This window comes from Muntiacus reevesi, chromosome 9, assembly GCF_963930625.1.
Source record: "Muntiacus reevesi chromosome 9, mMunRee1.1, whole genome shotgun sequence".
Taxonomy (NCBI): Eukaryota; Metazoa; Chordata; class Mammalia; order Artiodactyla; family Cervidae; genus Muntiacus; species Muntiacus reevesi.
In genome coordinates, this window is record NC_089257.1 from 35,334,716 (window position 1) to 35,478,894 (window position 144,179).

Here is a 144,179-nt window from a genome sequence, read left to right on the forward strand (position 1 = left end):
TTTCTCAAGGTGGCCAAAGAGCCTGTCTTATCCAACTCTGATTCCCCACACACCCTGGCCAATGCCTGGCATATGGTAGGTGCTCAGTCAAAGTGTGGAATGACATTAAATTAAAATAGCTGAGTTCTTCCTCTTTTTGTGTCGTGGACTCTCTGGGAAAGCTGTTGAGATTGTAGGCAGATGACCAATTGGTTATATATCTGTTTCTTTCCTGTGCATTTTGAAAGGGGCAGGAAGAGGAAGAGAGTTAAAGCTATCTGTGGATCCATATTGCAGAGATTTCAGCCAGGGGTCCTTAGAGAGGGTAGTAATATGAATAATAACTAACATGTGCATAGACTCTGACACTTTCACACCCATTAACTCTGCTGGGTCTCACAAGGACTGTAGGATGTAGGCTGGGTAGGCAGTATCTGGCTTGTCCCAACGTACAGCTGAGGAACCAAAGGCTCAGAAAAATGATTTGCTCAAGATTACGTCAACTCAAAGGAGAGCTGAGACTCCAGGCCAGACCTGTTGATTTCAAATCACACACTCGTGGGGTTTTAGAGGTGACAAGAACACAGAAGTAAGAGATTACTTTTGTTAAATGTTTGTGGAATGAAAGAAGAATACCCACAGTTTAACCCTTGAGAAGGTTTACCTGCATCAGACTCCAGTTGTTATCCTCATGCATGTTTATTTTCTCACCTAGGGGTTCAGCTACTCAAAGACAGAATCTATGCCTGCTCCTTTATTTCTCTTCCCACAGCTCATGCCTTTGGCAGCCCCCACACTTTTGCTGGGTCTTGGTTTCCATGTCTGTAAAATGAGGAGGCTGAGCTAGAAGTTTAAATCGGGTCACATTCCCACCAGCGCCCAGCATAGAGCCTGGCCCACGATCTCCATCACTCTCCTTGTGGACGACTCTCAGCTCCAACGCTAGAGGCCTCCAGGACTCCAGCTGACATGATGGAGTGTGTACCCCGCACGTTGCAGCCTCTTCCCAGGCTGGCCGTGGAAACTGAGCCTCCTCCAGACGGCAGGGCTGCCCCGCTCACACGGATCAAGTTGGGAGCCTCATTAGTCATGTCAGATGACATAGTTAACACTTGGGGCCAGCACAACCAGTTCATCAAAAGCTCCTATGTGCCTGGCTCCATCACTGCGGCTGAGGAACTACTGTATGTGGAGCAGACAGCACATCAGAGGAGCAGTGCCAGAGTGCTTCCAAATTGGTTTTGATTAATTGCATGGACATGTCTTTAATTGGTGCCAGGGTAGCGGCCAGAGAACTTATGGGAAAGCAGGATGTTATGCTTTCATTCCCTGAAGTCCCATAAAGCAATGAAAGATGAGGAACAGAATCACTGCTCGTTGAAAATTTATCGACCGTGCAGACCCAGAAAACACAAATAACTATCTGAATCGAAACCTAACCTCATTTTCCCAACTCATTGGAAGCCATGCATGTTCCCCTCTGTGCCCCTGCCTGCCTGCTGAGATGTACAACCGAGTGAAAGGTGTGATTTCTGAGAAATGAGTGCTTTAGTGTGGAGACAGCACACTCGGCTTTCCCAGATGGGCGCAGAGGTATCTGGGACGGCCTCTCCCCTCAGAAACATCTCCTCCTCTGGCACATCAACATCCTTTGAACTGATATCAGATGCTGATCCACTTTGGGTGAAGCATTCATTCACACATCCATTCTTTCTTTTCCCTCCTTGGAGATTTGTATTGAGTGTGTCTTAAATACATAGCACAATTCTGGGGAATACATAGCACTGGGGAATACAGAATGGAGTCAAGTACAGATCCTTCCCTAAGGGAAACAGTTAACTAGGGGAAAACAGAGGACAGGTCCACAGATGAACTAGTGCATAATGGTTGCATCACAGAAAATGAAGCATTGGGATTTGCTATCAAGAAGACTGGGGTTCAAATCTTAGCTCTGATTCTTATTTCTCAGTCATCAGAGAAGTCACCCTGATTCTCTGAGTTTTAACTACAGAATGGGATAAAAACAGTGTACTGGGTAATCATGAAGCTTATAAGAGGTTGCAGAGTTGAAAGAACAGGGTACAAGGCCTGGCATTGATCAAAAAAGGGTTGCCAATTCTGAATAAGCATCACCAGGGAGGTTCTAAGAAAGTGCTATGTGAGAGTTCATGTATTCAGGAAACAAATGTTTACCAATCACATACTCTGTGCCAGGCTCTAGGGATTTAATAAAAGAAGTTCTGCCAGCAATGCTATATAGTATGGCACATGCGTGTGCATGCTAAGTCCTTTCAGTCATGTCCAACTCCGTGTGAACCTACTGACTGTAGCCTACCAGGCTCCTCTGTCCACGGGATTCACCAGCCAAGAATACTGGAGTGGGTTGCCATGCCCGCCTCCAGGGGATCTTCCCGACCCAGGGATCGAAACCCAGTCTCCTGTGTCTTCTGCATCGCATGTGGAATCTTGAACCTGAGCCACCAGAGAAGCCTGCTATGTATGGTAAGAATGGCAAATCGTTACAGGGGTGCTGACAGAAGCCTGCTCTGAGTCAGTGGGGAGGAAAGGAGACAATGGTCACTCTTACCTAGGGTAAAGAAATAGGATAGATACGCCTAAAAAGGCAATGTTTGGGCCAAGTCCTGAAAAATGAGAAGATTTTCATTTGTAGCTAGAATACAAAAGGGTATTCCACACACAATAACACAATGTTCTTTTTGTTTCTAGAACAAGCAACGATTATCCCCTGGGATTTTGGAATCAGCTTCTCTCTTTTAATGGAAAGTTCTTTCTTTAGATTTTCCCAAAATGACTGCTTAACATTTATAACCTGGTATTTTCTCATTTATTCCTTTGTTTCTTGTATTTCTCCTTCACTAGAATGACTGATCCAAGAGAACACGAGATCTTGGCTTTTCTCTTCACTCTATCACAGCATCTAGAACACTGCCTGACACAGTGTAGGTGTCTGATACAGGTTTGTTGCCTGAATAAATAAATAAACTTCAGGAGGCTCAGGAAGGCACACTGCCATCAAGGAAATATAAACACACTGCCTGGTGCACTGTTGGCATTTAATTTTTTTTCTCATGGAATTGAATGAGAAATACCTAAAGCACATACGTGCTCAGTCGTGTCTGACTCTTTGTGACCCCATGGACTGTAGCCTGCCAGGGTCCTCTGTCCATGGAATTTCCCACGCAAGAATATTGGACCAGTGGCTGATCCATGTTGATGTATGGCAAAAACCACCACAATATTGTAAAGTAATTAGCTTCCAATTAAAAAAATAAATTAAAAATTAAAAAAAAGGATACCGGAGTGGGTTGCCATTTCCTTCTCCAGGAGATCTTCCCGACCCAGGAATCAAACCCACTATCTCTTGCATCTCCTAAATTGGCAGGCAGATTCTTTATTGCTGAGCCACCTGGGAAGTCTCACCTAAAGCACAGGCTGGAGGAATTAAGATAGGAAGTAACAGAAGAGGTGGTCTCTGAGCTGCTCCCTGAAGGCCAAGAAGGGTGACAACATGATGGAGATGTTAGAAGGGCTTCAGGAGGATTAAGTAAGATAGCTTTTAAATCTCTTCCAACCTTGAGCTTCTAAGACTGTCTCCCAAACAAATCATCTCTTGCCACCCTTTGGGGTCTCCTCATCACACCCCTCCTTTCTACCCCACCCTGTCTGGAGTCTGTAAGGACATCTGACACACGGTTTCCTGCCAATGTAAATCATGAACTGATGTGTGATGCTTGTTCTCAGTTTTTACCATCCCCCACGTGGAGATGGCCCCATAACTCAGGGTGGAGGCCCCAGGCAAGGATAGCCTTTCCACAGGGTGGCAAATAAGGTGGAACTGTTTACCCACCAGCACCTTCCTGGCCCTGCTCCCAGATAATTTTATGTCCTCTGGTCCTGAATCTGCTTCTTCATTGGATGCACCTCAGTTCACTTGCTGGAGCACTGATGTGTGACTATTTAACTGCCTCTGCTTCCTGTCCCAGCGATGCTGGGCTTTAGGGAGCATGGGAGAGAGACAAGAAAGAGAGCTTTGTATGAGGCAAGCTTTGACAGTCATAATAAAGGCCCCAAACTAACTTATACACACACAGTGCCCAACAATTTACAAAGCCCTAGAGAACTCCAGTTCATCCCTCAAGACCCTGCACCTCTTTTCACTCACCTTCAACTCTCCCAGGCAGAGCTAATCCTTCCCTCCACACTTTGTAGAGCATCCATTTGATCCCTTATTACCTTGTAATGAATTTGTGTACGTGTCTCATTTCCTTCATTAAACCATCAACTTCTTGATGACAGATTTCTTCTCTCCTAGTTAAACACATTTCTTTCTTAAAAAGTACTTTTCATCATACATATTTTTCTAATTATAAAAGTAACATTTATAGTTATAACGATCAAAATTGTATATATAAATGTATAATGAAGAAAATTTTAAATCACCTATAATTTCATCACCCAGATAAAACCACTGGTAACATGTTTAATGTATCTTGAGCCTTTTTGTAGCATATAGAAAGTAAAAATGGACTGTATAATACATGCGGTTTCACAGTCTGGCTTTAGCATCTTTCCATTGTGAACATAAACACATCATTGACTTTCTTCAAAAACATCATTTTAAATGGCTGCACTATTTTCATTTAATGAGTTGATCACAATTTACCTGACAGTTTCCTCATTGAGAGACATTTAGGCTAGTTACTTCTTTTTACTGCTTTTCCAAATAAAATGAGTATCTGTACCAATAAGTCTTTATCTACATCTTTGACTATTTCCCTCAGGAAGATTCCTAGAAATGGAATGTCTAGGTCAACTAGTTTAAACTCCTTACACTGGTTCTTGGTGCTCACTGCCAAATTGTTCTAGGAATTAATTTATACTTCCAGCAGTGCATAAGTGTGCCCATCTTACAGTGTCCTCACCTACAATTAGTATTACCCCATTGGAATCTTTACCAACCACAATGATCTTCTTACAATTTCCCTTAGGATGGGTAATTTTTCTTAAACACAGCAAAAATTATTCAACCATACAGAGTTGTCTTCTTCTGAGATATTAACCTAAGGAGGGTATGTTTGTTTGAACAGATCTTTTACTGCTGTAAATATTTCTATACTTTTGATTTGAAAATTGCCCAAAGAGCAGAAAGTTCACTCTTTTGCACCTCAATTGCAATATAATTCTGTCTTTGGGGAATGATTTTTTATTTTCAGCAGCCTCAAAAGCCATTTGGAACTCATGGCAAATGAGATGAGGAGCTGCAGCTGGGTTTGAGTCAGAAATGAGGTGTAATTTTACAGTAATAAGATTGAGGTCTTTTTGTGACTTGTAAAGAGGAGTCCCACAGGAGTTCTTGGGCAGAAGTGGCATCATCATAACAAGGGCCAGGCCTCCCTACAGGACCATTCAAAGTGACTACAGGCAGGAGGAGGCATGAGTCTAGCTTGTACATGATCTGTCTACCCAGGACTTCATCATTATAGCCCCAGGTACAGGCATCAATTCATTTCAGAGCTGGTCCTGTTCCACTTTCTCTCTTCATCGAGCCCACTTGGCCCTGATGGGACTCCAAGGCCAAGATCTTAAAGGGCCAGTTTAGGGGGAGGGTGTCTCCAGCATTGCTGCATTGGCAGGTGGGTTCTTTTACCGCTAGTGACCCCTGGGAAGCCCCTGGAAAACAACAAAGGCTGCGGAAGCGGCAAGCATTCAAGAATGGGATTAAAAAAAAAAAAAAAAGAATGGGATTCAAACCTATAGCATGCAGAACACAATGGATTAGCAGCCTGTCACTTTAACCACTCGGCCACCCGGCCCAGGTGGCTCTAGTGGTAAAGAACCCGCCTATCAATGCAGGAGACGTGAGAGACACTAGTTCTAACCCTGGGTCAGAAAGATCACCTCCAGGCGGGCATGGCAACCCACTCCAGTATTCTCACCTGGAGAATTCCATGGACAGAGGAGCCTGGCAGGCTACAGTCCATGGGGTCACAAAGAGTCAGACATGACGAGAGACTGAGTAGGCACCCAGATGATTTGACTTCATAGGATTGTTAGAAATGGGAGCAACATAGAACCACACCAACATAGACGTACACAGATGCACAGTCACACAAAACAGCTAGCATGTATTGAGCACTTACTCTGTGCCCAGTACTGTGCTTTATATGCATGTGGCCGACACCGCTGTTTGACTCCCTAGAAGCTGTTTCTCTCTTGCTACTTCTTTAGGGGTGATTGTGTAGCCCAGTTCCTGCAAGTGAGAGTTAGGTAAAACTCTCCTGGGAGTTATTGGGAGAGCTTTTGCTTTCCTAAGGAAACAGGACTGCTAAATCCGAGCTGTTTTCCCACCCCCACCCTTTTCTGCCTTGATCTTGGAGCTAAAGGTTGGGCATCGCAATCATCTTGTAATCTAGATGGAAAGACCAAAGGAGCACCTCTGTTATGTAAGAAGGTGACTACCTATTTGGTTAAGTCACTGCTAGTTATTGCTTGCAGCTAATAATATTCTAATACACATGCATTAAAGATATCCACACATAATAAGATGCCCTATAAAGTGTTTCCACTGATACACTTATTCAAACACAATTCCTCCTTTCAGAGAACTAATGATATGAATGATGATCATCTCATATTTATGTAGCACTCGGCAATTTTCAAAAGATTTTCACATCCATTTTGTCATTTGTTCCTTACAACTCTGTAAGGAAGGCAACTTTTTATCTGAAAAATCCTTTTCAATTGCAAACGGATATTTAATAAGTATTTTAGAATGCTCATATGTTACACATAGGCTTGTCTTCTTTTTTTCCTTTTTTCCTTCTTTCTTTCCTTCCATGCCAACCCTGGGCCTGTTTATCTCAGCCTCACCCCTCAGCCTTCTTCTGCTCTGTTGTGTTCTGTAATGCAGGGACATTGATCCCTTCAGGCTTGGAATCCAGGCTCCAGTGCATCTGACTTTGGCCTAGGGAAAGTATCATACTAGCAGGAGATTGGAGCTAGGTGGGGGTGGGAAGGAAGAGGCTGGGATGTTTTTTGCCTCCTGCCCCCCACCACCATCTGCCTCAGTGGCATTTCTGGCTGCACATTTTCAATGACTCCTGCTCCCAGTGCTAGGGTTCAAGCTTCTGACCATGTGGCCCATCTCCTGGCTCCCCATACTCTGTGAGACTGCCTCCTCCCTCTGCCCCTTTGATTTATGGATAGCAGTGGTTTCCCTAAGCTCTGGGCTGCCTCTCCATCCCCTATCTTATCACCTGTGTAACCAGTCCACTTCATTAGGTCCCTCCACTGTAAATATTTGACTTGTCCTCTTTTTCCTCAGTTACACTCATTGATCCATATCACCTTTTTAGGGCACCCACTCAGGGCCAGGTTCTGTGCACGACTCACAGGGCAAGAGGTGTGCTAGTCTAAGGAGCAAAGCGAAAAGCTTCAGAGTGTGATGGTCTCTGCTGAGACATCCCTAAACTCAGCGAAATTTACAGGCAAGTCTTGCCATTGCCTGGGCTTCTTCGTTTTTCCAGAGGCAAGCCAGAGACAATGTGCAGGACCCTCGGTATGTCCCCTTCACTACTCACTGCACGAGTGAGTTTGGGGGTGCTTCTGGATGGCAGCAGAAATGCCTGCTGGCTTTTACCTCCTCCCAGGCAAATGCTCCTACCAAGGGCTCTCAGGCTTAGGACAGCCCGGCTTCCATGACCTGCATTGTACTCCCTTCCCTTCTCTTCTTAACAGCCTTACCTAAAGAAGCAGGAAGAATCTTTTACAGAGTATTTGCTTCAGCAAAATGCCAGAGATGAATTATCCATAAAAGTCAATAATGGAGAGAAGCCAGTGGTACCAAGTCACCTTGAAGATGCTTAGATATCTTGCATGGGATTTTGCAAACAGACTGGACAAAAATCCCATTTAAAGTTTTATGGCTTTGGCAATGTAGACAACCATTCTGAGTTTCAGTTTTCTCACTCACAAAATGGAGACAATAAATGTCTTCTTCATAGGATGATTGTTTCTGATCTGAGAAACTTTGAAACATGACCAATTATCCTAACATAGATGGGTTCTCCCCCCAGCTATAGACACGTGGAGATGTTGTATGAACTATAACAGACAAGTTAAATTTTTATTGCCAATTTTGAAAAAAATATAAAGAGAAATCTCTAGATATAAGAAATGAAAAAGAAATGGAAAACTCAAAGCCAGAACAGGGCACAGGTGATATGCCGGAGCTGCCACAGAGATTTCACACTTAGTTATAGATCCTGAGAGCTGCAGGCCAGGGCTACACTGTACACTAAGGAGTAGAGATGGAGCTTCAGTCCTGGACAAGTAAGAAAGTTGGAACAGAGCTCACTGCAAAAAGCCCTGACATTGGAAGCTCTGTCCCCTTCCATGAAAAGGAGACTAGCAAAACTCTATCCCAAGGTCAGAGAAGTTCAAGGAAGCTATATGTCTGATGAGGCCTTGGGTAGGGAAAAAAATGGCACTCATGAGAAACAGAAACTCTAATCACTGCCAAATGCTTATGGGGGGCTTAAATTTACTCTACCTGTATGTGAAAACAGCTACTGAGATAAGTTAACATAAAATTCTTGGATTAGGGCTGAAGTAAGACCTATTAAAATTCTTAGGTTTAGGCTGAAGCGAGGTGCTTAACAATTCAGGGCTTGCAGATCCACTAGAAAAAGCAATCCTTGATGAGGATACTCACAAAAAGCATCAACCCCATGAGGAAAGAAATGAGCAGAATGGAGAGTCAATCGACATAACAAACTAGAAAGAAAAAGGGTAAAAACAGAACCATCTGAAACAGATTATGAATTAGGATGATTAAAATAGATATAAGAGAAGCAATAGAAGCCATAATAAAATAACAGAATAGTATAAGAGGAAAAGAGTGGGGAGATTTGAAAAACAACCATGTAGAACTTCCTGAAATGAAAGACACCGCCACTGAAATTAAAAACTCAGAGGATATTAAACTACCTATAGATCTAGCTGAAAAGGGACTTAGAAGAGAAATTTGAGGAAATTACCCAAAACAGAATAAAAAGAGAGAAAAGAGATAAAAAAAACCTGAACAAGAATTTAAGAGATATGAGCGATAAAAAGAGAAAGTCAAGCAGATGTCTAATAGGAATTCCAGAAAGATTTAATAGAGGGAATGATGGAAAATCATTATTAAAAATATTACGGCTATATAAGTCAGGGTTCTCCAGGGAAACAGAACCAACAATTTCATAACTAGTCATACCCTGATGAAACTGCAAAACCACAAGGCAAAGAGAAAACTATAACAGCCCTCAATGAAAAGGGCCAGATTACCAAAAGGGATGTTAACTATGACAGCGGCCTTTTCATCAGCAACAATGGAAACCAGAATACAAGAGGATAATATCTTAAAAACGTGGAAAGAGAATAAACCTCAAACTACAATTCTGTACAAGTTAAATTCATAAGTGACACCAAATTTTCAGCCATTTGCAGACAAGTGAAGATGATGAGTTTACCTTACACAAACTTTGCTGAAAGAAAATGAGTGGATACACTTCAGTAAGAAGAAAATAATTCAATACAGAAAAATAAGTTAGATGTAAGGAGGGGGATGCAAGAAAGGTGCTAGAGCCAGTTCACAGCAGCCCAAAGAGCTGACTCTTAAAATTTCAGGAATTTTGAGAACTGGATGTTAAACAGTCATTGCTAAAAGTTAAATCGCACAAACTTACACTTAAATGAATTACTTTAAAATAAAGCTTTAAAATCCTCACAATGTATCACTTCTTAATTATTTTACTACAACTTTGCTACTATCTATCCTCTTGAGGTTATTTATTTCTCTCGTACCTGTATGGTCGAAATACAGTGTAATGGTGTGCTGCCGGGCATCTTTTCCCTTTCTCCAGATTTCAGTGATGTCATATTGCTAGCTTGAGTATAGCTTGAGCACCTCAGAGATCAACAAATGCTACAAATCAAGACTACCTTTGGACTTCTCCCTTTGGACAATGGATGAGAATCCAGCTGTCAATGAAGGGGACAAGGATTTGATTCCTGGTCTGGGAAGATTCCCCATGCTACAGGGCAACTAAGCCCGTGCACCATGACTACTGAAACCTGTGAGCCCAAGAGCCCATACTCTGCACAAAGAGAAGCCACCACAATGAGAAGCTCAGTGCTTTGTAACTAGAGAGTAACTCCCTTACTCCCTACCACATGAGAGCTGATTGTTACTATCTATCAGCACGTGGGGCTTCCCAGGTGTCCCTGCTGATAAAAAAATCCGCCTGCCAGTGCAGGAGACAGACATAAGAGATGTGGGTTCAATTCCTGGGATGGGAAGATCTGCTGGAGGAGGGCATGGCTACCCACTCCAGTATTCTTGCCTGGAGAATCCCAACGGACAGAGGAGCCTGGAAGGCTAAGTCCATGGGGTTGCAAAGAGTTGGACACAACTGAAGTGACTTAACATGCATCAGCACAGTGCTGAATATAAGAAATAATGGTTTCCACTGCTAGGTATATGTCCAAGAGGACTGAAAACATATGTCCACAAAAATACTTAGATACAAATGTTCATAGCAGCGTTACATATAATCGCTAAAAAGTAGAAATAAGTCAAATGTCCACCAACTAATGAACAAATAAAATGTAGCTTATCCATACAATGGAGTATTATTAAGGCATAAGAAGGAATGAAGTACTGAAGTACATATTCTAACATGAATGAATCTTGAAAACATTGTGATAAATGAAAGAAATTAAACACGAAAAGCCATGTACTATATGATTCCATTTATATGAAATATCCAGAATAGGCAAATCCGTACAGACAGGAAGTAGATTAATGGTTACCAGGGGCTAGGGAAAGAAAGCTGAGTGCGGAAGAATTGATGCTTTTGAACTGTGGTATTGGAGAAGACTCTTGAGAGTCCCTTGGATTGCAAGGAGATCCAACCAGTCAATCCTAAAGGAAATCAGTCCTGACTATTAATTGGAAGGACTGATGCTGAAGATGAAACTCCAATACTTTGGCCACCTAATGAGACTCATTGGAAAAGACCCTGATTCCGGGAAAGATTGAAGGCAGGAGAAGGAGATGACAGAGGATGAGATGGTTGGATGGCATCACTGACTCAGTCGACATGAGTTTGAGGACGCTCCGGGAGTTGGTGATGGACAGGGAAGCCTGGCATGCTGCAGTCCATGGGGTCACAAAGAGTTGGACACAACTGAGCAATGGAACTGAACTGAACTGAGGGTGTAGGGATAGGAGGTAGGGGGTAATACCAGTAATGAGTATCAGATTTCTTTGGGGGATAGTGGTGGTTGCACAATCTTGTGAATATGCTGAAAATTATTGAATTGTAACTGTAAAAGGGTGACTTTTATTGCACGCAAGAAAAGACTTGGGGAACGAGGAAGGGGTAGTTAGGGAGTTTGGGACTGACAAGTACACACTGCTATGTTTAAAATGGATGACCACCAAGGATCTACTCTATAGCACAGGGAACTCTATTCAGTGTTATGTAACAACTTAAATGGGAAAAGAATTTGAAGAAGACTAGATATATGTATAACTGAATCACTTTGCTGTACATCTGAAACTAACAAAGCATGTTAACCAACTATACTCCAACAAGAAATAAAAAGTTAAAATGAGAAGGAAATAAAGAAAGGTAGGCAGAGAAATTGGTATGTGTGTTTGTAAATCTGAATAAATACCGGCTGTTAAAACATCTAATGGAGGGAGTTGAGTGGTTAAAGTAAGTTGGAACCAAAATACTGAAAACCAAATTACCTGGAAGATAGAAGGGGCTGGAAAGCAGAATTAAAGAATTCTAAAGTTCCTGAAATCCTCACAATGACCTAGTGATTAACTTAACAATGTTAGGTTGAGTATGCACATTAGTAACGGAGGAATATCCACTGAAGGAATATAATTAGAAAGGATAATTTCCAAACCACTAGTGAGACTAAAAAGGGGGTAAAGAAAATAACCAAAGTAAAAGAGGACAGGATAAGAGAATAAAGAAATAAAACACGTAGCAAATGACAAAACAAAGGGGGAAGATATCTCCAATATATCAAAATGAAAAGAAATGTAAACATGCTTATGAGACAAAGATTCTTAGATTGGATTTTAAAAAATTCAGCTGTATGTTGGTTATAAGAATGCATTCAAAAGTTAAGGACACAGAAGTGTTAAAAGGATGGGGAAGATATACTAGGCAAATACAAAATGAAATAATGCAACAATAATAGATTTTAAGTCAAAAAGCATTGTTAAGGATAGAGTCAAATGCCTTAATGATAAAAGGGGCAGTTCACCAGGAAGATATAATGGCCAGAACATATTTGTTCCAACTAGAAATATTGCCTCCAAATATATAAGACAGAATTACAAGGAGAAATGGACAAATCCACATAGTGGGAGATTTTGGCACATCTCCCTCAGTAGCTGATAGAGTAAGAAGACAAAATATTTGTAAGGCTATAGAAGATTTGAGCAACACAAAGATCACTTTTTCTTTCTATCTTTCCATACTTTCATTCCTGGACCTTGAAAATTCCTCCTTCCTGTAGCTCTATACTGAGTTATTGCCAAGCATTGTGGATTCTCACTGTAAAGTGGACTGGTTTCCTGCTAACACCCTTTCATCCTGGAGTTAATTCTTTGGCTCAGGCTTTAGTTGTCTTGCCTGAACCATTGTAATTGGTTCCTAATTGATCCCCCTATATTTATGGAGAACTGCCCAGATGACATGTGGTTTAGGAGTTTCATGTTGACACTATACATTTTATTGTTGGATTAAACCAGACCAACGGAGAAGGCAATGGCATCCCACTCCAGTACTTTTGCCTGGAAAATCCCATGAATGGAGGAGCAGGGTGGGCTGCAGTCCATGGGGTCGCAAAGAGTCAGACACAACTGAGCGACTTCACTTTCAATTTTCACTTTCATGCATTGGAGGAGGAAATGGCAACCCACTCCAGTATTCTTGCCTGGAGAATCCCAGGGATGGGGGAGCCTGGTGGGCTGCTATCTATGGGGTCGTACAGAGTTGGACACGATTGAAGTGACTTAGCAGCAGCAGCAAACCAGACCAAAAGTACTACAATATTTCAGTCCCAGTGGAATTACTTTTACTGAACTGAGCTATGGTGAGAGGTTATTGGTTATTTGGAGAGATGGTAAAGACAGAATCCTGGGGAACTCCTTCTGGATGGTATATTATTCTAGGCACACACTGTAACCTCTTTGTGAGGAATATTGGGAGGAAATATTCTGAAATCTGTATGTCTCTTATACAAGTTTGTATGTATTGTATGAACACTAAATCAAGTAACCAATTTCCACTTTACTAGGGTCAGTAGAGAACTCACAGCCAAGCTTGCTGGCTACTTTTAGTAAGTACAGTAGTTCTCCTTTGTCTGCTGTTTGCTTTCCACAGTTTTAGTTACCTGTGGTCAACTATAGTCAGAAAATACTAAGTGGAAAATCCTAGAAATAATTCATAAGTTTTAAATTGCATTCAATTCTGAGTAGCTTAATAAAATCTCATGCTGCCTGCTCTATTCTATCCAGGATCCCCAACCATAATGTCATTCGTTCCCGACATCCAACCATCAACATTGTCATAGTTCTCAATGATCCAGTATCACCTGGAGCATATGATTCTCATCAATGCATCAGAAGGTCAGTAGTAGCCTAACGATACATCACAATATCAACTTCACTCACCTCACTTAATCTCATCACACAGAAATTTTATCGTCTTACACCATACAGTGAGTACAGGACATAATATATTTTGAGAGAGACCATATTCACATAATTTTTATTATAGTACCTCATTATAATTGCTCTATTTTGTTATTCATTGTTGTTGTTGTTAATCTCTTATGGTGCCTAATTTATTAAGTTTTATCATAAATACATGTGTATAGGAAAACAGTACATATAGGGTTCACATTATTTGTGGTTTCAAGCATCCACTGGGGGTCTTGGAATACATCCCCTGCAAATAAAAGGGGGAGACTACTGTATTCAGAATAATAATAGCTAATATTTATTGAATGCTTGCTCTGAACCTACCACTGTTCCAAATGCTTTCCATGTACTAATCTATTTAACCCTCATCTCATTCCAATGAAATAGGATCATTAAGATCTTCCCTTAAAGATGAGGAAATTGAGACCCAGAAAGATTATATAACTGGCCCAGGGTTTCTAAAAAAAAAAAAAAGCACAACATTAGAGTCGTGAGTCATTTTATTTGGGGCAAAATGAGGACTATCACCTGGGAGACAGCATCTTAGATAGCTCTGAGAAACTGCTCCAGAGAGGTGGAGGGGAAGGCCAATATATATGTGATTTTGGTGAAGGGAAACTACATGCAATCAAGAACATATTTTTTTGCAGAAGGTTTTTGCTAGTCATGAGGAGAAGTCATCACCATGAAGGATTTTAGTGCTTTTCTAAAAATGAGGAGATATAAGAATTGGACTCATAAAATCAGCTCCTAAAAATATCCAAATACCTGAAGGCCTGTTCTGCCAGTGTTTCCTGGAGTACAGAGTGCCTCATGTCTGCTCTCCACTCTGAGCTCCTTTCAGGGGGTGCTGAAAATCAGCAGCTGCAGCAGCACGTGATTTAATCCGTGTAGAGAGCAAGTGCCAATTTGTAGTTGACAATAGCTAGTAAGATGGAAAACTAGAATCTGAATCCAGGCAGTCTTTTTCCAGAGTCCATACTCTTAACCACTATATATATTACATCTTTAAGTTTTATGGTATGCACACCCTTGAGCTAATTATAAGCCCTAGCTCTATTAATTTTCTGTGCTGCTTCTGGCCAAGATGTAGTAATAGGGATTAGACCTATTTCTGGACAAAATATATGAAACAATGATTTTTAAGACATTGGATATCAGGTAACTAAACATAGTGATTCCTAAAAGATAGGAAATAAGTGAAGTAAGCCCTATGATTATCTCTGCTTTCTTCCTGGAGAGGATTTCCTAGCCTTGGTACCAAGAAAACAAACGCAGGCAGAACTCAATAGTTCCCCTGAGTTGAGGAGATGGAGTGGGGAATCTGGGGCGGTTAAGGTGGTGAGTTCACAGAGAAGAATGCAAAAAAAAAAAAAAAAAAAAAACAGAGATGAACAGAAAGGAAGCTCTGGTTATCTGCTGAGGGTCCACCTTGAATCTTCAGTATGCATGTGAAGAAACTACCTGAATCCAGAAAGAGAATAATCCAAAAGAATTAGAAGGAGTAATTCTTGAAAATCACAGAGGTCCAGTGTCTGTTCCCAACATTAAGAGTGGCAAGGCATAAATCATAAGACATCAGATGGGCTTCATCACAATAGTGGGGCAAATTTAGCCCTAGGATAACTTAGTTACTCTAGTCTCATCTAACAAAGCTTAAAAATAACAGCCAAAATCTCTTTTCCAAAAGCCAAAGGACCCATATAAAAGGACCTATAATGAAAGAAGAAAAATCGGTCACCTAAAACTGATTAAGATAGGTAGAATGAGTTAGATAAGGACTTTAAAATAGTTATAATTATATTCCACATGATCAAGAAACTACAGAAAAGAGTGGGCTTGATAATAGAGTCATGGACAATAAAAGACCCAGGGACTTCCCTACAACCAGTGTCTTGGTTTCAAAACACCATTCTCCAATAAAAGGAACCAAATGACTTTAGAGAAATGGTTGATTACAGATCTGGAATAGGGAAAATGTAAGATGATCTTGGAGCATAATGCAATAGTAGAAAGTAAGGAAATGTTATGGAAATGAAAGGATTGACCATGTCAAAGAGACACAGAAATCAATCTTAAAGGGCATCCAATGACCAAAGCTGGAACCATTTGAGCAATAAAATAAATAAAATAGTATTGAATTATAATCCAAAATGTTAAATAAGTACACATGAGTCCAAACTGACATAAACCAGTCATGAATAAATAAATAAATTTGGGAGAAAATATATTAATAACTATTCCATATAGAAGAAGTCTGAATAATATATGTAGATACTACCCCCACCATAAGAGGTGGAACTTAATCACTCCCCTCTCCTTGAATGTGGCCTGAACTCAGTGATTTGCTTCTAAAGAAGAAAGTATGGGAAGAAAAGAATAGTAACATTACAGTAGGAAAATCTGCAAAACTGCCTTAACCAAGTGATTAAAATAACATCACCTATGATGAAATGTAGATATAATGTGCCCTCTAATTTAATGTAATAATAAGGACCCTTCACTTCTATGTTATTCTTTCCCAAAACCCACAACCCCAGTCTAATCATGAGGAAAACTTCAGACAAATCCGAAGTAAGGATAGTCTATAATATACATGACCAGTACACCTCAAAATTTTCAAAGTCATTAAAAACAAACAAACAAAAAAAAGACTGAGAAACTAGTGGGTGAGAAGAGAAGACACAACAACTAAATGAAATGTGACATCTTCAGCTGATTCTTCGAACATAAAAAAGACATTAATGGAGAAAGTGTTGAAATCTGAGTAAAATGTGTTAATTATTTACTATTAATGCAACAGTGCTGATATCTTAGTTTTGATAAGTGTATTATGGTAATGTAAGAAAGTAACATTAGAAGAAACTGAAACTGGATGAGAGGCATGTGGAATGTTTTGCAAATTTTCTATGACTCTAAAATTATTCCAAAACTAAAAAGCTACTTAAAAAAAAAAAAAAAAACCCAAACCAAATTTCTAGGGATAGAAACTACAGATGAGAAGTACATTAAATGAAATAAAAATAAATTAGGTATTTCAGAAGAAAGGATTCATAGACTTGGAGACACAGCAGTAAAAACTACACAAAAAGACACAAGAGGAAAAAAAAGACAGAAAATATTGAACAGAGCATCATTGAGTTAAGGAACAACTTCAAGTGGACTAATATACATGTAATTGGAGACCCTAAAGGGGCAAAAAAATTTTTGAAAGAAATGATAGACAAATATTTTCCAAATTTGATGAAAACTTTAGGACCACACATTCAAGAATCCCAATGAACCTCAAGCACAAGAAACATGACAAAAACTACACCAGGGTATATCTTAATAAAATTGTGAAGATCCATGATAAAGTCTGAAAAGCAGCGTGAGAGAAAACAGTACATACAGAGGAACAAAGGTAAAAATTAACCCAGAAGATAGTGAAGCAAAATCTTTCAAATATGGAAAGAAAGAAAAAAAGAATTGTTTACTTATAATTTGAAAATATTTTTCAAAAACAAATGTGAAAATAGGGAAAGAATAGTCTTTTCAACAAATGGTGTAAAGACAACTGGACATCCACATGTGAAAGTATGAAAGTGGGCATTCATCTCACACTATATACAAAACCAAACTCAAAATGGATCAAATATCTAAATATAAGAGCTAAAACTATAGAACTCTTGGGAGAAAACATAAGGGTAAATCCTCATGGCTTTGGATTTGGCAATGTTTTCTTAGCATAAGCAACCAAGAAAAAAATAGATCAACTAGACTTCATCAAAATTAAAAAAAATTTGTGCATCAGAGGACACTATCAAGAAAGTAGAGAAAATTCATGGAAATTCCTTGGTGGTCCAGTGGTTAGGACTCTGCTCTTCCACTGCAGGGGGCACTGGTTTGAGCCCTGGTTGGGAAACTAAGATCCCACAATCATGCAATGTGGCCAAAAAAATAAAATAAAATTAAGCAATTTTATAAATAAAAAGACAATCCACAAAATGTCAGGAAGTATTTGCAAAGCATGTACCCGATCAGGGTTTAGTATCCAGAATATATAAAGAACTCTTACAACTCAACAACAAAAAGATAAATGACCCAAATAAAATGGGCAAAAGACCTGAATGAACATTTCCCCAAAGAAAATATACACAAGGGTCAAAAAATACACGAAAACATGCTCAGTATCATACCAGTTATTAGCAACATGGGAATCAAAATCAAAAGATACCACTTCACACTCATTAGCACGGATAGAGTAAGAAATGAAGTGTTGGAGAGAATGTCGACAAATTGAAACCCTTACCTTGTATATTGTTGGTGGTAACATAAAATGGTGTACTTGTGGTGGAAAAGTCAGGTGGTTCCTTAGGAAGTTAAACATGTGATACCATATTACCCAGCAATTCCATTCCTAGGTGTATACTCAGGAAAATTAAAAACAAATGTTTAAACAAAAACTTGTAGATACATGATCATAGCAGCACTATTCATAATAGTCCAAAGGTGGAAACAACCTAAACGTCTATCAGACATTTAAACATCAATAGATAAAGAAGATGTGATATATCAATGCGACAGACTGTTACTCAGCCCTAAAAAGTACGGAGTTATGATGCATGCTACAACATGGATGACTTAGCAAACATTATGCTAGGTCAAAAAAGCCAACACAAAGGCCACATGTTGCATGATTCCATTTATTTCAAATGCCAAGCATAGGCAAATCCATAGACATAAAGTTGATTAGTGGTTGCCAGGGGCTGCAGAAATGGTTACATGAGTGAATAGTTGATGGATACAAAATTTGCTTTTGGAATGTTCTGGAACTAGACAGTGGTGATGATCACACAACACCGTGAACGTGCCAAATGCTACTGAAATGCACACTTTGGTTAAAATGGTGAATTTAATCACACACACAAAAGCAATTTCCATAAAAGTCTATTCTTTCATTCATCTATCAAACATTTATTGAACAGCTCCAGGCAAGCTTTATTCTGGATGCAAGAAATACAGAGAGTAATCAAATGTGGTTTTGGCTTTTAAGTTCATGGGTTGGTAGGGGAGGAAAAACACGCTGCAAACAATTAAGTTCAGATAAGTGTTATGGTTTCCTTGACATAAGAATGGGCACTGCACATTGTGGGGTCTGCTTTACCAAGAAGTAGGGGGTGGAGGACAGCAATGGTAAGGCTGAAGTTTGAATGCTGAGTAGCAGTTTGCTAGGTGGATAGCAGCAAGGATGGATTTCAGGCAGAGGGTGTGACTTAATCAAGCTCAAAAAGCTGGCATCAAAAAGCCTGTGACTTTCTTTAAGCAAACTCCAAACTAAATAGGATGTGTGCAGCATTGCAGAGAATGGACTTCAGAACAGTGACGTGACAGATGGGTGACCACCTGTCTGGTTGCAGTAGGTGACACTGAGACATGTTAGGGGGATGACCTGGACTTGACAGGATGTAAGGATCAAAGGAAGTGTGACTCCAAGATTGGGCTACTTTGTTGGTGGTGGAAATTGCCAGTCCTTAAAGTGGGTCTGCAGGACAGTCAATTCTTTTTTTTTTTTTTCATTTATTTTTATTAGTTGGAGGCTAATTACTTTACAATATTATAGTGGTTTTTGCCATACATTGACATGAATCAGCCATGGATTTACATGTGTTCCCCATCCCCATCCCATCCCTCTGGGTCTTCCCAGCACACCAGCCCTGAGCACTTGTCTCATGTATCCAACCTGGGCTGGTGATCTGTTTCACCCTTGATAGTACACTTGTTTCAATGCTATTCTCTCAGAACATCCCACCCTCGCCTGCTCCCACAGAGTCCCAAAGTCTGTTCTGTACATCTGTGTCTCTTTTTCTGTTTTGCATATAGGGTCATCATTACCATCTTTTTAAATTCCATATATATGCGTTAGTATACTGTATTGGTCTTTATCTTTCTGGCTTACTTCACTCTGTATAATGGGCTCCAGTTTCATCCATCTCATTAGAACTGATCCAAATGAATTCTTTTTAATGGCTGTGTAATATTCCATTGTGTATAAGTACCATAGCTTCCTTATCCATTCGTCTGCTGATGGGCTTCTAGGTTGCTTCCAAGGACATTCAATTCTTATGGGACATCAAACTAGAATTTATACTCCTCCCCATCTTGTCTACTTTTAATTTTTATTTTGTATTTGAGACCTCCTTACCTTTTTCTTGGACTTCTTCTGTTTTCCTGTTTGAAATATATGTTACTATGGAAATGTCATGGCGCAGTACAGTGGCATTTACAAGTGAAGTATAAAGAACTTTCAGAACATCTAGAAACACAAATCTAGGGTTTAGGAATATAAGCCCTAATGGTGTGACAGTGTTCATGCTTTCAGATACTGTCATGAACATAAATATACCCAGAAATTTCAGACAGCAGAGAGGATAGTTGAGAATTTTATTAAGATTTATATGCCCAGATTTTGAAAAATGTGATAAATATTAAAAGCACAAAACATTAACATACTACTTGGGAAGAACATCTGGAAAAAAATGAATGACAGAATGCCAACATTTACTTGTGAATACACACCTCTGAGAGAAGGAAGAGAGAGCCCAGACATCCCAGGAAAACCTGGAAAAACATTTTTACCACCTTCTATGTCATAAATATGTTCTCCTCAAATTGCATGTAAATCAGTTACTGATAAACCATATTTATCAAATGCAAGGGTGACCATTATTTTAAAGTCATCTGAAGAATGTACACTTTAGTGAAGGAAATTATTACCAACTGAGTAATGGAAAAAAAGTCACTGGACCGAGTGAAATTCAGGGTCCTTCATTATTATCCTGGCTCTGTCACCAACTAGATGTGTGATTCAAGAAAATTCACTCAATCTCCCTGGGCCAATTTCCTCATCTAATTTGGGTTGTAATTCTGAATTTTCACTTATTAGGCTCTTAAAGCAAGCCACAGGAGTGATGGCCCATAGTCTGACATCCAGTTTCTTCTGAGAGGTAACATCACAGGACAGAACTGAAGGCCCTTTCAAACAGAGGAGCTGGGGATGTCAACGCCAGTCGGGCAGTTACCACTGCTCTCTGTGTTTTTCCTCTTTATACTCTCCTTTCTCATCTCTACAATCACCCCAAGTGTGATGATTCCAACTTTTGTTCCCAATTCTTTACAAAAGCTTGTTCTAGAGCTGACTTGTGAGGAAAGGGCCTGACAGTCAAAGTTAGGAGCCCATTCTCAGGGGTGTCTCCACATCTGGCCTTTCCCTACCCCACAAGGCTGGTACTGCCTGAGGGCAAGGGCTATACCCTCTGTTCCTGGTACAGACGCAGGCCTAAAGAAGGAACTCGGGGGCTTCCCTGGTGATGCAGTGGATAAGAATCCTCCTGCCATAACAGGGGACACAGGTTCGATCCCTGGTCTGGGAACATGGATTCCATCCCTGGTCTGGGAAGACTCCACATGCTGCAGAGCAACTAAACCCATGTGCCACAATTACTGAGCCCATGTTCTAGAGCCTGTGTTCCACAACAAGAGAAGCCACCACAAATGGTGGAATTCCTGAACCCTAGAGGTGAACTTTTGGCTGCTTTTTCAAACATTTCTGAACTCCCCAAATTTTCTACAATCGGCAAAAAATATATAGAAACCACATGTATTAAATCTTCTTTTTCCTGGCTTTTAGTCAATACCCTGATTTCCCATAAATAATGTAAACTTTGCCCAGTTCTCCAATGTTTGGAACAGGATATAGGTCACACATCTTTTCTTTAAGAGAAACAGCCAGTACAGTTTCCTAGTCCATTTTGCTTAAAGAGCAAAGACACTATACATTTGTCTTTGTGGACAAATGCCATATAGCTCCAGGCAAGGGCCCTTGCCAACTGGTTTCAGAAAAGGACATTTATCAACAGTGTTTAGGCACCACCTTGATTAACCTGCCACACAGGAAGTGCAAAACACATCTGTAAGAATTCTTTTGTCTTCTTAAACAAAATAGGCTTTGTTAACTGGCAAGAGGTAGAAAGCACTGGGTCAGGCCTTTTGCTGATTACTACCATGCTACAGACTAATTGAGGAGATGTTAGGAAGACTGAAGAAGCAAATTACTCTCTGTTGAATACTTACTACATGCCAGATCTTGTGCTGGGCACCTCATATACATTAATGTAAGCCTCACATCTAATAATCACTAACATACCATATTTTCACTCATTTATTTATCTTATTTCTTGTCTGCCACCCTTACTTAAAGGTAAGCTCATAAAGAGGAACATTTTTTTTTTGTCTTGTTCACTGCTGTCTCAGTGTTTAGAAGAGAGTCAGATACATATATGCAATCAATAAATATTTGCTGAATGAACCAAATGAACACCTCCACGAGGTAGGTTTTATTATTCTCCTTCTATGGATGAATAACCTGAAGTGCTCCAGTGGTGCAAATGAACTGCCCAAAGTCACACGACTTGATAAGCAGCAGGACTAAAACCCGTTTCACTCTTTTGTTCTTTCTATAGACCAAGAGACTTAGACCTTGAAGAACCCTTCCAGCTTGACAAATCTGTAACCTAGATGCTTATAAAACATGTATTTACCTTGTGTACTCACTTGAAAATAAGAAATTCACCAAGGAGATGTATTTGGCATTTTAATGATAAACATTTTGCTAAATTAACAATGAAAGACACTCTTCCCCAACAGAGCAACTTCTATGACATTATTGACATCATTTCTCACTTGAAAATACCATGACATGATTACTCTTCAGATATAAATAAAAGCACAGGAATTCTGGACACCACCAAAACATATTTGCAAGTCTTAGAGTTTGTAAGTTACATCATTAAGATGACCATTAATATGTGTGTGGTATTCTCTGGGCAGAATATCCAATATTCTTGTGCACATCCATGTTGAGTGTCCCAGTATGGGAGACTTGGCACATGGAAAGTCATTCCTGTCCTAAAGAAACTATATGGATGGCTCAGTGATTCTTCAGAGAATCAGCTGTAATAAAATCTATCTCAAGAATATTCATTTTGTATGAGAGAATGCAAGAATGAGGTTAATTTTACCCAGGAGAGTACTTCAAATCCTTTCCACTTGTCAGAACATACTTGATCCATAAGTGTTCCTTACCTCCCTAGGACCACGTAACACGAACATGCCATTCATGGTGTCTTCTCATGCCACCTGGGATTTCTATAGGGATTCTGGTCACCTTCTCCTTTCGGAAAGGCCCTTTTCACTTCTGTTTCACTCCTACTACCAACACAATAGTATCAAACAGTCTCTACATGGACCCAGCCAGTTAACAGTTCCTGGGCCAAAGTCATGGTTTGGCCCAACTCTCTCGGTTGCTAACTTTTGCTGCTACTGTTTTATTCTGATAATAAAAGTAATAATATTTTAGAAAAATACTTCTGGATTTATGTATGCAATTTTGTGTATCACTCTTTTCACTTAACATTCTAAGCATTTTGCCATGCTGTTTTAACTCAAATGTTAATTACAATGACTGCATAATAGTCTACTGTATAGTCATACTGTAATTGACTTAACCAACCTTCTACTGTTGGACTTCTGAATTGTTAAAACATAAATTTTGCCCACATTTTAGACTGTTTCTTTAGGACAGATTCCCAGAAGTGGAACTAGAGGATCAGAAGATATAAACATTTTTAAAGTTCCTAATAGATACTGCCAAATTGCTTTTCAGAAAGCTGTTGCCAATTTACACTTTCAACATTGCCAGCGTGTTTTTCTACCAATAGAGATTGGTCTAAAGGATAATAAAATATAATACAGTCCTTAAATTATTAATGCAGCTGGAGAGGCATCATGACCACAGCAGAGAGGTCTGTGGCAAGGGTCATACCTTTCTCCAGGTATGCGATTGAAAAAGAGTGAGTATGAGCACATGGAACAGAAGTTTTGTAAGAGTGAAGAGAAATATAATTAGATTTCAGACCATCAAATCTAAGGCTTGTGTCTACTTTGTCCATTCCTGTGCCCAGGTACACAGGACAGTGCCTGGCACATAGAGCCACTCAATAAAAATTTGCTGAATTAACAAAGAATCTTCTTTCAGATGCAGTTTTTCAGCAGCTGTAGTATTTAGCCACTCCTGGATTCAAAGGAAATATGACTGGTTGGATTAAACACCCTTGCAAATGTCTGTTCAATCCTGAGATTCTATTTCAACTTTGGAAAATCAGTTTAAATGAAGGTGACACAATACGGCTCTCTTTGGGAGAAAAACAAGTAAAAACATCTGAAAGGACACACACAGCTTAGCATCAGTTGCAAGTATATATATACACACACACACACACACACAAATATATATATATATATAGTTTTTTTACAAGCAATCAAAAGATGTAATTCAATGAGTTTTGTCACCTCCTGATAATAAACTTACTCAAATGCTATCCATGGTCAAGGCAATTTTGGGATTATCTTCAGTTCATTCTGTTATCACTGGTTGTAACTTGGCACCATTTTAAGTATTGCCAATTTTTTTTTTGGGAGATATTACAAGGGCAAAATATAGGTAGTAGTTTGTATATTGTAATTTTTAGTAAAGGATGGCATAAAATTTATTTTGTGAATCAGAATATGGTCAAGGTAAAACAGCCAATCATTCAGCTCAGGTTCACTCTCCTGTCACCATAAAGATTCCCTTCAATATTCCACCATTTCTATAGCAGTAAATTGCCAGATATTGCCAGATCAACTTAACATTGTTATTGACAGAAAAGGATCAGTCATCTGTCATTTTTATAAACACACTTTCTAAACATTAGGCCACAGTCAGCATACTATGGTCCTTGGACCAAATCTGGCCCATCATCTGTTTTTCTATGACCTACAAGCTTAGAATTTTAAAAATATTCTTAATGGTGAAAAAAATTTGTGGCATGTGAAAATATATGAAGTTTAAATACCAGTCTCCATAAATGAAGTCTTATTAGGATGCAGCCACGCTCATCTGTTTCCATATTAGCTATGTCTGGTTTTGCATTAAAATGTTGAGAAAGTTACCCAGACAACCGAAGACATTTCCTTTACAGAAGTTTGTTATCTCTTCATCAAATCCAAGTGTGTCCTTAGAGGTATTAAAGTTTCTCCCTACAGAATTTTTGTTCCTGGACATCAATACTGCGAGAGGGGTGATGAAACTGGGACAGATTTGCAAGGACCTGACAAGGGAGGACCATAGAAGATAAATACATGAGTGTGGCCTCATATAGGATGCAAAAGCCTGATAAAATCTGAGAGGTCTAACCCAACTAAGGAACAGTTGGAGAATGCAGGGTTACATACACAATCCCAGCAGCAAAAAAGACTCTTCAAGTGAGCCACGTAGGACCCTGGTAACCGATTCCAACAAGCCCAGTGAGACTTGCTGGCAATGATGTCTACAGATAGCAGGCTGGCTGATCAGTACATGTGATATAGTGACAGACAGTTCCCAATAGTACCCCATTCCTGTATTTGACATCTTCAAGTCATTCAGCATCCAGATTTACTTAGGCATCTCCAAAGGCAAGTCTGAATGCTAAGAAACGGATCTGAAAGGAAGATTCTGGAAAGCAGGTCCCAGGCACACATTCTTCCCAAACAATGACATTTCAATGAGAATTCAGAGCCAGGAGCAGAATTCAGAAGACTGCAGAACTTACCCATGTTTTTCAAAATCAAAGATTGGTGAATATTTTATTCTTTCTGTCCTAGTACCAGTGGGACAGGTGGAAGGAAGGTGGGATAATGGGAGAAGAAAGAACTGGATAAACTCAATGATGGGATGATCTGCCCTGGAAAGTGTGTATTCCTCCCAGACTTGCAGCCGTGGTATATAACATATATATATATGTATAACATATATAACATTCCATGTGGATTTTGAACCATAATAGGGATGAGGAAGATCAACCTGAAAGCCAAAGAGATTCCCTGATTGTGTGTTGAGCTTGAGAATTATGCTCAAGGTCTGCAGATGGCCAGCTCTCTTCCTGACAACCTATAGAGAGCCAGGCTTCATTTCTTATGGCTAAATGGAGCTTCTCTTGCCCAGGAAAATACAGTTGCTGGGAGAATGGATTTGCATATTATACCTCTGAAATCCTTTTACAATTCCTGAGTACCAGAGATAACTAAATTGCCTTGAGAAACTAGTAATATTGATTGCCTCTGGGGAGTGGAACCCCTGGTGGCTAAAGGTGACAGGTGGCTAGAAACAAACAAAAAAGACTGCATTTCCCCATGTTCCCCCACCCCTCTTCTTGAGGATAGGAAAGCAATCTGGGGCCAGGGATGGAGTAATTTCTTTTTTTTTTTTAATTTTATTTTATTAGTTGGAGGCCAATTACTTCACAACATTTCAGTGGGTTTTGTCATACATTGACACAAATCAGCCATAGAGTTACACGTATTCCCCATTGGAGTAATTTCTTTACTCAAGACTATAGGGCCAGGAATTCCCTGGTAGTCCAGTGGTTAGGACTCTGTACTCTCATTGCCAAGGGCCCAGGTTCAAACCCTATTGGGGAACTAAGATCCCACAAGCCACATGGCATGGCCAAAAACAAACGAACAACAACAACAACAAAAGACTATAGGGCTGAACTAGGGAGCCAAAGAGGGATCTAAAAATTAGAAGAGAGAAGAGCTGCAGTTGAGTGGAAAATCAAGATCAAAAGGGGAATTCAAGGTCAGCATACCAAAGAGGTCAAAAGCAGCAACTGGAAGGTGTGGTCCAGAATTTTAAAACAAAGCCCAGGGAAGCAGAGGAGCAGGAGTCGACTGGAGAATGAATTGAGCAATATCTGAGAAAAGTCAAGGCCAAGGGCCCGGGGCTTGATGATGGGTGAATACCTGAGATTATAAAATCAAAAGCTCAAGGGGCCTAGGCAGCAAGGTGCAGGCCAGGCAAAATTCTTGTCAGAAATAAAACAGGTTTGACAGGTGGACACAAAAGGGGTACTGTTACATGAGAACTCTCTTGTCTGGGTAATAATAATAATCTCCTTAGAGATTATGCTCTAAAATGGGGTGTAGAGATCCTGAGAAGCCGTATGTGAATGATTTGGTGTGCATGAGTATTTTTATTTCCCTCCAAACTTGACACTTTCTAGAGTGTATTATGATCTTATTGATTATTTTCTGAGAGACCTTGCAAAAGGGTAATGGGTTCACGTGATATAGTTCAACCTGACTACTGCCTAGGACATGAGCTAAAGTAAGGTAGGTAATAAATAAGTCTTTCTCATTACAGCTACTTGAAACAATTTGAGTTTACCCTCCTGATTACCTGCTTCTGGTTGCCAGCTGTGGGGTTTTCTTCCAAGAAGTGCAGTGTCCTTGTTGGAAAGGCCTTATGGGGAGCCCAGGGCTTTATCTGATGTAGGAAGATGTAATGATCCTGAGATGAAATGCCTAGAAACTGCTCTGCAGGCAGGCGCCTGTGAGCTGTTGCTTAGAGTTTTCCTGAAAAATATCTTTTATTTGCAAGATAAGGTCTAGTTTTCAGGGTGCCTCAAAACTGACAGGTTGTAAACTTGTAATTTTTTGAAGGTGAGAGTGCAAGAACTAAAAACAACTGTGTTGAATAAATGTTGTGCCTCTACCATCAACCAGTATTGTTTACTAACTTACCAGTTAAATAACAGGAGCTATTATATGTAAAAATAATTGGGTTAAAACATAGACATTGGCCAATTCTGTGAAATGCTGTTACTAACCATCCCCACCTCTACCCAACACACACACACACACACACACACACACACACACACACCCTCCACCAGGTATTCTGAGATGTTTCCAGTCTATGTGGTATTTCTTGGAATCCATTTGGGAAAAGTTCCACTTCATAAATCCTGGCAGAGAGCCAGGAAGAGATAAAGGCGTCTAAAACTAGTAAAGACTGCTTTTTTTTTTGAGGGTTTGATGAGAAAATTAGATAATCAAATAAGTGGGCTATTACAAACTTGCCTACAGACTCAGGGGGAAGCAATTTATAAACTATTAGAACAGAGTTTGGGGTGGAGGACAGGAAGCAAATTATCTCAAATTGTTCATCTTCTGCACAACACTATTATCTTCCTCTTTAGACTTTGCTATTTCAGCCAATAGTGTCCTCATTTTCCTACTGACAAGAGGTTTGAAGCCTCATCCTGTTATACCTGCATGGAAATGTGCCTAATTTCCTAAGGATCCAGCCCAGGAACCACCTCATGCATGAAGTCCACCCAGCCCTTGGTGATCTTATTTCATAACCTCACATTGTCAATGCTCAGCAGTGTTCTAAACACTGCAGGTGCTCAAAAAAAAAAAATACCTGAAATGTTGGTATTAGTTACTAAAAACAGCTGATATGTGGGAAACAGCACAGAGGCAAAAGATTGCCTGAATTCAAGGTCTAGAGTGTTACCTTTTCTTACTCTATACACATCACAGCCCAGACCTGAATCCTCTGGTTTATATTATATTTTTCAAGACCAGATCCTCCTTCTCCATGAGACAGGATGAACCCAAATGAAGTGCGTGGAGGGGAATCCAAACCACAAGACTAGAATGAAACAAACCCAGCTCTTCTGTGAGGGGTAGGTCTGTGAGAAGGTCAGGATGGGAGGCTAACCCCTGAGTTCTGAGGGGCTCCCTCTGAATCATTTGGGCTGGACAGGCCCTTAGCATTGCTCCATATGTCAGCATGCCTTCTGTACCATACCTCAGGCCCTGACTGTGAAGCAAGCTGGAACTGTAGGCCTTCTTTTGGAGTCCTCCCAGCAGAGTATGCCTCCCTGAGCACAGAGAGAGAGAGAGACTCCAAGAGGTCATGCTCCCACCTTTCATTTGTATGATCCCAAGGCAGAATACTGAGAACAAAGGAAGAGGACAGCCACATCAAGTTAAGGTCTGGTCAGTGAAGAAGAAACTTGTTAAGGGGGAAAAAAAAAGATCAAGCACAATCAAGTTCTTCAAAGTTGTGGAGAAACAGCAATGAAGCTGGCCCAATAGTTCAGTAAAGAGTAACTAGCAGAGATATGACATACAGAGAGGAGCAGTAAAGAAGCTGAAAATAGATGAGCATCAAATGAAGGTGCCTAACTGCTAGGCAGCTTTCCAGTTTGGGTTCAGCCACCCCACATTCCTTTCACCACGTTGTGAACCAATTCTGAGCTGTCCTGCTGGGAAGGCTGGTTGAAGACAAGTTTGCAGCAGCTGGCTGGCAGGGGAACGGATTTTGGGATGGGATACAGGCAGAGGCATTTCCCCACCAGCTTCTCACTGGAGATGACTGCATGCTTCAGAACTCCTTACCTTTCTCCTCACACATGAGCTGTTTTTCCTAGTTTCCTTTGAAAGATCAGAGCAAAAGTGAAGTTTTCGGGGTTTAGGCTCATCCTTCAAAATACCCGATATAACTTTTGCAGATACTTTCCTCATATTCAAGTTTTCTTTCAGAATGAGCCTAACAGTTTCTTTATCTAAATTTAACTCTTCGGCCATCATCCTCACGGTTAACTGCCTATTCGAACAGACCAAGTCCTTGACTTTCTTGATATTTTCATCCGTCCGGTGGGTGACAGGACGACCACTTCTGGCATCATCTCGAATGTCTTCGCGTCCTTCTTTAAACCTTTTGTGCCAGTCGAAAACTCTGGCCCTTGACATGACTTCATTCCCGTAAGCTTCTTTTAAAAGATGGTGAGTCTCACTTGCAGACTTGTTCAGTTTCACGCAAAATTTGATGCTAATCCTTTGTTCTAGATATCGGTCACTCATTTTGGGGCTTAAGCAACACAAGAACGTTAAAACGCCACAACTGTGAAGGAAAGACGGAGGGATAAATTTCTATAGGGGTGCAGGTGGAATCATGCCGCTATTCTTGCTCCTCTGGAAGCCTCATGAGGTAAAAGAGTAATTGCTTTTCTGAATTTTAGCCCCTGGGGCTTCCAATCTAGAAGCTAACGGGGCCACAGTGTAGCTGCAAAGCTGGGTAAAATGAAATCTCCTACAACCCACGTCTGCGTCCAACTCGGGCACGAAGATCTGATGGGGGTGTGCAAATCAGTCACCAAGATCGTCCCGTTGCCTGCGGCTCTGAAGAGTCTAAGGCAATTTCTGCAGTAGAAGCCTACGTGGTGGCAATTTAAACAAGCAAGAAACGACGCATCGGTGTTGTAACGTGCAGGCTCGCTCCAGATCCGCGGAAAGCCGCGCACGCCAAACCTACCGGAGCTGCAGAGGGCTTGGAGCCTCTAGAGTCCCTGGAGACACGCCCACATGCGCCATTCCCTCCCTTCGCGGGTAGGCCGCGCGCAGGCGCACTGCGGCAGCCTGCCCAGGCCCCGCCTCTGCCTCGCCACACCCGAGCGGGCGCGCTTCCTTGCGCGTACCCGCCCGCGGAGGAGAAGGCGGAAAGGAGGGGGCGGGGAAGGAAGGCTGAGGGAAGAGAGGGCACCCCCGGGCGCCAGGGTGCATTGTGGGAAGGAGGCGGCAGCGTCCCGGGCGGGCGGGAGGTGCAGCAGCGGCGGCGGCGGCGGTAAATCCTCCCGGCCGCTCACAGCACTGTGGAGCCGCGTCCCCAGCCCGGCCTCGGACCGCGGCGCCCCTCCTGCCCCTCGCGGCTTCTCGCCCGCCCCTCCCCCCCAGCGAACCGGCCCTGACGAGCCGGCCGGCCGGCCTGGCTCCCCTCCCCGGCCCCGACGGGCCGGCGGGCTGCCCTGAGGAGGCGGGGAGGGGAGGGCTGGGTCGGCCGGCGGGCAGACAACGATGCCGAACTTCTGCGCGGCCCCCAACTGCACGCGGAAGAGCACGCAGTCGGACCTGGCCTTCTTCAGGTTCCCGCGGGATCCGGCCAGGTGAGCGGCGGGCGCCGAGCTGGCAGTCCGGGCCCTCCTCCGCGGTCCGCGCTGCCAACCGCCGGCCCTGGGCAGGCTCCGGGGCTGAGGGGCGTGGGACACAATTGTCGACCCCAACCCGGCTCCGAGGTGGGGAGCGGGCCTCGAGCTGTGGGCGGGCGGGCGCGCGGGGCCTCGGAGCACGTGCGTCCGCGGGGGCTCTGCGTGTTGGGCACCACCCGAAATAAGAGGCAACTGGGCGGCACGAGTGGGTAAAGTGGGTTCTTGCCCTTTTTCGTTTGCTGTGTGACCTCAGACAAGCCGCTTTCCTCTCTGGGCTTTAGTTAACCTAGCTGTCAAAAGAGAGACCTGGAATCTGGTTGTGGTCTCCGGGCCCCTTCTACCCCCGGGACAGTGTTTCTTTTTGAAGTCTGACCACCTTTGATCTCCAGTCACAACTGCTCCCTCCTTCGGACTTGCTCATGGGTCAAATTCTGTTTCTGACCGTTACTCATTATCTCACTTGGTTAATGTGGGGATAACGGGCGTGGGAGAGGACGGGGTACGCGAGAGGGCTTGGTAGTTGTTGTTGAAACGTCTTCCTTGAGGTAACCCACCCGCTCTCACTTGTATTTAGAGAGTGATAGAGTAGGGGCTGTATTTGAAAGTCTGAGGGTTTTCCTTGGCATGTCTTGTTGATTAATTCATTTCCGGTCAGTACTTACTGTGTGTGTCAGGGCACTAACGTTAGAGGTCCCGGAAATTCAGAGTTTATGAGACAGCGTTCCTGCCTGCAGAAAGCTTACAATCCATTTAAGGAGGTAGATATATAATATATATAAATAGGCAATTATAATATAGCGTGCTGTTCTACAAATATATCTAGAATGCCTACTATGTACTAGGCATTGTTCTGAGCATTGGGAGAGAATAGATAAATAAAACGAGGTCTCTGTTCTCATGGAGTTTACATTCTAGTTGGGAAAATTAAGTAGATACACCGTCTATCAGATGCTGATGAATCAGTTCAGTTCAGTCGCTCAGTAGTGTCCGACTCTTTGTGATCCCATGAACCGCAGCACGCCAGGCCTCCCTGTCCATCACCAACTCCCGGAGTCCACCCAAACCCATGTCCATTGAGTTGGTGATGCCATCCAACCATCTTTTCCTCTGTCGTCCCCTTCTCCTCCTGCCCTCAATCTTTCCCAGCATCAGGGTCTTTTCCAATGAGTCAGCTCTTCGCATCAGGTGGCCAAAGTATTGGAGTTTCAACTTCAACATTAGTCCTTCCAATGAACACCCAAGGACTGATCTCCTTTAGGATGGACTGGTTGGATATCCTTGCAGTCCAAGGGACTCTCAAGAATCTTCTCCAACACCACAGTTCAAAAGCATCAATTCTTCTTTTTTTTTTTTCTTCATTTATTTTTTTTTTGGACTCTGTGGGAGAAGGCGAGGGTGGGATGTTTCGAGAGAACAGCATCGAAACATGTATATTATCTAGGGTGAAACAGATCACCAGCCCAAGCTGGATGCATGAGACAAGTGCTCAGGGCTGGTGCACTGGGAAGACCCAGAGGAATCGGGTGGAGAGGGAGGTGGGAGGGGGGATCGGGATGGGGAATACATGTAAATCCATGGGTGATTCATGTCAATGTATGACAAAAACCACTACAATATTGTAAAGTAATTAACCTCCAAAAGCATCAATTCTTTGGTGCTCAGCTTTCTTTATAGTCCAGCTCTCACATCCATACATGACCACTGGAAAAACCATAGCCTTGACTAGACGGACCTTTGTTGACAACGTAATGTCTCTGCTTTTTATTATGCTTTCTAAGTTGGTCATAATATTATGGATAAAAAGCAAATCTTTGACGGGAGGGGGCCGGGAGGGTAGCGAAATGGGAGTAGTAGGGGAGGCACAGTTGCTATTTTAAATAGGATTATCAGAGAAGGCCTCAGTAAGAGAGTCTATTTGAGCAAAGACCTGAGGTAGGTAAGGGAGTCAGCCATGGAAGTATCCAGGGGAAGTACATTTCAGTCTGTAGAAACAGTAAATGTAAAGGCAGGGCATGCTTGTTAGAAGTACAAGCAAGAGTCCTCAAGCTGATTTAAGGAAGGTCAGTCACTCAGTGGCGTCTGACTTTTCTTCACCCCATGGATTGTAGCCCGCCAGGCTCCTCTGTCCATGGAATTCTCTAGGCAAGAGTACCTGCGTGGGTTGCCATTCCCTTCTCCAGGGGGTCTTCTCTACCCAGGGATCCAACTGTGGTCTGCCCCATTGCAGGCAGATTCTTTACCTTCTGAGCCACCAGGGAAGCCCAAAGGGATGTGGAAGAGGAAGAGATGAGACCAGAAAAATGTACATGTGTTTGTGTTAGGTGCAAATTGTGTAGGTTGTTGTAGGCTGCGGAAAGCAGGATGGCATCCTGAGTGAAATAGGAAGTCATCAAAGGGTTTAGGAGAGACTTACACGTTTAACAGAATCACTGGCTAACTTGATGAGTACATTGTAGGGAAGCAAGGGTGAGAGCAGAAGGACCAGTTAAAGGCAGTTGCAATGATCCAGGTTTAATTGCAGTAATCTAAGTTTATAGAGGTGGAGATGGTAAGTAGTTGCATTTGAGGTTTATTTGGAAGGTGAAGCCAGCAGGATTTTTAATGGTGTAAGAGAATGGTGTAAGAGAATTTTTAATGGTGTAAGATTTTTAATAGGTTGTAAGAGAAAAACAGAAGTCAAGAATGACTCTAGGGTTTTTTGCCTTTAAAAAAAAATTGAATTTCCAATGTTGTATTATTTCTGCTATACAGCAAAGTGATTCAGTTATATATATACACACACATTCTTTTAAAAAATTTTTTCCAGTACACACATTCTTTTAAAAAATCTTTTACAGTGTGTTTTATCAAGGATATTGAATGTCGTTCCCTGTGCTACGCAATAGGACCTTGCTATTTATCCATTCTATGTATAATAGTTTATATCTGCTAACCCCAAACTCCCAGTCCAACCCTCCTCCACCACCTTCCCCACTGGCAACCACAGGTGTGTCCTTTATGTCTGTGAGTCTGTTTCTCTTCAGTAGATAGGTTCATTTGTGTCATGTTTTAGATCCCACATATAAGTGATATCATATGGTATTGTCTTTTTCTTTCTGACTTACTTAGTATGGTAATCTCTAAGTCCATCCATGTTGCTGCACATGACATTATTAAATTCTTTTTTATGTCTTGTGTAGTATTCCATTATAGATATGTACCTCCTTGTCTTTATCCATCTCTTGATGTACATTTAGATTGTTTCCATGTCTTGGCTATTGTGAATAGTGCTGCTATAAACATGGGGGTGCATATATCTTGAATTACAGTTTTGTCCAGATAAACGACCAGGAGTGGGATTGCTGGATCATACAGTAACTCTGTTTTTAGTTTTCTGAGGAATATCCATACTGTTATAGTGGTTGCACCAACTTACATTCCCACCAACAGTGTAGCAGAGCTCTCTTTTCTGTACACCCCCTTTAGCATTTGTTATTTGTAGATTTTTTAGTGATGGCCATTCTGACTCATGTTAGGTGGTACCTTGTGATTCTGGTTTGCATTTCTCTAATGATTAGTGATTTTGAGTATCTTTTTATGCGCCTGTTGGCCATCTGTATGAAGAATGACTCTAAGATTTTTAACCTGAGCCTTTTTTGAGCTATAGAAGACTGGGAGGAGCAGGTTCAGTGGAGGACTATAAAAAATTTGATTTAGGACATGTGAAGTTTGAGAGCCCTGATAGACATTTAAGAATAGATGTCTTTCTTCATACATATCCATAAATGAACTCAGAATTGTCCATGTTTAGATCAATGACCTAAATATTTAAGAGCCAAAACTATTAAAAGATATACAGGTCTGGAATTTAGAGACCTCCAGACTGGAGATTGTGAGTATGAGCATTCTCAGTTTATAGAGGGTATTTAAAACCATGGAACTGGGTAAGTGAAGTAGACTAGGTCTGAGGATTGAGCCCTGTATTCTTAGTGTCTAAAGTTCAGGGAGATATGAAGGAACAACCAACTCAGGAGAGTGAGGAATAGCCATTGGGTTCTGTGGGAGCAGAGAAGAGGAGCATCTTAATCTGATTGGGCCTCTCTCTGTTACTTCCTTTGAGCCCAATTGGAAGTATATTTCACTTGCATAATGAAGGCACCACCAGTCAATTCTGGACCACAGGTTGTTAATCTTTATAGGTAGTGAGTACTTTTTTCATTATACTCCATAGTTGGGGAGTATGGCCTGTAGGGGCTTATAGTCTCAGATTTGGAAAGAGTTTGTAAATCTAGTGCAGGATCCTTTGAAGTGTTGGAATTCCCTCAGGAGTAGTGGCTTTTAAACTTTTTTGGGTCTCTGTTCCTTTTGAGAATCTAATGTAAGGACTGTTAAAAAAAAGACATAGACATGTTTTCGTATCAAGTTATTTATGGACCCTTAAGAGGCTCTGCACATTTCTGACAGGTGGACCTTTGCTAAAACACCTCTAGTGTCAGTTCCTTTGCTTTATGAGGGGATACTTGAGGATTCTGGACAGCATTGACTATTGTTTCTTCCTTGTATTGAGTGGAAATGTGCCTCCCCCTTATAATTTATGCTTTGGAGATCCTACTTTTGTTCTCAGGTGACAATGAACAAAGCTGTGTCCTGTTTTATCTATTTTTTAATTTGTTTTTTGGCCTTGCCTTGTGACATGCAGGATCTTAGTTCCCTGACTAGGGATTGAACCCGTGCTCCCTATAGTGGCAGTACAGAGTCTTAACCACTGGACTGTCAGGGACTGGCACTGGACTCTGCCCTGTTTTATTAGGTTGGTGAAAAAGTAACTGCGGTTTTGGACCGTGAATTTTAAATCATTATAACTAGGCTCAGATACATCTTTATTAATCAAAAGAGGAATAGTTACAATCAAAACATTTTTGCCAACAAGAAATAAGTTTGTTTATTCCTGTAGTGTAAAAAAATGGTGTTTCTGGATTCAACTAACTCTTGGAGAGTATTTTCTACCTCTTGCTGGTTGTGGAAGTGTTTTGTCTGAAAAAAAAAAAAAGTTGTCCAGATACTTGAAGAAGCAATAGTTGGTTCATAAGAGGTCAGGTGAATATGGCAGATGAGGCAAAACTTCGTAGCCCAGTTTGTTCAACTTTTGAAGCATTTGTTGTGCGATGTGCCGTGGAGAATTGGGCCCATTTTGTTGACCAATGCCGGTTGCAGGCATTGCAGTTTTTGGTGCGTCTCACTGATTTGCTGAGCATACTTCTCAGATGTAATAGTTTCACCAGGATTCAGAAGGTTATAGTGGATCAGATGGGTAGCATTAAAATGATGTATTAACCACATTTATATAAGAATGTATTCCACTCTCAAACAGCAAAGTTCAACAATGCAAGACCGCTATTACTTTTGCACCAACCTACATGTAAGAGCCCTTTGAGTATTTCATGACCAAATTACGAGCTTTTTAAAAACTCTTTTAAAAACATCTTTATTGAGATGTTCGCATACCATACAATTCACCTATTTAAAATGTGCAGTTAAATGGCTTTTGGTGTGTCATGTTATTAATTTAACATTTTTTTTGATAAAAAATATGCAGGCGTGTCTTGGTGTCTGTAGAGAATTGTTTCCAGGAACCCCCTGCAGTTACCAAAATCCATGTATGCTCAAGTCCCTTATGTAAAATGGCAGTAGTGTAAAATTTGCCATTTTAATCATTTTTTTAAAAAGCATATTTGAGTGTATAATCCAGTGGCATTAGTTACCATTCATTGTGTTCTGCATTCATCACCGCTGTCTACTTCCACAGCTTTTTCATTATCCTGAGCAAAAACTTAATTATTTAGCAGTAACTTTTTACCCCAGTCCATTTTCAGTCTTCATAAATTTTTCTGTTTTAGGTACTTTATACTCATATTATCTAAGTCAACCATACAGTAATAGTTCTTTTATGTCTGTCGAATTTTCTTAATGTACTCAAAGTCTTAACTTTGTATCAGAACCAAAAATCAGTACTATAGGATTTCAAATTCTACTGTATTTGACAAATTTTCACTGTGCCTAGAGTTTATTATAATAAAGAAATAGTTTCCAGAGTTGCATACTGAATTAATAATTGTATTCTTAGAGTTAGTGGTTATAGCTAGTTTTTTTTTTTCCTTCTGTAAATGGGTTGTAGAGAGGGTTGATAAAAGGTGACATTGCCAGCCCATCTATTATTCAAAAGTTAACTCACATTGTTAGCTAACCATAAATATAGATATATTTAATGCTGTTAAATAGTATATTTCCCATTCATTATATTTATAAATTCCATGCACATGAAAAAAAAATTATGGTTGCCCTGGGTCTTTGTTGCTGCACGCAGGTTTCCTCTAGTTGCAGTGAGTGAGGGGTATCCTTTGTTGCGCTGTACAGGCTTCTCATTGTGGTTTTTTTTGTTGCAGAGCACGGGTACACAGGGTTCAGTAGCTGTGCCTCAAGGGGTCGTTAGTTGTGGCTCGCAGGCCCTAGAGCATGGGGGCTCCAGTAGCTGCGGTGCACTGGCTTTAGTTGCCTGTGGCATGTGAAGTCTTCCCGGATCAGAGAGCAAACTCATGTCCCCTGCACTGGCAGATGGATTCCTACCCACTGTACCACCAGGAAGTCCCTCTGCACACTTTGAAAAACAACTATTTAGAAGTAACTTAAAAGTCAAGAGTATAATTAATACATGGCCCTCTGTGGAATTTCGTACCCTAATACCTCATATTGGTTTAGAAAAAGTAGCATTAATACCCTTTAAATATTATATATATATATAATATAATCAACTCACCTTAGGGCAGTGGCAGGAAGATAAGTTACCTAAAGTTAAAATTTTTTTTAAAATGCCTAAATTGCCCCAAGGTGGCTTGATTATTGCCCTTGCTTAGTAGAACTGATCCCCAGATGAGGTGAAGATGCAACTAGAGCTAATGAGTTGCTCTTATTATTGGAGTGAATTGGGCAGTTGAAACATTCTTCTTTCTTAGACAGTACTGACTTTCCCCTGAGGTGGTGAGGTCTTATAAGATTCTTTGGTAGTTTAATCAAAGTTAACTGAGAGTTGGTGTACTCTAATGTGTAAAATGTAAAATGGTGGTTTCCAGGCATTCAGGACCCTTTCATGGAGTTTAAAAGGTGAAAACTACTTCATAATAACACTGACATTATTTGCCTTTTTTGTGCTCATTATCTCAGGAATGTGCTGTGGAGTTTTTCAGGGACTTTATAAAATTATGAAGTCTCTACTCAGATAAGTTATATATTGTGTTTTATAAAATTTTCTAGGTATGACTTCAGATATAGGTGTTTAGTAGACATTTTCTTGGAAATGAACAAAATAAGCCTGCCACTTAAAGAAAAACAACTGACAGCCAAGCATTCAAACAAAAGCTAGAATTTTGGAAAATTTATATTCCTTACCTTGAGCCAGACAACTTTCTAATTAGACTTTTCTGATGAAATCAGTGGTGATATTGATAAATGTGACTTTTAAAAAATATATCATATAATGAAATGTGTTACCATTTAGCCTGTCTGCCAAACTAACTGAACTAATATTTTCCAAACTGATAAATTCATGGTTTCACAAAGACATACATGGATAAAAGTTCTATTCAAAGTGTAAGTTAAGAGTAGTGGATTTTAATCAAACAGTATGAAAAGGCTCATTGGTCTGGTTTCAAATTCCACATTGCAGCTAATCTTTAAGAAACCACCGCTTGTGGAGTTTTAGTGTCCTTTCAAAGAACATCCACAATTATGTAGGAAATGGGAATATTGTAATAGTCTTTCAAACTGCATATCATTGAGAAGTCATTTCTTTCTTGTACTTCAGCCAAAACAACGTATGGCAACAGATTATATGCAAAAGCAGATGTGAGACTGTAGCTTTCTTCTATAAAGTTAGACATAAAAGAGATTCGCAAAGGTGGTGAACTGTGCCATTATTTTCACTAAATGGTTTTTGTTTTGGAAAGTATAGTTATTTCATTAAATGTTATCTATGATAACGTGTAATGGAATTGCTATTTTTAATGAAATAATATTTTAAATTTCTAAGTTGTAGTTTCTGTAGTCATAAATATTGATAGATAAAATGCATGTAAACAAAATTTCTTTAGTTACTCAATAATTTAAGGGGTAAAGGGCTCCTGAGACGATGATGTTTGAGAATCACTTCTTTTTTTTTTTTTTTTTTTGAGAATCACTTCTATAAGATACAATCTTAAAGTACTTTCATATGATCTTATTTAATCCTCCAAACAATGCTGTGAATTATAATAACAATAATACTTATAGAATACTTCATATTCTGTGTGTCAGGCACTATTCTGTGTGTTTTATGTAGACTATTTCAGTTAACCCTTGCAATAAATTTTGAGATAGTCTCTGCTTTCAGATGAGAAAAGCAGGCACAGAGAGATTAGCTATATTTTTCAAGATCCCAGAGAAATATCTAAAACCCCAAATGTAGGATAAAGTATGTAATATTATCCAAATTTATTTGACCATGAAACCTTTTTTTTTTTTTTAAATTGGAGCAATTCTTTGACTAGTGTTCTTTGGAATATGTTTTGGAAATCTTGGCATTAGTAGGAGGCCACTGAAAGAAAAACTTTGAAACCTTAAAAAGGAGTGGTCAGTGATGGTTGACTAGTACCGAAAGGGTGGTTAAGTTGAAGACAGGAAGTGACCTTTGGATTTGGCAGGAAGAAATTCATAACCTTTAGCTGTTCCTGGGTAGCCGTGATGGAATCTTACATGGGCCCACTCTGTCCTGTCCTGGATGTGAATCAGCCCTTTATCCAGCTTATCTACAGTGTATACACTACCTACCCATTAGTATTGGAAAGACATAGTATATATAGGGGTCAGTACTATACGTGGTTTCAGGCACCCACTGAGGGTCTTGGAATATATCCCCCATGGATAAGGAGGAGACTACTGTACATGGAGGTAGAATAGTCTTACCTACCTAGGTGTTTGTGTGTGTGTGATGTACACACTCTTTTCAAATCTGAAAAATGTTCCTCAGTAAGTGACATGTGAGTGAAGATCTAAAGACAGATCTTTGTATAGATTTTCCTGTGCAAAGGAAGTGAAAAAAAAGCAACAAGAAGAGTATTCTAGGTTGAATAAGCAGCACGGGGAACAGCCCTATGATAAAAGGAATCACAGTGCGTTCATGAAACTGAAATAAGGCATGTGAGGTGGCAGAGTGAAAGGGTGGTGTGATATGAAGAGGGAAAAGAAAACAAGGGTTAGATTGTACAGAATCTTGTAAGACATATGAGGAGTTGGATCTTTATCCTAAGAGTAATGGGAAGTCACTAAAGGGTCTTAATCAGAGAAAGATAGTATTCTCAAATTGGTTTTTTAAAGCATTTTCCACTAGGAGAAGAGGTCACAGAAAGGTAAGACCAGTTTGGAAGTTGATGGATTTGGGTAATCATTCCATTGTGCCAAGGGAAAAAAAGGACACAGAACAGTGACGGGGAGAGCTAGGACAGGGAAGACATTAGTTTTAAAAAAAGGTTGAGAGATAACTGTAAAAGTGTGTATGTGCATTTTAACATGTACACAAATAGTTGTATGTGTGTAAAGAAAGACTTGTGGTCATATGTAATTTTTATAACTTACTGATGTAAAACATATATACACAGAAGATCGCAAATCGTAAGTATATAGCTTGTTAGATTTTCAGAGTAACATGTCCATGAAAATTTTGCCCAGATTAAAAAAAAGAAAGAATATTACTAACATCCTAAACTTCCTCTCCCTTGTGGTCCTTTTGGTTATTATCCTACTGTCCCCCGTGGTAGGCACTGTTTGACTACATGCACATTAGATTAGTTGGTTATTGAGGGGGAGGGGAAGCGTGATGGGAAGCTGTTTTATTGGTATATGACATCCATAGGGAAAAGTGCAAAAGTGATAGTCTAGAATTTGATGAATTTTTGTAAGGTAAATATACACAGGTCATGTTCAAGATCAAAAACATTACCAGCACCTCAGAAAGTGCCCAGTCCTGGTTGTTAACCTCTCCCTAAATGTATCCATTGTTCTCACTATCATTACTATGTTGAGGGGGTCTCCAAGCCACCCCCATATTCAGAGATTCACTCGAACTCATAGAACTCAGTATATAGTTGCACTCAGTATATAGTTGTATCACAGCTCAGTATATAGCTGTACTGTATATACTCAGTATATAGTTGTACTCACAGCTAAGATTTCTTACAGCAGTGTAGTAAGAGCACATATCTGCATCCTGAGAGGGAAAAGACAGAGGTAGACTTGGAAGGATCTGTGTGTAGTCTTCCTTATGTTCTTTCCCTCCCATGTCTGGTCACTCAGAGTCCACTTTTCCCCAGCAGTGAAAATGCAACATTTGTGCCAGAGAAGCCCTTAGAGACCCAGTGCCCAAAGTTTTTATTGGGTTCTGGTCACTTAGACACTCTCTGCTTAGTATATGCTAAAATTCCAGACTCCCAGAAAAAGGACAGACTTTCATTAAAAGTCATACTGTTTGCACGAACAGTCAAGGCACTAAAAGTCACCTTATCAGTTAGAGGAAATTTTAAATCAGTGTAGAGAAGCCAAGTTCCAACATCAGCCAAAAGACCAGCCTTACAAACAAGTCTTTCTGAAGATAGCAGCTTGAGGTCTGCTGTGTTAAATAACTCTTTTTCTGTACAATCACCATATATGAGTTTTGCCTACCCTTGAACTTAATATGAAAGGAATTATATATTGTATACTCCTGACTTATTTTGCTCAACACGTTTCTGAGATCTAGCTAGTTCATTCCATTGCTAAAATAGTAGTCTGTATGTAATAGTATACCACAGTTTATCCTTTCTATCCTTTATGGGCAAAGTTGTTTCACCTTCTCGTCAACATTTGGTATTATTTCTTTTACATTGTAGTCATTCTTAACCAGTATTGGTAATAATTTAGTTACAGTTTTAGTTAGTATTTTCCTAATGACTAGTGAGATTGAGCTTTTTAAAAAATTTTATTTTTCTTATTACTGAGCTTTTTTTTTTCATGTCTATTGGTCTATTCAAGTTTCTCATTTTTACATTTCATTGTCTGAATTATTTGTAGGGAGTTCTTCATACATATTTTGGATATGAGTTCATTGTTTGGTATATTACAGATCCCTTCTTCCATTTTGTGGGTTGCCATTTCACTCTTAAATGATTCTTTTAATGAGTAAGTTATTAACTATAAAGTAGCCTGATTTATTCATCTTTTCTGCTGGACTTTTCTTCTGTTGACTTTTTAAGAGTTCTTTGTGTCAAGGTGATTAAGACAGTCTTTTATGTTATCTTTTAGAAACTATATTGTTTTACCTTTCATATTTAGGTCTATAATCCACTTGGAATTTATTTTTCCATAGATAAAATTTCGTGCAGGTCAAGAATTCATTTTTTCCCATACGGATGGCCAATTCAGGACTATTGAAAAGCTTTTAACTTCACCACTGTGCAATGATTCCTTTTCTTAAGCATTCACAGCTCTCCATTTTGTTCTATTTTTTTTATCCTTGTGCCAATATCACACTTATTTTTAAAAAGATATATGCTTTTTTAAAAAAATTTTTTTGACTTCATCTTGAGTCATGTGGAAATTCCCCGAATTAGGATGAAACCCGCACCCCCTGCAGTGGAAGCTCAGAGTCTTAACCTTTGGACCACCAGAGAAGTCCAATGCCACAGTTTTAATAAGCTTTATAAGTCTATCTGGTAATATAAGTCTTCTGACTTTTCCCCCCAAGATTGTCTTGACTATGCTGATCCTTTGAATTTATATATAAAAAGTTTTAGAATGATCTTTGTCTCTCTCACACGAAGAGACACGCATAAAAGAACTTGTTGGGATTGTGATTGTATTAAATCAATAAAGCATTTTGAGAAGAATTGATATCTTTAGGATTCAGTGTACCAATCCATGAGCTTGTGTATCCCTCCATTTATTCATTTAAAATTTTTTTCTAAAAGAAACAATAAAAATTAAAAGTTTTTTCTATTAGAAGTCTTATATATCTTTCATTAGATTTATTTCTAGGTATTTGACATGGAACAAGTAGGTGTAGTTAATTGGGCCCACTGCTCAACTTATTCTTGATTGAATCTGAGTGTTCTTTTTTATCAGAAAGCTATTTCAATTTGGTTCAGAAATAATACAGACAGTGATGTTCTGTGTGGAAGATCTCCAGAGATTTAAGAATTAAAAAGCAAACTAAACTCTAGCAATATGGCATTTGTTTTATAGTGAGTTTTTATACCAAATAATTTAGATGTTGAAATCGAAATATTTATAATCACATTGTACAACTATGTAAGAATGTGATTAAAATACAGACATCTTAGGCTTCGTTACTGTGTATAGTAATTAATACCTCTTGGTCAAATGAAATGCTTTACAGTTTTAGTTTAGATAATCAATATTTCACCATGGTAATTTTGTTTTCCTGAAATTTCTACCGAGAGCTTAGTTTTTCTCTTTTAGGTGCATACAACATTTCTATCCTTTTTGGAAACAATTTAGAGTAGTGTCTGGTACAGTCCATGGGGTCGCAAATAGTCAGACACAATTTAGTGACTAAGCAGCAGCAGCAGCAGCTGGCTCTTTATAAGGGCTTAATAAGCATTTTGGTGATGAAGATGATGTTAATTTTTTCCTACAGATATTTAAGCACCTAGAGGACATGGACTTTGTCTCAGTTACTATCTCTTAACACCATCTGTGTACTAGATTGTGTAGACACAATCCCTGCTTTCATGGAGCTTACAGTCTACTTTGCACATATCATTGTAGATAATCATGTTTATAATAAAGCAAATGAATATAGCCATTATACTTCTGTAATAAACTCTATAGTTATTTATAGAACATCTACTTAGTGATTTTCTACAGTGACAATGTGTTTTCATATGCTGTTTAAGTTGAAATCCTAATGGGAATGTTAGGCTATTGGCCTCATGGTTGTGCAGTTTTTTGCTTGTACTGCCGATTATTAAGTCCTCTCTGATGCTAGGATGTCTTGGGAGTTGAAAGATTCAAGTTTAAGTTCTAGTTTTACTGCTAATTTTGTACTTGACTCTGACAAGTTACTTCTTAACCTTGTCTGTAAATGAATGTACTAAATGATTTCTGAGGTTTCTTCCAGCTCTCATTTTGTTGTTAATCAACTTCTCCAAATTATGTTATATTTTTGGGGTCTAGGGGAACAGAAATCTATTGTCCATAACAGATATTTACCTTAAAACTGAGTGCTGAAATTTAAATGTTGAGCTCATAGTCCATAGTTTTATTTTGGCTCTATTTTTGTAGATGCCAGAAGTGGGTGGAGAACTGTAGGAGGGCAGACTTAGAAGATAAAACACCTGATCAGCTAAACAAACATTATCGACTGTGCGCCAAACACTTTGAGACCTCTATGATCTGCAGAACTGTAAGTGAGCAGAGGGTTTGTTTTTGTTTGTTTTGTTTTCACTCACTATTTGGTTGGAAAGGTAAATCTTTATATATTAATGTTGGAGCGTATCCTTACCCCCTGCCACTATTTTTTCCTTTAAGATGAAGACAGATTTGGAACTTAATAGTACCTATTTTGTTCTTAAAAACCTCCATGTGTGTGTGAGTGTGTATATGTGTTTTAACCCTTCTATTTCTGATGCCTTATTCCCACTTTATCAAAGGTCACCACTTTTTAAACTTATTTTGTAGCCTTCAGAAAATTTTAGATGATTATAAAAGTATATGTTTAAGGTGAATTTGACATTTTTATTTGGAACAGCTTTTCTAGAGCTTTTCTAGAGTGAAATCTTCATCAAGGGATAGAGCTCTTTGCAAATTTTTGTGTGTACTGTTAGAACCTACCCTTAATTTTTATGTGCTGGATACAACAGGAAGCAAATCATACAGTTCATGTGACAAAAACATTTTCATCAGTAATTTGCAATTTCATATCAAGACCTGAGTCTCTTAGTCTTATTACAGTTAACTGTTAATTTGTCCAGGTCACTTCTCCTCTCTGAGCCCCAATTTCTAATGAAGAATTTAGACCAGATAATTCCTGAGGTCTAAGATTTTTAACTGTCTGTGATTCTGTTACTGCTTTGATTCGTAAAAGGCACAGATAAGACAGATTTGATTGAAATGAAGCAGACTTGAAACAATTAAAAACTAGTTAAGAAGACAATTTTGTTAAGTATTCTTGCTTAGGTATGAAAGCAAATATTCTTGTTTAGGCATAACTGTCATCAGTTAATGGGATAGACGTAAATTTAATTTGAAGATACACTATATACTGTTATGCAGCAATTTATTTTGATATTTTTTTCAGATACATTTTGCAGAGGCATCAGAAAACTAAAGAATGATTGGGTTATTTTATTTCTCAAAATTAATTGAAGCAGATACTTGTGAAGTCATTGGGAGGTGAGCCTATTCCGGTTCAACAGTTTAATCACAAATATTTGAGGGATATTTTTGCCTTGCTTTGTTAACAGGGTAATGATCAAAATAAAAAATTTCATCTGTTTAAAAGGCAAACTTTATGTTCTTGACATTAAATAAAAATATCCCAAATTATTTTGAATACACGTGCCATATGCATTAAAAATTTTTTATTTTATTAATAAATGCCATTTCTTAATCAGTTAATTCCAACAAGATTAATGTGAAAAATATAAAATATATAGTTCACTTCTATTCTTGTTTAGTCAGAGCATAGAACAGAACTATTTTTACTTTTTAAATTTCCACATAATTTTTAAATCTTGAATCAGTTATTGCAAATGTGAAAGATTTTCTTTCTCCACATGTAGAAGATATTGCTATTAAAATCTGGGTTATCTAATGTTTACACCCAAATGTTGTAAGAGTTTTGAATTCATTAGTTTGGCATTTAAGTAAGATCTCATCAGTAAACATTTGTAGTTAGTTCAGCCAAAACCAAACATTATCTTTGATGCTAAAGTAAGATCATTACTTTATACTCAAGCCTTCATTCAGCAGTTAAAGATTAAATTTTGATACTGAATAAAATTGTCATGCACAGGAGTAGAATGTAGCCTTTTTTGGCATGGGTACTTATGAGTAGGTGTAAAAATATTGCATGTTTTTCATTCATGTATTGTTTTTTGGTCTATAATACCTTTGCTTTATAACATTAATTTTATATGAAATTTTAAAGTTCTCCACAGTGTTTTATCCCTCCTCTGTTTATTTAATTGGAAGGTATCAAGCCTTGACTCTGTATATGGATACGGTTTTACTTTGAGATGTTTCCTAAGCAGGAAAGCTAAAGCCCTTGGGGTGTGGCATTGTGTTTGTGCCCTTCAGTGATTGTGTACCGTATCAGTCCCTGATTCAAACTCAATAGCAGACTGAGGATAATTGGCCCAGCACTAGAAGTCGAATGTCATTAAGAAATAGATTTTCTTCTTTGTGTTTTCCCTGAGGCTTGTGATTGAACTCGAAAATGTTGAATAGAAATAGAAATTCTTCCCAAATGTGTTCTTTAGATAAAATTTAAGATAAGTGTGTTCTCTTTAATTATATATTTTTCCATCATATTTTCCTAACCTTCTTTCCTTGAGTTAAAAACATATGGGGATTGTTACTTTTGTTTGACATATACTTTGAATGTGCTTTATTAGCTTTGAAACAATCATTGCTCCCACAAAAGCTTTTTAAACTGAAGTGTGTTTTGTTTTTATCAGTGCAAATTTGGGAAGACATTAAAGGCATGGTTTCTTTGGACTAGCTAAAGGAATGTAGTAGCAGTTATTCATCTGTTACTCTACCTCTTAATAAACTTCTTGTCCCTACCTGACCTGTGGTCTCTCAGGCTGTGGGAGACTGTCACTATCTAAATTTGTATCCAGCTTCTAGTCAGATTGAATAAGGTTATAAGGATAGAGAATGGTCACCCTTCAGTGATAAGACTATTATTAGAAATACCTGGTTCAGTGTTTGCAAAAATGTGATCATGTGTATAACTTGGGGCATATGAGTGGCACATATCAAGTGGCACTTGTGGCATATATCAAGTGGCACATGAATCAGTTTTTATCTTAAATTTTGTAATATGTGTTAAAAATATAACTGGCTCATCAAATCATTATTTTGTAGTTTTTATTCCTTAAGATTTTGTTAGTTAAAAAAGTGAGTCAACTATGAAAAAGTATAGGTGGTTGGGTAACTGAAATGGCAAACATTATGATCATTAGTGTGTGAATAACTTCATCTAATTCAATACCTGAGTTCTATTCAAAAGAAAAAACTGAGTCCAGAAAGGGAAAAGTATTTGTCCATGGTCACAGAGCGAGTCACGGGTAGAATAAGGACTAGCCCCTAAGCCTCCTGTGGAAGTATTAGTGGCTCAGTAGTGTCCAGCTCATTTTGACCCCATGAACTGTAGCCCGCCAGCTCCTCTGTCTGTGGAATTCTCCACACAAAAGAATACTGGAATCGGTAGCCATTCTCTTCTTCAGGGGATCTTCCCAACCCAGGGATCAAACCTGGTTCTGAGCACCAGGGAAGCTCTTGGTCTCCTGGGTCCTCGTCAGTATTATTTCACAGTGCCTTAATGCTTCTTAGTAATAGTAGCGAAGGAGGAGTGAATGGCAGGTAAAGGAGGGAAGAGTTTTTATGAAACGTAAAAGAGGATAGCTAATTTGAGAAACTTGTGTGCCTGCTTTCCTTTGTAGGCTCATGGAAGAACAGAAAAGTAGCTGTTGAATTAGAAAACTTTATAAAATACAAATACATGTTACTTTTTATGCCTATCGTCAGTTCAGTTCTTCATTTATAATAGTAAGGGTGCCAGAAGGACAAATGTAAAAGGAGTTAGAAAGCTGATCTGGACTGACATCATCAGTTCTGCAAGTCTCTATGCTTTAGAATTGGTGTTGAAGTACTACTGGGGAAATCATTAACAATCAATTTTGTTTGTGTGTAATGTATTCTTAAGGACTGTTTCTGCATTAACGCATTTTTCTTTTTCAGAGTCCTTACAGGACAGTTCTCCGAGATAATGCCATACCAACAATATTCGATCTTACCAGTCATTTGAATAATCCACATAGTAGACACAGAAAACGAATAAAAGAATTGGTATGTCAGTGTGCTTCCAGCTTTTCTATCCTCTATAATATTATGATATCAAGTATAGATGCATTCATGTTAACATTGAACCAAGTTACTTTCTATATCAGTGTAGCATTATGGGGGATTAATGCCACGGTTATTTTAAGTAGCGTGGACCTAAAATGTTTAGTTTGTTTTAGTATTTGCTTTGGAAAGTCTTCCTCAAATTTAGCCAGTTGATACTTGTTGACTTGAGCCAAAGTATGCTGTTAATTCAGTTTAGTTCAGTTCAGTTGCTCAGTCGTGTCCGACTCTTTGCCACCCCATGGACTGCAGCATGCCAGGCCTCTCTGTCCATCACCACCTCCCGGAGTTTACTCAGACTCATGTTCATTGAGTCAGTGATGCCATCCAACCATCTCATCCTCTGTTGGCCCCTTCTCCTCCTACCTTCTATCTTTCCCAGCTTTAGGGTTGTTTCAGATGAGTCAGCTCTTCAAATCGGGTGGCCAAAGTATTGGAGTTTCAGCTTCAGCATCAGTCCTTCCAATGAATATTCAGGACTGATTTCCTTTAGGATGGACTGGTTGGATCTCCTTGCTGTCCAAGGGACTCTCAGGAGTCTTCTCCAACACCGCAGTTCAAAAGCATCAATTCTTTAGCTCTCAGCTTTCTTTATAGTCCAACTCTCACATCCATACATGACTCCTGGAGAAACCATAGCCTTGACTAGACGGACCTTTGTCAGCAAAGTAACGTCTCTGCTTTTTAATGTGCTGTCTAGGTTGGTCATAACTTTCCTTCCAAGGAGTAAGCATCTTTTAATTTCATGCTGTTAATTACGGGCTACTAAATCATTTTCTTCCAGGGAAGCAGGAAAAAAACTCACCTCTTCCTTTGTGGTACAGAAAGTGGGATTGAGGCATATTTCTAGAATATTTTGGCACATAGGGATTAAGAACGGGAAAGAGTGAAAGTTAAGACATGGGTAGTTTTACTAGAGATAAGGATTCCATCACTATTAAGTACTGACAGGGTTTATAAAATTTGTAAGTCTCTCTCTGTGGCATCTTTGTGCGTGTTTTTATAAACCTTTGATATCCTTAAAACCTACCTGGCTTTTGTTGACCTTAGATGAACAAGATGAAATTACTCAGACTCCTCAGACCATGGCTTTCTGTCATCATTGCCACCAGGAAGCCCCTTATTTTTTTCCTTATTACCATTCCCATTCCTCACCTTCCTCCATTTTGTATCCGTGCTTGTGTACTAATGAGTCATTTCAATCCATTGGCTATGTGCTTTTTAAAGATAACATTTGTCTAGTTTTCCTCATTTTCTTCTATATTTACCTTTCATAATCAGATCTTTGATCCATTTGAATTTGTATGGTATCTGGTAGAGATCTAATTTACCTTTCTATTTATAAGGATCAAGTTTTCCCAACATAGTCTGTTAATCAGCCTGGATAAGATGCTGCTCCTTACATTGCTTTGTATTATATCATTTTCACATAGAGTGATTTCTTAAGTCTTCTTTTTCAAAATTGTCTTAGCTATTTGTAGACTTTTATTCTGCTGTGTGAATTTGAGAATCCTTTTGTCATATTCTAGAAATTCTTTTGAGATTTTCATTATAAATACTTTGAACTAATATTTTTACAATGTTAATTAGTCATATCCACGAATGAAAAAAAAAAACAATAAAATAGCTATCAAGTAGCATAGCAGTCATTCACAAAGCTACTAGTTCTTTGAAAAGACTATTAAAATACTTTCAAAACAGTACTTCTCTGGTGGTCCAGGGGCTAAGACTCCTTACTTCCAATGCAGGGGGCCCAGATTTACTCCCTAATCAGGGAACTAGATCCCACATGCCACACGCAACTAAAGGATTTTGCATGCTGCAGTGTGGCTCAGCAGTAAAATAATCTGCCTGCAATATAGGAGACTTTCAGGAGACTTGGGTTTGATCCCTAGATCAGGAAGATCCCCTGGAGAAGGAAATGGCAACCCACGCCAGTATTCTTGCCTGGGAAATCCCATGGTCAGAGGACCCTGGTGGGCTACAATCATGGGGTCAAAAAGAGTTGGACACGACTGAGCAACTAAACAACATGCTGCAGTGAAGATCAGAGATCTTGTGTGCTGGAACTAAGATCCAGTGCAGCCAAGTAAATAAACACACACACACAAAATTATAATAATTTAGCAGTGCAGAAAGTAAAATTTTAAAAAATTTTCAGGATTTTTGTTGTTCTTTAGAAGAGAACGTGTACATTCTTCCTTAATTACTTCCTAAATTACGGTGAGAGTATGTATTTCTGGTTAAGAGATTGTTTCCGCCAGTTAAAAATACTATTTGTTTGACTGTGTTGGGTCTTAGTTGAGGTAATGGGATCTTCGTTGCATCATGCGGGGGTCTTTTAGTGTGGTCCATGGACTGTCTGTAATTGTGGTGTGCAGCCTCAGTTGTGGCACAAGGGCTTAGTTGCTCTATGGCAGGTGGGGTCCTCTTTCCCCAAGTAGAGATCAGACATGTGCAACCTGCATGGCACGGTGGCCACTGGGCCACCAGGAAAGTCCCTCCACCAATTTTGAAGATCCCCCCCCCCCTTTTTTTAAGATTAATTCTAATAGTTTACTGGTTTTCTGTGTAGTTGATTGTATCATCTATAAATAAGGACAAATTTGCCTCTTCTTTCAGTCTTTCAATTTTAATGTTTTCTGTTGCCTGTCTTATTGTTTGGTCAGAATCATCTCTAGAACTGTATTGAGTAGTCCCAGTAATGTCATGACTGATACACTTGTCTTACTCCATTAAATGTGATGTTTCCATTGGTATTGTTAGGTAATTTTTTTTATCAAGTTAAAGAAATGCCCTTTATTTTCTTTCAGTCCTCATATTCAGAGGTTTTTTGTGTGTCTTAGCTTATGGAACTTATCAATATTTTCATTGCATCTGTTCTTTTTTTCCCTCTTTAATGCTTAGTGAATAACACTGATGGATTTGCTGATGTTGAACCATCTTTGCCCAATTGATTGCAGTATATTTCTTTTCATTTTCATATACTGTTTGATTTAGTTGGTCAGTTTTGCATTTATAAGTCTTGGCCTGTAATTTCTTTTCACGTATTCTTCTTACACAGTTATGATATCAGGGATCCGTCGGCCTCATAAAATGAGTTAGATAACTTTTCTTTTTTTCTCTCTTAATTTTCCTAGAAAAACTTGTATAAGGTAGATATTGTCTGCTCTTGAAAGTTAGGTTGAAGTTGGTAAAACCATCAGAGGGCTTTGGGTGGATGAGGGAATATTTTGATTACCATTTCTGTTTATTTATTTGTTTCTCTTTCTTCTTGTGCTTTATATGTTTCCAAAACTTTATGAGCTTCACCTAGAGTTTTAGATGCTTGCCTTCCTCTGCTTCTAAAATTACTTTAATAGTCTTTTCAAAGAAACAGTAGTGAGTTTTATCACTGATTGCCCTACCTATGAACTATTTTATTGGTTTCTGCTTGATTCGAAGGATTTATTTTTTGGCTCTTTTTTAGTTTCTTGAATTTTTAGCTTATTTATGTATATTCAAAGCTATAAATGTCTATATTTTAGCTGTATCCTACAATTTTAGACTTGTGCTTTCATTGTTCAACTGTGAGTGTTTTGTAATTTCCCCTGTTTTTTTAACATAAGATTGTTTTTATTTTTAGTTTCTAGACATGGGTTTATTTTTTAAAACTTTATGCCCCCAAATGTTTGATGCATAGAGGGTATGTATAGTCTATGTGATATTCTTTTCTAATTTTTTTTTGCATCCATTATTGCTGTTGACGTCAATGCCAGTCTCATTCTTGTTCCTTTTTAGGTGAATGCATTTTTCTCCTTTAAATATTTTCTTCATATTTGATATTTCAAATTTCACTAAACTATATCTGAATGTGAGGTTTTTTCTTATCCAGACTGATACTGTACAGTTCTGAGGAATCCTCAGTTTTTATTTCTTCATGCTTTTCTTCTGCTCTTTTTTTTTTCTGTGACTTCTCATAGATGAATGCTGACACTGCACATCAGCTTTCTTAGTAACTTGAAGCAGGGGTGAGGAGCTCACTCACTTCCCATCCTGTAGCTATCATTTCCTGTTCTCTGCCCCTCAAGGAACCTCAGATATCTTACAGTAGGCACACTCTTCCAGATCTGCCATCCTTGTAACTCCACAGCCCATAGGATAAGGAGGGAGTGTTCCAGACTGCCTAACCTGCTGACATTTTATCAGTACCGTGTCCTGTGCTGCACAGCAGGTACCCTGCTATCTCTATACTGCTGCTTTCATGCCCTGCAATAGTAATGAGGGGGGTTGTGATCTAATAGTTATCGTGGGTTAGAGGGAGAGAAAAGGACACATTTGGAAAGTTCTCCCCCAGTCTAAGCCTGAATATGTCACTTGGCTGTCTGTGCTGTTTGTATCCATTTCTCTTCCATTTTGGCATTGTCACTTTCTCCTTCCCAGAGATTTCTCGCAGCTTTTATGTTAGGTTCTGGGATCCAGCAAATCCCTTTTACATGACATCCCCTGGGGTTAGATTTGGGGAGGGGGCATGATTTATGGACCTTGAGTTTGACCTCAAGTGCCATCATATCTGTTCATGCCTTTTATTAGCACATACTTGTAACCCCAAATTATGATGATTTAGGTATAAAGTTAAATGATGTATTCTTTACCCTCTAGTATTTTATTATAAACTTGGAGTCATTAGCAGATTATTCTAGTTTTCTTGCCATCCGTCTGTTTGAAGAATGTATTCTTTATGAAGAATTTATGCTCTTGAAAGCATTAAATTTGGGACTTCCCTGGTGGTCCAGTGGTTAAGATTTCACACTTCTACTGCAGAGGACATGGGTTCAATTCCTGGTCAGGAAACTTAAGATTCCACATGCTGCATGGCATGGCCAAAAAAAAAAAAAAAGAATTAAATTTGACTCATAATATGCTTTTTACTTGAGTCTGTGATGATATACTGGAGTTGTTTTCTTAAAGATAATTCTTTCTTTTTTTCTTCTCATTTAGAGTGAAGATGAAATCAGGACACTGAAACAGAAAAAAAGTAAGTGATAGTGTTAATGACTCAACTTCTGAATGCCTTTTTAAAAGGCCTTGACCTGGTAAGGACAAATAAATACGTTTTATGTCCAAAACCTACTGTGAGAATGATGTAAGAGTGTGGTAGGCATTGTCCTGTGGTCTGCAGTTGTCTGTGAGATAAAATCTTAGCTCAATTAGTCTTTATTGAGTACCACTATGCCAAGCACTTGGCCTTCTCTCTTTCCACTAGGTGCTCCCAGTGTGGTAGGGCTCAAGGCAGAGTATCTCACTGTATCTCTGTCCATGCAGCCTGCGGTGCACACTAAGTTCTTGGTAAATGTTTAAAGACTAAGTGCTGCTGAGATACTTGGCTTTACGGAGAGTAGGAGTCACAGTAGCTGTTCTCCAGGTGCTGATGCCTGAGCTGTGTCACCAAGGAATGAGGACTAGAGGAGCTTTTGTTTTTATCAATTATTACTATTAATCTGCCTTTCCTATCTCTTCCTACTACTGTTATTATTATTAACATGACTTTTTACCGAGTGCTTACTGTGTGCCAAGTCATTAAGAGCTTTGCATATATTAATTCATGTAATTTTCACAGTAACCCTGAGGGGTAAGGACTATTATTTTCCCCCTTTATAGATGAAGAGACATGGAGTCAGGCAAAGAAAGGAGCAAAGGATATTCTGTGCCTTGAAACAGGGTGCCAGATTTGGGGAACTACACATGCATTTTGTTGTTCGAGCTTCTACTAACCCATGATGGTTAAAAAACAAACCTAAAGGGGCCACAGGGGCCAGGATTTACAGGGTTGTGAGCGTGACTATGGTCAGAACCCTTAACCTCAGGGCCTCAGTTCTCCCATCCACATATGAAGAGATTATGCTGAGATTTCTGTTAATAATATACTAATATAGCTCTAGAAATTGCATGAATATAATTTGTAGTGTATTGTCTCATCTCTCATATAAAAGTATTGCTTAAAAGTTTCAGCATGGACCTTGGAACCAGACAAGCTTGGATTTGAATTTTCACCTCTATCTGTGACCTTGGCAATTATTTACTGTCCTCATTTGTTAAATGGGGTTGATAACATGCCTGTAGAGGGAGCAGTGTGCTACGTAGAGGACAGCACGGTGCCTCAGTAAATGTTAGTCCTTCCTGTCCTTTTTGTGAGGGCATGGACCGTCTGTATATGTAATGTGCCTTCTTAAATTCATAAGAAATTATTCCTCTCAAAATAGCATTGACATGTAGGATGAATATATATTCATTCATAATGTTTGTCTCCTCCACTAGAGTGTGTCTTAATTTAATCTCTGCATCCTAATCTGTGGTCTAGTAGGTGACTCGTGAGTGTTGAATGAATGAATTTGTGGATTTTAAATATTTAACCAGTCAAATACGTAATTTTTTGTTTGTATGATTCCTTATGAGCCTGTTTATAAAATTCTTTGTTTTCCAGTTGATGAAACTTCTGAACAGGAACCAAAACATAAAGAAGTAAACAACAGCAATGCTCAGAATCCCAGTGCAGAAGAAGGGGGTGAAGAGCAGGATGAGGACATTTTACCTTTAACTCTTGAAGAGAAGGAAAACAAAGAATATTTAAAATCTTTATTTGAAATTTTGATTCTTATGGGAAAACAAAACATACCTCTGGATGGACATGAAGCTGATGAAATCCCAGAAGGTCTTTTTACTCCTGATAACTTTCAAGCACTGCTGGAGTGCCGGATCAATTCTGGTGAAGAGGTTCTGAGAAAGCGCTTTGAGACAACAGCAGTGAACACACTGTTCTGTTCCAAGACGCAGCAGAAACAGATGCTGGAGATCTGCGAGAGCTGCATTCGGGAAGAGACCCTCAGGGAGGTGAGAGACTCTCACTTCTTTTCCATCATCACTGACGATGTGGTGGACATCGCGGGGGAAGAGCACCTGCCTGTGTTGGTGAGGTTTGTCGATGAAGCTCACAACCTGAGAGAGGAATTTGTAGGCTTCCTACCTTATGAAGCTGATGCAGAAATTTTGGCTGTGAAATTTCACACTACAATAACTGAGAAATGGGGATTAAATATGGAGTACTGTCGTGGCCAGGCTTACATTGTGTCTAGTGGATTTTCATCCAAAATGAAAGTTGTTGCTTCTAGACTTTTAGAGAAATATCCCCAAGCTATCTACACTCTCTGCTCTTCCTGTGCCTTAAATATGTGGTTGGCAAAATCAGTGCCTGTTACGGGAGTATCTGTCGCATTAGGAACAATTGAGGAAGTTTGTTCTTTTTTTCATCGATCACCACAACTGCTTTTAGAGCTTGAAAATGTAATTTCTGTCCTCTTTCAGAACAATGAAGAAAGGGGCAAAGAACTGAAGGGAATTTGCCGTTCTCAGTGGACAGGCAGGCATGATGCTTTTGAGATCTTGGTGGACCTCCTACACGCACTTGTTTTATGTTTAGACGGTATAAATAGTGATACAAATGTTAGATGGAATAACTACATAGCTGGCCGAGCATTTGTCCTCTGTAGTGCGATAACAGATTTTGATTTCATCGTTACCATTGTTGTTCTTAAAAATGTTTTATCTTTTACAAGAGCCTTTGGGAAAAATCTTCAGGGGCAAACCTCTGATGTCTTTTTTGCAGCCAGTAGCTTGACTGCAGTGTTACATTCTCTAAATGAAGTGATGGAAAATATTGAAGTTTATCATGAATTTTGGTTTGAGGAAGCCACAAATTTGGCAACCAAACTTGATATTCAGATGAAACTCCCAGGGAAATTTCGCAGAGCTCAGCACAGTAACCTGGAGTCTCAGCTAACCTCTGAGAGTTACTATAAAGAAACTCTAAGTGTTCCAACTGTGGAGCACATTATTCAGGAACTGAAAGATATATTCTCAGAACAGCACCTCAAAGCTCTTAAGTGCTTATCCCTGGTACCCTCTGTCATGGGACAGCTCAAATTCAATACGTCAGAGGAGCACCATGCTGACATGTACCGAAGTGACTTACCTAATCCTGACACACTCTCTGCTGAGCTGCATTGTTGGAGAATCAAATGGAAACACAGAGGGAAAGATATAGAACTTCCATCCACTATTTATGAAGCCCTTCATCTACCAGACATCAAGTTTTTTCCTAATGTTTATGCATTGCTGAAGGTCCTATGTATTCTTCCTGTGATGAAAGTTGAGAATGAACGCTATGAAAATGGGCGAAAGCGTCTCAAAGCATACTTGAGGAACACTTTGACAGATCAAAGGTCAAGTAACTTGGCTTTGCTTAACATAAATTTTGATATAAAACATGATTTGGATTTAATGGTGGATACATATATCAAACTCTATACAAATAAGTCAGAGCTTCCTACAGATAATTCAGAAACCATTGAAAATACCTAAGAGACTTAATCTAGACTTTCTCTTATATTTGATATTTGGGAAAAAAAAAAAACTTGTAAGAAATTTTAAAATATCTTACAGAAAAGTTGTAAGGGTAGGCCACTTAATCACTGAATATCTTGACCTGTAGGCCTCCCATTGAGTACATTAGTCATTGATAATCTGCCTGTTTAAATGGCCTGTTCGAATGCCCATGCTTTGGAGATCTAACTGTTCTTCCAGAAGATAGCACTGAAAGTACCATATTACAGTTTTATGTGATTTCTGCTAATGGCACTTTGGAACTGTTTTAGTTAAGTGATTTTAGACATTACGTTTATCACTGTGGATCAAATTGTCAGGTATTAAGTTATCAGATCTTTGAAAAAATTAAATTAGAGGAGGTATGGGAGGAAAGAATGCATTTTGTAAAATGTTACAGTGAAGCTCATGACTGACTTTTGAATAGTAGGAGTTATAAGTATGCTATTAAAAATCTGTAAAGGACAGTTAAAATTATCAGACAACAAGAGAAACATGTAAGCTTGTCAAACAAGGATTTCAGTGTAGATTTTCTCTTTATCAAGTGAAGTTAAAGCAACAAGTTAAAATTTGAATGGAAGAGCCTGCCATTGTTGTTCCACATCTGGTTATTGCTGTTTACATTCCTTTATTGAGCCTACGTCTTCGTAAGCTTTTTGGCAGGTATATGTTGAACACTTCAGTTTCATGGTCAAGAAAGGATCAGAGGCCATGGATACTGACAACTGATTTGTCTGTTTTCTTCTGTCTTTTTCCATGACTGTATCTACTGCCTCATCTTGATTTACAAGCAAAGCCTAGAAAGCCTACAAAAATAAGTGTTTTGTAGTTTATCTAGGAATAATACAGAAAATATTGCTGTTATTTTTGGTGAAGAAAATCAATTTTGTATAGTTTATTTCAACCTAAATAAAATGTGAATTTTGTGTAAAGTTCAGATACATTTTTTTTCGTGGGGACAAAACAGATTCTTGTGGTAAAATTATCTTTTCAAAAATATCACCTTCACAATTGAAGGTAAGTTCTTTTCCCTTTGGTATATGGTTACTACTTGGGTATTAAAAAAACCATTTTAATTATGAAGTTATTAAATGTAAGATGTATCTAACTTTTAAAATATTATATGTTGTGTGACCCCTGATATAGTTAACTTTTGCATAATTGTTGCTGGCCAAAATGTAAATGAATGAATATTGCAGAAACATTGAATTGTTTATGTTGGGATAAGTTAGTGCTGTTTGAGCTTCAGAAAACAGGATGAGAGTGTATTTGCCGATTGCTGGGTTTTACTGATAGTAGTGCATTTTCTTCTTGTAGACAAACAGGGCAGATGTGTCAAATCAGGACACATTACCCATGCAAGCTATAAAAATGATAACAGGGTTTTTCTTATATCCAGAGCTCTGAAAGGTGCCTCTGTCCTTGACAGAACTGTTCAGGTTCACGATAGCAGGATGACAGGAGGAGACACAGCAGGCCTTTTAATAGCTGCATCTAGTTCTTAGGACACTTAAGTAGCGGTTTGACCTTGGCAGATTGTATAATCTGGGTATATTTCCTCAACTGTAAAACCACATGCTGCGCTATGAGGATGAGATAATTTATCATCAGTCATCTATTACTACTTAACGGTATCCCAAAACTTAGTGGCTTAAAAAGAAAAGAAAAAAAGCTAAACCACCAGTTTTGAATAGTTCTTTTGCTAGTCTCATCTGGGCTCTGCATTCATTTGGCAGATTGACTGGGGGCCTAGATGGGACAACTGGGCCTGTCCATGTGGTCTTTTATCTTGGGCTTGTGGCATGGTTATAGGGACTTACCTGGTGGCTCAGAAGTAAAGAGTCAGCATGCAACGCAAGAGACCCAGGTTCAGTCCTTGGGTTGGGAAGATCCTCTGGAAAACGGTGTGGCAGCCCAGTCCAGTATTCTTGCCTGGAGAATTCCATGGACAGAGGCGCCTGGCGGGCTACAGTTCATGGGATCGCAAAGAACAGGACACGACTGAGCTACTAACACTTCTGGTCTTAGAGTACAAGAAGGCCAGGCAATAACTTTAAAGCATGGGCTCCAGAACTCACAGAACGTCACTTCTACCACATATTTTTGTCAAAACAAGTCACAAGGCTGGCTCAGAAGGGATAAGGATAATAGACTCCTCATCGTTATGGGCAGAACTGTAATATAGGGCCCTGTTTTCAGTGTGCTATAATAATTCATCCAAAACATTCATGTAGCAAGCATTGGTTAAGCTTTTAAGATGCCCACCACTTGTTTTAATTATGTATGTTCTCCAAGTTAACTGGGGAATTTATTAAAAGCCTGAAAACCCTGATTTGTTAAGCATCTTCATAAACTCTGGTCTTGGACGGTAGATTGAGTCTGGTAGTCTCTCCATAGATGAAACAGAGATTATCATTTTTGCAAGATTATTTCGAGGTTGGTGTTCAGTTCAGTCACTCAGTCGTGTCTGACTCTTTGCAACCCCATAGACTATAGCACGCCAGGCTTCCCTGTCCTTCACCATCTCCTGGAGCTTGCTCAAACTTATGTCCATTGAGTCATTGATGCCATCCAACCATCTCATCCTCTGTCATCCCCCCCCTCCTGCCCTCAATCTTTCCCAGCATCAGGGTCATTTCCAGTGAGTCAGTTCTTCTCATCAGGTGGCCAAAGTATTGGAGTTTCAGCTTCAGCATCAGTCCTTCCAAGGAATATTCAGGACTGATTTCCTTTAGGATGGACTGGTTGGATCTCCTTGCAGTCCAAGGGACTCTCAAGAATCTTCTCCAACACCACAGTTCAAAAGCATCAGTTCTTTGGCGCTCAGCTTTCTTTATAGTCCAACTCTCACATCCATACATGACTACTGGAAAAACCATAGCCTTGACTAGACAGACCTTTGTTGGCAAAGTAACGTCTCTGCTTTTTAATATGCTGTCTATGTTGATCATAGCCTTTCTTCCAAAGAGCAAGCATTGCTTAACTTCATGGCTGCAATCACCATCTGCAGTGATTTTGGAGCCCCCAAAATAAAATCCGGCACTGTTTCCACTGTTTCCCCATCTATTTCCCATGAAGTGGTGGGACCAGATGCCATGATCTTAGTTTTCTGAATGTTGAGCTTTAAGCCAACTTTTTAACTCTCCTCTTTCACTTTCATCAAGAGGGTCTTTAGTTCTGTCTGCCATAAGGGTGGTGTCATCTGCATATCTGAGGTTATTGATATTTCTCCCAGCAATCTTGATTCCAGCTTGTGCTTCATCCAGTCCAGCATTTCTCATGATGTACTCTGTGTGTAAGTTAAGTAAGCGGTGACAATATACAGCCTTTCCCGATTGGAACCAGTCTGTTCCATGTCCAGTTCTAACTGTTGCTTCATGACCTGCAAACAGATTTCTCAGGAGGCAGGTCAGGTGGTCTAGTATTCCCATCTCTTTAAGAAATTTCCACAGTTTTTTGTGATCCACACAGTCAAAGACTTTGGCATAGTCAATAAAGCAGAAGTAGATGTTTTTCTGGAACTCCTTGCTTTTTCGATGATCCAGCAGATGTTGGCAATTTGATCTTTGGTTCCTCTGCCTTTTCTAAAACCAGCTTGAACATCTGGAAGTTCACGGTTCATGTACTGTTAAAGCCTAGCTTGGAGAATTTTGAGCGTTACTTTGCTAGTGTGTGAGATGAGTGCAATTGTGCGGGAGTTTGAGCATTCTTTGGCATTGCCTTTCTTTGAGATTGGAATGAAAACTGACCTTTTCCAGTCCTGTGGCCACTGCTGAGTTTTCCAAATTTGCTGGCATATTGAATGCAGCACTTTCTTTTTTTTTTTTAATTTTTAATTTTTTATTTTTTCAGTGGGTTTTGTCATACATTGATATGAATCAGCCATAGAGTTACACGTATTTCCCATCCCAATCCCCCCTCCCACCTCCCTCTCTACCCGATTCCTCTGGGTCTTCCCAGTGCACCAGGCCCGAGCACTTGCCTCATGCATCCCACCTGGGCTGGTGATCTGTTTCACCATAGATAATATACATGCTGTTCTTTCGAAACATCCCACCCTCACCTTCTCCCACAAGAGTTCGAAAGTCTGTTCTGTACTTCTGTGTCTCTTTTTCTGTTTTGCATATAGGGTTATCGTTACCATCTTTTAAAATTCCATATATATGTGTTAGTATACTGTAATGTTCTTTATCTTTCTGGCTTACTTCACTCTGTATAATGGGCTCCAGTTTCATCCATCTCATTAGAACTGATTCAAATGAATTCTTTGAATGCAGCACTTTCACAGCATCGTCTTTTAGGATTTGAAATAGCTCAACTGGAATTCCATCACCTCCACTAGCTTTGTTTGTAGTGATGCTTCCTAAGGCCCTCTTGACTTCATATTCCAGGAGGTCTGGCTCTAGGTGAGTGATCACACCATCATGATCATCTGGGTCGTGAAGATCTTTTTTTGTATAGTTCTGTGTATTCTTGCCACCTCTTCTTGATATCTTCTGCTTCTGTTAGGTCCATACCATTTCTGTCCTTTATTGTGCCCATCTTTGTATGAAATGTTCCCTTGGTATCTAATATGCTTGAAGAGCTCTCTAGTCTTTCCATTCTGTTCTTTTCCTCTATTTATTTGCATTGATCACTGAGGAAGGGTTTCTTATCTCCCCTTGTTGTTTTTCGGAACTCTGCATTCAAATGGGTATATCTTTCCTTTTCTCCTTTGCCTTTGGCTTCTCTTCTTTTCTCAGCTATTTGTAAGGCCTCCGTAGACAACCATTTTGCCTTTTTGCATTTATTTTTCTTGGGGATGGTCTTGATCCCTGCCTCCGCTTCAATGTCATCAACCCCCATCCATGGTTCTTCAGGTATTCTATCAGATCTAACCCTTTGAATATACTTGTCACTTCCACTGTATAATCATAAGCGATTTGATTTAGGTCATACCTGAATGGTCTCATAGTTTTCTCTACTTTGTTCAGTTTAAGTCTGAATTTGGCAATAAGGAGTTCATGATCTGAGCCACAGTCAGCTCCCAGTCTTGTTTTTGCTGACTGTATATAGCTTCTCCATCTTTGGCTGCAAAGAATATAATCAATATAGTTTTAATTGGTTTAATTGGTATAGTCACTATTCCACAAATACTAGTTGAATGCTTATTGTGTGCCAGGCTTCTGGGCTAACTGCTGGCAATAACAGATGTGCTTTCTTACAGAACTTACAGTGTCGAGCTGGCTCATGGGGCTACAGTTGTGCTTACAACTGCACGCACGCACACACACACACACACACACACACACTTCACAGAGTTAAGTGGATCGTATTACTGAAGTTAAAATAACACATAGGGTATCCATAAAAGTTTTGTGTGATTTTTAAAAGATTATCATATCGGAACAATTTTTAAAAGATACTAGGAAATATATTCAAGATTTAGCATATACAATTGGAGGAATTTTTGCTTTTGACATATCCACTCTTATTTTGGGAGATTAAAAGTTAGAGCCTAACATAGGATTTGTTACCTGTAAATTAATGAGAACAAATACTTTATTGATAATTATTTGTAATTTTTATTTAACTCTTAGCAATTACCCCATGAAGTAAGTGATAATTGATTGAGTTGAAGGAGACCCCACTTCCCACCCGTCTTGAGACCAGTTCCTCTACAGTAACTTAATTGGATCTGGTTTTTGTTTCATATTAGAGATAGCTACTTTTTAAGTGCTGTTTAAAGTAATTCATTAAACATACAAAAATTTTACTTGGAATGTTTTTTAATATTTATATATTTTAGAACTTACAAAGCACCTTGATTATATATCATTCAAGTTCTAAAAAAAAATTCAGGCAAGAATTATCCCCATTTTTCAGTTGAGAAATCAAGCTCACAGAGGTAAATGAATTGCCCCAGATTATATAGCTAATAAATGCCAGAACTAGGTACTTCAATCCAGTCCTTCAGTCTTAAAATTGATTGTGAAAGCCACTTCATTCTTAAGATTTGTAGAAGAAATATTTGCTTTAGGAATGTGCCTCTTTCATGTTCTTGCTTTATCCATTGCCAACATTCAGCACAGCATCTTTAAAAAATGTGCTCATTATAGTCAACATGGGTTCCTTGTTAAAAAAAAAAAAAAAAAAGTGAAGCCCAAAACTTCTGAGACTTTACAAACTAGGTGTAGAAATGCTGCCACCTTTGTTTGGCTGCCAAGTCACTACCACAAAGGACTGTAGATCCAGGTCCATTTACTTCACGAGAGTGGGTGCAGCTGTCTTCTGCTGTAATCAAATGTTCTTCTGTAGCCAGCTTTTTGTGGCCAGAAAAAGCAAAGTAATTTTTAGTACAGATTAGCATAAAAACCTTCTAGATCAGTTTCAGGAAACAATTACTAGCTTAGAAACAACAATAAGTGTGATCTATAGGTTGGCTAAAATGGCAGTTAATTTCCAGACCTTTTTACATGCCCCTTATTTCTTACCATGAATACTATATAAATAGAATACACTACTTACCACTGTATTTGGTTTCATAAATTATTTGGACAAGGTGAACAACAGACTTCAAAACTAAGTAGAGGTAGTAAATCTGCCCTTTTTAATGAGTTTGAATTTACAGTAGTAGTTTAAACATCTGGAAGTTTAAAGTTTTAATTCATTCCAAATGTTCAACAAGGATATACTGCAAAAAGGATATTATAATTGAGGGATCAAGAAAACTACTGTTGACTCAATTTGAAGCCTTTTCTAATTTTCTCTATATACATTAATCACATAAAACTTGAGAGGCTGACAGTTCAAAAAGAGAGGAGATGGGCCCAAATATCCAAGTTGGCATGCTTACAGAAAAATAACTTTTAAAAGAGGGCATGGTTCTAACAAAGATGAAGTTTAAGTGCTGTTAATTAACATGTTTAAAATGTGGCCAGGTAGTCCTTCTGTGAGACTATGTTCTATGTTCTGTGGTTCTTGTGCATATGAGGTGGGTTTTTCTTCTGTTATTATTGAAACTGAACTTAAAAGAGTCTAATCTTTTGACTTCCAAGTTGTAATTTTTTTTATCTTTTTGGCCACGCTCTGTGGCATGTGGGATTTTAGTTCCCTGACCAGGGATCAAACCTTGGGGTGGAAGCATGTGTCTCCTGCAGTGGAAGCATGGAATCTTAACGACTGGACCACTACTGGGGAAGTCTCACTAAATTGTAATTTAATGCATTTTGTAATCCAAGAAGCTGGTCTACTGCCAGCTTGGTCTAGCATAAGGCCAAGATTTGTTTAGTGCACAATTCTTGAGTGCCTACTGGATGCTCATTAGGTTTTAGTTTAATTTTCTTAGAGCAGGGTTGCAGCAGCAGGAGCTGTGCTCATCATTGTCTGGTTGCAGCTGCTGCAAACGAGTTCTCACTGAATGTCACTGCTGTGCTCAAGCACTTTACCTGAATTATCTGCTTTAAACCTTTCCACCTATGAAAAAGGTAATATTATCCCTAATTTCAGGTGAAAACCTAAGGATTAGAAGGCCACACAGCTAGCAAAAGATGTAACCATGATTTTAACATGATGTAAAGATTGACGAGTCTAATTCTTTGTCTCATATTTGCTTTTCATTCTTACTTCAAATATTGTATTGAATGCCTGTGATGTTCAATCTGAATTGAGCCTCAGGCATGAGACTAGGGTCATGGATACAAAGATGAATGAGATGAAGCCCATGCCATGGATTCAGAGGTAAGATGGAGCCCATATCCTCAGGGAGCTCAGTCATGTGGGGGAACCAGACATGTAAGCCAGGAGCAGGACTAGGATAGAGCAATCCTATCATTGATCATCCCAACCAGGGCACTTTTGATAGTGTAAGGGATCACTATTACTAGTTAGTGCCAGAACAACAGCAGGACTGCCTGGAACAAACCACAGTCACCCAGCTTCAGGAAAACCTACAGTGTGAAGGGAGAGCCATGAGCAGCTAGAGGAGGTGATGCCCTAGCTAGACCCAGAAGAGAGTGAGACGCTCTTGTCTCCAGTCATCACCCTTACACCCTTGCTGTTCACCTTCAGACTTCAGCTGAGAATCACTTTCCCTAGGGCCTTCCCCTCCCCTGAAATCTGAGTCAAGTGTCCCTTACACAACCTCTCAGGTTTGCTTGGATGAATCTTCTACTAGATGTAAGCCCAACAAGGACCTGTGTGGGTCCAGCACGTCTCCCGGAATATACCTAAGAGTAGATGGTCAACGTTGAGTATAGAAATCAAAGGATAGGCAACAGCTTTTGCAGAAATCTATAAAAACAGCAACGTTTATTTTCTCATATATTACCTCATCTAATTAATGAGTGATAATGGTATGTAAAAGTAAGCCAAATTGACCACCAACATAATAAGAGGTCCATTTGGAATAAGTTTGAAGCCACTGAGAAAGTAACATTTGCTAAGAAGATCCACCTGTGAAAATGGTATGTACCATGGGACCACATAACCCCTAATATATTTTAAGTTAACCTCTCACTTCCTTCTCAAAGAAAATGTGACAATTTTAGTATAGAAATAAATCCATATAATGTGATTCATCTCTCTGCCCGCCCCCCCTCCACGCCCTGGTAAAAAAAAAAAAAAGCCCCAGATGATCATTCTGATATTCAGTATGCTGTATAAGGTTTTCAAGATTGCTGGTTAAGAAGTGATATCTCTTACTTAAACCAGTATTATACATATTAAAATCTGCATGGTTATAGAAGCGTTAGAGCAGCAGAATTGTATAGACAGCACTTCATTTTACAGATGACTAAACAGGACAGCTTGCTTAGGATCAGACCACTCGGTGGTGGCAGAGGCCAGGGAGAGCAGAAGTGCCTGATGGTGCCGTGATCCGTCCTGCCACACAGCCAAAGCTGGAGATGGAAAGCCTGAAAGAACCATTTCTTGGCAGGTGAGCAGTGTCCACCCTTAAAACTTATTAATGTAAACGGTAATCCCATAAGTATGTCAGCTTTATAGGAGAGAGATTTATTATACAGGCCAGAGCCTGGGGTTAGTTCTTGGCACATTGCTATTTTGTGTTACCGTAAAATTTTGGTTTTAAAAATATTTGGTATTGCTTACATCTTATTTGGCAAATTCCTATTCTTGGTATGATTATTTTTCGTTGGAATGGTACATGCGGTTAGATTGTGGGTTTGCAAAGCCTTTTTCCTAAAAAATGAGATGTTGAAAGCTTTCCTTACAATTGTGTCTTGTGGGATTTGGACTTCCTTTTATTAATAGCAACTACTATATATTGAGCACTTACTATGTTCCAAGCGTCATATTAGGCACTTTGTATGAATCATTTTATTTAGGCTCACAGTAACCTGAGGCAGTAGGTGTTACTATCCTTGTTTTGTAGATTTGAAAGTGACTTGTAAAAGGCCATTCAGCTGTGGAGTGAGAGTCAAATCCTGACCAACTGATGCTGGTAGAGTAGGCTGCTTCTCAGAATGGAAATCGTCACCTTTAAAAAAAAAAAAAAAACAAGTGGGTGTGAAAAGACTGGGGTGGAAGGAAGTACATCAAATTACTAATGTTTGTTTCTAGGTGGTGAGAGTATGGGGAATTCAATCTTTTCCTTATTTTCTAAAACATATCTATTTTTCTCATCTTTGGAAGGATTGTGTAGCATTCTGAAATGGAAAACTCAAGATTAGTTACATGAAAATCTTTTTTCCAAAAGATATGTTGCTGTTTCCAGATCCATTTAATACACATCATGACCAACGTTATGCCAGGTGTTTTGTCTACAAAGATAAGTCATTGACCCTGGTGGCCAGTTGTTAGGCTGCTGATTCTTCAAGTCCCAGCTCAAGTACAAGCCAATCAGTTGCTCCCAGTTACTTCTCACGACCTCTGCTATTATCACCTCAGTTCACACCCCTATCACCTCTCACTTATCTTTTTCTCCAAGTCTATTTTCCATGTAACAGGCAGAGTTATCATGAACCTCCTCTTCTCAGACCCTTCCAGTGGTCTTAGGCCAGAGTCCAAACTCTGACCATGACCCTGAGGCCCTATGTAACCTGGTCCATGCCTACCTCTGGCCACATTTTCTAGTCTGATTCTTGTTCACTCTGCCCAGTTACGATGATCACTCAAGTGAATTCAGAGAAGCCTGTTCACGACCTTTACACTTGCTAAGCCTTGAAAGCTGTTAGCCTAATTAGCTCCTAGCTCTTTTTTTTTTTTTTTTGCATTATTCAGATTTCTGCTTAAATATTATCTCCACAGTGCAACTTTCTCTGATGACCCTTTTGAAACTAGCCTACCTTTTTCTAGAAATGAGTTGACTTCCTACACTAGTATGTAAATTCTACAAGGGCTGGGACATTGTAGTGTTTGCTGTGGTTGTATCCCACTGCCTTTAGTAGTGCCTGACGTGTAGCTGGTGCTCCATATTTGTTGAATGAATGCACAAATGATGTGTTCTAGGATCAATGGAAAATTCAGAGTGGCTGGAAGATTCAGGGGAGAGGAAAGAAACTGGAGGTAAAGACGTAAAGGCAATTAGGGACCAATCCATGAAAACTCTTGAAATTTCTGCTTAGGAGCTGGCCATTACCCTCTGGTCAGAGGACTCCTCCAGGAGATGCTGAGCCTCAATCCCTTGTCTGTGTGAACTGGCCATAGGAATGGAGCCTTTCAAAGGTGGGGTGTGTGGTAAAGTCTGGCCTGCACTTTCTGGGCATGTTTAGAAAAAGAGAACATGGTTGAACTAAAAAGCAAATCCCACACTGGTCACTGTTAATCATAATTAATAGCGTCTGTGATTTGTATAATCTTTATTCCAAAGTGTTCCAAGTCTTGAGACATGATCCCTTTGGTCCCCCCGACCCTGCCACAATAACAGCCTTGGCATGTGACTCACCACCCTCCCCTGCCATATAATACCCTTCTATTTATCACCCGTTTTACCCTTTCCTTTCCAAGTCAAGTAATTTTTGCCTTGTTTTTTTCTTCTCTTCCTTCCCTTGTCAAACCACAGCCCATATAATTTTTATTGCCCTCTTTAGAACCTGCTTGTGTCTCAGCTCCAACCTTTTTATAGGAAAGGGGAGCAGACCTGAAACAGTGTGGAGGGAGATGTGCATTGTTAATTTACCTCCATTACATAGTGGCATTTTCCTCTGGGCTGCAGTTCATTTTCCAGCTTCGCAGTCCTCCTGAAAGACAGATCACTAAACACAAAGATGGCTGCTGGTGCTTTAGTCATTAGTGATCTCAGTTCTCATTGAGGTTAGAATCCCTATCCATAGCATAAGATTTGTCAGTGTGATTAAGAATAATAGAATTAAGGTATTGATTTCTGCTGTGCTTCATGTAATGATGCTTATACTTAGGGAGGAATTTAATATTTATTTAGTGCCTCCTATATGCCTCCTATATAATCTCGTTTAGACTCATATTTTGATGAGGTTGGTATTTTATCCCCATGAGAGAACTGAATTTCAAAGACATTATTTGCCTGCAGTCACATGGTCAGTGTCCGTGCAGAGCCAGAGCCTGTGTCCTTATACACACTGCACCGCCAGCCCCAACCCTGCCTTAGCACTTGAGAGTGCACCAAGGGTCTTCACAGACATTGTCAATTCAGTCTTCATGACAACCTATAGGACTGGCAGAGTCATCCCCAGCTGACTTGTCACACTGCACCCGCCTGGGGTCTTCCTCCAGCCCTACTGCCCTCTGCTTTGGAGTCTGGGGCTTGGGCAGGGACCCATGCTCGTTGCTGTGCTGGATGTGGGATTTGAACCCAGCTCTAGAACAGTTAGATCATCGATGGGCTTGGGAAGGGCGGGGTGGGGGCAGACCACAGCCCCAGTGACATCAGGGGGGTGGGTTCTCACTCTCTGAGGCGGGCCTGGAAGAGCTGCTGTCCCTTTCCTGCTGGTGAGAGTGGAGGCAGGCCTGGCCAAGGCCTGGAAACATCAGAGTGAGAGAAGGTTGGACAGCCCAGCCATAAGGAACGGGAAAGGGCAGAGGTCTGGTGTGAGGAGACCCAGTCCAAGGGCTGCTACTTGGGAGTTGTGGCATTGGGCAAGCCACTCCACCACTCTGAGCTCAGATGTCATGGTGTTTATTGTACAGTCATGGTCAGACCTCACCACAGCATGGAATACCACTTTCTCCAAGGCCAAGTGACCACTAACGTGATGGCTAACCAGCTCGTCATGGTTATCGATCCCAGAACAAGCCTGAGCACTGATGAGAAGAACCTAGACACTCCCTTCTCCTCTGTGCTCTTAAGAGAGAGGCTAGGCAAGTTGCTTCCCTCCTCTGGGTCTCAGTCTTCTCATCTGTTAAGGCAAAGTTGCAAATATCACCCATGATTGAGGAGAAAGTCAGCTTTATGTTCTATCATGTCCCTGAAATGCTGTGAAAGGACAAACGCCTCTAGGTGAAATTAGAAAGGATGAGCTTCATGCCAAAGGACCTGGAAAGACTTACTGGAGGAGAGTGGTATGAGCTAGGTCACAAAGGCTGGATAGGAGTCAGCAGGGAAGGATGTAGGGTTTTGATGAACAGCTGGGGCAGAGAACCAGGCAGCATCCCAGTGCAGGGAGCACTACTGCTATCTCTTTCCTTCCCATTGACTCCATCAGCATCTGCCACGTTCACAGCTCCCGCCCTCAATTCTCAATTCTAAGAGGCTGTTAGTTGTGAGACACACTTTTAATTAAATAGTAGCTTTGGAGAGAATTTAAAAAATAGTTCTATGTAAGCAAACATTGGTTTTATATTGCATCTCAATTTCAAAGCTTTTAAATTGGAGGGAGAGCATGTATCTTAGCATGGAGAAAATGCAGAATATGTCACTTTAGAATGAGTACTACAAGAAACGTTTGTTGTACAGAGATTGAGACAGATGTTCACATTCTTGTTCTACCACATACCAACTTTGTTATTCTGGGCAAGTTGCTTAAGTTCCCTAAGCATCAATTCATTTTTTAAATGGTCTATAAGTTGCCTGGGCATAGGAGGTGAGCAGTTAAGGCGGTTTGAATTTGAATATTGATTCATTTTGGAGAGAGATCTACAGAACATATTTTGTCTGAAATCAGACGTTGCTATGTTAAAAAAAAAAACAACACTACATATACTGTGATTTTAGAATAGCATAATACAGAGCATAATTTCTCAATGAGGGGTGATTTTAGCCACCCTCCTCCCCCCACCAATGACATCTGGCAATGTGTGGAGGTGTTTTTGGTTGTCATAACTATGGTTGGGAGGGTGGCTACTGGTATCTAGTATTCAGAGCCTACAGATGCTGTTAAACACCCTACATTGCACAGAACAGACCCCCTAAACAAAGGATTTTTTGGCTCCAAATGTGCATAGCACAAGACTAAGAAATCCTGACATAGAGATTAAGAAAGTGGATGAGGTCTTCCCTGGTGGTTCAGGGGACGTGGGTTCAATCCCTGGTTTGGGAAGATTCCACTTGCTGCAGAGCAAGTAGGCCCGTGTGCCACATCTACTGAGCCCTCACACCTAGGGCCTGTCCTCACAACGAGAGAAGCCCACGCACTGCAACCAAGAGTAGCCCCGGTTGCTGCAACTAGAGAAAGCCCATGCGCAGCAACAAAGACCCAGTGCAGTCAAAAACAGAAAGAGGATTCTGGAGCCCAACTATCTGGTTTTGAACCCTAGCTCTGCCCCCTGCTATAGCTTTGTAACCTTAGGTCAATTACTTGACCTCTGTCATCTGGGAAAGAATATAGTAAGTTTCTACCAAAGAGGGTGCTTGTGACAATTATTAGGACTTAATGTTGGTAGAGCATTTTGAATGGAGACTGCCTTCCACGAGGCAACTAGTGAATGTCCACTCTTTATTTTAAGCATTTGAATAAGCACTAGACTTTGTGAGAATACTGTGACTGGTACCAGGACCTCAGATAAGTTACTTAACTCCTTGTTCCTCAGTTTCTCCATCTGTTAAAAAAAAAAAAGTGTTGTGGAGGTCAGATGAAATCATGGATAGGACAGCACAAAGGAAACAGTGGAAAATCTTACAGATACACTTGTATCATCATTGCCTCAACTCCAATAGGAGAATGTTCTGGGAGTGAAGCAATCAAGTCTCCTGGGCCAGGCTGTAACTCAGCAGAAGGGACAGCCAGAGAGAGGAGGTGCTCAGAGCAGGACGTTGCAGGCCAGCAGTGGATTGTGCCTTAAGTACATCCTCAGCTGTGGATGCAGGAAGTCGCCTTTACTGCGCTGTTATGTGCAAACTGCGCCCCAGCTTCACATACCACTTTTCCCAGAGGAGTGCTTGGACAATCGGCATACACACTTGCTCTGCCGGCTCTAAACTCAGGGAAAAACAACAGCTCAGATGGAAAGAGTGCCCTGAAAGCCCCTTGCCAGGGATCTGTTTCTGTTCCTCCTCGGTCTTCTGTGGCTCCAGTTTTCTCAGATGAGGAAACTGGATTGCTGGCCTGGGCTCCGAGGCTTCCTGAAGTCTTGGCTCTAACCACACAGGATGGAGTCAGGATTATTATCATCTTTAACAATTATATCTGTAAACAGTAACCTAGCAGGGATTGTGTCAAGCAATTCACATAAATAAATTGGTACAATTCTCAGAACAACTTTGTGAGACATTAAGTATTATGGCCTTATTGCTGATGCTCAAAGACAGTAAGCAAATTGCCCAAGAATGCATAGAGCCAGATCCACATCTCTCTTGACCAAACACCCTGTAGTATATCACAAGCTGGAATGTGCAAGTGAAAGTCACTCAGTTGTGTCCAACTCTTTGTGACCCCATGAACTGTAGCCTGCCAGGCTCCTCTGTCCATGGGAATTATCCAGGCCAGAATACTGGAGTGGGTAGCCGTTCCCTTCTCCAGGGGATCTTCCCAACCCAGGGATTGAACCCAGGTCTCCCACATTGCAGATGGATTCTTTACCATCTGAGCCACCAGGAAAGCCCAGCAAACATCAAACACAATGAACAAATATTAAGTGCAAAGAGTCTGGCAAACACCAGCCACTTAATACCGGTTCATTGTGTTTGATGAATGAATACCCAAGGGCAAATCACAAAGTAACCTGTCCCTCATCCAGCTCTGACCATCTTTGCCTCTCACTACCTCATCCCTTCTTGCCTGGATTCCTGGTGCTTCCTCTCTCTGGCTGAGACCATCTTGGCAATAAGTCAAACTGCCTTTGAAGGGAACTTCAGTGACAACTGCAGAGACTAGCCTTTCCCAATACTGCATCTGCTGAGCCTGCTCTGTGCCAAGCACTGAGGGGGACTGGGAGACACAGAGCTGAGTCATCCCCAGCACCTGAGGGGAGTCTACGTCTGTGGAAGGTGGGCGGGGGTGAGAGTGGAGGCTGATGAGTAAAGCAGCTGGTCACTTGCAAAATGATCAAAGCAACCTTTGCAGGGAAAGGCTCAGGGACGCTTTCCCTGGGGCTGAGGCTGCTTTTGAAATTTGCATACCTGTACTTGGCACAGACTGGGCCACAGCTGCCTTCTCCCATCAGTCCCCGTTTATCCTTCATGCTGTGTGCTGACACTACACAGTGGAAAACTTAAGTAGCAGCCTCTCCAGCAGCTCAGAATCCACACTGGGGTAAAAGGGAGTGAGAAACTGCTGCTGAAAACCTACTGTGTGCCAGATACTTTCATCTACTTTGTTTAATACACATAAGTAGTCAGTGAGGTAGACATACCCATTGTGGAGTGAGGGAAGAGTGTTCAAAGAGATTAGGCACTTTGCCAAAGGTTCCAGAGGAAATTGCTTTGAGGAAACTTGCTTATAAGGAGACTTGCTTAAAGATAAGTAGGTAAGTAGGTGAACTGGCCTCTCCATTTTGGATCCCTGTGCAGGTCTACTCTCATATGGCCTCTGAGCCATATGTGTTGAGGTGTCTATCAGGCTGAAGAGTCTGGGTGAGGAGTGAGGATAGCTTAGTTTCTACAGACTCCTGAGGGTTCTCTGGTCAAAAGAACTCAGAGGATACTCACCTAGGGAGTGCCCATGCAGACAAGGGCAAGAGCACAAAATGTGGCAAGACATCCCCAGATCCACATCCAAAGGTGGGCCTTTGGATAGGGATGTGGGCTCAGGGGAGAGGCTTTGGAGAGACAGACCTTGCCCCTCTGCCTGGGACTGCCCAAGACCAGGCCAACCAGCTGCTTTGGGGCTCTCAGTCAGATCTACAGAGCTGAAGTTGTGCTGCAACAACCGTGATGAATAGATCTGCAGACACAGGCATGACAAGCTACTGCATCCCCACTCATTAACCCAATCACAGTCACCCCCAGCACGCTAACCCTCCACTCATCCATCCTTCAGGCATCCCTTCCTCCTCCCTCCCTCAGGCATTCCTCTACTGCACTCAGTCATTTCTTTCTTTCTTTCAACAAGGGTCTGGGACACTTGTCAGGCATCTCTAGGATTTTGCCAGGATCCAAGAAGCCTTCATCATGGTGCAGAAAACATGAGACCCAAACCTTGACAGATGAGCTGGATCTTTGGCAGGAAGAAGTGGGTTAAAACAAAGAACAGTCCAGATGGAAGGGATGGTGTGAGCAAAGGCAGAGAAGCTGTGAAATCTGGGAGAAGGGTAAGCAGTGATCTGTCATCCGCACTGGCAGAGCAGCATTTCCTCAGAATATTTGACCACAGAGCATCTTGTGAGATCAGAGACCTGAAGAATGCCCTTGAGGAAATTCTTTGGTATCGTGTGTTTGCGTGTGTGTGTGTGTGTGAGAGAGAGAAAGAGAGAGAGAGGGGGGGAGGGAAGGAGGGGGAGAGAGAAGGAGAGAGGGAGGGTGGGCAGAAGGGAGGGAGAGAAGATAGTGAGGGTGAAGGCATTTGTGCTTGTTCCTAGAGATGGGGATTCCCAGCATCTAGTCACAGAATACTAGCCCCCAGAGATGCTCTGTAGAAACACTGTCCTGCAATAATTGTAGGAAGCTGCACGTGCAGTGTCTTCCTCGGGAACCACAAGGCACAGTAGCATTTAAAGGGCACCTCACCTCCAAATCCTGCACAAAGACTTTAACTTTGCTTAACCCTACATGGACCAAACTTACTTCACCACAAATCCATTTGTTTCAGGGGACATCTTTATTTGGGGGATTAGGGGATTAATTTTGTTTTTTAAGTTAGCATCTGTTTACAGTATGAATACATTTTCAAACAGAGCAAGGGGGTATGCTTTGAAGAGTTGTCCTCCCACCCTTGCTCCCTTGGTCTTGCAAATTCCTCCTTCCAGAGGAAGGGAAGTGTAACTTTTCCCTTATTTTCCTAGGAATTCTAGGTTACACAGGATGTGTCCTACTCTTTGTGACCCCATGGACTGTAGCCCGCTCAGCTCCTCTGTCCATGGGGATTCTCCAGGCAAAAATATTGGAGTAGGGTTCTGTGCCCTCCTCCAATGGATCTTCCCAATCTAGGGATAGAACCCAGGTCTCCTGCGTTGCAGGCAGATTCTTTGCCATCTGAGCCACCAGGGAAGCACCTTTCAAAAGACAGTTGGAGACAACTAATAAGTACATCTTTTCTGCAGGCATGTTCCATCCTAGGGATATGTCATGTATCCTTAGACATTCTTCTACTGATGGACATTGAGATAATTTCTAATCTTTTATTAATCCAAACCAAGGGTTGGAAAACTACGTATGCATGCTAAATCATTTCAGTCATGTCCAACTCTGTGGTCCCATGGACTGTAGCCCACCAGGTTCTTCTGTCCATGGGATTCTCCAGGCAAGAATACTGAAGTGGGATGCCATTTCTTCCTCCAGGGGATCTTTCTGGCCTAGGGATCCAACCCATGTCTCCTGCATCTCCTACATTGACAGGTGGATTCTTTTACCCCTGAGCCACCTGGGAAGCCCCCAGAAAGTTTGAATACCTCTATGCAAAAAAAAGGAAACCAAAAACAGCAATGACAACTGATCATATCTTGCATCGTATACATAGATTAACTCATAAATGGATCATAGACCTAAATGTAAACCCTAAAAACAACCAAATAATACTGCAATGAATATCCTTATCCATTACTGTAAAACATGCAAATAGCTCTCTCATAAATAGCATCCTATTTGATCTAAGTCAGTCTGAAGGTCATAGTTCAAAAAATGCATTTCACTGATATTTTTAGTTGATTTTTCTTTTGTTTTGAGTGATGTTAAGCATCTTTTCAATGTCTATTTTTCTCTTTTTCGTATATATTTTTTTCCAGTTGGATAAAAAATATGAGCAAAGGCATTTTTCTTGTTGCTTTATAAACCATTAAGGGAGAGCTTCCCTGGTGATCTAGTGGTTAAAAATCCACCTTGCAATGCAATTGACACTGGTTCGATTCCTGGTCTGAGAAGATCCCACTTGCCTTGGGGCAACTGAGCCCATGTATCACAGCTACTGAGCCCATGCGCCCTAGAACCTGTGTTCCACAACAAGAGAAGCCTGCATACTGCAATTGGAGAGTAGCCCCTGCTTGCCACACCTAGAGAAAGCCTGGGTACAGCAACAAAGACCCAGCACAGCCAAAAATAAATAAATAAATTTTAAAAAATATTAAGGGAATTAGCAATTCGTCTGTTTTGGGTATGTTTTCTCCATTTGTCATTTGTCTTTTTTTTTTTTTTTTTAATTTGGAAACGCTCACTTCTCAGTGAAGTGAAGTTGCGTTTGAGTGCTGGCAGCAAAGGGAGTGGAGGTCCTAAGTCAGGTAGATAGTTCTGTCCGTTGAGCCCCTACCTTGTTCCAGGCCCTGGGAATCCAGCGGTGAAGGAGATAAGCAGTGGTGACAGTGATGGGTGTTGGGCAGTAAGCAGTGTTCAGCGAGAATGTCACAGGGCTCTATCTGATGAATGAGGAGGGACAACCAGGGTCCAAAAAAGTTCTGAGCAGTGACTCATACAAGTCTAAACCTCAAAGAGACGAAGGTTTCAGAGTCAGGTTCCCGGAGCCCAGTCTGTCCTTGGGTGGGTGACGAGGTACCTGGCATAGCCATGCCTGGGTGGGCCCGGGGGCCAAGGAACAGAGTCCAAGGAGTCTCTTTGAGCCACTGAATAGACTGAAAGCTGCTCCAGTAGGGCCTGCTCTAGGCAGGGGTTTCCTCTCTGTGTATAAGGGAAGAAAGTGAGTCTTGGGCCTGAAGTCCTCTGGCCAGTGGAGGCTTAAACCTAGGTGTGCGTGGTCAGGACTGGCCAGGGTGGCAATGAAGTGTTGCACTCTGGTGGGAAGACGATGCTGACCTCTCCTGGAGGGAAGTCCTCTTCCTGCCTCTCCATAACCCTGGCCCTGTTCACACCTCTCCAGAGAATCAAAGACCAGGTGGTAGGCAGGTAGGGAAGGAAGGACCCTGGAGGGAGATGAGACAGAAGAGGGGGCGGAGACCAGAACCTTGGGCCTTGAATGGCAGGCTCAGGCAGTTAGAGATTGCTGGAGGTGAAGGGGGCCAGGGAGCCTGGGAACTGCTCCCCTGCCTGGAGCCCCACCCCAGGGCTCCTTGCAGGTGATGACAGGATGACGGCGGGGAGCTGCAGGGAGAGCCAAGAGCTCACAAAGATTCTGCTGTGCTTGGCCAGGGCCTCCGCCAGGGCCTGCTTGCTTGCTCACTTGCTCGGAGGGAAGGATATGATTTAGAAAGGTGATTGCCGGGGGCTCAAGGCCAGCCCTGCTGGCTGCCAGCCGAGCATAGCACCCCCACTCCAAGCTCCCCATCTTGGGGCCTCCTCATTTTCCTATGGTGCCCCTGGTTAGACCCAAGTAGGATTCTACAGCCTTGAGTTGAGGACTTACAAAACACCAGGGGCCAGGGCTTACCTGAGGACCCGGGTTTGAGGACTGGGGGTTGGAGTGCAGCACTGGCCCAGTGGGCACTTCATGGAGAAAGAAATGCATGAAGGCTGCCCTTCACTGAGCAACTACCATATGTCAAGCACTGGGCATTTATAGGCTTCACACTTAACCCTCTCAACAATCCAGCAAGGTAGGTATTATTATCTACATTTTACAGATGAGAAAAAGAGTCCTAGAAAGGCTGTGTCTTGCCAGGGTCACATAGTGAATCAGGGGTAGATAGGGCCAGAATTCTACCTCAGGTCAGTCCTGCCTGTGAATCTAATGTCTCCTTAACCTCTACACTACTTTGTACAAAAAATGACCCTGTGTCTCCCATGTGACTGGCAAAGAGTAAGGAAGGGTATCCCACAAATGTTGACTTTGTCATGTACTCTCTCTCCTAGAGCTTGTGAACCTCACAGCAACCCTTCAAGGTCAGTACTGTGTATCTCAATGTAATGATGCAAGATCAGAGAAGTTGAGCAACTTGCTCAAGGTCACACAGCAAAGGTTCGGGAACTTGGGAGAAATTCAAAAGAAGAGGGTGTGGAGTGGAGCAAGCTAGCCCAAGGAATGACAGGGAATTTTCAAGAAACTCAGGGTACCCACTGAAGACTAGGAGTGTCCCTGGAAATTACAAATTTGAGGGTGAAGTAGTGACCCTCAGCCCTGACCCTCAATGGGCTCTCACCCATCAGAAAAGCGGCACTTTAAGAGCTGGGCTCAGGACACTTGCCTGGCCCTGACTGTTCCATGTGTGACCTTCAGCAAGGAAAGGCCTTCATCAGGCGTGTTTCCTCTTTGTCATATGAGCACAGCTGGACTAGGTGTTTGATTCTCTTTTTTTAAAGCAGTGGTAACTTTCTTAAAAATAACCTTAAGCTAAACCTTAATATTCTTTCATCCATTCAACAAAGTATTTATTGAGACCTTCCAGGGGCCTGGAACATATGGTTCACTGGATTCTCTTCCTGCTTTGAGGCACTCTGACATATGGCAGAAAAATTAAGGGTCCCTACCTCTCCACTCAGGGTAGGAATCAGCCACCTGGGCTGCCAGGAGTCCATGTCCTCATCTGGGAGCCCACCCACCACAGAGCTGAGCTGAGAGGCTCAATGACAAGACCCTTAGAGATATTCCCATGCTCACAACTGTCCATTTCACAGATTAGGTAATGAAGGCCCACAATGTAGAACAGGTCTCGGGTCCCTAGTCAAAGAAGCTTTGTGGAAGCAGGCGTGTCTAAGAGGAAAGAGAAGCAGGAAAAGGCATGGCCTAAGCAAAGCCCTCAAGGAGGGAAAGAAGTCTTGCAGAGGCCAAGCCTCCCACCCGCTTCCCTCCCCTACCTGGCAGAGCCTTTTGAACACCCCCCCACTGCACTCCGCCCCCTGCCCCCGTAGTGGCCCCCACCATCCTCTGCCTGGAGCCAGGGTGTCAGCTTGGGTTTGGTGACAGCAGCCCCAAAGGAGGTGTTGGATCTCTGAAGCCCTCCATTGTAGAAACTCTGGCATCTTCCATGAACCCAGCCTCGCCAAGTTGTCCTCCAGCCAAGCTGGAGAGCGGCTGGCTTCTGGGGGGGGGGACCCACTCCAAGCAGGAAACTTGATCCTCTGCAGCCCAGCACCAGCCTATCTCTGGCCACCAGAGCTGGAGCCTTGAAAAGTTTATGGCAACACGGCAAGACTTGTGAGCCCCTTTCAGAATTAGGAAAGGAGACCACCAAGAGCCCCAGAGCCGAGAGGCGTGTGGAGAATATGGGGCTGGCAGGACAGAAACGCAGGCTCTAGCCCCAGCTCTTCACTCATTTGCTGTGTGACTTCAGGGAAACCGCCTCCTCTCTCTGGGTCTCAGTCTAGTAGAGGGGTGGAGTCCAAAAGCTGGCAGAGGCACTGACTGACCCAGGTCTCTAGAAAGTCTCTGTCTGCAGCATCCCTTTAGGCGAATGTCTTACTGCTCTGTGCTGGGTGATCAGGGTGCCTGTTGGCTCTGACTCCCAGACCACCTGGTCACCTGCCCCCTCAAGCAGTAGAGGGAGCAGGCGCTGGTGGTTGCTCTCCTGGTCCTCAGCCTCTCTCAGCTCTAGTGGAACCTTCCAAATTCAGTGGAAGGACATTCCAATTCCCTCAAGATAATCAAATGAAACAAGAACCGCGATAAAACTTAAGTACAGCCTGGAAATAGACTCCTAAATTGACAAAACTGATGTATGAGTAATTGTGTAAAATAAAGCTTTGTTTCATCCCTGGAAGTTTTTTTTTTTTTTTTTTTTTTTTTAACTTTCATACATGCAAACTATGCTATTGTGAATTTACCGCTGCCCTTTTTTAGGACGACTGACTGTCCTTCATTGAGATTATGCCTTTCCCATTTAAATGTCTTTTAAGATTAAATGATGGTGTGATAGTACATGATAGTTCTACGAGTAAACTTTTTACAAATTCTAACACACAGTCACACTCACACGTGTCCAGCTTGATGCATTTCCACTAAGTGAACACATTCCATCACCACCACCTCGATTAAGAAACAGAACATTGTGATAATTCTTTAAAAAAAATTTTTTTTTTACCAAGCAAAATAAAAAGTTGGCAACTTTAGGCTGGTCTCCCTTCTCTTTATTTAAAATTTACTCATCTGTAAGACTTAAAATTTGGCTAGATGACCTCATGTTCTATGCAGGGTGAGCACTCTGCGGTTCGACCTGAGTCCTTGGAACTGGCATCTTCAGAGATGCACCAACCAGAGGGAAGCAGTCCTGACCTGGGATTCCGCCACCCAGTCCTGGGGGATAGATAGGGAGGATCTGGACAAATGTCCCTCCGGATATGGGACTAAACATCGCTGGCTGCTGGAAGCCAGGGCCAAGAGAGAGTGAGGAGTGGCTTTTGGGCAGCGATGCTGGGGATGAATCATTGCTCCCATCGAGGCTGCTCTCTAGCTGCTTTTCATTAGCTGTAACTCTTCTCTTCCACCCACTCGCCTCGCCTGGACACACAAGAATCCCTGGAGGCTCCTTTGTGCACCATCATCACCACCTCCTCTCCCCGCTACTCAATTCCCAGGTCAACCCTCCTAGATGCAGAAAATCATTCTTTACCTCTTTTTTTTCTCTTCATTGATATATGAGGAAATCCTGGCACCTTTCTGAAAGGTTAAGAAATGTGATAAAATCATACAGCAGGCCGGGAATCCAGGAAACTGTATGCACTCCACGGAGGCAATGCACATTTATCAAGGACTTGATTTGTCCCAAGAACTCAGGCAAGAATAATTCTAGGGAAAACGATCCTTTCTGTTCAAATAAGTATTATTGTGTCCGATAAGTATGTGCCCGGGCCTCACTAGATGCTGACCACTCATGCATTCAGCAAGTAAGTATCGAGCAGCTTCTCTGAGTCACTTGGCTGAAGTCACTGTCCTTGTGGAGAGTGGACAGCTTGGTGGGACAAACAGAATATCTACAATTGAAGCCGAACAGCACAGTAATGACAGTGGGATAAGGGATGAGGGGAAAGGAAGTAGCCATGAGGTTGCAGGAGCCACAGAAAATGGCTTCTGGAAGGCGTGGTATTTGAATTTGCCCTTGACAGATGAATTGCATTCCATTCACTCGGTTCCCCAGAGTCCCCCAGGATGTTCCTCTCCTGCTAGCATTTCAGAGTTGGTCAGTGTCAGGCTAAGCCTTATGCTGAAAACAAACTGCCCTTCTGGCACTAGTGACATTTGCTTAGGAGCTTTTTGTCATTCACTCAGTTTTTACAAGCTTTAGTTGTACATGTATGTAGTTTAGAAAATCTGTAAGACTGGTAATGAAAAATAGTAGTCTCCCACTCAACATATACACACAGGCCACTTGGCACTCTGCAGAGGCAATTGCTTTCAATTCTAAATTATTTCTTTATATTGCTACCTCTTGATTTATTTTAGTGTTAAGTACATTTCTCTCGCCACCCACACCCTTTATCCTTGCTCTTTCCACACACACACGTCCATTTTGTGTTCCCTGTCACCCTCCCTGTATAATTACCTCACAGGTTTGGTTGGAACAGTATTCACTGTGTGCATTATTAGGCAGTATAAATGCCGTTGACAAGTGAGCCATGTAATAGGCAGTGATTACTTTTCCTTTCCTTTCCTGCATAACAATTACAGTTATGTAATCTCCTCTTAATATGTTTAAATGCATTGGATAGTCTACCAATTTCACCTTCTTGAAGGAATCTCTTCCAGAGTCTCCCATCCTGTTCCAGTCAGGATTAACTACTTTCTGCCGTACAACCATTGACCTGGGCATTCCTCTGCCTCCTCCTTTGTGTTATCTTCTCCTCCTTCAATGCCATGTCCTCTTTTTCTTGGTTTGCTCACTCATTGCTTTTGAAGCACATCCTCCAGTAGCTTCCTGAGAAGATGTGCAAAGAGATCTTACATGACTGTTTTTAATCTTCACCCTTATGATCATGTGGCCGGTATAATCTGGGGTGGAGATAATTTCCCTCAGCATTTTGAAGGGACATTTTAGTGTTAAGTACCTTTCTCCTGCCACTGTCTCCCAGTTTTCACCTTGTTATTTAGAAATCCAATGTCACTATGATTCTTATCTTAAAAAAATATTTTGCTTATTTATTTGGCTGCACCAGAGCTTATTTGCGGCATGTGGGATCTTTTCATTGTGGCATGAGAACTCTTAGTTGTAGCATCTATTTCCATGACCAGGGATCACACCCTGGCCCCCTTGCATTGGGAGTGCAGAGTCTTAGCCACTGGATCACCAGTGAAGTCCCCATTGTGATTCTTAAGACTTTGTATGAAGCCTGCTTATTTTTTCTTTTACTGGAATCTTTTGTGACCTCTTTGTTCTCAGGGTTCTGAAATTTTGATGTCTTGGTGTCGATCTACTTTTATCAGTTGTGCTGAATCCTCAACTTGGCATTTCAATCTGAAATTGATGTATTTCAGTTCTAGGACATTTTCTCTAGGACATAATCCCTCTTTCTAGAATTCCTGTTATTCAGATGTTGAGTTCCCTTGACTAGCCCACAAACTATCATATCTTTTCTGTTTTCCATCTCTTGGCCCTTTTGCTCTATTTTCTCAAATTTATATTCCAGTCATTTTTTTTTAAGTTTTTTTATTTTCTGCTTTTGTAGTTTTAATTTCCAAGAGTTGTTCTTCTTTTCTTTTTTTTTTCTGTAGCATCCCATTCTTGTTCATGGATGCAATATCTTATCTCCTAAGACATTAATGACAAGTTTTCTCTTCTGAATCTCCTTTTTGCATAGTCACTATCTTTTAAGTTCCTTTTTTTGTCCCAATATTTAACTTCACTCTTATCAGAGGCCTTCTTCTTCAAACATTTACTCATCCTGTACTGTCTTCTTATAATTAAGAATGGGACACTAAAAGACTTGATACATGATGGTCATGATTGGGGTTGTCTACATGGATCTATTGGGCCATTCCATGTCTTTTCTGTTGAGCGGGTCAAGAGAAAACTCTTCCAATCTCCTGCCTGGAGGGTACTCTCCTGGCAGCCAGAGTCTGGGTAGCTGAGTGGGGAAAGAAAGCTAGAGGCCTCAATATTGCATGCAAGGTGTTGGCTTTATTCCTGTCAGTGTGCCCCCAGAATAGAAATACTCTGTTACCTCTCCTGAGAACAGACCTTCAGTTTTCGACCAGGTGGGGAGAGTGTCTGAAGTCTGATTGCTTCTTAAATAGATTTTCAAACAATTTTCCTGTTTTTAAGCCTCCCCACCCACCCAATTTCCAGAAATACCTGGGACAGCCAATTCTTGGACCATTTGGGGGTTTCACATGTAAACTGGACTGCTCTTCAACCTTCTTTATTGCCTGTTTAGGATTCAGTCAGTTACCGTTCTTTGTTGGCTGCCTCTGGTTTCCAATATTTTTATTAAATCCCTTTACTGTTGTTTTAGTTGGTTTCAGGAAAGACCACAGTGTGTGTTCAACTTGCTATCTTTATCCCATTTTGATTTTTAAATGAACAGCGACACATTTCAGAGCAGGAATTCTCTGCTTCCAATTTACAGAAGTAAATAAAGTGTAACCAGAATATGAAGAGGGCCTGTAGGGGCACTCCCCACCAGTTCTTTACCTGTTACACTCTCTCCTGGCTTTAAAAAGCACAGATCAAAAGCCACCCCTTGTGATGCCTTCCTCAATCTCCCAAGCTTGTATCTTATTTTACCCAAGTACTGAGTGATAGACATTACAGAAACTTACAGTCATCATTCCACTTAATCTTTCATAGGTTATAGCTACAGAGGCTCAGAGAGGTGGATCCACAGACCAAGATCCCACAACTAATGAGTGATAGGACTGAACTCCTGTCTCTACTACCCAGTCTCTCTGACATTATCCTTAACTCAGAGGTTCCCCAAAGAAGGAGCTCACATTCTGGTGAAAAAATATCAGCCCTAGGCAGAGAAGGGAGCACTGAATAGGGGTAAAGAAGTTGAGTGGTGTGCAGTCCAGGGGAAGGATGGCTTCATCCCAAGTGACTGAATCACGGTGGGCTTTACAGAGGAGGTGGCATCTGACCTCATCACCACCACCACTTCAGCCTGGCTTCTCTCCTTGCATAGAGGATTGGCAGTGACAGCAAATAATAGTGATGGTGGTGGGTCAGTGTGCAAAGTATTTTTACACACATCTCTTTGATATCATAGAACCTGGTGGGCTGAAGGTTATTTCTATTTTGGGCCAGAGAAAAATGAAGGCACAGAGAGGTTTATCACTAGCTCCTGGTAATCCAGCAGAAAATGTTGGTTTCGGGATTCAATTCCATCCCTTCTAATCCCAGGTTCCCTGCTTCTCCCACCCTCTTCACTCTAGCTTTATCCTGGCCGTCAGTTGAGGGGAGCCCCCCCCCAATTCCAAAATACCTCTTCACCAATGTTTCACAATGTATGGCCTGCTTGCTTATTTTAAAAAGCTAGTTATTGGCTCCCACCCTAGACCTACCTAATCAATGGGAGACCCTAGAATCCGCATTTAACAACTGTCCCCTTGATTCTTGTGCTCACCAAAGAATGAACCGCCCTGGGCCTGCACTGATGCCAAACGGCGCAGTGGGCAGAGCGGCGACCCTGGAGTTAGCACTGCCCTTCTTGGCTTTGTTTTGGGACAGCCTCAGTTTCCTGCCTGCGAAGCGGGAGAGTCACGCGAGGCTCCGAGGGCCGAAGTGCCGCGAGCACTTTCCACACCTGCCTCCCTCCCCAGGCTGCTTGCCGCAATCATCCGCCTCGCCCGGAGTGGAAGGAAACAGCTGGGGGCTTTTTAGTTCCAGGCTGCGGTCGCCTCCCTAATAGGCTGCGGACGCGCCCTGAGGTTGGGGGCTCGGGATCCCCTTTCCGCACGCGCCGGCCCCCCGCCGGGGACCGCAGGGGACCCGAGTGCACGGCGCTCCCCGCCTGCTGGGCAGCCGAGGCCCCCGCCTCCCTCCGACCAGCCCTCCAGCAGCCCATAAATATTCCCTGGGTCAGAGCGGGCGGAAACGGACTTTCCAGCGCGCCTTCCGGACCTGGACCATCTCCTCTCCGCGCGAACTGGGCGAGGAGAAGCCTGGACGCGAGTCAGCGCGTTTCCGCCTGGAAGTCTGAGGGCGCATACGCACTCCCGGACAGGGTAAATGCTACGGCGCGTCGAGCTCCAGCCCCGCGCTGCCCAAGTGCCGGGCCCTGGCCGCGGAGGCGAACAGACCCATGAGGGAAATCTGCAGGAGGGTTCTGCACTCGACCCAAGGGTCAGGGAAGGCTTCCTGGGGATATTTAAGCCAAACTCTGAAAGATGAACGCATCCGGACAGAGGGAACAGAATATGCAATGGCCGAGGGTGGCAGTTGGGGAAATAACAGGTATTTTGTGTTAATGAAGTATTGAGTTCAAGGTGAAGTGTCACAGGATGGCTCTGGAGAAAGTGGCAAAGTGTGAAAGTGTTAGCTTCTCAGTTGTTTCCGACTCATTGCGACCCCATGAACTGTAGCCTCTGTCCATGGAAGTAATTCTCCAGGCAAGATTACTGCAGTATTCCATTCCCTTCTCCAGGGGATCTTCCCGACCCGGGGATGGAGCCCAGGCCTCTCACATTGCAGGCAGAATTAGATTCTTTACCATCTGAGCCATCAGGGAAGTACCAATCCGAAACAGGGCCTTGTAAACCCTGTGGGGCAGGCACTGTAGCCTTGTAAGCAGCACGTGTGTTTTGACCAGATTATTTGCTTTTAGGAAAGAGCACTCTGGCATGTGTGGGAGGTGGAATAGATGGGTGGCAGGACATGAGTGAGGAGACTGTAGATAGAGATCATGGTACCTGGGTCAAGGTGGTTACAGTGGGAATGGAGGAAAGGGGATGGACTGGAAAACTTCTGAGGGTTATGGATAGGACTCAGTGCTAGACTGGATGATGGGAGGGTGGCCCACCCTTTCCCAAGTAGGAAGCAAGGAGGAAGATGATGTGTTCCTCCCACGATGTGCCCCTCCTTTTCTATCCATCCAGCTTAGATCTAAGGCCTCATTCAGTGTGCCTCACCTCACCACCTCCAGGAAGCCTTCCCTGCTCCTTTATGGATTTCAGAACATCAGAACTTGTGTTTGGTTATTTGCTGTCTTGCACTGTTGTAGAATTAAGTTGTGTGCAGCAGCCTTCAAGGGAGCCCAGCATGGTGATTAAGATCACATTAGAATCCTAGCAGACCTGCTCTGTGACTTGGGAAAGTCATTCATTCTCTCTAGCCTTGCTTTCCTCATCCATAAATGGGGATAATAATCCTCCCTTGAAGGGTTCTGTATGCCAGGCATGAGGGGCTTGCTCAGTGAGTGAGCTTTCTTCCCTGCACTAAAGTTGGTCAGCCATGAACCAACTAAAGGTCTCTAAGAGTGTCTCCTAAAACTTCTTTTCTGGAATTTTCAGAAAGAAGTCACAGAGTGGGTTAGCAGAATGATTTTAAGGCTGGGATTGGAAGGCACGAGGCTCTGCTTTGGACCTCCCAAAAGGCAGATCAGGGCCCCTTTGCCCACCTTGGACTACAGGGGTGGGTAAGATAGCTCCTGGAGTCCCCACTGTTGCCCCTTCAGTCATCCAGTTTCTAGTGGAGTTCCATAGCTCCCAGAAGGCTCTGAGCACTACAGGATTAGCGGTACTCTTTCCCAGGCTGCCATGAGCTCCTCCTCCAGCCTGCGAATCTGGTTTCCCCCTATAGCCATCCTCATGGGGAAGCAAAAGTACCCCCTCCTACAGAGCCAGACCTGGGCCTAGTCCCCCAGGCGGGCTTGGAGTCTCATGGGATTGGGCCTGGGGTTCCTTGGGAGGCAGAGGCACCTGGAACACAAGCCCGGAGCTGCAGTTCCAAGAGAACTAACTGGCAAGGGCCTGGCTTGGAACGGCTGCAGCAAGTATCAGGGCATGGGACGTGGGCATCTTGGGAACAGCAGGATGAGACATATGTGAGCAGAGCCATGGGAGATCCCCGCCAAAGGAACCATTACAGTGGTGTTAGCACACCCTTCTCTTTGCCCCAATGAAAATTAAGCGAGCCACCATGGTCATGCAGCAGGTTACTGGTGGGAACAAAATGATAAAGGCTTCTTGGTTCAACACAAGTGAATTGAGTTACTGAAATGGGGTAAGGCATGGGAAAGATTCTAGTCCAATGACACTGAGTAGATGCTTAATAAATGCTACTTAATTGAACACCAGACCTTACGTGGGGAAGCAATGGTTCACACCCACACTCTCTTTCCTCAGAGCTCAGAGTCTGAGAAGAGCAAGAGATGAACACAGAAACATTCCTGGTTTATGCAGAAATAAAGGGCAGCCCAGGGAATGACAGGAGTACCCAGAAAAATATTGTCTTGAATCCCTGCAGTGGGGTAGGCTTGGGGCTCAGTGTTAAACTTCGAATATAAGGTGTGTTAAGGAAGGCTTCACCAAAGAGGTGGCATTTGCATAGGCCTTACACGGCTGTGTGGGCTTCACTGATAGTTCAGTTGATAAAGAATCTGCCTGCAATGCAAGAGACCCCAGTTTGATCCCTGGGTTGGGAAGATCCCCTGGAGAAGGGATAGGCTACCCACTCTAGTATTCTTGGGCTTCCCTTGTGGCTCAGCGGGTAAAGAATCCACCTGCAAAGTGGGAGACCTGGGTTTGATCCCTGGGTTTGGAAGATCCCCTGGAGAAGGGAAAGGCTACCCACTTCAATATTCTGACCTGGAGAATTTCATGGACTATACAGTCCATGGGGTCCAAAAGAGTTGGACACGACTGAGTGACTTTCACTTGGCTATGCAGGAGTTTTCTAAGCCAAGAAGGCTGAGAAGGATATTTTCAACAAAGGCAAAGCCATGGGGATGGGGAAAATGCAAAGAGTTTAGGGGGCTGTTGCGTGTTTTGCTATTTAGGAATCGAGGCTGGGGTCTCTGGAATGGTGTAGGACCTTGACTGTTAGGCTGAGTGTGCATGGAACCCCAGGGCAATGGGGAGCCATAAAATATTTCTGAACAAGAGAATGATGTGGTCAGAGTCCACTAGAGAAGGGAATGTATTTGGTAAGCCACCTGGAGAGGCCCAGGGGAGAGGGAACCAGGGCAGAGGGCCCAATAGGAACCCTTGTGTAGGCTTCAATCCCTGGGGGCTTGTTAAGGTTGGAGCCAGGCTCCTGGGAATGGTGAGATCTTCCCAGCTCGACAGTAGATGGCGCTGCCTCCCTGTGCATCCAGCCCCATGGGCAGCGCTACCTGCCCCTCACCTGGGTGGGGAGACCCCCAGGCCTGCTTGGGCCCTATCTCTGTTGATGAAGTGCTGAGAAAGGTTAGGTTGGGGTGCATGTGTGTGGGGCGGGGGTGGGTGGGCTTTACTCCCCAGGGAGGGTGGGCTACTCCCCCGCCTCCAAGAGCAAAGAGGGCCACTTGCTTTGCTTTACAGAATTGCAGGATGTTTAAGGTAACTAAGGTCCAGAGAGGGAGGGGCTTGCTTGAGTCGCTAAGTGGGTTAGTATCTCATGGGTGCTCCTGAGTGCCTGATGTGGGAAGTACTGCTGTCCCTTCCTCCTCGAGTCCCTCTTCCAGTTTGCCTCTGCCTCGCCATCCCCACTGCCTCTTTTCCACTCAGTCCTCACCCATCTGCCTGGCCTGGACCTTCGTCCCCATCTCCTCGCAGACCCCTGCAGGGTGGTCTCTTCCATGCCTGCCTGTGACTCTCCTCACCCCACCGTGCCCCCACTCAATCCAAAGATTTTTCTCATACACAGATCTGACCTTCATCCTCCCTGCTGAAGCGCTTCCCCGCCCCACCAACCCTGGGGGATGCTCTTGAGCCTGGAATTCAGGCCCTGGAACAAGGCCCACGTCTTTCTCACAGACCTCATCTGCCCTGGGTCCGTCAAGCTGATCCTTCCTTGTCCTCTGTCAGACTCCTATTCAACCTCCATGACTTGGTGGGGCTTCTGAGGTGTGGGAGTTTAGGTATCCCTTCCTGGGCTCCCGAGGCTGTGACTGTACCGTGTGACTGGGCGCCCCTGGGCCTAGCTCCTCTGCTGGGTGCCCTGGAGAGCCTCTGGGTGGGGAGCGCCAGCTGGAGCTCAGGGCAGCCTCTCTGGGTGACCAGGTGACTGACAGGAACACTCAGGGCAGAGCGTTAACCAGGTCAGTGCATGCTGCCACGAGACAGGTGCCGTGCTAGGCGCTTTTGCACACTCACAGCCTCTCTGATCCCAACAAAGCCTGGGCAGGTAAGAGGCTGCAGTTATTACCTTGGTTTTGCAGAAGAGGAAACAGAAGTGCAGAGGGTGAGTGAGTGAGTGGAATGGAGATCAGCAGGCTGCGGGCAGGGTAAGGTTTCAGCTGAAGGGTAGCAGGAGCCACAAGTACCCAAGGGTCTGAGTAAGGCCCATGGGGCTGTCAGGGGTGCCTGGGGCGGATGGCCCTCAAAAGTGAGCTCCCTCTCCCTGTCTTGGGGCTTGGGAGGCCTTCAGTTGTTCTGAGTCAGGCAAGGCCCTGGGGCCTGATACCAGATGGTCACATGGCGGCTGTGAGATAGCAAGCTGCGGCCGAGGCCAGGGAAGAGGCTGACCCGGTGAGCTGGGGAGGGGCAGGCCCTGCTGGTAGGTGGGTGGCTCATGGTCTGAGATCAGACCAGGCCCGAACACCAAGACTTTCCAAGGAGCCCTGTGGTGAGTGGGCCGGATGCCGGGAAAAGCCAGAGGTAAGGCTGCCCACAGGAATCCGGCCAGCAGGAGCAGGACATGGTAACGAGCTGCAAGTATTTGCCCCAGAGAATCCCAGGGCTGGGGATGGGTGAAAGGAGGGGCCCACAGAGTGTTCTGCGCTTCTGGGTCACAGTACAACGATGGCTGTGTCCTCCGCTTGCTGTATGACCTTGGCCTGGTCTAGGCGCCAGTGAGGAAAATTCTAGCCTGGAGTCCGCCTTGGGGCCCCTAGGTCTGGTGCCCAGTTTTGAAGCCACGCACAAGTCAGAGATAGAAGGGCCCTTGGTGTTGAGACCTGGGCCCTGTGTTGTCTGAAGGAGAAACTGAGGCACAGAGTGGGACTGCGCCTGCCCAGTCCCACAACAAGCCAGGCCCAGGACCCAGGTCTCCTGACTCCCAGGCTGACTTGGTGATGACTCTAAGCACATTCCCTCCTGTTCTTCTAAGACTTGTGCTCAGATTCTTTGGGGGGAGCATTCTGGGGGTCACTTAGGGCTGCCCCTATGGCTGGACTTAACTCTAACCCTCTAGGAGGTAGCGTCCAGAGTGCTTTGCTGGCCTAAATCCACTGTGAGCAGTGCTGGAGAACTTCCTTGAGTCTATCCCTGCCCACACTAGCTGCAACCAGGCTGCTTGGGGATGTGTGGGGGGCAGGGCATTGTGTGGAGTTCCTGGTGAGAAGGGGGGTGTCTGCCTAGTGGTGACGCCCAGCTCATCCTGACGCGTGCCCACCCAATGGCATCACTCAGCTTGGTGAGGTCATCCTCTCTCGGGGAGTCCTGCTCCCGGGGCCTCCCATGGAGTCCTAGTCATGTCTTCTCCTGGACTCAGCCAAGGGGCCCAGCCACTTATAGCAGGCAGCTCTTTCCGTGGATCATCAGTCTCAGGGTGGGGCACCTCTCCAGCCATCTTGTTCTAGATGACAGGCTTTATGGTGGCAAATCCCTGCTGGTTTCCTGGTGGGAAAAGTCACATCAGCCCCTGGGATGGTGCCGCCAGCTCGCCTTGGGGAACTCGTAGGGAAAAGCGTCTCCCTTCTCCAAGTGGGGCAATCAGGCAAGTCTCTGCATGCCCCAGAGCCTCTGCCCCTGGCCCCCAGCTCTTCCTCAGGCCCTGCCTCATCCCTGAAGCATCCTCTCCCTTCCTGGGGAAGGGTGCTCGCCCTGACGGTCAGGGCGCCAGGGGACAAGCCTCTTCTGAACTTCCGCTGGTGCTTGGTATGCCTGCCTTCTCTGGGCAGTCCTCACAGTCACTCTGAGTGGTGTGGGTGTCACTACTCCAATGGCCAGCTGAGACCCCAGATTTCCAAGTCACTCAGTGGGGGAACCAGGACTTAAATGTGAGTCTTTCTAAATGTTTTATAGATTCAGAAGCTGTCCCAGGACTTCCCTGGTGGTCCAGTGGCTGAGACTCTACGCTCCCAATGCGGGGCCCCCAAGTTCCATACCTGGTCAGGAAATTGGGTCCTGTATGCTGCAACTGGGGAGTCCAATAGCACGTCACAACTAGTGGATCCCGCATGCCACAGCTGGAACCTAGCACAGCCAAACAAATACCTATTTTTTAAAAAAGCTGTCCCCATTCATGTAGAGGGAAAGACCATGATTGCTCCTTCTTAAAATGATTGTGACTGGTGAGAATAACCATTCCCTGGTGGCTCAGAAGGTAAAGAATCTGCCTGCAGTGCAGGAGACCCAGGTTCGATCCCTGGGTTGGGAAGATGCCCTGGTGAAAGGAATGGCTACCCACTCCAGTGTTCTTGCCTGGAGGATTCCATGGACAGAGGGGCCTGGTGGGCTGTAGTCCATGGGGGTCACAGAGAGTCATATCAGACTGTAGACATATCAGACATATCATATCTGATATGACTCTCTGTGACCCCCATGGACCACGTAGTATGGGCCTAAGAAGTGTTTGTTGTGGGAAGGAATGAGTGAATGAACTAAATCTCAAGGACAGGCGGCTGGATGAGGGGACCTGCCCTTATGGGTGTTCAGTCCCAGCCCAGGGAAGGAGCTGCCCCTTGGGGCCCTGAGCGCAGAGCCACATTTGTCCCTGGCAACTGGCTGGAGTGTCATTTCCTCTCCATTTCCCCCTCACCATTGAGGGGTAAACAGTGCCAGTCTGAGGAGGGGGAGAGAACCAGGATTTGGGTGGGTGCTGAGTTAGCAGTGGGGTGTCCCCTGTGGGCTCCTGCGTCTTGTCCTCCCACGTGGCTCTCGTATCTCTGTGCTCCCCGCTCTGCTGGGAATTCGCCCCTGGGGGCCCCTCTTCTCCCACAGTCTCCACCTTCTCCAGGAGGTCACTTTGTACCCCAGGCTGGACTAGGCTTCACTCCCAGCTCTCCAGCCTTGTGAACTGTTGTCACAAAAGTTCCATGTTGTCATTGACTAGTAATGTGGTTGTTTGCCCATCAGACCAGGAGTTCCCTGAGGGCAGGGCTTGTCTGATTCCTCTCTGAGTCTGCAGCTCCCATGACACAGCCAAGAAGGAAGGTCGTTGGATGGGTGAATGAATGAATGAATGAACAAATAAATGTATGAAAGAAACAGAAAGGTCAAATATCCTCCGTTGGCAAATTTCGGGCCTCAGTTCTACCAAGAGGCACCTGAAGACTTTGGGTAGAGCCGTGTTCCACTCTGGCTTCAAGTCTCCCATCTGTCCACTGGGGTGATGGGACCCTTTAGCAGCCCCTCAGAAACTGGGAGTGAGGTGCATGCCCAGCATGACACTGCCCCCCACCCCCTGCCTCACTCTTGTCCCCTCAGCCCTGAGCCCCACAAGGCCAGGGTGTGAGAAGGGCCTACCAAGTTGCTTTAACTCCACGCCGCTTCACATCATCTCATCTCAGAATTGCTCCATCTCAGCTCTGATCTTTCTGCCCTGAGCAAGCCTGCTTGGCCAGCGGACCCACTGACATCAGCCAAGGCTTTGCTGGGGGCAGATCTTGGAATCCACTCCCAGGGTTGGATGGTCTGCAGTACTCTGCAGGTCACCAAGCCTGCACCCCTCCTCACAGCTTAGGGGCCAGCCTCTCAGTGAGGAACCTGGGACCTGCAGGGGGAGGGGTCAGGTGGGCCCTTAGCACTAAGTGACCAGTGACCCAGCTGGGAATCTGAAATCAAGTCTTAAACTCCAAACTGGTTTACTTCAACCTCCAGTTCTGCCTGAAGGTGTGAATTTGGGCAACTGAATGACTTCCTCTGGGCCTCGTTTCTTTATCTGTTTCAAGAAGATAACTATTGCCCAGTATTCCTGAAGGTGCTTGTAAAGATGGAGAGGCTGTTTGCGGGGAAAAAACTCTAGACTAGGAACCAGGCCTGGCTCTGTCTCTCTCTGGACCTCAGCAACATGTCTGTACAAATAGGACGCTGACTATGTCCTGTTCCTCCTCCTTCTTCTCTCTTTCTCTCCCTCAGCCTCACACAGAGGGTGGTGAATACAGTAACATCCTGTGTCCTGGTCACTTTTCAGGCCTGGGCTGGGTGGTGGGCATCACAGCCTGAGAGATCTTAAAGTTCTCCAAGGGAGAATACATATATCCATTAGTCCATACATCCATCTAGCAAATATTTACCCAGCAGGGTCGCTGTCCCAAGCCTAGGCTATATTATGATGGCAGAGCAGACCCCCACTGGGTCCCTGCCCTCAAAGACCCACAGTCCATCTCCCAGCAGTCCCCATATCTCTGTCACTAGCCTGGACTTTATTCTCAGGTATGGATTCTTATTCTCTCACCTGATGTGAAGAGCCGACTCATTGGAAAAGACCCTGATGCTGGGAAAGATTGAAAGCAAAAGGAAAAGAGGACAGCAGAGAATGAGATGGTTAGACAGCATCACCAACTCAATGGACGTGAATGTGAGCAAACTCTGGGAGATGGTGGAAGACAGGAACGCCTGGTGTGCTGCAGTCCATGGGGTTGCAAAGCATCAGACACAACTTAGCAACTGAACAATGGATTCTTATATCTCACAGATGCCTGAACTTCACTCCTTGGGTGCCCCCAGGCTCCTCAAATCAGAACACCTGAGCATCATTAGCTCCACATTTTTCTCTTCCAGTTTTCCCAGGTCAGTAAATGACGCCTAAAATGTCAGCATCTTTCCAGACTCCTCTCTCCCTCCCACTTACTTCTGACACCCAAACAAGCAAGCAGTGAGCTCTGAGGATTGTTGTTCAGTCGCTCCGTCATGTCTGACTCTTTGCAACCCTGTGGACTACAGCACGCCAGTCTTCCCTGTCCTTCACCATCTCCTGGAGCTTGCTCAAACTCACATCCATTGAGTCAATGATGCCATCCAACCATCTCATCCTCTGTTATCCCCTTCTCCTCCTGCCTTCAATCTTTCCTGGCATCAGGGTCTTTTCTAGTGAGTCAGCTCTTCGCATCAAGTGACCAAAGTACTGGAGCTTCAGCTTCAGCATCAGTCCTTCCAATGAATTTTCAGGGTTGATTTCCTTTAGGATTGACTGGTTTGGTCACCTTGCTGACCGAGGGACTCTCAAGAGTTTTCTCCAACACCACAGTTCCAAAGCACCAGTTCTTCGGTGCTCAGCCTTCTTTACTCTCCATACGTGACTACTGAAAAAGCCATAGCTTTGACTAGACGGACCTTTGTTGACAAAGTAATGTCTCTTCTTTTTAATACACTAAGTTTGTCATAGTTTTTCTGAGGCTACCACCTTCAAATATGTTTCTGCTATTTCCAGTTTTCTCTGTCTCCACCAGCACCACCCTCTTTGAACCCTCCTCACTCAGGTCTCATTTACCTGACTGGTCTCTCTCACCGGTCCTCCATGTGGCAGGGGGATACCTTTCCAAAATGCACACCTGACCTTGTCTCTCTCTGCTGGAAACTCTTCCAGGTTCCCATTGTCTGTAGACTAAAGCCATGTTCTGTGTGTCTGTGTCCAGCTGTGCTCACCTTTCCAGGCTCATCTTGTGCCCCTCGGCCATCTATGCCCAGTTTTCTTTCAACTCCCCCAACTCCTACCTCAGTCTTTGCTTGGGCTGTTGTCTTTGCAAGAACATGTCTTTCTGCTCCCTCCATCCTCCCCTCCTGGCATCCACTGCTGGCCACCTTCCACCCTCCATCAGCTCTCAGTTTAAACATCACTTTCCTGAAGCTGTCTTACCTTCCCTTTCGAATCTAGTTAGTTTCCATGTATACTCTCCAACTCCCTCCCCTCTTCCCTCTGTCAATATCATTTTACTTCTCCATTTCTTACCTCCCTTCTCTCTGGCACGTAGGTGCTCAGTTGTTTCATTCCTGCCTGACTCTGTGACTCTATGAACTGTAGTCCGCTAGGCTCCTCTGTCCATGGAGATTCTCTAGGCAAGAATACCTAGAGTGGGTTGTCATGCCCTCCTTCAGGGGGTCGTCTCGACCCAGGGATCGAACCTGAGCCTCCTGTGTCTCCTGCACTGCGGGTGGATTCTTTAACCACTGAGCCACCTGGGAAGCCCTCCTTCTCTTCCCATCTTCATTAAGCACCTTCTACATATGAGGCTTAGAAATACACAAGAATAGGCATGGTCCTTGTCCTTTTGGAGCTTAGAGCCCAGTGAGAGACTTAATTAGACAAAGAACGCCCTGTAAATAATGACACACTGGGACAGGCATTTATCATGTCTCAGGCAGCATCTGTCACGGGTTGGCTTCTGTGAGAAGGGTTCTCTGAGATGGAGACGGGCTCGCAAGGTGTTTATTAGGTGTGCTCTTGGAACCACCTGCTATGGATGGCAAGGAGGAAGCAGGGTTGGGTAGAGGGAGAAGGTGACCTCGGCCAGGCCCATGTGGAGCTCTGGAGCTGGTACTGCCTCAGACTTGGCCCAGTTGTGGTGGGGAGCTGGGCCCCCCCTCCTGCAAGTTGGTCCATCCTTGACAAAGGCTGACTCTAGAAAGGGGAGCGATCCTTGTCAGCAGAGCCGTCCAGTCCCCGGGAAGGGCTGACGGCTGACGTAGCATTCCCAGCGCTTCCTTCCATGAGAAGGTCCTGGCTGGCCCAGCACAGTATGTGTGAGGTACATGTCATCACCCTTGCGTGATGCATGGGGAAACTGAGACTTGCAGAGGTTCCAAGATTTGCTTTTGTGATTGCTGTGTGATGGCATGGCTTCTCAGTCTCAGCTTGCCCAACCTTTCTTTCTGCCCTTGGCACCAGCTATACCCTTGGGGAGACAGGGGCAGCAGAGTACCAGCCAGTCTGAGGAGGTGCCACATAATTAAATGACCCAGTGCGGGGGCTGTGAATGGCTGATCCCTCTGCCAGGCGACCTCACTTGGGGCTTAGAGGGACGTTGCAGAAGCCGCTTCTGGGGGACCCAAGAGGGAGGGGATGATCTCACACCTCCTGCTGGTGTTTCACAGCCTTAGGACTGTCCTCACTTGGCCCTTGGTTCCATCCCTGGTCCCCCAACGCCCTTCAGAGGCACAGCCTGGGTACCGGCAGAGAGCCAGCAGGTGATGTAAGTAACGTGTTTTAGTGGAAAGACAGGTGAGGCAGAGCTGGGCCCTGCCATTCCCAGAATCATGGGTTAGACAGGATAAACAACAAAGCAAAACAAACAAAACAAAATGCCCAACTTCCCAGCCATCTGGAAGTATTTGTCAAGTGCTTTACCTGTGCTCTCTATACACTGCAGGTAGTTCTCACAACTCTGAGAAGATGTACAATTTATTATCCCATTTGAAAGATGGGAAACTGAGGCTTGGGGAGCTGCAGTGACTTGCACAGTGGTATCCAGTTAATAAATGGTGGACAGAAGGAATGTCGATGAGAGGAAGAGAATTCAGAAAGGAGAGTCAGAGAGGGAGCCACCACCACTGTCCTGGAGCTCTGGCAGCAGGGTGCAGCAGAAGCCCCTCCAAGGGCAGGCCTGGCCAGGTCCTCTTGAGTCCATGCCTGGAGGTGAGTTGAAGTGAGACAGGTTCAAGCTGCCTCAGCCACAGAGCCCTGGATGAATCTTGTGTGAATCTTTCTTCTGCTTCTGCTGAGCCCTGGGAAGAGGGAAGAGAATAAGTGGGAGTAGACGCTCTCCCCTGACAACACGGTCATTAGCCACAGAACCAGAGAAGTTCCATCCTGGGTAAGGAGGCTGGGGGCCTGATTTCCTACCTTCCAACCCATTGTAGAGATTCTCCATCTAGGGCTAGATGTAGGGGTCAAGGATTTATTATCAGGAAGCCTATTCTTGGGATTGCCCTGGTGGTATGGTAGATAAGAATATTCCTGCTGATGCAGGGGACATGGGTTTGATCCCTGCTCTGGGAAGATGCCACAAGCTACAGAGCGACTAAACCTGTGTGCCACAACTACTGAGCCTGCACACCTAGAGCCTGTGCTCCACAACAAGAGAAGCCAACATGATGAGAAGCCCATGCACTGCAACGGAGAGTAGTCCTTGCTCTCTACAACTAGAGTAAGCCCACAAAAAGCATTGAAGACCCAGTGTCGTCAAAAATTAAAAAAATAAATAAATAAGACTTGTCAGAGCAATTTGACTGTTGTCCTAACCTGGCAGCTCTAGGACTGTGTTCACATCTGCTCTATCTTGTGTGAACCTGATGTGTGCCTGCCCTGTGTGAGGCTTATAATTAGTGGTCTCAGCGAATCCACACCAGGGCCTGGTGGGAGAGAAAGCTGATCACTCCCATTGCTCTGATGGGGAAACTGAGGTCCAAAGACATACAGGGCGTTACCCAGATCTCCTAAAGTTCCCTCGGCTTTTCCTACTTACTGCCCCAAACCATAACTCCCATCTCATATAATCCCCAAATTAGGGAGCAAATATCAGTGGGAAGGAACCTCTGGTTTGACTTTATTTTTACTGGGGAGAGGTTTTGTCTGGGCCTGCCAACCCTCACTTTTCCTATCTGTAAGTCAGTATTAATGTTAGGAGTAGCGCTAATATGTAGACTCTGCCTTTCTGTGTGGCTCAGGGGTCAGCACAGGCCAAGGGCCTGGGGCACAGGGGCTGGGGTTGGGGGACGGCTGTGGAGGGGGTCCCGTGCTCCAGGTTGGTTGGTATTTCAAGGTGGGCAAGGGAAGGAGCAGGCAGACAAGGACATCCTCATCTGCCCCACCCCTTCTAGGGCCTGTGCCCCTTGCCTCTTCACGAGAGGGTCCTTGGCAGGGCCTGGGTCCCCTGTGGGGGTGTGGTGTGCACCCTTGAATTCAGACATGGGTGTGCTGCTGCTTCCCGCAGACCAGGGCCCCCAGGCCATGTCTCTCCTTCAGACTGGGGCCCAGCCCAGGTAGGTTCTGTTCATGGTGCCTGATTGCTTAATGAGCTTGGCATCAGGGTATGGATAATTGCACCATAAAGTATGCAAATCTAAGCATAACAACACCACGCTGCAAAACTCCGCATTCTCTCAGCTCTCAGGTGCCCTGCTCCTGGGACAAAACTTCCGTGGGAACCACTCCGTACAGCTTCCTCCTACTTCTCTGAAGTTGTAACTGCAGTGTGTACCTTGGCCTCACAATTACAGTAGCATGAAGGGCTCTCTGCCCGCATCCCATCTGAGCCTCACAACGATAATGGGTGAACATCTGCAGAGCGCTAACAGTATGCCAGGCAGGGTTCTAATCATTTTACAGATGTATTCATGTCATCGCCCTAATCACCCCATGGGATAAACATCATTGGATCTCACAGATGAAGAAGCTGAGTTCAGAGGGATTTCATAACTTACCTAAGGTCACACAGCTGCTAAAGTGAGAAATCAGGAAACTTGGCAGGATGGGAAACTGAGGCACAGAAGGGCAAGGAAGACTTGTCCAACCTCTTGTTGTCATTTGGGGTTTACCGAGGTCTCCGGGGAGCTCTTCAGCCAGCTTTGGGTTCTGTGAGGGCCCAAGTGTCCCCCTGCTGTGTGCCTTTGTGGCCAAGAGTGTGTGTATTGGAGGTGTGGACCGGGGCCTCATTCTGGGAAAGTCAGGGGACGCAGCCAAAGCAAAGAACTATTTTAAGGCCTCTCCTGCCCGCCCTGCTCCCCACACAGCCCCTCTGCTGAGCCAGGCTGCAGCAGCCCGGGGCCCAGGCCAACCATGGAGAGCTCTGTTCCGAGAGCAGAGGGAAGTCTTGGCTCCAGAACATTCACACTCAATGAATTACTTCAACGCTAGATTAGACTTGCAGGCTCAGAGCAAAGTGATAATAGGGCCCAATTAAATTAATTTATATGTACTCTGTGCTTTGGGCCCCTCCCTCGGTGGTGGGGCAGGTGTGACCCACCACACCTTGACCCCTGGGAGTTCTGAAAGGCAGCAGTGAGTTGGGTGTGGGGGTTTGCTCCTTCCTTGGTGGGAAAGCAGAGCTGCAGAGGGAGAGGCCAGGATTGTTGTTTTGTTTTCAGCCTGATGTGCAAGTTGGGAGAAAATGACCCTCATTAAACAAAGACTTTAGGAAGCAAATTCCTGGTTAGGGATGGTAAGGACTGGCAGGTCTGGCTAAGGCCCGATTCCCAAGGTCTGGGTGGGTGGGGGGCTTGAAGGGGTCACTTGAGGAGGTCCTCACCCATGGCCAAGCCTCTGTCCCTCACGATTCCAGGCAAGAGGACATATGGCTCTTTGTGGTGAGCGGGTGGGTGCAAGAGAGAGCTGGGCATCTGGGCCACTGTCTAGGCTCTGCCTGCAGCTTGCTGTGTGAAGGATGTATTTGAACCCCTCTGGGCTGAGGGTGAAGCCCATTTCCTTAACAGGCTCCTAGAGCCCTCCCCCGGCCCAGCCCCCACCCTGCGCTCTTCCTTCTGTCTCACCTACTCCCACCAGACACTGGAGATGCTCTGTATCCTCCTGTATTTCTCTGACTGGCGAGCTTTGTCTGCACCCCTGTTCCCAGCTCCCTGGGCCTTTGCCCTTGTGGTTTCCTGGGTCAGGCTGTCCCTCTCCCCTACTTTCCCTAGAGAGCACCTGATCCTTGCCCCATCCCTGCCCTTAACACCCCTAGTGCGGTGCCCTGTCTCTTCAGAAAGTGGGGCACAGGGCAGATCTGACCTCCCCCACCTTCCCGTGCCCCCAGGGCCAGGACAGAACCTGGGGCCGAGGCAGTGCCGAGGAAGTTTCTATAGTCTCAAGTGTCACCCCCAGCGCTAATACTGTGACCCCGTCACGGCCCCAGCACAGGCCCGGGTGATCATTCAGCTGCACAGGCCACACTGGGTGAAGAACCAGGTGCCTCGTTCATGACTCAGCTCAGCCACTGACCTGAGACCAGTTACTTCCTTCCCCTTTTGGTTTCCTATTCTGCAGAGTGTGCCTCTTGGTGGCCCGTACCTGAGGAAACTGCTTGGGGATTCCAGCAGTTTCCGGTGTGAGTCTGGCTGCAGAGAGTAAAGGCCAGTGCTGATGCTATGTGGTGAGGGGTGGCAGAGGTGGGCCCTGGGGCTCAGCCCCAGCCTCCAGGCAGCGCGAGGGGTTTCCCAGGAACTGGGCCTCCTTGCTGCCTTCTCCTGGGCAGGCAGGGCTCTTTCTACAGATCTTTATCAAATGCTCAATGTGCTGGGTCCCTGCCGCCACTTCTTCCAGGGGTACTCCACTTTGGGGTCCTGGCTGCCTTCTGCAGGGCTGGGAACTTCAGGTATGGCTCTGAGCCCCAGAGAGCCCCACAAAAAGTCTAGGGGTCAACTTCCCCCTCTCCCCCAGTTTGACCCTTTGTTTTCTGAATCCTGATAACGGAGCATGAACATCACCTAAGAAATGTGGGAGTCCCTGCCAGACAGGAAATGGCCTGGTCAGATTGGGGCTCAGGCGATAAACTTGCCTTAAGATTCCTACACGTGGGGTCCCTATGGGCAGGCCCTGCCTCCCCCACCCCTCAGCGCTGTGTGGAAAGTATACTTTATCTCCATCAGACTTTCCAACAAGCCGTTGACTCTGTAGGGCCATGGGGCCAACCACGGAAAAACTCACCCTCCCCACCTCCGTCCAAAAACACTGGACCTTTTCGGGGTTATAAATTTATGGCAGAAGCGGAGGGCCAGCTCTTGCTGCAGGCAGCCTTTGAATCTCAGCCCCACACTCAGCGCCCACCGGGGGCCTTTCCTCCAGCCAGCGGGAGCAGGCCCTTGGCTGGGAAAACCAAAGGCATCCGTGGGGAGGCAGGAGACTTTGTAACCCCCTGACCCCCGACTCACCCCTCCAGGGCCCCAGAGGCAGGCCTCGCTGGCTGAGCTGCGGGAAAGGCTGACTTGCGGGCAGCCTGGGGCCAGCTCCGGCCCTGTGCTGCCACAGGCCTCCTCTTCACATTTCTCTGGTCAGGACTGCCTTCTCTGGGCCTCAGTTTCTTTTTCTGTAACAATCGGAGCTTAGATAAAGCCATCTACAAGTTTTATTAGGGGGTCTCGTGTTCCACTGCAATTCACATTCCTTTCTGAGCCCCCTCTTCTGCAAGTGCTGGGGTCTAGAGAGTTGCTGGGGGCCTGTTGGTGTGTGTGTGGGAGGACGGGGACAGGGAAGGGCACCGAGGGAGCCCCAAAACCAGGTCACTCAGCTGGAGACAGAAGGCAGGAAAGAGTTTTCACAGTAAGAGAGAGTTTCGTTGAGGATGGAATTGCTAATGCATTTATATATTGATTAGATAAACATGGAGTGAGTACCTACTTTATGCTAGAAAACATACTAGATGAAGATGATGATGCTGTGTGTAAAACAGAGACGAAGAAAGACATAACCCTGAGAAAAGAAGTCTTCAAACTGGTGTGGAGGGAAGGCATTCCTGGCAGAAGAAGCACTAGGCAAGGCAGTGACTCATGAAAGGGTGTCGTGCATTTGGACAGGAGCACAAAGTTCTTTGTTGCTGAATTGGGAAAGTGGTGACTGCTTCCTGGTGTAAATGGCTCTGGAACCAAAGAGACCTGAGATCAAATCCTAGCACTGCTCTTACTAGCTGTAGGACTCTGAGGGTTGCTGGGTTGTCTGAACCTCAGAGTTTGTAGAGAATGGAATATAATTCTAACATCTGGGAGCTGTGAGAATTAAATAAAAGAAGGTCGGTAAACACCCCACCTGGGTTTTGGCAGAGGTTGGCGCAGAGGTATCCAGTGGGGGCACCACCAATAAGCAGAGCTTTCTATTTGCCAAAGTCTTCTTACTATGGGAGCAGATGCCAGGTAGGGGTTTATCCGTCAAGGAGGCTGTGGGAAGAGAGCTTGAACCAGAAATCTCTGCTGTCTTCTAGTTCTTGGGTCTGTTATTCCACCGAACACACAGGGCCACCTATTCCCAGCACCCTTGCAGAGGTTTGGAACTAGCACCTTTGCCCCCCATCTGCTCTTCTCCAGGGTCCAGAGTTCTCACCTCCCTAGTCACCTCCTCTGGTCACACAGTTCCACAGTGATCACTGCTCTCTAGGAATCTCGTCAGTGTGGAGTAGATTGAGAAAATCACCTCCTTGGGTTCAGACACAATCTCTATTGATATGGCCAAAGAAGTCAATGGCTGGCCACTTGCCTTTTACTTAGCTGCAGCAGGGAGACCCACCCACTTAGGCTAGATGCTCTCAGACATTCTCAAGATTTGTAGAAGCACAGAGCATTCCAGGAAGTGATAAATCCTTGTGGGATGAATGAATGAAGTGTCTGATTTTGGGCTCAGGCCAGCCCTGAGGAGGGAAATCCAGAGAATTTAGGGGGGCACAGAAGGATCCCTGCAGCTGGGGGCTATGTTGCAGTCTTTCCCTGGGAGCTCAAAATGCTTCCTCTCTCCTCATTCATCATTACTCCACCCTGCTGGTCGCTGTCTTCACAATACCCCTCTTTGGGGGATGGAATGGCAGGCTAATAGACTCATAGACTCACAGGCTGTCAGCACTAAGGGGCCTCTACAGAGGGTCCAGTCCAGCCTTCTCATCATACAGATGGTAAAATCGAGGCTGGATAGGGAGAGGCTGTCAAGGTTTCCTAGAGTCACTTGGTGAGTCGCTGATGGAAGGCGATTCTGCCAGTGGTGAGGACCACTCTGGATGATGTAAGTGCAGGTGGCCCCTGACCTAGGGGAGACAGCTGGCTCACCCTATTTGTGAGGCTTCTAGGTTAACCCTGTTCACCACCACCACCCAAGAGCCATGCAGAAACTAAAAATATCATTGGGCTCCGTGACCCTGGCAGATGCCCAGACCCTGCTGGAGGACCCTGGGAAGGGACTGTGGGAAAGCATCCATCCTGGGGTGTGATCACAATGCTGATACAGGGACATGGCCTCCGACTCAGGTTCTGGTTCTGGCTTTGCTTCTGCTCTCTGTGTGACCTGGGGCAGGACCCACCCTGCCTCTGAGCCTCAGTTTCCCCATCTGTGAAGTGACAGTGCCAAATTGGACCCAGAGGCCTCTGAGCTCTCACCCGCTGTTTATCTGAATGCTTTAGCAGGGAGGAATCTGCACTCACCTTCAGCATTTCCTGCCTTGGCACACGCCGAGCCCCCTATCTAATCCTGGGGTCCCAGGCCTGCGCTCTGGGGAGAGATTGTTGTGATTTAAGGTTCCAGATTTCCTGGACCATTAGTATCATGATACTTTATATCTGGGCCTCTATTGCTTTTTAATTAAAACCGAATCCATCCAATCCCTGGTTTTACATGCATCTCCGGGAGCCTGCGGAGGCTCTGCTCTGCCTGATGCTTTGTGTAGCCCTGCTTCTGCTTTTCTGCTTCCTTTCTTGAGTTCCTAGCTCCTCTTGTTTTAGGAAGAGAAGGGTCTGGAATTCTTTATGGACACCTTCTTTGACTTGGATGCTGAGGCCCTAAATTGCATTCCACTGATACCCAGCACCCCACATTCAAAAGCATCTGTGCAGGACAGGACAAAAGGATGACCTCAGACCAGCTCTGTGTCTGACATTCACTTCCAGTCCAAGGAGGAGTTGGAAGGACTGGCTTGGTGTGCAAGGTCTGTCCCCTCCTCGTGTCGGTCCTGGAGTTTTGGGGCAGAGGGCTATGTGTCTGATTCTCTCCTGAAACAGCATCTGAAACCTTGAGGCTGGAGAGAGAGGAGAGCGGGCTGCAGGGTCAACCCTGCCCTGCTAGGCTTTGCAGACAAAGAAAACAAGATTTCTGTGGGCCAGTTGGGCACTCTGGAATGGAGTGAGGCATGAATCATATAGCAAGGACCAGTCGAGGGTCTGCTACCTGTCAGGATCAGGTGACCCAAACCAAAGGTGTCTGCCTGGGATTGGGGGGAAAGTGGACATCAACTGGAAGAGGGGGCATCACCCATGTCAACAAATTTTTCTTAGCAAGGAGTGGGAGACATTGGAAAATCCACAATACACCCAAAGAGAGAAAGCTGGTCTGGGACATTGCTACCACAAAGGGACGCCCCCCCACAACCCCAAGCCAGGTTCCAGCACCCCTTAGGCAAGCCTGGCTGTTGTCACTTTGTGTCTACCCCCCACGCGCCCCTTTACTCTGTCCCCCCATCCAGATCTGACTCTGAAAACAGTAAGTGACACAGTGGAGGGAAGTGAGGAAATAGAAGCCCTTCAGCTCCCGTCCCCCTCCCAGTGGCTAAATCTGGAAATGGGCCTGAGTAGGGAAGAAGGAACTTTAAATCGTGTGTGAGTGACCTTCTGAGGTCAAACTGAGTGCACCCATTTCCACCTAAAAATAAGACTGTCTTTTTATACCTAACCTGGAACGGGAATGCTGGGGTTCAGCTTAGGTCCTTGTTAGAGCTGGAGAGGGAGAGACCTTAGGGCAGATTTGAGTGACAATGATGAAAAAGTTAAGTTTTTAAAATCATTTGCACACTACAGAATTTAGCCTGTTCCGCATGCCAGTTACATATCTGTTATTCCAAGGAATCTTACACCATTCCTGAAGTCAATTGTATCATCATTCCTTAATTATAGATGAAAAAAATAGATTCAGAGAAACTCAATGGCTTGCCCAGAGGCCCTTAAACCAGGATTTGAATGGACTTAGGCATCTGGGCAGAAATTTCTACTCTAGCACTTTTTGGGGGGGCCTTCAAGCTCAACTCCCCAAAACTCTGATTCAGATCAGGAGTCACGGCAAGGACTCTGCATTTCCACAAGCTCCTGTGAAAAGCTCCGGTTCAGGTAGGTGGTCCAGAGAACATATCCCAGAAACACCACCCTCACTTTGATGTCCTTGTGGTGAGAATAACACTGCAGGTGACAGGGCCCCTCCAGGGATGCCAAGACCAGACATCACCCCCTCCTCCACGTGGTCTCCATGCCCTCCAGTTCCCATTCAGGTCTTGTGAGTGAACATATAATATGAGCCAAGAGTGGTTATTCCGGGGCTCTGGGGCCAGACTTCACAAGCTCGATCCCCAGCTCTGCTACCTTTCAGTTGCGTGTCCCACCTTCCAGAGCAGGTTACTTCTCTCGCGGCCTCAGTGTCCTCATCCGAAACGGGATAGTGTGGGCACCTATCCCATAAGGTGGCTGTGAGGATTAACTGAGTTTGTTCATGTAACTCAATGGTGTGTCACATGTGATATACGGTGAGTGAGCACTCCATTGTCGCTGTTGTTTAGCTGCCCAGGTGTGTCCCACTCTTTTGTGACCCCATGGACTGTAGCCCCCCAGGCTCCTCTGTCCATGGGATTTCCCAAGGCAAGAATACTGGAGTGGGTTACCATTTCTTTCTCCGGGGGATCTTCCCAACTCAGGGATCAAACCCACATCTCCTGCATTGCAGGTGGATTCTTTACCACTGAGCCACCTGGGAAGGAATCTTGAGCACTCCGTAAATGCTAGTTATTATTTTTATCAGTAGTAGTAACATTACCTGTGTGAGTGAAGCACATTGGGTCCCTCGGGTTGGGGGAGCCAGAGGGCAATGATAGGTCTACATGGCCTGGGTGGAGAAGGGCCCTCTGAAAATCAGATTAGAGGGTTTGAGGGGAGCTCCTGGGTGTGGATGGTGGACACCTGAGCCGAGATTTTTGTTGGAAGATCTTGGCAACCCTGGAACAAGAAGACTGAGTCAAAAAAAAAAAAAGAAGAAGAAGACCAGGTCAAGTGGAGTGGAGTAAATCCCTGAGAGAAGCAGCTGTGACGAGAACAAAATGTGCCCATCCACTGAGGCAGGTGTTGACACCATTGTGCCTGGAAGGCAAAGCTGGGATGAAATAGTAGCACCTGTTGGGCGCGTTTATCTTGTTTGACCCCCACAACAACCACTTGAGGTAGAAGCAGCTGCTCTTACTCTCACTGAAGAGTTGAGAAAGTGGGGAGCTGGCTTGCTGGTGCTGCGCTTAAAGGCCACAAAAGCGGGGTTAAACCCGGGGCTGACTGCGAAGACTGCAACTTTGACCAGGGCCCCACGGGATGGAAGCAGAAGAGCAGCCTCTCTGGCTCTCTTCCTAATACTGCTCTCCAGGAGCCACACAGGCTCAGCCTGGGTTTGGGGACGAGTCCATCAGCTCACCCAGCGCACAGGTGAGCAATCTAGCAGTGCATTCTCATTTGGGTCTGGCTGGGTTGATGTGCATTCCCAAGTCTGTCAGGCCACAGGAGCAGTGAGGCAGGCGGGGGATTCACCTTGGTGGTCTAGTCGCTCGGCCCTGGAGGCCCGTCCTTGGGTTTTGAGGCCCCATTGTGCCCCAGTGAGCTCAGGGCTCCCTGGGTCAGGTGATCCCGGTTGGTCTTGGGGCTTGTAAGCCATCTGAAGTGACTTTATGGGGCTGCTGTGTTCTTGGAGCTCATAAAACACATGGAGCCTGAGGCCCTCAGAGTTTCCATGTCCTCCCGGCTTGGGGCCAACGTGAGAGGAGCGAGCAGCTTCAGAAGCAGCGTGTGGTAGGGCTGCTCCCCATGCTGGCCTACTCTCCACGCTGGCGCCTGACCTGGGGGCCAGTGGGGGCATCCGTGGGAGCTAGGCCCAGGGTGGGCGTCTCCTAGGCATTACATCTGCCCTCGAAGTCCTGGGATCAGGTAAGAGCCATCCCTTTCTTAAGAACTTTTTCTTTTTTTGGTTTGCTTTAATTTTGTAAAATAGTCTTACACCCTCATTTTAAGGAATATGAAACTGAGGTTTGGAGAGCCAAAGGGACTTGAAGAATGAGGTGGCTCTGGGGAAGACGAGGACAAGAACGGGCCTGTTCTGGGGGCCACCTCACAGCCCTCTACCTCCAAGTATAGTAAGAAATTCTTGCATCTAAGAAGTGCATCCAAACTTGAGTTGTGTTCCCCGCCCCCCGCCCCCTCCACTGTATATGAGTGGAATAATGTAACTGTGTTTTTAGGTTGCGAACTGTGTGGGAGGATAGGATATTTTTTGCCTTAGAACAATCCTGAGAGCAGACAGAGCGGGTGAGGGCAGTGAGGGGACAAGACTTAGAGGAAGCCACACGATGAGCTGGTGGCAGGCTGGCCTGGGCCATTTAGTCCAGGAGGCTGTCTGGTATGGAGGCCTCAAGTCCTCCGCAGGCCCCCGCCTCCTCCAGACCTTTCAGCCTGCTGGATCTCCAGTCTGCCCGTACTTTTCTCTTCCTAATATGATCAGCTCTGGTCCCCAGCAGCTCTGTGGAAAGAATCTCAGAGACACCAGATCTTCAGGAGCCAGAACTTTGGCTCTAGCAGTCCTGACCGGGGTTCCTTCCCAGAGTGACTCTTCCAGCCCTCCCTTGATGGGGAGCTCACTGCTCCCAGGGCAGTGCCTCTGTGGGGGGCCACTCTGCCCAGAAGGTCCTTACAGACACTGGTCCAAACCTCTCCCTCCCTCTGCTGCCTTTCTATTGGTCCTCACTTTGCCCAAGGGGACCCTACTCACTCACTCACTTGTTCATTTGTTCAGCAAATACCTGTGAGCTTAATGTGGATAGTACCTAGGTCTGCCATCCCTTCTGCCCAGCTGGATTCCTATGATGCATGGGAGGCAGGGACATGCCAGCGCTTTTCCATCCTATTTCTCGCATTGCAACATATTTCCAGAGGAACTCATAAGCAGAACCCCAGTGAATACATCCACCAAAGAGGAAGTGCTCCGGGTTGAGGGAGGAGAGCGGAGGGCCTCAGAAACCCAACCTCTCAGCCTTCCCTCCACCCTCTTGGCTGCTCCCGAGCCCCTCTGAGGGTCCTGAGGTTTCAGTTTAACACCACCAAACTATTCCCTTCTTGGTCCATTGGATGAAAAGTGAAGGAACTAGTGCCAGCTGTGGCTGGCACTGAGCCCGAGACAGATCGCTTCGAGGGTTTGAGGGCCTCACCCACACCAGGCTAACGTTGGGCACTGGGGACCCAGAGAAGTCAGACACATCTCTGCCCGGGAGCCTTCCTTCTGGTGGGACAGATAGATGTGTGATAGAGACACTGGCTGGCTGAGCCAGCGTTGGCCTTGCCTCTGCCCTGTTATCTGCTGCCACGTATCTGCAGATAATTGCAACATGGGTGGGGGGAGCTTTGGGTTCTATGGTGGGAGGATGGGGAAGGCCTTGACTGGCATCCTGGCTAGAGCAAAAGGACCAACTCAGAAATTTCCAGCACTACTGAGCACTTACTATGTGCTAGGCGGGGCCTGATCCAGTTTTGAAGGACCCGAAAACTACACAATTCTGGGAGCACTCTTTGAGAGGAAAATACAAAAAAAAAATTACAAAACCAAGTACAAAAGTGGATAATCAGAATGAGAAAAAAAGTCACAGCTAATTAAAAATTTAAAAAGTGGATGAATACCACAAACACCAAAAAATTTGGAAAAATATAAATATAATCTTTAAAAAAATTGTCAGAAATACCTTTATAATACCTTTTTTCCATGTAATTTTGGACTACATGCTCTTTCTTTGCCTCCTCATAATAACTTTTGTAATATCGTCTTTAGAAAGATATTTCAGTCTTTCTTCTTGTCTGATCAGTTAAAACTAGTTTACTGTTGGTTGGGATACATACAGTATGCCCTTTTAGACAGAGAGCTACTTACCATTTGTTTACAACTACAGACGGTGCCCTACAAACACAGAACTTTGGATCAGTTCTATTCCACATGATTCCCAGCAAGACAAAAAGCTGTATTTATAATTTCTAATTATACAGGCGTTGTTATCAGTGCCATTATTGACGGGAGAGAGTTTCTATTTTGATAAGGCCCAAATTCTTTGCCTGTGGTTTGGCACAACTGACACTTGAAAGAATATTCCACAGACTAACTTCCAGGTGCATTCATTTCAAGACTTGTTCTTCTCCCACTGATACTTCCCGGGGCTGGGTGCAGTTCCAAGGATAAAAGAAGCTGGCACAGTGGGAGGCAGGGGTCTTCATGCTGGAAGCTGTTTCCACGCCAGGACAGCTAACAATATTTGTACCCATAGGTGACTAAAAAGGGTATACGTACACATTACTAATCCCCCAATGCTGTAGATGTATCCTCAGCTCAACTTCCCTTTAGCCAGATCTCCAGAGTGCCTCAGCCACTCAACACCATTCAATAGGAAAAGAAGATGGAGGGAATTCAGGGAGAAAAAGTGCTACTTTTGTGGCCAAAATAACTTACTTTTTACGAAAGTTTTAAAAAATATGTGACTGTGAGAACACATTTTGAGAGTACCTTCCAGAGAAGAGAGTCCTTCCAACTGAGTCTGCCTTGGTGCCAGGCACTGTTCCCATCAGTCTGCCTGTCTTGTCTCAGGGAATCTCACAACTACCCAGCGAGGCAGGTTTTTTAACTGAGGCCCAGAGATAGATGGAGAGAGAAGCCAAGGGTCATGCAATACAGGACAGTTCTGAACTTGAAACCATGTGACCCCAAAGCTTGCACTTACAGCTTTGCTTCCCAGAACCTGATGAGACTATTGTCAGGAGATGGATGGAAGGATGGATGGGTAGATGGAGGGATGGACAGTAGGTGGTTAGTTGGATGGATGGATGGATTCTTGACTTACCATCTGGTGCATTGGGTATTCAGCTATTTTTCCTGCTAGACATAAATGACCCAAATGACCCAAAGGAAAGACTGACTCTGATGCTTCTCTGGCCCCAAGAGCTCCGCACAGGGCAGAGCACAAAGGAGGAGCTTAGAAGGGTCAGGCTGGGGACAGAAGGGTGAAGAGATTCAAATCCCTGCCCTCAGGAGCACAGAAACAATGTAGGGAAAGAAGCCACAGACTGGGCAGAGGTGACGTGTCAGAGGGCCGTGCCTCCTGGGTACCAGTGCAGGGTTCTGCTGAGAGCTAGCATGCAGGACAAGCTCAAGTCCTTCTCCCCTTAGGCCATTATGCAGCCTGCAGGGGATCCTTGCCTAGGACTGGGGGCTGGACAAATCAACCCCTCAGGACCCCAAGTCTTACAAACCCAACTTTGTTCACTCCTCTGCTCTGAGGCCTTGCCAGGCTTCCCTCTGGAGTTTCCCAAGGTGTCTAGGAAATGAGATGCCTATCCAGGTGGTCCATTCCAAGATTCAAGAGCTGGAACGGACAATGCCAGATCACTCTAAGCCAAGCACAGTTCCGCCTGAGGCATTTTATGGGCCCGGCCTGGATAAACACAAGTCCCATTAATGCGCTAGGGGTTCCACCCCTGCTGCTATTGGTCTCACCTGCCAGAGCCATAGGCACTAGAGCGTGAAACCCAAGGGCAACTTGGAGAAGACCAGGGGCCGAAATGGCTGCCTGCAAGGACCCTCAAACACTTTCCAGTTTCCAATCACAGGTTGGGGACTGAAATTTGGGGAGCAGAGGGAACAAGGACCCACTGAGACAGAGTCAGAGCTCAAACCCCAACTCAAGCCTCACAGCCCACTGCGTACCCCACGCTCCGCCCCCAGGCCCTGCACCTGCACAGAGATGATTTCTGCCTGGATTGTGCTTTCTGAAACCTCAGTAGAGACACATGGTCTGCATGTCTGCCAATAGCTGAGCTCTTAACAGGGGCAACTGGAAAGAAATCGTGAAATCAGAATCTCCTGGAAAACTCCAGGACTCGGCTCCTTTGGCTCGTTTATCACCCTTTCCTCCGCTTACTCCATACGCCCTTTAGGCAGTGTCAAGTGTCATGTGGGATATTAGTTCCCCCACCAGGTATCGAATTCATGCACCCTGCAGTGGAGGTGCTGAGTCTTAACCACTGGACTTCCAGGGAAGTCCCTCAACACACCCTTCCTGATGCTGGCTCCACTCCAGGCCCCAAGGTGGGGCTGGTGACCCCGAGATGAATCAGACCTGGCCTTTGTCCAGGTTGAGGTCACAGTCTGGTGGGGAGACAGGTGTGGACACAGGCAATGACAACGACAAGCCAGTTGCTCAGTGCTAGGACAAAGGGAAGCTCAGGGGCTGTAGAAGGCCTGTAGAAGGCTGTAGAAGAACCCTAACACAGCCTGGGTTCAGTAAGTTCCCTGGGAGGATGGGGAGAGGAAGCCTGGCCTGAATTTTGAAGATGAGTTCATCAAGCAGCGAAGCTACGGGAATGTCCTACAACAGAGGGAATGTGCAAAATGACAATCCTTTAGAGAGTGCTGGGGCAGAGGGCCTGGCACATGGTTAGCCCTCAGTGACTAGCTTTTGAATGAATGTGAAGAAGCTTGGGGGTATTGTCATTAAAAATTCTACACTGTATATTTGAAAGTTGCTGAGAGAATAGATCATAAAAGTTCTCATCACAGGGCTTCTCTGGTGGCTGAATGGGAAAGAATTCACCTGCCAACACAGGAGATGTGGGTTTGATCCCTGGTCCGGGAAGATCGCACATAAAGCATTAACTATAGAGCCTGTGCTCTAGAGTCTGGGAGCGGCAACTACTGAGTCTATCCTACGTGCTGCAACTGCTGAAGCCTGCGCGCCCAAGAGCCTGTATTCTGCAAGAGAAGCCACTGCCGTGAGAAGTCCACACACGGCAGCTAGAGAGTAGCCCCTGCTCACCGCAACTAGAGAAAAGACCGTGAAGCAAAGAAGACACATCACAGCCAAAAATAAATAAATTTATTTTATAAAAAATTCACATCATAAGATAAAGAATTTTGTAATAATATGTGGTACAGATGTTAACTAGACTTATTGTGCTGATAATTTTGCAATATATACAAATATCGAATCACTATGTTGTACACTTGAAACTAATATACTATTGTATGCCAGTTATGTCTCAATATGAAAAAGGGGGGAAATGGATAAAAGCTGTGTCCACTGATATGCTTTGAGAAAAAAGAAAAAGAAGCTTGGTAGAGCTAGCGTAGGGTGGTTGGAGGCAGTCAAGAAGGTTGAGTGTTGGTTTTTCTCTCGTTATTGAAGTATACCACAATACAGGAAAGCACTCAGATTGTAAACACAGGGCTCAGTAAATTATCAAAAGTGAACCCGCCTGGGTAACGACTTAGCAGGAACAGAGAGAGGCGAGCGCCCTGGGCTCTGTCCAGGCAGGACCTCGTCCAGGCTGACAGGGATAACCTGCCCTCCGTCACTGCAGGTTTATTTTGCTGGCGCTGGGGCTTCTTCGGGCAGTGTGTCCCCATTTGTGTCCGGCTGCTCTCGTTCAACACAGAACACCTGAAGGTCACCCATGGGGCTGCACGGAGCCTCAGCAGCTTGTCCTCTCGCGTGGCTGCCTGACGTTTCACTGTGTGAACAGACCAGCGCTTGCTTACTGTTTCTACTGTGGTCGGCATGTGGCAGCATCTAGTTTGGAGCTATTAGGAGCAGAGCTGCTATGAATATTCTAGTCCTTTGTATGGGATGTATCTAGCGGTGCCAGCACTAGGGCCCACTGCATACCTCTCTTCCCAACTCTGCATTCCGTGACATGGCCTGGGTACATAGTTCGAAACAGACCCTGGGAAACTATCTGCACCGTAGGCATTGCCAAGTGCTACAGATCGGGGCTTTTTAAAAAGAGCTGGTGGTCAACACTTACCATCACATCACCGGGGCCATTCCTAGTGCTGGTTCACAGGAGCTGGAATGCATATATTCAGCCTGGACAGCAGCGCCATCCTCCAAAGTACTTGTGTCAATCTGACCGCCTTCAGAAGCGCCTGAGAGTTATAGGAGCTCACAGCTTCACAGTGGGAAGGTTTTCAAGAGGCCGGGCCGCCAGGCCTTGTCACAGACTCACTGTGGGGAGGAGGGAGAGGCGGGATATTCCAGGAATGGCCAAGCTCTGGCTTGGCTTAGGAGGGTAGGCGCACTCCCGCTGAGAAAGAGAATGCGGGGAGAGCTGGCGTAAGGGTGGGTGCTGAGGTTTTGGACAGGTGGAGTCTGCAGGGCATGAGGGGTGTCCGGTGCTGTTAGACTCTTTATTAGCGCCCTGGACTCTACATCTGTGCCCTCCCCTGCCACCGATTCCTCTGCAGACCACACCCCTTCTTTCACATCCTCCTCTTCCCCTGCATTTAGGGTGTGGGGACCCCTATAGTGAACCTGGGTTCAGGGCCGCCTTCTGTCCTAGTCGCTCCCAGCTACACTCCACCAAGATTAGGTCCCACTCCTCTCTGGACCTCAGTGTCCCCTTCTGTCCAATGGAAGTCCTGGGCTGGAGGCCCTTCTGGAGGTAGTGAGAGGCAGGCTCCAGGCTTCCACCTCTGGAGGCTCCAGGCCATCTCACCCACTTGGGAATCTCTTCAGCACTTTCAGAGTGAATTGCTCCCTCCGCCCTGAGTATCTGTTGCCTTATAACCGGCTTATAACTAAGGACAGTCTAGGGTTGCTCAGGAGAGAGCCCCTCTGAGAACATCTCGTGGCATCTGCTCACCACCTCTGCTCCTCTGCACAGCCTATGCCACCTGGACTCAGGGACAAGGTTCCAGGGTTTCCCCTGGCCACACAGCCCTGGGAGTGGCCAAGTCAGGATGCAAACTCAGATGTGGGCTTACAGGATCTGGCTTTTCTCCTTACCTAGGTCTCCTTATCCAGATGGTCAAAGCCTTGAGGAAAGACCAGGGCATGGACTCCTGTCATCCCAGTGCCCAGCCCAGGCCCTGGCATGGAAACGATGCTTGGTGGGAGTCTACTGAATAAAAGAACACTCTGCACCTGTCCCAGGCCTCTGTGCAGGGCTGGCCAGATGGGAGGCTTGGGGTCAAGACTGTGGATGGGCTGAGCGTGTGTGTCTGTGGGGACATATATGAACTGGGATGGGGGATGGGGCGGGGGACATATCCTTGACCAGCTGGGTGGTAGAGAGGGATGCAGACTATTCTGAGACCACGGCCCATTTCACCAGGGCAGTTCTCTGTGAAGGCAGGAAGTGGTTTGTATTTTTAGAAGGAAATGAGTGGATTTTGCTCATGGGGAGCAGACAGCTCTGGGAACTGGCTCCAAGGGAAACAGGGCAGGGAGGGGGCCAGGGCAAGCCCATCTCCCGCAAGGCAGGCAGGTGTCGCCCACTGAGCTGACAAATGGGCTGACCAAGCGGACCGTGTCCCTTCCTTGATGCCGTTGAGAGATGCCTCCTCTGAGGGAGTTCTCAGCTTCAGAGCCTCCAAGAGGTGCATGTAGGCCAAGCAGGAAGGGGAAGGGGGCCCAGGCCCCTTTCACCACCTCAGGGATCCCGCAAATCAAGGCCAGCAAGGGCAGGGTGAGGCCCACTGCTGCCTGGCCTAGGAGGCCTCAGCAGGGATGCCAGAGGGGCTGAGGACTGGCTGGCTGGAGGCCTTCTGGAGATGGGTATGTTCTTCAGTCACTTCATTCATCTGTCCTCCTTCCCCTGTCTTTACTCATCAGTCAACACCAAACGCAACTGAGGTCCCCCTATCTGGGAGTAGGGAACTCAGAGATGGAGGCAGGCTCAGATCTTGCTTTCAATGAACTCTAGGCCTGGTGTGCGGAAAGGAGACTGACTGGTATACAGCTAATGAATGACACAGGGGTGCCCTGAGGCTGGGGTGACCAAGCCTGCCCCGAGATCAGCAGCAGCTTCAGGGAGAGGTAACATCTGAGTCGAGTCTTGGTGGAAATAGGAGGACGTGGGACGGTGTGGGTGGAAAGTCTCAGGCCTCAGGGGGTACTAGGAGCAGGTGAGGGGCAGGAAAGTGGACATATGGCCCTAGGCTGGCCTGGGTTCAGTCCTTTCTCTGTTCAACTCTCTGTGTGATGCCCACCAGAAGGGCCCTGCCCCGTTCAGCCCCTCGGAGGCAGAGAGGAGCTCTGGAAACAGCCCAGAGTGAGGGCCGAGGGTGGCCCCAGTGGTAGAAACAACTTGTGGAGGCTGAACTAGAAGGAGCAGGCAGTGCGTGTTCAAGGTCAATGCAGATGGAGAGTGGAGCCTGGGGAGAGGGCCCGAGGCGAGGCTTCAATCCTAGGTAGGATCACAATCACTGGAGGATTTCCATGACTGAGCATCTTCACTGCCCGAGCCCAGATGGGCACTGGGGTGACAGGTCCATGAGTGTGTCCTGGTCCTGCCCCAAGAAACACTGAGTCTTGGAGAAGAGACATAAAAAACACACCTGGACATCTGAGCATCCTTTGGGGGCAGAGGGACAAGTGAGGGGGGCTATTGTGGGTCCAGGTGGGGGTGGGGATGAGATTGCCCAGGAAGAGAAGTGCCAGGAGAGCATAAAAGAGGCTCAGTCCAGAGCCTGAGAAGCTCCCAAGAATTCTGCTTATTCTCTCCCTTATTTAAGTTCCCTCATTCTCTCCATACCCCTGGGTGGCTGTGTGGTGTGTACTATGCTAGGTCCACAGTTGGGGCTCGATGAAGAGATGGGATGGTCAACATGGCAAAAGGCACAGGGCAGGACCGCATGGAGAGTCTGTGATGGGGGAGCAAAGAGTGGCAGGGAGTGATGCGGGTGAGGGGCACTTTTGGAAGGCCCCTTAGGGATGGCTGTTCCCCTTTGTGCTCATGTGGCCAGGCCCTGAGCTGGGAGGGGTGTCTATATAGCTCATCCAAACCACACAGCCCCCTGTGAGCTAGGTGCTGGTATTATTCCCATTTGATGGAGGAGAAAACTGAGGCATACAGAGATATCACACCCTGTGCAGGTCAAAGGCAGGACCAGGGCCTAGAAGCATCTGAGTCCAAAACCCAAGTATAGGACCACCCTGTATCTCTGTAACACAGGGTTTACCTCTGTAACTCTCAGGGAAACTGAGGTCCCAGGAGGACAGTGGTTTCACCAGAGCCTCCCTGGCTTTGGGTCTAGGTTGAACTCCACCATCCTAGCCAGGCCTCCCTAGTTGCACACTCCATGGCACGAGCCCTTCCTCAGCACCCCTGGAAGAAATTCAGAAGCAGTTAAGCAGTAATGCCTGAGGGGCCTGGGAGGGGCACACTGCCTGGCACCTCTGTGAGTAGGACCCCAGTTCCAGCGGCCTCTTTGAAGGAGGTTGAGAGCAGATGTGGGGGCTGTGGAATCCTTGGAATGTGTGTTTTCTCCAGAGCTCAAGACTGGGAGCAGAATCTCAGGAGGAAGGACTCTGAGAACAATGAGGGTCTGGGTGGCGGGCGGCTTCTGGGACAGACAGGGCAGGGCAGGGAGGAGCAGGGCCCTCGAGGTGCGGGTGGCTCAGATGAAACCACAGACCAGACAGGGAGCAGTCTCCTCTCTCCTGTCCCAATGGGTGCCAGGCACAAGTAGCACCTGCATCCCAGAGGATGCTCGGTGATGACACACGGCTCCTTGAGCCAGATGCTTAGAACATCTAGAGATGCTCTTACCTACACAACTCCACAGGCCCTTGACAGCTTGCAGGATGGGTCTGGTGGTGATCATCAGACTTCACAGGCTAAGAAACTAAGGTTCAAGGAGCTGTGGATTACCTAAAGTCACTCAGCATCCTGGGGACACACACCTCTGATTGGGTCACATCCAGGAGTCCCAGACTTCAGAGTGATCCTGGGAGCACCAGGCAAAGGACGTAGACTCAGATGTCACCAACACATCGTGTCGAGCTGGGAAGCCCAGGAAGCCCAGGAACCCAGAGTGGGGAAGGCCTAGGGAGACTGTCAGAAAGAGGCATCCTTGATCCCAGCCTTAAAGTACAGAGAAACGCTCCGGGGAAATCAGAGGAGGAGGTGCTGATGGGAAGGAGGCCCTGGCTGTCAGGAGAGAGGTGGGGACAGGGGCTGTGTCCACCTCCACCTAAGTAGAAACCCTTAGGTTGAGGGGGTGTAGATGGGAGCGCCAGCTCCCCCAACCCACACTGGTCAAGTTTGTCTTGGGGTGGGTGGTGACTGCCCTTGTCCCAGGCCTGCCCAGGTGGACTGTCCTAGACTGAGGGTCTGCCCCCACCGCCCTGAGGCTGCGCTGGGCTCCTGGCACTGTGGCTACTGAACACTGCACCCTGCTCCCTGCCTCTGCCCTGTGATGGGAGACCCAGCCCCAGCAAGGCCCCCATCCAGAGAGCTGGGCACTTCCCCTGTGACCATCCTGGCACTTCCATCAAGGCTCTGGAATCTTTCCTGACCCCGCCACACTCTCCAGGCCCACTGTCCTGGTCTCTTCCTACTTTCCTGGCTCTCTTCCAGATTGTGAACACAGGGCTCCTTCCTGGAGCAAATGTGTCCTGTGTGGGGGCCTCTCCAACCCCTCAACCCAGCATCCAAGGCCCTCTCCATCTACCCTCAATGTGCTCTTCAGTCCCTTCTCCTGCCACTGCTGTCTCCACCCCGTCTTGGTCCCTGAGCCACACCAGGACACGCCGGGGCCCCAGTGGGCCAGGTCCCCTCCAGCTATGAGCATTTCCGGTCTGGTTCTCTGTGCCAGGAGCTGGTCCTTCAGCAGACATCTCCACGTACCTCCTCCATGCCAGGCACCTGCCAGAGACCTGCCCTGAGGAGCTCTTTGTATTGGGTGGGGTGATGTCTGTGCACTCTGGAGGAGGTGAGGCAGGCGCAGGGAGGCAGGGAGCCTGGGGGACATGTGACAAAGTCCAGAGGAGGGATGTGAAGGAACAGGCCACAGACGCAGGGCCAGAGTGACCTGCAGAGGCCTGAACGAGCAGCCCTAGCTCTCCCCTTCGACCTGTTCCCAGCACAGGGTCCTGCAAGCATCCACCCACAGCCTCTGTCAGCATCACCCATCTTAGAAAAGTCAAGTCAGAAAGAAATCTCTCCTCTACAGATGGAAACTGTAATGTCCAGAGTGGGCCAGGGACGCCCCCCCTCAAGGTCCCTTGAAAGACAGGAATCTTCCTAGTCCAGCCCAGCTCCATCCAGGCCCCTCCAATGCCCTGGTGCCCATTCTTGGGGGAGGCTGCGGGCACATTGAGCTGAGACCAGCCCTGGGCTGGGGCCTTCCCCCTGGATATCCACGTAGAGAATAGGTGGGCTCAAGGGCAACTGGCCCTGCAACACCGCCACCCCGTCCCAGCCAGGCCATGTGGCCCCACCCTGCTCTTTCCCATCTGTGACTCCGGCAGCAGGAAGCAGCAGCCGTGCTATGATTTTCCTGGCTCCCCTGACTGTTATGACGGCCTCTATTATCACACAGCGGTGCCCCTGCCATCCGGTTCGGGAGCCAGGGGACCCCTTATCTGAGCAGACCATACCTCTGCCTCCCACCTGGAACCCTGCTGGGACAGACACACAGGTGCCCTGAGGTTGCATATCAACAACAATGACCGTCAAAAAACAGAGAGCTGCCCCCCTGCCCAAGGATGTTCACACGTATTGTCTCCCTGGACACTTCTGCCCATCAAACAGTCAACATGGGGAAACCGAGGCCCTGAGACGGTATGGGGCTTGCCAAGGCTGCCTCAGAGATCCCAGTGTCCCAGTATGTGGCACTCTTTCCTCTCTGCTCGCCCCAGACACTGAGCAATTCCGATGCAGGGGCCTCGGCCCCACAGCTGAAGACCTGGCTGGCCCGTCTCCCTGCCTCTCCTTCCCCAGGCGTGGGCAGAAGCTAGCTGCCAGCAGAAGGCCAGGTCCTCGCCAGTCCCCGGACATGGCAAGCTGTGTAACTTCCTCAGTCTTGGACTCTCTGCTGCTCTGAGAACCCCTCCCTAGCCAAGGCCTGCCACACACAGGCCCTCGTCTCTCTTTCCATAGGGGCATGAGGCTGCCCAGTCTTTCCCATCGAGAGTGGGAGACCAGGAGGTAGCAGAGAGCAGTTCCTGCCCACAGGACTGGGGGAAAACCCAGGACCCATCTTGTAAACTGTTCTAAGGTGGTAGGTGGTTCTGGGTCAGACGAGTGATCAGGTGACAAGTTGCAGGGTCGGGGGGGAACTGCCATAGGATGGACAGGATCCTGCAGCCTGGCATCAAAGCCCTAAAGCCTCTTGTCATAGGCAGGCTTTGCACCTCGGAAGTCCCTCCAGCTCCTAGCCTCAAGATCCTTGTTTCTAAAGGGATGGTGGTTGCAGCACCTACTTCATGACCTTGCCTTGAGGATCCATTCCAAGGGCTTATAAAGCACATAACAAGTGCTGGTACTTAGTAGATGCTTAATAAGATGTAGCTACTTATATTCACCAGTCCATCCTAAAGGAAATCAGTCCTGAATATTCGTTGGAAGGACTGATGCTGAAGCTGAAACTCCAATACTTTGGCCACCTGATGCGAAGAGCTGACTTATTTGAAAAGATGCTGATGCTGGAAAAGGAGGGCAGGAGGAGAAGGGGACAACAGAGGATGAGATGGTTGAATGACATCACCGACTCAATGGACATGGGTTTGGGTAAACTCCGGGAGTTGGTGATGGACAGGGGAGCCTGGCATGCTGTGGTTCATGGGGTCTCAAAGAGTTGGACACGACTGAGCGACTGAACTGAACTGAACTTATATTTACCACTTATATTATGGACACTTTTAAACTAGTGGTGAACAGGCCAGCTTCACCCAGGTGCAGCTGTGGAGCTGAAGGCTGGGCCTGATTTAGAGACAGGGGTGAGTTCCTCTCTACTGAATACCCGCTGCACGGCCATCATCATCTCTGGGGCAATGACTTTATGGAGGAGGGGTATCTCAGAGAAGGGGAGTGTCCTGGCTGAGACTGCACAGATTTGGGGGGTGGGGCAGGGATTCTATGGGACCTTTTGTCCAGAACACTCACAGCCACAGCCCTTCCCCAGGCGAACCCTGATATGCCCCCTCCCTCCAGCCCCTCATGCTCAGGGTCCTTGGTGGGTCTCTGGATGTCCGGGCTTTTCCAGGAGCAGCTAGTGCCCTCCCCTCTGTCTTCTCATGCCCAGCTCTTTCCTGCTCAGACTCAGCTGTGGAGCTGTCATCCCGGCCTTTGAGGACCTCTTCACCTGTACCTGGTTGTTTAAAGGTTTCACCTGGCCCTGGTCTTCTCCCTTAGTCTTTGAACTTGACTGGGGTTGGGACTGGATCACACACTGTCTGGGCCTCCCCACAGGTGTGAGGTTTGGGGCAATTGCTTCCCCAGCCACTGTCCCCTGTTTCACCTCCTGCACATGCAGACACCTGCTGAGTGGCTTCAGTGACAATGCATTCCCTCAGTCAGCAAATATTTGCCACCTGTGGCTCAGAGCACCTGCAGGCCACCCAGGAGGGGTGAAGAGAGGAGGGTGGCCATGAGCCAACATTGTGAGGCTGCAAAGGCTGCCAGTATCATCTCTGGCTGCATCACCAAGAGGCATAGAGGCCAGGATCACAGAGGGGGTGTCCTACTTTGGAGAATAGCCCCCTCTGGGCTCCATGGACAGACTGGAGCTTGCTCAGGGGAGACAAAATGTTGGATAGGTCCTCAAGCGTGTCCTATGAAGTGTGGCTGAGACAGCAGGGGTGCCCACCTGGAGAAGGGTAGGCTTGGAGGTGAGGGTGGGAGTCCAGAAGGCCACCCTTGCCAGCTCTCTCTCTCTGGATGAACTGGAACTCATTAGCATGTCATGTCACAGCTCCATGTGATAAATGATGTTCTCCTGGATGGAGCCAGCCCACAGGGGCTGTCCTGGGAGGCCGAGCTCCCTCCATGGAAGCAATCCAAAGCGATGGATATAAATTCCTTCCTCGGGATATTGAATCTTCATGGTTGGTGAGTCCCAGGGGCAGCTGTTTGTAGGGAAAGCACTGGAAGGGAACCTAACACATGGCCTCCATGTCTGGTGCCATCATGAACTGGGGGATCTGACATAGGTCCCCTGTCCTGCTGAGCCTCAGTTTCCTGATGTATAATGTGGGTGTGTGTATATTTACCTCTCGTGGCCATGGGCAGTGGAGAGATGAGGCCCCGCACAGTAGTCTACCCCATACAACAGCTGGCACATGAAAACGTCATCATTCCTGCTTTATCAGATGCTTAGGTTTGGTGATCTGTCCTCAGATGCCCAGTGACTGAGCCAGGATGTCCCTCCAAGGGACATTGCTGCTGGTGCTCCCTGGCTGAGGGGTATGGATGCTGTGTACTACAGTTGGGTGGGGCCTCCCTGGGGGTGGGCAGCAATTCTGCACTGGAAGTGCCTGGAAGCTTAAGCTTAGTCTCTTCTCCATGCATTGGAAAAACAAATTCTTCTTTTTTTTTTTTTTTTTTTGAGGGAGTAGGCCTGTACCAGGCGACTTGTAGAATCTTAGTTCCCTGACCAAAGATCGAAACTTCATCCCTTGCATTGGAAGTGCGGAGTCTTAAACACCGGACCGGCAGGGAGGTCAAGCTTAATCTCTCCTCAGAAACAAGTTGCAAGCTGTCAGCTGAATGCAGAGCAAGTGGTGGATGAGCACCCCTGCCCCGCACCTCTTCCCTGATTCCCTACCCCTACCCTGGCTAATACCCACCTCCCCCTTGACCAGTGCCTGTTCCAGAGCCTTCTGTGGCTCCCCAGTGCCCACAGCATTCTTCTAAACCTATAGGATGCAATTGTCTCCTGGACCCGACCTCCCCCTTCAGCCTCACACCCACTGCCCTCTGGCCACACCCCGCTCCATCTGGGCAGGGCCTCTCCCTGTCTGTGCCCTTGCTGCTCCCTTCACTTGCCATGCCTTTTGCACCACATCTCAGCCTGTAAAAAAATCCCATCACCAGAGATTGAGGAAGGCTCGAAGTGGGTGCTGTGGATGGAGGGAAAATGAGTTAACTAGGTCAATGCATTTGGCGTTTGAGTCAGTGCTGACTGTTTATAGAGTGTGATATGAAACTAGTGAAAACAATTCCTGCTGCTCTGTGGGTTCTCTCTTTAGTGGCACTTGGCTGCTTGGGTCAATGCATTAAAAACAGGATAGTTGGGTTCATCCACTGTTGGATTCTTTTTAGATTTCGTGCAGAGAAAAGGCAACAGGATTGGAGGATCAGCAAGAGTGTTATTGATATGACGGACTGTGGGTCAGGAGGGAAGCAAAGAAAGGAGAAAGTTTACGGAGTGGGAGGAAGTGGAGAGATCAACTCGTGGAAAAGCCCAATGAGATCAGGAAATTATCGACTAAGGGACTGATCACACGGACAAATGGGAAGGTGTTGATTGACTGAGAGTAGTTGGCTGAGAGTTCGGGTTTAATCAGTGCTTTGAAAGTGGAGCCATAGTGGGTGGTGGCAAGATCCAAGATGAGACTGTGGTAGTGAAGGCTGGAGGGGGTGGAGAAAGGGAGTGGAGACAGTGGTGGGAAGGACTGAGGGGCCAGGTAGTGGATCGTCATCTTCATGGTCCTAAAAACTACCCAGGATCACCACCCTAGGGCTGGAAAGCACGATTCCAATCCTGAGAGCAGAGCTGTCCATGAATAATGGAGGATGGATGGGTAAGAGATTGGAACAAGGGCTGGCAAACTTTTGCGTGAAGGGCAGATGTAAGCATTTTTGGGTTTGCAGCCCGGGATCCTTTAACATCTCTATAGCAACTACTGAACTCTGACTATAGGGCAAAAGCAGCCACAGGCATAATGTAAATGAATTTGCTGGTTGTGTTACAATAAAACTTTATTTATAAAAACAGGCAGCAAGCTAGAATTTGTCTCATAGACCATAGATTGATAACCCCTGGATTTGAGGGTAATAGCAGTGAACTGGGAAAGAGGGAGATTTGTCAAGTTTTTCTTGAAGACTGTTATGTATAGCTAGTGGTACTTGAGATGATTTTAGGTGATTAGCGAAAAAGCTTTACAAACTTAAACTGTGTAAAATTTAAAATATTTACACAATTAGATAAGATAGGATAATGAACTTCTATGCACTGATCACTCAACGTCAACAATTATGAATAGACATCCAGTCACCTCCACCTCCAGCAGAAAGCCTTCAGTCATCCCCAAATTTTGGTCACAGCGTTGGCCTCCCCAGGGATCTTTGAGCTCCTGGAAAGCAGAGACAGACGCTGGTCCATGTGTGTGCTCAGTTACACCTAGGCCTAGCTCATCTCAAGGGTCATCAAGGTGGTTGGACTGAATCACCAAGAGGAAGGAAAGCAAACATCGTCTTCTGAGCACCAACTCTGGTTTGAGAGCTGTCCCATTTATCATGTCCCTGTGAGCATGGGGATATTATTCTCATTTTATAGACAAGGAAATGGATACACAGAGAGGTTGGGTATCTTACCCAAAGTCACGCAGCATTAAGTGGAAGAAGTAGGCTGGGAACCTACATTTATCTCGCCCCCAGACACACTGTGATCCTTGTTAATCCTTGCTCAGAGAAGACCTGGTGAAACTTTTGTTTTCAAAAGTCAAGTAGCAGACCTGGGGGCTTCCCTGGTAGCTCAGGGGTAAAGAATCTGCCTACAAGGCAGGAGACGCAGGTGCAATCCCTGAGTCAGGAAGATCCCCTGGAGGAGGGCATGGCAACCCACTCCAGTATTCTTGCCTGGAGAATCCCATGGACAGAGGAGTGTAGCGGGCTACAGTCCATAGGGTTGCAAAGAGTCAGACACGTCTGAAGCAACCTAGCACACACACACAGAGTAGTCCAGGCCCTGACTTTCAGGTTGTGATAGTTAGGAGTTAACTGTCATAACAACTTTATAAGGTGAACAACAGCAGCAGCTCTCAAGATATTGTATATCAGCTGAAACACAGAGGTGAAGCGGCTTGCCCAAGGTCACACAGAGGTGGCTGTGATTTTAACGCGGGAATGTGGCTGGAGATCCCCCGGGTTTAGCTATTCTGTTCTCACTAACTGGAACCCACTCTGGGTTTGCCTGCTGGTGGGGAAAGCTGCCCTGGGCCCGAGGTGTCTCTGGTCCTCTCCAGTCCACCTCCTCCAAACCCCTGCCCTGCCTACCGCCCTTCCAGCTGCCTCAGCAAAGGAGGTTTCGATGGTTTATTCACTGCCACTCCTACCCCAGCAGGAGCGGGGAAACAGGAGGGCCTGGGCAGTGCTGCCGACTCCCCGGCTCTGCTGAGAGCCCCCCAACCAACCTAGGATGAGAGCCCATGGCCAAGGCCTGCCTAGCCCCAGATGGGCCTCCCCAGTGCATCCTGCTCGCAAAGGCAACAGACCGTGGCATCTACAGACCGTGACCTCCTCCCAGCAGACAGCAACTCCATCATCATCACCAGCTCCTACGCCTCAGTGCGCTTGGTGGGACCCAGCCCCAGGGCTCAGCCCCCTGCCTCCCTGAGCCCACCCATGTGAGCCGGAGAGGGACTGTGGGTGGTGGAGGAGGCCTGGGACAGAGAGGCAGGTTGGTGTTCCTGACTCCGTTGAGCTGCTGCATGGCTGTGTAACTTTGAGCAAGTTATTTGAGCTATCTGAGTCTCTGTCCCCTCACCCACTCTTTTGTAGGTTCAGTGAACTAAGGTGTGAAAATAGGTTTTGCACAGGCTGTGTGGGTGGGAGGGGCTCCCGTTATGCTCGCTCACTCTCCCATGACCCATTTCTCCCGCCCTTTCCAAGCGACCCCTGTGGTCACGTCACATTGAAGAGGAATGTTTTTGAGTATTTCAAGGACCATTGCCCTAGCTTGAGGGCCAGGGCTGCACACTCTCCCATGCAGAGAACGCAGACCATCTCAGGCAGGCAGGGACTTAGGGATCCTTCAGCCAGCCCCTCCCTGGGCATTGGAGGTACAGGAGACTGGTCAGGAAGCTACCAGTCTAGGCAAGCAGAAGCAAGTGAAGGAAAATGTATGAGTGGCAGAGGGAAGCCGGGCCCATATTGTTGTCAAGCACAGCTTTGAAGTCAGACAGACCTCAAGTCAAATTTTGACTTGGAGGAAGGGGCCATAGGAGAACCATCCAGCTATATAGGCTGGTTCTGTACCATTCTAATAATGCAAAGGGCCACCCTTTGCGTTACTGTCTTCTGGGGTTTGTGTATTTACTAATATGGTTTTCTGCTTGGAAAAGTCACCCTTTACAAATGTGTGAAGGTGCTAGTTCTCCTTTTGTCATTTATCTCTTCCTGCTTCTCCTGCACCTGCCACGGATGGACCTGGGGGCAGGAACTGGGTCTGATCATCTCTATTCAGAGCCTAGTACAGAAAGAAACCTTGCCAAGCATTTGCCAGTGACTGACAACCCCATCACCTCCATGCCCCCACTGTGTGCCCTGCAGCTGAGGGCCCTTGTTAGGGCATGAACTCAAAGCTTCAGATAGATGTGAGGACATCAGAATGGCTGGGTAGGAAAGTACATTGGGTCAAGAAGAGTATTTCCCCCAGACAAAAGCATATAGCATGAGACACCCTGCTAGGGCAGTGTACAGTTGTTCAGGTTGCACACTGAACAAAGAACTAACTGAGGCACTGGGGGCCTCAGCCTATACCATGCTGGTGTAAGGCTCCACGGCCAGGAGAAAGAGCAGATTGTTCTAATTCGCACTTTGTCACCACATGGCACAGCTGCAGCCCTGCCCTTGTCCTTTGTCCAGACTCAGACCTCTCTCCAGAGCCTCCCAGGCCTCCCAGTCACTCTCTTTAGTGACTGTAACGTGAATATGTGACACAATTATATGGCAAGAGTAGTGACCGTGGCCTCTGTGGTCAAACAGATCCAGTTCAAGGCCCACCTAGCTTTGCCCTCACCAGCTGAATGATCTTGAGGAAGTCACTTAACTTCTATGAGCTTCAGTTTATTTATTTATTTTTTTTTAACATTATCACAGCATTTTTAAGTGGAAGTGTAATTGACGGAGGGTAAAGTACACCGATTTTAAGTGTACAGTTCAACAACTCCAGATGTATACATCTGTGTAGCAATCATGTGAATACTGATTTTTGTCAGTATACTGATTTTTGTCCCCATAGAAAGTTTCCTTGTTGGGTCTCAGTTTCTTTATCTGTAAAAATGGGGAAACAATAGCTCCATAGACTGTTGCAAAGACAAAACGAGATGCAGCTTGCCAGGCATTTAGCACGGTGCCTGGTACACAGAGTGTACTCAGGCCATGGCAGGCTATTTCACTCTCCCATTCAGGCACTTAGCAATTTCTGCCTCATTTGGGCTTCCCCACAGGCCTCTGCTTTACCTCTGGGGAAACCGAGGCCTGATGAGGCACTAGCCCTGGCTTTGCTACGTGACTTTAGCAAAATCACCTCCCTTCTTTGGGCCAGTGGAGTAATCAAATTAGAAACTCCCTGGGTCTCATCTGATCTTTTGTTGGAGTCTGTGTTTAGGTTCTGTGGTCTGAAGCCGGGGGCCCTTGCATGTTTCCACTCAGTCAGGGTGGGGGTATGGGTCTGGGCCTCTGTGTGGGTTGTGTGTGTTGTTGTGGGGAGGGCAACTGGATTTTGGCTGGCAGTCAGCTGGGCCAGGCCTTGGGGATGCACCCACGGAGCTGTATATCTGCATGAACTTTCAGCCCCAAATTGCACACAAGGCACTTTAGGAATCTGTTTACATCCCCTGTGGGCCCCAACCCATTTCACATTTGTCAGGGCAAAATTGGAGGAGTCAGAGTTGCCCTTCCTCACCTCAGCTACTCCTGGGACTTTCCTGGGTCAGAACAGAGCGAAGGTGACAACCAAGAGAAGAATAAATCCTGAAAGACAGAGCCGCACGTTTCCTCCATTTGATACAAACTGGCGCATTCCAGGCCCTTCTCTGTACAGGAGAGGGGAGGAGACAGACAAGAGAGCAGAAATCTAGATTTGGATAAAAAGAACCTACTCCCCCCGGATGGGAAAGCTCAGCTTCAGTCCAGCTATCCAGGCAACTCCATCCTGGATTTATTGCCCACTGGCTGGCCCAGAGTCCGACATTCTAGCCGCCATCCGCCGGGCTGTCTCATACATCAGTACCAGGCAGGGAATGAAGCCAGGAAGGAGTCAGGAGGCCTGGGGTAGGAAGGCAGCTTTGCGGGGTGTGAGCACCCATCATGGGAGGGTTCAGGCAGAGATGAGAGGCCCACTGGACAAAGAAGTTTTACAGGGACCCAGTCCGGCTTGAAGCCAGACAGACGAGAGTTTGAATTTTGGCTCCCTCTTCTATTAGTTGGTTGATTCTGGACAAGTGGGCAGTTGCCAGAGTGCCAGCTTCCTCAACTGTGGTATAAGGATGATCACAGCTTCTTCCAAGATGGCTAGGGGAGCAAAAGTGGCAGTGTCTGCTAAATGCCCAGCCAGAGGCATGAAATAGGATCCAAAGGCTCACTGGGGTAGCGGGATTTGTTGTTTTGCTGTCTGTACTCATTTTCTATGGCTCCTGTAACAAAATAGCTCAAATTTAGTTGCTTAGAATAACACAATTTTACCTCGCAATGCGGTAGCCCAGATGGCCAAAATGGGTCTCACTAGGGTACAAGCAAGGTGTTCGCAGGGCTGTGTTCCTTTCTGGAGGCTCTAGGGAAAACTCACCCTCCAGCTTCTAGATGCCGCCAGCATTCCTTGGCTCACGGCATCTTCCCTCTTCAAAGCCAAGCAGTGACCAATTGCATTTCCTCATGTTCCCTTGTTCTGATGTCAATTCTCATTCTGCCTCTTCCACTCTCAGGGACCTTTGTGATTACAGTGGGCTCATTCACGTAATCCAAGTAACCCAGGATAACCTCCTTGTTTTAAGGTCAGCGGTTCACAACCCTGATTCACAACCCTAATTCCATCCACAGTCTTTTTTTTAAGTTTTTTTTTTTTAAGTATTTACTATCTGCCTGCGTTGGGTCTTAGTTGTGGCAGGCAGGATCTTTGTGGTGCACAGACTCTCTGGTTGTAGCATGCAGACTTAGTTGCTTCTTGGCCATGTGGCATCTTAGTTCCTTAACCAGGATTGAACCTGTGTCCTTTGCATTGCAAGGTGGTTTCTTAACCTGCCTGCAATGCAGGAGACCTGAGTTCAATCCCTGGGTGGGAAAGATCCCTTGGAGAAGGGAATGGCACCCCACTCCAGTATTCCTGCTTAGAGAATTCCATGGATAGTGCATGAGGTCACAAAGAGTCAGACACAACTGAGCGACTAACACTTTCAGTTTTCTTAGCCATTGAACCAAAAGGGAAGTCCCTTCGTCTACCTTCTTAGTTCCTCTTTGTCATGTAATATAATTATTATAACATATTCACAGGTTCTGAGGCTTAGGATGTGGACTTCTTTGGGGGACTATTATTCTGCCTGTTGCTGCATCCAAGTAACTGGTTGCTCCGTCAAGACAGAGTTTGCTACTCCTGCTCATCAGGAACTGATTGATACTGTGGACCAGTGGCCCTGTGTGCTGCTGCTTTTCTTTCTTCTTTCAAATAGGAGTTGTGATTGCAACTACTTTATTCTCTCTTGGCCATTGCGAAGTAATAGCAGGTTGGGGTGGTTATCATTCAGGCCACAAATGACAGGACCTTAAGAATACATCTGACTCTGAAGGGAAAGAATGTCAGTCTCCCAGAGATTCGAAAATCAGTAATTACAAGTCTTTGGTTAGAATCTTCCTGCAATGTAGGAGACCCAGGTTCGATCCCTGTGTTGGGAAGATCCCCTAGAGAAAGGAATGGCTATCCACCCCAGTATTCTTGCCTGGGAAACCCCTGGAGAGATGAGCCTGACATTATACAGCCATGAATTGGACACGACTGAGTGGCTTTCACTTTTAAAAGCACATTTGACTCTGAAGGGAAAGAATGTGAGTCACCCAGAGATTTGGACTCAATAATTACATGAGTCTTTGGTTTGTCTTCCATGTGGGGGAGAGGAGGAGATGGGAGGGTATTATTTTGTATGTGAATAGGGATATGTGTGAATGTTAGTCCAGCAAAGTGGACTCTGTGGGGCAGTTATTCTTTTTCCAGTAACATCCTTTCCCCTTTCCTTCTGGCCACAGCACTCTGATTTTGCTTTAGGGCAATCATTCCTCTCACTCTCCTCCTTAAAAAACTCTCCTCCTCTAAAAACTCCAGAGACATAGGCCTGGCCTATCAGAGATACATCCCTGACCACAAGGGTTTGTTCAGGGATGGACACATGATATCAGAATCAATAAGGTGAAATATTGGAATACTTGCTGGAAATATTGAGAAAGGGATGCTCTATTTTTTTTCCCAGCTGGTTCTGAACCTGGAAGATAACTTCACAGTTATCTTTCCACCACACAGAGCCCAAGAATGAAGCCAAAATGAAAATCAGGAGACTCTAGAAATGGGGCAAACAGATCTGAGGGACAGAATTTTAACCTTTGAAAAAAACCATGGCTGAAATTCTCATACTCTTGGATTGTTAGTTATGTGAGTCAGAACTTTTAAAAGATTCACTTATTTAATTTTTTGGCTGCACTAGGTCTTCCTTGCTCTGCACAGGCTTTCTCCAGTTGCAGCAGGTGGGGCTGTTCTTCGCTGCAGTGCACAAGTTTCTCACTGTGATGGCTTCTCTTGTTGCAGAGAACAGGCTCTAGGTGCATGGGCTTCAGTAGTTGAGGCACATAGGCTTAGTTACCCTGAAGCATGCACATAGGATCTTCCTGGAGCAGGGATCGAACCCATGTCTCTTGTATTGGCAAGAGTGTATTCTTACCTGCTGGACCACCAGGAAGATCCAATACTTAAAAAAAAAAATGTTTGCTTAAGCCAATTTTGGGGCATTAGGATTGTTATATGGCAATGGGATTGTGATTATAAATAATATCCTTACAGTACTCTCCCATTTACAAAGAACTTTTATATCCATGACTATGTAATAATCACAGTAAGCTTATAAAATAAGGGTTGTGTGCCCTGCTTTACGGATAAGAAAACTGGGCCTGATTTGATTTGTTCATGGATGCATGTTAGTTACATGCTAGGGCCAGATTTCCCAAAATGAAAACTTAACGTTTTTTCTCCCCTCTGTGTCACCATCTCAGAAGGTGAGGAGTCAGGAAAAGTTCTGGAATAAGGTGGAATTTGAGCTGGGCCTTGCAGAATGGGTAAGATCCCAATAGAGAAAGTGGGAAGGACATCTTTGGAGGGAGGGAATATGTGAGAAAAAGCCTGGAGATGGAAGGGGCAGGTGTGGTAGAGAGTGACAGGTGACCACTAAGGTCAGGTGACCACATAGGGCCCACTAAGGTCAGGTGCACGGGAAGAGGCAGAGTTGAAATTAGGCCCCCTGGCGTCTGAGAAAATGGGCTTTGGAAGAGGCAGGAGGGTCTATCTTGAGTCCCACAGATCACACACTGTGGACTGAGGCCACTTTGCTCAGGTTGCAGAGGTGACCCCTCTGTTTCAGATCTAGATCTGCTGTCATCTTATCTCAAAGTTGACTGCCCTGGGCTTGCACTTTGGCCCTTCTGCTTCTAAAATATGTGACATTGGCCAACTCGTTTTACCTTCCTGAACCTTGGTATCCCTTCTGTAAGTTATAGAGTGTGACAAGGATTTGCAATAATGAAAGTGAAGAATGAAGCAGGTGCCCTAAGGATGGTCCTTAGTGTAAGCTCTGATCCAATATGACTGATCAGCCAGTGCGTGCTCAGTCATGTCAGACTCTCTGCAACACCATGGATTGTAACTCCCGCTAGGCTCCTGTGTCCGTGGAATTTTCCAGGCTAGAATACTGGAGTGGGTTGCCATTTCTTACTTCAGGGGATCTTTCCAACCCAGGAATCAAACCTGCATCTCTTGTGTTTCCTGCATTGGCAGGCAGATTCTTTACCAACTGCGCCTTTCCTTCCTAAGGATGTTAACTATCATGATTATTATCCTCAACATCTTTATGAACATTGTTATTATACATCTGAACCCATTCTTCCTTCCATTCTTTCTCCTCATGCAGACAATAGACCCTGATTCCTCTCCCTGGTGCCTTTGGGCCTAGATTTCTGTTTCCCTACAGCTTTGAGCTTGCCTAATTCTTAGCCTGCGGAAGGAAATCTTCGGTTCTTTGACTCAGGGACATTGTAACTCTTACCGCAACTGTGATTCATTACATATCCTTTTGTGTTTGTCTCTCTTGTTCTGCTTGTTCCTCATGGGGCGGGCCTGTGTCTGTCTTGGTCAGCGTCTTGCTTAGTGCCTAGTTTATAAAAGAATTCCCTAAATATTTGCTGAAAGAAAGACTGAATGAGTGACCGGTGATTGAACTGTCAGAGTGAACAGACAGCAGTACTCAGGGTCTTGGGCAAGGCCCCCAGCCTCTGAGTTCTCTGGGAAGCACCGTTGACTACCTGTAAAGGGATGGTAGAGGTGAGCAGCTCCTGGCAGCAATCTGAGGTAGGCAGGATCTAGCACCATTTTAGAGTTGAATAAGTTGAGCTTTACAGAGGCTTGCTCAAGATGAGCCTTCCTGTAAATGGGGGGCTGAGCTTGACACAAGATCCGTAGCTGGGGCTTCAAAGCCTGTCTAATGCTAATTTCAGTGCCCACAAATCTGCATGCTATTTTCATCTGAATGTTTTATTTATTTCACTGATGATTTCTGTTTGCAATGGAGCTTTCTCCAAAATAATATTGGGCAAACCTAGAAAAAGGGACAGTCATTCCTAAAGCATTTTCCAGAGCCAATGAGGGAAAATGGAGGATGATTCGGGCTGCCAGCTCCTGCTATGATTCTCCCAGACCCTAACGGCAGTCATTACACGAGCAAGCTGCTAACCTGTAAGCAAATGTGTCAACTTAACGAACAATCAGGCAATTCCCGATCCGTGTTGGATATTAGCCGAGTGCTGGATATTGGCCAGCAGAGTGAGTTGCACAAGGCTCTCCCTGGAGGAGAGTTGTTGGATGGGGGGGATTTTTCAGCTCGTGACTTGGATGAACCCAGAGCTATTTCCCTATTGAGGAGCCCCAGCCTGAGAGGCACCAGCAGCCTCTGATGAGGGTGGCTGTGGGACAGAGCGGGGAGTGGGCCGGCTCAGTCTTGTCAGGCCTGGACTGCTGGGGTGGCCCTCAGAAAACATAGTAGGATTTAGAGCTACACAGCAGCCTAGGAGAGCCCCTTGGAAACCTAGCAGCTGTGACTGGCAGGGGGCTGGTTTCCAGGGAAACAGAGCACCCAGCAAAAAGAGGGGGCTGAAGCCTGAAGAGAGGCCAGAGCAGCAAGGGAGGAGACCCCAGCCCTAGAAGCCGAAGGGCCCAGGGCGGGAGAGGAGGACGTGGTGCGGAAAGAGGGCAGGAGGGGGATTTGGCACAGGCTTCGGCTGCCTGGTCTCAATTTACTTGTGAGGAGCCTCCTAATAGCCGGGTGAGAGCCGTGCACGCTTTCCTGAGAGCCTGCTAAGTGTTTATGGAATGATTTGTGAGGAGAAGTTTCTTTGGAAGCAGCTTGGGGAAGGTATGTTATTAAGAGCTTTCTCTCCAAGCTCCCCTTGGCCCGCTTCCCCCCAGGCCCCTGGGGTCTGGGCAGCCCATGGTCACAGCAGCTGTTTGTTATTTTGTAGGCCACGGGGCCGGGGAGTGTCCTGGGGCTGGGGGAAGACAGAGAACTGGGGCAATTTCCTCTTCCCCCGAGGTGGCCTCCTGCAGCAAAGGAGGGCTAGGGGCTGGAGCCAGGAGCCTTCCTCTGAGGAAGGGACCCTGGGCCCAGGAAAGTGTGGGGTCTGTTACAGGGGCCAAGGAGGAGGACGATCTCAGGCTCAGAGGCAGTCGAGAGGTCACGGATGATGGGGACTGAAGCATGGCCATTAGCCACCAATGACGTGGAAGGCACTGGGGAGTGACATAGACAAGCCAAAAAGATGGGGAGTGGCCAATGACTCAGTGATGTGTTTGCCTTCCCCATAGAATGGGGGGGGAAGGGGCGTCCCTGGCATTAAGACTGTCTGGCTCCTCTTTCTTTTTTTACTAATTTTTGTTTATTTATTTATCTATTTTGGACTGTGCTGGGTCTCTGTTGCTGTGCTCAGGCTTTCTCTAGTTGCAGCAAGCAGGGGCTACTCTCCATTGTGGCGCGCAGGCTTCTCATTGCAGTGGCTTCTCTCATCGCAGAGCACAGGCTCTCGTAGTGCAGGCTTCAGTAGTTGCAGGGCACGGGCTTAGTCGCCCTGCAGCCTGTGGAATCTTCCCAGACTAGGAATAGAAGCCATGTCCCCTGCAATGGCAGGCAGATTCTCATCGCTGTACCACCAGGGAAGTCTTGTCTAACTCCTCTTGATCTCCGCATGGCCAGTGGACATGGCCCAGAGTGGGGGGTCAGCTGAGTGAGTGATGGACCCTCACTCAGCCAAAACCATCTCCATCAGACAAGGCCCCAGTGAAGGCACTGGGACAACCCTTGATGTTAAGTTCACTGTGACTCTCAGTCTGGGAAGCCCAGGACTATCTCCTCACTGTCCCATTAGTGGAAATCTCCCCAGTCTGGCCTCCACAGAACAGCTTCTTTACCCTCTGGAGTTGGCAGCCAGCTTACACAGGTCCACTAGGAAAGACCAGTGACTGGTCATTGCTGATTCTGTGAGGCCTCTGCCAGGGCACGTGGGCCCATCATGGGCTTTATCCCAATTTATCTGCACAGCAACTCTGGGGAGATGGGAGGGGGAAATTTAACTTCTACCTTCCCAATTTTACTGCTGAAAAAACTGAAGCCCAGAGACTATGGCTATACTGCAGAGGTCATACAGCGAGTACCTGCCCAGGTGGGGCTCATATTCAGGAGTCAAGACCAAAGCTGGTGCTTTGGCCTGTAAACTACACCTGCTGAAAGACCCTCACCTCTGTCATCTCAGTTGGCACACTGCACTGTCACCGTCTGTGATGTCTCTCTCTGTGTCTTACTCCCAGCTTACCTGGGAGATCCCTGAGGATAGGGGTCAGATTGCCTTCATCCTGGATCCTTAGGTCTCAGTGCTGGGCCTGGCATGGAGGAGTTGGATGGATGGATGGATGGATAAACTCTAGGCCACAATTTGGAAGATAACACATGAGCAAATTAACAAAGCTAGCACGGCAGGAGTCTTGGAGAACAGCCTACTGGGGTGAAGGGGTATGTGTTTGGGGTAGTGGTATCTACAAATGCCAAATACCAAACCAAGGATCTGTACTGGAAATCTGTGGGAATCATTTTTTTTGATGTCACGGTGATTAGGGCCTCCACTGACATTTTGCAAATGAGCACATTGGAAAGTCCTGTGGGACATGTGTGCAAATGAAAAGCCTGTTTGTAGCCACCTGTGCCTTGACCCTAACTCTATTTTATGTGTGAACACAAAGTATTTTTTACACAATTCTAATACACCCTGACTTTTCCAGGAATACAATTACTTTGTAAATTAAGGGAAGATTGTCCTTTGTTCAGAACATCATTAAGACTGGTTCATCATTTCAGAAATATTATGTCACTGATGGCAATACTTCTCATGGTTTTTGAGTGACCTGGCCATTTGTAGGCACAATAATAAGCCCTCAGATAGATCCTCCCATTATGCATTCTTAGGGGAGCTAACCCTGGGCATGAAAATACTGAAATATGTATTTTGGGGATAAATGACTTTCCATTTATTTCGTTTCAGTTTTATCCAGTGGTGTACTGGAGCTAAATCACATAGGACAGATGAGGTGTGTGTTTCTTCCTAACCTTGCATTCAGTGTCATCATGCTGGTAGCTTAAAATCTGCCATTGTGGAAGTATTCACACCATGAAAATTGTCAAAAAATACAAGCCTACCTTGGAGATGTGAGTTTGGCTCCAGACCACCACAATAAAGCAAATATCGCAATAAATCAAGTCACACAAATTTTTTGGTTTCTGATGCATATAAAAATTATGTTTACACTACAGTCTGTTAAGTATACAATAGCATTATATCTAAAAAAAAACATGCAGACCTTAATTAAAAATTATTTTATTGCTAAAAAGTGCTAACCATCATCTGAGCCTTCAGGGAGCCATAATCTCTTTTCTGATGGAGAGTTTGAAATATCTCGAGAAATACCAAAATATGATGTAGAGACATGAAGTGAGCAAATGCTGTTGCAAAAATGGTGCCAATAGACTTGTTCCACACAGGTTTACCACAAACCTTCAATTTATAATGAACGCAGTATCTGTGAAGCACAATAAAACCAGGTATGCCTTTATAAAGCAAGTTTTACTTTTTCCTTCAGAGATCTGATTGTTAAACATTTATCAGCCCACCACTGGTTGCACTGGGTTTTTCATTGTGTATATAGGCAGGCTGTATTATCAATGAAGATCATTTCATGATAAAATTTTAGCACAATAAAAGGAGCATTGGGTCTCATCGGATGGAGACCCACAGAAGGAGGGAATTGGGCTTGAGGGCAGGATCTCCTGCCCATGACAAGTGAGAAGCAGACTCCTGAAGAAGCAGGGAGCTTTGAATATTTGTGAAGAGGACTTGAGGGGGTGTCAGGCAATCCACAGAAAGTTCTACTCTCCCTACCACCTGCTTCCAGGGAGGCAGGAGCCCCACCAGAGGCAGCCCCACTTCCTCCCTCTGAAGTAAGTAAGTGTTGGTCGCTCAGTCGTGCCCGACTCATTTCAACCCCATGGACTGCAGCCCACCAGGCTCCTCTGTCCATGAGATTTTCCAGGCAAGGATTCTGGAGGAGGTTGCCATTTCCTTCTCCAGGGGATCTTCCTGACCCAGGGATCGAACCCGGGTCTCCCTCCACAGGCAAATTCTTTACCGACTGAGATGGAAGAGAGGCAGGAGGCCCACTAGAGGTGGCCCCCATTCCTTACTCATCCTTCTGGAGACTTCAGCAATTTGGTATGACAGATGTTGGGGCTGCTCTGTTGTACTGGGCTATTTTATCTGTTGCAGTTTTGACAAATAGAGTTGATAGAAAAAGGAGAGGCCAGGTGACCTTGACAGTGATCAGCCCTTGACTTGTCCTCCTGGGGATTTGGGCCCTCCATCAAGTCCCCCATGGGGTTGGCCCTCGCCCTCTTCATGCTGTCACGCAGGAGCCCATTACCCAGGTCTCTACATTTACCTAGTGGTAACAATGCCCAGCTTGTGAACTTCTCCTGTATGCAGGCCCTGTGCTAAGTGCTTCTCATGCATGACTTCCTGGTACTCTGCCCTCTTCACCTCCCCTGAGATGTCATGCTTTTTTCTCCATTTTTCAGCTCAGAGAGAAGAAAGGACTTGCCCAAAGTCACCCAGTCAGCAAGTGGTGGAGCCAGGACCGCAAGCCGGGCTGTCTGACCCCCAGCCAGACTCTTAACCCCACACTCAAACTTTCAAAGGGAAGATGGTATCTGTTCAACTCCTCTCTTTGATGAGGTCCAATGTGTAGGTCAGAGCTGGAAGGGACCAGAGAAATGACCTAATCCTTTGATTCTCAACACTTCATAAATCCATGCCCCCTTACCACCACTGACATATATAAACTTCTCTATCAAAGAACCTGCTCCCACCATGAGAGAAGCAGAGGCTTCACTTTTTCTATAAAGGATGTTTCTGCTGGTCTGTTTATCATGTAGGTAGGGTCAGGCTGAATAATGGTGATTTCAGCGGTGTCACTGAGAGCCAATGTTATTGCTATGGCTTTAAAACACAAACAGAAAAAGAATCTATTAGTCACTGAGGAGTGTAATAAGCCTGTTGAGTAATCAGCCTGCCGGCCATGGTACCTGCAAACCATAAGGATGATAAATGAAATACCACAGCCAAATTCTTGGACACTCAAGGGTGGGTGTGGGGCCTGTGAGGACCAAGGCCACAGGCCTTGTTCTGGAAACTCTGCTTCCTACCAGTGGGCTGAGGACCCCCTGCTCAATTTCAATTTTCCGTTTCATAGATGGGGAAACTGAGGCCTAGAAAGGAGAAATGTTTTTATTTTTACCCAAGGTCACTGTCGAGCTCAAGACAGTTAGGGCTGGGAGCCAGTTCTAGCTGGCTGTCCACAGTCTGGGAGGACAGCAAGTGCCTGTGAGCATGGCTTGGGTCACGTGGAGTGTTCTTTATCCCTTTCTGACCTGTTTTTCTCCTCCCCGCCCCTCCCCCCCCCCCCGGACCCCCTGATATGCCCTGGCTGTCTTCAGAATCCTTCCTCCTCCTCTTTGCAGATAAGGTTGCCAAGGCTTCCAGAGGGACTTGGGGACAGGGTGTGGTTTCCGAAATGTCCAGACTCGGGGACGGTCTGGAGAGAGACCAGGATTTGTGTCTCCTTTCCCCTTCCCCAGGCCTGTCCATTTGCAGCTGTGTGGGTGGATCTAGACACTCTAGGAGTTGCCAAATGGGCAGAGACACCTAAGGTTTTCCCCAAATCCAATCAGGAAGGGCCTTCTTGGAGGGACTTAAAAACTAGGAAGGAAGTGGCCAGAGCTTTGACTTCAGAGCACTCTAAATGCTAGCCACTGGAGTGAGTTAGTCATTTCCCTTGTCTAGGCCTCAGTTTTCCTCTTCTGTAAAATTGGAAGAGTGAGGGATGCTCATCTGGTCAATGAAACTTTACTGAGTGCCCATCATCAAAGTTCAAACTTCAGTGCTTACTACGTTCCAGGTGCTGAGCTAATTATTATCCAATACTTCTTGCATTTCAAACCACCTTCAAGCTAGGTTTTATATCTCCTATTTTAATGACAAGGTAACTGGGACTCAGAGAGTTTTAACAGTTAGTCCAAGATTCTGCAACATATCTAGGACACATATTCAGGGGCTCATGGGAGGAGCCTAGGCAGCCCATTCCTGCCACATTTTGAAGGTACTTAAAAATATATATACATACTTATTTTATTTTTGACCGTGCTGGGTCTTCATTGCTGTGTGGACTTATCTCTTTTTTCAGCAAGTGAGGGCTACTCTTTGTTGCAGTGCACAGGCTTCTCACTGTGGTGACTTCCCTTGCTGCAAAGCTCAGGTTCTAGGGTGCATGAGCTCAGTAGTTGCAGTTTCTGGGCTCTAGAGAGTTGCAGTTTTCAGGTTCTAAAACACAGGCTCAATAATAATGGCACACAGGCTCAGTTGCTCTGTGGCATGTGGGATCTTCCCAGACCAGGGATCTAACCTGTGTATCCTGCATTGACAGGCAGATTCTTTACTACTGAGTCATGAGGGAAGCCCTTGAAGATACTTTAAATGGGAATATAGTGTCAGATGGAGCAAGAAGGAATCTTACGTCTAACTGTGGAGATATCAAGTCAATCCTCAGAGGATACGGCTTCACCCTGGGCATAGAACCCAGTTCTGGGACCCACCACTCTGAGTTTGAGAGGAGAGCATGTGACTGCCTCCATCATGACATCACTGGTAGGCTGCTCAGGGCCCATCAGTAGAGCTGGAGAGACAGAGGGCTATTTCATGCCCATCCCCTCTGAGTGGCTCCTGGACTGGTAATGATGGCTGCTATGAGGGGAACTGAGTTCTAAGAACAACACCAGTTACAAGGCCAGCCACCAGGAAATGAGGCAGGTATTTTACAGACATTTGCTGATTTGATCCCTCAGCAGTCCTGGGAAGTATGGATTATTAGCCTAAAGTGACTTCACTTTCACTTTTCACTTTCATGCGCTGGAGAAGGAAATGGCAACCCACTCTAGTGTTCTTGGCTGGAGAATCCCAGGGATGGGGGAACGTGGTGGGCTGCCGTCTGTGGGGTCGCACAGAGTTAGACCCGACTGAAGTGACTTAGTAGCAGCAGCCTCATATATTGAATGAAGAGACTGAGATCTAAAGATTGGAAGTGACTAGTTGAAAGTCATCCAGGACTATGATTTTGACCAGAGTCTGTTTGCCCACAAGTCATGGTTTTTCACTGTTCTCAGCCCCAGTTTATGGTTGTAGGATGCTGTACAAGTCACTACACTTCCCTGGATCAGGGGTTCCATGAGATGAGAAAATTCATTCTTACCCTTGTTCAAAAGTAGTGAAAGATTTCAATGATATCATGGATGGAGATGTGCTTTGAAGTTCTGACTGTAACTGACATTTTGCTATTATGGATTTCACGTGTATTGGTAACTCTACAGCTTAAAAGTATCATCTCCTCTGGCCTGTCAGACCTTAAAATTCTACCCTAAGAGCTGCTTCCCCAGGGTATGACTTTGTCTCCAGTAAGTCCTCTGAAAGAGCAGATTGGTGGGGGCAGGCAGGATTACCCATTATCAGACACTAGGGCCTTTACAACATTGCTCTATGGTTGGATCAAGTCCCATGATTTCCAGGTAGGCAGATGGTCTGGGAGAGATGAACCATTCCTTCAGACCTGGGTGAGAGACCTGGGTTCTCTGTGTATAAGCTTGGTCCCATCTTCTTGTGGGCAAATACCTCCCATGGAGAGCAAACATAGCCAATAACTCTGGTCACAATGGCTTTGGGCCCCAACAGTTCTGGGGACCAAGATCTGGGAGTCAGAGAAGTGGGCTCTGAGAGGTCCAGCTGTGTGGAATCTAGGCAGACACGAAGCGTGTGCAGAAGACTGAGAGCCCCGTTGGGTGCCCAGAAGCTGCCTGGAGCAGGTATGACGAGTATAGAGATCAGAAGCCATTGCAGATCAACCCAGAATGGACAGACAGAGCCAGGTTAGAAGCAGGATACGAGTGGCAGAATGTCACAGTCATTACCTCCAGGACTTTAATTTACAGAGGTGGCTGAGTTTTTGAGGTGATATCATCTCCAGCAACAAGCTTCTGGGCCAGGGCAATGTCCTCTTCGATGAGGGACTGGGGATTCCTTTCCAAGTGGAGGCCCACTAGCTGATGTGGGCCTTAACATTGCCATGTTTGGTTGAAAGTATGACTTATTTCAAGGGTTTAGGCCTCTGGATTATGAATCAATGAACACACACAGACCAACAACAAGATCACAGTCACCAGAACGGTGGGCAGCTATTCCTGACAGGTTTTTGTTTATGGTGGAAGTTTAGGTTCAAACGAGTCCCGTATCAGATGAGTAGTCACCTGACTTGTGGGGCAATCTGTGGTTAAAGGGTCCCAGGGTAGTATGACCCTCGGTTTAGCCTCCAGCCAGGATGGGGATGAGGTAAAAAATTCATAGAGATAATTAAGACTTGGGGCAAGACAGAGACTCATTGGGGATTTTTTTTTTTTCTCTAGATTGGAAAAGAAGCTCTTTGGAGGCCATTGTGCCTCTCAGTTAAGCCAGCTATCTGGGACCTTTCAGGGACACAAGAGTTCTCATGAATGCCTTTTGCAAGGCCCCAGCATTGTGTATTTTGATAAGTGAAAACATGTACCTTGGCTATCACCAGGAAGTCTGTAACCTGAATGAGAATATGGAGAGGCCTGACAAGGTCTCATGTTTTCACCTAAGTACACATGGAGATATGTGTGACTTTAATTTATATTGTATCTGTGAGGCAAGAGATTCCTTGAGTTCTCTATCTTGAAGCAAACAGCTTCTAGGTAACAGCCCAAGTGTTTACAATAAATGGAAGGTGGGACCATTTGTTAGCCAGAGTATCTGGTGCTAAGACCACTGACTGCCTGAAGTTTGGTCTGGTGTATTGTTTACTGGAAACTATCCTTTATGACTGCGGACGGACGCCGCAGAAGCGCGGCCGAGAGGAGCTACCCCACGTCGGAGGTCAGGGGCTGCGGTCGAGAGGAGCAACCCCATGTCCAAGGAGTAGCGGCTGCATGGGGAGAACTAAGAGGAGCTACTCCACGTTCAAGATAGGAGGGGCGCCGTAAGGAGATACCCCCCCCCCCCCTCCGTCCAAGGTAAGGAGTAGCGGCTGTGCTTTGCTGGAGCAGCCCTGAAGAGATACCCCACGTCCAAGGTAAGAGAAACCCAAGTAAGATGGTAGGTGTTGTGAGAGGGCATCAGAGGGCAGACACACTAAAACCATAATCACAGAAGACTAGCCAATCTGATCACAGGATCACAGTCTTGTCTAACTCAATGAAACTAAGCCATGCCGTGTGGGGCCACCCAAGACGGTCGGGTCATGGTGGAGAGGTCTGACAGAATGTGGTCCACTGGTAAAAGGAATGGCAAACCACTTCAGTATTCTTGCCTTGAGAACCCCATGAACAGTATGAGAAGGCAAAATGATAGGATACTGAAAGAGGAACTCCCCAGGTTGGTAGGTGCCCAGTATGCTACTGGAGATCAGTGGAGAAATAACTCCAGAAAGAATAAAGGGATGGAGCCAAAGCAAAAACAATACCCAGTTGTTGATGTGCCTGGTGATAGAAGCAAGGTCCGATGCTATAAAGAGCAATATTGCGTAGGAACCTGTAATGTTAGGTCCATGAATCAAGGCAAATTGGAAGTGGTCAAACAGGAGATGGCAAGAGTGAATGTTGATATTCTAGGAATCAGCAAACTAAAATGGACTGGAAAGGGTGAATTTAACTCAGATGACCATTATATCTACTACTGTGGGCAGGAATCCCTTAGAAGAAATGGAGTAGCCATCATGGTCAACAAAAGAGTCCGAAATGCAGTACTTGGATGCAATTTCAAAAACGACAGAATGATCTCTGTTCCTTTCCAAGGCAAACCATTCAATATCACGGTAATCCAAGCCTATGTCCCAACCAGTAATGCTGAAGAAGCTGAAGTTGAACAGTTCTATGAAGACCTACAAGACCTTTTAGAACTACCACCCAAAAAAAGATGTCCTTTTCATTATAGGGGACTGGAATGCAAAAGTAGGAAGTCAAGAAACACCTGGAGTAACAGGCAAATTTGGCCTTGGAGTACGGAATGAAGCAGGGTAAAGGCTAATAGTGTTTTGCCAAGAGAATGCACTGTTCTCTTGTACTGGTCATAGCAAACACCCACTTCCAACAACTCAAGAGGACTCTACACATGGATATCACCAGACGGTCAACACCAAAATCAGATTGATTATATTCTTTGCAGCCAAAGATGGAGAAGCTCTATACAGTCAGCAAACACAAGACTGGGGGCTGACTGTGGCTCAGACCATGAACTCCTTATTGCCAAATTCAGACTTAAACTAAAGAGAGTGGGGGAAACCACTAGACCATTCAGGTATGACCTAAATCAAATCCCTTATGACTATACAGTGGAAGTGAGAAATAGATTTAAGGGACTAGATCTGATAGACAGAGTGCCTGATGAACTATGGACAGAGATTCGTGACATTGTACAGAAGACAGGGATCAAGACCATTCCCATGGAAAAGAAATGCAAAAAGGCAAAATGGCTGTCTGAGGAGGCCTTACAAATAGCTGTGAGAAGATGGGAAGTGAAAAGCAAAGGAGAAAAGGAAAGATATTCCCATTTGAATGCAGAGTTCCAAAGAATAGCAAGGACAGATAAGAAAGACTTTCTCAGCAATCAATGCAAAGAAATAGAGGAAAACAATAGAATGGGAAAGACTAGAGATTGCTTCAAGAAAATTAGAGATACCAAGGGAACATTTCATGCAAAGATGGGTTCGATAAAGGACAGAAATGGTACGGACCTAACAGAAGCAGAAGATATCAAGAAGAGGTGGCAAGAATACACAGAACTATACAAAAAAAGATCTTCATGACCAGATAGGTGTGATCACTCACCTAGAGCCGGACATCTTGGAATGTGAAGTCAAGTGGGCCTTAGAAAGCATCACTATGAACAAAACTAGTGGAGGTGATGGAAATCCAGTTGAGCTATTTCAAATCCTAAAAGATGATGCTGTGAAAGTGTTGCACTCGATATGCCAGCAAATTTGGAAAACTCAGCAGTGGCCACAGGACTGGAAAAGGTCAGTTTTCATTCCAATCCCAAAGAAAGGCAATGCCAAAGAATACTCAAACTACCGCACAATTGCACTCATCTCACTCGCTAGTAAAGTAATGCTCAAAATTCTCCAAGCCAGGCTTCAGCAATACGTGAATCGTGAACTTCCAGATGTTCAAGGTGGTTTTAGAAAAGGCAGAGGAACCAGAGATCAAATTGCCAACATCCACTGGATCATCGAAAAAGCAACAGAGTTCCAGAAAAACATCTATTTCTGCTTTATTGACTATGTCACAGCCTTTGACTGTGTGGATCACAACAAACTGTGGAAAATTCTGAAAGAGATTGGAATCCCAGATCATCTGACCTGCCTCCTGAGAAATCTGTATGCAGGTCAAGAAGCAACAGTTAGAATTGGACATGGAACAACAGACTGGTTCCAAATTGAGAAAGGAGTTTGTCAAGGCTGTATATTGTCACCCTGCTTATTTAACTTATATGCAGAGTACATCATGAGAAACGCTGGGCTTGAAGAAGCACAAGCTGGAATCAAGACTGCCAGGAGAAATATCAATAACCTCAGATATGCAGATGATACCATCCTTATGGCAGAAAGTGAAGAGGAACTAAAAAGCCTCTTGATGAAAGTGAAAGAGGAGAGTGGAAAAGTTGGTTTAAAACTCAACCTTCAGAAAACTAAGGTCATGGCATCTGATCTTATCACTTCATGGGAAATAGATGGGGAAAGAGTGGAAACAGTGTCAGACTTTATTTTGGGGGGCTCCAAAATCTCTGCAGATGGTGATTGCAGTCATGAAATTAAAAGATGCTTACTTCTTGGGAGGAAAGTTATGACCAACCTAGATAGCATATTAAAAAGCAGAGACATTACTTTGCCAACAAAGGTCCGTCTAGTCAAGGCTATTGTTTCTCCAGTGGTCATGTATGGATGTGAGAGTTGGACTGTGAAGAAAGCTGAGCACCAAAAAATTGATGCTTTTGAACTGTGGTTTTGGAGAAGACTCTTGAGAGTCCTTTGGACTGCAAGGAGCTCCAACCAGTCCATCCTAAAGGAAATCAGTCCTGGGTGTTCATTGGAAGGACTGATGCTGAAGCTGAAACTCCAATACTTTGGCCACCTGATGCGAAGAGTTGACTCATTGGAAAAGACCCTGATGCTGGGAGGGATTGGGGGCAGGAGGAGAAGGGGATGACAGAGGATAAGATGGCTGGATGGCATCACTGACTCAATGGACATGAGTCTGAGTAAACTCCGGGAGTTGGCAATGGACAGGGAGGCCTGGCGTGCTGCGATTCATGGGGTCGCAAAGAGTCGGACACGACTGACCAACTGAACTGAACTGAACTGATCCTTTATTAAGGACATTCAAGGGCTGTCTAGGTGGCTCTAGTGGTAAAGAACCTGCCTGCCAAAGCAGGAGACGTAAGAGACTGGGTTCAATCCCTGGGTTGGGAAGATCCCCTGGAGAAGGGCATGGCAACCCACTCCAGTTTTCTTGCCTGGAGAATCCCATGGACAGAGGAGCCTAGTGGGTTGCACAGAGTTGGACATGACTGAAGCAAGTTAGCATGCACACACACAAGAGGTGGACAGCAGCAGGACCCCACTGGGCTCTGTCACATATGGGGCTCACAGTGCCATTCCTCTCTTGCTGGTCACTTAATTCATCCCAAGGGTCTTGCCAAGGCTTCTGATGTGACCTCCTCCAGCAGTATGACATCTGGCAAGGGACCGAAGTCAGGAAAAGTCACCCCTTCCTCTGGAGTATGCCAGAGGACCTAGGTTTGACTCCATCCTGTTCTAAGGAGGGCTTGTAGCTGTGCTAAGCTTGCAGGGTGGTTTCCATGACCCAAAATGTAATGGGCAGGTGGGTGTGGAGAGTCACAGGCTCAGGGTCCGAGAGAGTGTCTCTTGCCAGGAGAGCTAGATGGAGGAAGGAACCTGCAATATGAGGGAGACCATGAGGGGCAGCCAGGTATCCAGAAGTGTGGACCATGGTGTGAGGGGGGTAGTGAGGCAGAACGTGCAGAGGGCTGGACAGTTGAAGCTGCTGCCTGCCTCTCAGCTTGCTCCAGGAACTGTTTCTCTACAGTCCCCTGGTAAGGATGACCAGCTTCTGGGAAAGGTCGCCCCGACAAGACGACCACACCATGGTCACAGGCTTGCTTTGAGATCACTGACACAGCTTGCCGCAGCAGCATGGCAACCTCTGCACAAGGGCTGACCTCTTCAGTCCTTTCACTCCCACGTGGGTGGGAGAGTAAGAAGGGGTGTCTGTTGTGGCATTACCATGAAAAAGACTATATATTCAATGACTGAGCCCCAACACATTGCATATCTCAATAGTGCAAAACAATCCTTCACATGCCCTTTTCCCCCAGCTCTGGGTCGTCTTTCTAGACAGAGCCCCCCTCGGAGTGGACGCCAGCAATTTTCTCCTCTCTCCTCTACCTCTGCCCACAGTGTCTACTCTGAGTGATTTTTAATTTAAAATTTTTATTTTGAAATACTTATAGATTCGCAGGAAATTAAACAATTTTGAAAAATGAGTAATAAAATGGGAGGGTGACCTACCTGATTTCAGACAGATAGCTACAGTAATCAAGACTATGTGTTATGTCCCAACAGGGACCTACTGTAGAGCACATGGAACTCTGTTCAATGTTATGTGGCAGCCTGGATGGGAGGGGAGTTTGGGGAGAATGGATACATGCATATATATGGGTGAGTTCATTTGCTGTTCGCCTGAAACTATCACAACATTGTTAATTGGCTATGTTCCAATTCAGTTCAGTTCAGTCACTCAGTCGTGTCCCACTCTTTGCAACCCCATGGACTGCAGCACGCCAGGCTTCCCTGTCCATCACCAACTCCCAGAGCTTGCTCAAACTCATGTCCATTGAGTTGGTATTGCCATCCAACCATCTCATCCTCTGTCGTCCACTTCTCCCCCTGCCTTCAATCTTCCCCAGCATCAGGGTCTTTTCCAATGAGTTGGTTCTTCAAACCAGGTGGCCAAAGTAATGGAGTTTCAGCTTCAGCATCAGTCCTTCCAATGAATATTCAGGACTGATTTCCTTTAGAATTGACTGGTTGGATGTCCTTGCAGTCCAAGGGATTCTTAAGAGTCT

The 144,179-nt window shown here is 45.1% G+C and overlaps 2 protein-coding genes across 2 annotated transcripts; one reads left to right on the forward strand and one right to left on the reverse strand.

Annotated features, from left to right (window-relative positions):
• Window positions 1–1,141: 1,141 nt before the first annotated feature.
• On the reverse strand, window positions 1,142–29,790 carry GVQW3 (GVQW motif containing 3). Its single transcript, XM_065945383.1, has 2 exons — window positions 29,087–29,790; window positions 1,142–1,402 (listed from the first exon to the last, which is right to left on the reverse strand). The coding sequence occupies exons 1-2, from the start codon at window positions 29,549–29,551 to the stop codon at window positions 1,142–1,144; spliced, it is 726 nt and encodes a 241-aa protein (XP_065801455.1). The 5' UTR covers window positions 29,552–29,790.
• A 494-nt stretch (window positions 29,791–30,284) lies between these two features.
• On the forward strand, window positions 30,285–57,214 carry THAP12 (THAP domain containing 12). The gene is made up of 5 exons (XM_065944771.1): window positions 30,285–30,630; window positions 44,017–44,137; window positions 47,701–47,808; window positions 52,846–52,882; window positions 54,329–57,214. Exons 1-5 carry the CDS (start codon window positions 30,542–30,544, stop codon window positions 56,260–56,262), a joined length of 2,289 nt encoding a protein of 762 aa, XP_065800843.1. The 5' UTR covers window positions 30,285–30,541; the 3' UTR covers window positions 56,263–57,214.
• The last annotated feature ends 86,965 nt before the right edge of the window (window positions 57,215–144,179 follow it).

Coding starts and splice junctions, on each gene's coding strand:
- GVQW3 (XM_065945383.1), bottom strand. CDS start 29,551: ATGAGTGACCGATATCTAGAACAAAGGATTAGCATCAAATTTTGCGTG. Junction 1,403..29,086: donor GCTCATGTGTGAGGAGAAAG/GTAAGGAGTTCT, acceptor GTTTCGATTCAG/ATAGTTATTTGTGTTTTCTG.
- THAP12 (XM_065944771.1), top strand. CDS start 30,542: ATGCCGAACTTCTGCGCGGCCCCCAACTGCACGCGGAAGAGCACGCAG. Junction 47,809..52,845: donor GAAAACGAATAAAAGAATTG/GTATGTCAGTGT, acceptor CTTCTCATTTAG/AGTGAAGATGAAATCAGGAC. Junction 52,883..54,328: donor GACACTGAAACAGAAAAAAA/GTAAGTGATAGT, acceptor TTTGTTTTCCAG/TTGATGAAACTTCTGAACAG.